General features: G+C 42.6%; 1 protein-coding gene across 4 annotated transcripts; it reads left to right on the top strand.

Moving 5' to 3' along the window:
- Positions 1-32,906: 32,906 nt before the first annotated feature.
- CCP1 (P-loop containing nucleoside triphosphate hydrolases superfamily protein) lies at positions 32,907-120,192 on the top strand. Of its 4 annotated transcripts, none has more exons than XM_087679470.1 (12): positions 32,908-33,317; positions 33,624-33,803; positions 33,930-33,985; positions 49,279-49,344; positions 49,431-49,538; positions 90,659-90,725; positions 108,939-109,023; positions 109,467-109,631; positions 117,830-117,990; positions 118,080-118,181; positions 119,248-119,464; positions 119,534-120,185. In XM_087679470.1, the coding sequence occupies exons 1-12, from the start codon at positions 33,258-33,260 to the stop codon at positions 119,665-119,667; spliced, it is 1,401 nt and encodes a 466-aa protein (XP_087535596.1). In that variant the 5' UTR covers positions 32,908-33,257; the 3' UTR covers positions 119,668-120,185. The 4 variants fall into 4 exon arrangements, with proteins under 4 accessions (XP_087535599.1, XP_087535596.1, XP_087535597.1 ...); XM_087679471.1 differs by having other exon boundaries at positions 33,682-33,803; positions 119,534-120,184; XM_087679472.1 differs by lacking the exon at positions 109,467-109,631 and having other exon boundaries at positions 32,910-33,317; positions 119,534-120,173.
- Positions 120,193-144,179: the final 23,987 nt, after the last annotated feature.

Raw genomic sequence — 144,179 nt, 5'->3', positions numbered from 1 at the left:
ATAAAGACTTTTCTTCAATTTGCACACTAGGTGCTGCCTACCAGGTTCTACAAAGCCCTTAGGCTGCTCCATATAAATCCCATCATGCAAGTCCCCATGTAAGAAAGCCGTCCTGACATCTATCTGGTATAAATCCAAGTCAAGCTGAGCAACCAAAGCCAAGACTAAGTGCAATGTGGTCATCTTAACCACAGGAGAAATGACCTCGTCAAAGTCCACACCATGCTTGTGCTTAAAACCCTTTGCTACCAATCGAGCCTTGTATACCGGCTTGGGGTGTCCAGGGGTACTTTTTAGCTTGTACACCCATTTGCATGGCAAAGCTTTCTTGCCCATAGGCAAGGAAACCAAATCCCAAGTGTCATTCTTATGCAGGGAGTCTATCTCAGACTGCATAGCCCTCTCCCAGGAGTGACTGTCACCCCTGCATATAGCCTCATCATAGGTGAAAGGCTCTCTTGCATCTGTAACCAAGACATAATGCATCAAGGGCTGAAATCTATCAGGTGGACGTCTGTCTCTAGTAGACCGTCTCACGGTAGGCTCTGCTACCTGCCCAACTGCCTGTCCAATACCCTAACCATGAGCATCTGCTGCAGCTGTAGGCTGTGCAACTGGCTATGCAGGAGCTCTATGATCCTCCTGAAATATGACCCTGCGGATCTCAACAACTCTCTCAGGCTGCTATGCATTTGTCTTCATGGAAGACTACATCATGACTGCGGATGACTTTCCGCGCTTGCGGATCCCAGAGACGATAACCCATCTCACCTGCATCCCCATAACCAAGGAAAATGCATTTGACACTCTTGGTTTACTTTTCTTGTCCCTGGGCACATGGCAAAATGCCTCACATCCAAAGACACGGAGATGCGCATAAGAGGAATGTTTTCCAATCCATACCTCCTCTACAACCTAGAAATCCAAACCACTAGAGGGTGATATGTTTATGACATGCACAGCTGTACTAACTGTCTCAGCCCAAAAGCTCTGTGGTAGGCCTGCATGGCTAAGCATACTGCGTACACCCTCCTGGATGGTTCTATTCATCCGCTCAGCCAAACCATTCTGGGGAGGGTGTAGGGGGCAGTCAACTGTTGCTTAATACCCCTCTCATCACATAACTGCTCAAAAGCACGTGAGACATTCTCACCCCCATTATCTGTCCTTAGGCATTTTAGCCTATACCCAGACTGGTTCTCAACCAATGCAAGCCATCTTTGAAACACATCCAAGACATCGAATTTCAGCTTAGTGGGATAAGCCCAAACTTTCCGTGAAAAATCATCTATGAATGTAACAAAATACTTTGCACCACCCATAGACTGACAAGGCATAGGCCCACAGACATCCGAATGTACCAATGCCAAGGGCTCACTCATGCGTGGCCTACCAGACTTCTTATGCATAGACCTAGTCTACCTACCATAAAGACAATGCTAAGATGAATCAAAACATGCATAATCAAGGGGCGGTAAGTATTGCAAACCAGAAAGCATTTTCATTCCCTTCAAAGATATATGGCCCAAATGGGCATGCCAAAGAGATACATGTGGGATAGAACCTGTTACCGTGTTCCCACAGCACAGAGGAGCAGAAAATGGAAAAAATGGAAATAGAAAAAAAGGTGCAGAATAAAAGCAGAAAAAGGCGCCTTGACCGAGAGCCAGTCCCTGAAAAATTCAAATGTTCGGGCACGACCCTTAGAAAGCTTCGGTGTCGGCCCAAGGCAACAAAAGAATTAAAATGCGGAAGTGCCCCCGAATCTTTGTAAAAGAGTGCCAGGCTCGCTCCTATGCAAAGTGTACACATTAGTTGGGAATAGGATAAATTAGAATAGTAGGAAATGGGAAAAAGGGCCTAGGCTACGGTCGGCCATGTAAAAGAGGGAAAAGGGAATGACCGCCCAAGAAGGATTTAGGGCTTTATATATAAAGTTGAAAAGTGAATGAGAAGCTCATTCTTTGGTGTGTGGCAAAAAGAGTCTTCTTCTTCCTCTCTTCTTCTCTCCTTCTTGCTTGTGTGTGCTCTTGAGAGAGGGAGTGTGAGAGTGTGAGGGAGTGAGTGTGCGTGAGAGTGAGGGATCAAGAGGGTGAAACTCTTCACCATCTCCTCTTCTCTTCTTCTATTCTCTTCTCTTCTCTTGCACGCACGGCTATGGAGGATGGAGCTTGGAAGTGGAGGAGGCTTGAGGATGCTTGAGCTAGCATCAAGAATCGTGGAGCTACCGGAGTGCAAGGGAGAGGAGGATACTCGATCAAGCATCAAGGTAAGCTCACTACACTCGTAGGATCGCGACAGCGCATCGGCTAGGTGAGAGATAGCCATTAGAGCTCGCTTGGAATGCTTGAAACAATAAGCGGTCCGTGGGTCTTGGCGGTTGAGTGAAAGCTCCCACATTTTGGTTCCGTTGCTGGGACCAACGGATTCAAGCTTGAGCACTTGCGTGCCTCATATCGAGCATCGAAGTAGGGTACTCATCCCCGAAACGGAGCTTGAGATAGGTAGAAAGTTAGGTGTTTTTAATCTTCAAAACAAGTAAGTATTTTGGGATATTTTGGTTGTTTGATGATTGGAAAGCATGGAGGATCTATTTCAGTTTTTTGACTTCAATCTTCGTTGCATTTAGCGTAGGTTAAAGTTAGGAAATCGAACCGAAAAATGGTAGGGTTTACTGTTTCAAAACAGAGAAAAAATCGTGCAAAATGCTCGTTAATGAGGCCTAAGATCGACAAGAGAGCGATTGGGGGCGTCAACACCGCATTTGGGAAGGCATATAAGAGCCAAGAGGCCAAAAGAACTCATTTGTGCCATTTTAGTGAGAGAGAGAGAGAGAGAGAGAGAGAGAGCTAGAGAGCCCTAGTCCGTGTGATTCGATTGCATCACCGACGCACTTACTGACCCGTTCAGGTATACAAACCTCTCCCTCTACTTCCCTAGATATGATCTGGAAGTGCATGACCATGGCACCAACCTACATTGGGTGAAACGATCGAATTCGCATTCGCGCAGGTTACGTGCGCCGCGTTCGGCTCATCCGAGTGGCCTCTCCTGGGCTGAGTCCTAGAATCGGCCTCGGTCCTTGTCACTCGACCCACGTGACCAAACCCTAGTTGGCCCTCGGACTGTCTGAGGCAACTGTCCGAGTCAACCCACTCGGCCGTCCAAGTCAAAGCTCTTTGCCATGTGGCACATCTGGCCCTCGGCCCGTCCGAGTCTCAAATTTGGCACTCGGCCACACCCGAAAATTCGGCCCTCGGCCAAGCGCGTTCGGCCCGTCCGAATAAAAATCGTTCGAGTCAAATCCGGAAATTCGGCCCTCGACCCATCCGAGTGACCCACTCGGACCCTGCAATTCGGACCAGTTGGTCCAAGTGCAACTTTTTGTCAAATCTGTTAGAAATTTGACCCGACTCAAAAAATACGCATTAGCGCAACTTGTCGAAACCCTTCGGGCGCTCAGAACTTGATTCTGACACACGTGATAAGAGAAATTGTAGTGCACAGCCGCTTAGTGGCTATCAGTAGACAATTGAGGGACCCAGGACCTGGACGCGAGCCGTTGAACCGTAAAACCTGAGCGACCGAAAGCGAACAAGGCAACATACAAGGAAACCCTAAACCCTGACTAAACGGCCAGAAAATGGACCTACAAGCCTATCAGGCCCAAAACGAGCGAGAGTGAGTAAGACGTCGGGGAATTGCTTGTGGCACTCACATTGAATTTCCGCACTTGAAGTACACTTAAGAAAGATGAAAGCCTGATTGGGCACAAGTGCACGAGAAACAACACACTTACCGAGTGACCATAAATTGAGGTTTGTATTTAATAATCAAAGGAACTCACTCAGATAAATCGCTTAAGTAACCCACTAGTAGGAGAAGACCCCAAGACTTAGACAGGTGCCTGAGTGCCCTACTAGTAGGACCTGGAGAAGACACAAAGACACGGGAAGCAACAAGATAGAGGATTGGACGCTGCCAGAGATGCTTGGATTTATTGACAACCTCGTGGAGATGGAAGCAGAAACAATGTCGGGATCAAGAGGCGAACGAGGAGAGGACCAATTAGACTTAGGAGAATTTCCAACCTCAATCTAGGAAGAACTGGTCCACAACTACGATCTACTCACTAGGACCGTGATCCAGGGCAGACCTGTAGAGGAAGTGGTAGCAAACCTGGAAGAAGAGAGAAGAGCAATCAAGAGAGTGCTAGAAGGCATAATTGCCTACAACCGTGAGCAAAGGGTTAGAAGGCTACAGCAAGACGTAGATATGTACGAGGCTAGACGAGTGCTAGACCTAGCTGGAGCGGCCAAATCTGGACCGAATGTAGAGAGGGAACGGGCAGCAGAGGCTGACATGACATTGAGCAAACTGGTAGCAAAGCGACTCTTGGACAACACGTCCGTTGAACAGAGCACTACTGCCCTAGCCACTGCGCTACTATTGGGATTGGGAGTCACGCAAGGGGCTAAAGGGCAGGCTAGAATCCCCATCGTAGCAAAACAACTAGCTAGATACAAACCTAGCAGTGACCCGTACAGCTTCATGGAGCAGTTCGAGCAAGTATGTGAGGCAAACGGTCTTACTGACCCTACGCAGCGAGCTCGAGCTTTCGACCTGTGCTTAGGCGATAAGGGGAGGACCTGGTATTCTAGTCTAGATAACGCAGAACGTACGAACTTTGTTCGCCTGAAGGGCCTCTTCATCGAGAGGCTTTCAGAGGCAGGGTATTCGGATAACCTCATCGTTAGGTTGATGAATATCAGTCAAAGGGAGAAGGAGGACGTTAGGGATTACGTCACTCAGGTGCGTAGCCTCTACAAGAGAATCCCTGCCAATGAGCGACCTACTGAGAGGGCAGTGTCTACAGTGTTCATGAACGGGATTCGGAGCGAGGAGCTCTACAAGGCTTTGGCCAGTAACTCCACCTTGCAACGAGACATGCTAGCTAGAGTTTTTGAGGAGGCAATACGCGTAGATGATCAACTCAGGGAACGCAACATGAGGACTACCAACTGAGAAAGTGCAAGCCAGAGGGACCCTGAGAGATCAACTACTTCAGGGGGAAAAGCAACTGCTAGTATGCAGGATAAGGAAAAGAGTGTAGACCACGACCAGGGGATGGTAGAGATGAGAATGGAGATTGCACGGTTGCAAGAGCTCGTGAGAAAGCCTGTGAGATCCCATGTACAATGTATATACTACAGTGGCAATCACCTCCCAGTTGAGTGCCAAGATCCTAGATCTCGGCCGTGCTCAAATTGCGGTAGATTCAGGCATGATGCAGTGCATTGCAAAATACCGAGGAGATTTCCATACGCGCAGCATTACAACCCTCCATACTTAGGTAATAGGCCACCTAATTTCTTTGGGAGGGGAGCCCAGTTAGCTCTTCCAGCACCGACTGACTCAAGACCTGTCGTGCCAGATGAACCCAACTGGTATACCCAGGCCACCAGGGCCTTTTGTAACCCACCCATCTAGCGATGCTCCTATTCACTTTGTGGAGGAGCCTAATGAGGAAGAAACATATGTCAACCCGTACATATCCTATGACGAGGAGGGCAACCCAGTCCTGATGGACTATCGGCCGGTGCCGGTGATGGCTTTAGGAAGAGGAAAAGGCAGAGGCTTTGGAGGGCCAAGCCAAGATCCAGTCACATGCTGGACTTGCGGCCACCTAGGCCACATTTCATCACACTGCCCAGAACAGGAACAAGCTAACAAGGACAAAGCGGATCTCCAATGCACAAAGTGTGGAATCACACATCTGTTTCCTGACTGTCCTAGGCAGAAACCATCAATCAGCTCTACCAACATGCCATCGGTGCCTTTGGGGCTTTTTGGAGTGGAAACCTTTGGTAGTGAGGATATGCCCATCCCATTAGATGCCATGACGTGAGCTCAAACAAAACATGCAGGCATCTCCTTGCCAGGGCCAAGTAACCTTGACGCAACCTCGATAGGAAAGAAAAGCCGGAGGAGACGGAAAAAGAGAACCGATGCAAAGATAACCCTTAAAATCGAGGAAGTGACTACGTTAGTAACGGGTAAGAAGGTCACAGACGCAGAATCGGAGACCTCAGCTCCTAAGACAGTCGAGCGAGGGAGTGCCAAGGTAGGAGAATATCCCCACCCCAAACGGCAGCTCGAGGCTATAGCCAAGGTTAAGGAGTGGGTCAAGGACGCCCAAAAGCACCTCAAGGATGCTGAACCCATATTAGAAGATCCTATTGATGATTTCTCCAACGTGAGCACACCAGTCTCACCTTCAAAACCAAAAGCTGCGAGCATACTTGCACCACTGGGAGTAACTCAGCAGCAAGGCCATGGGGAAACTTGCCAGGGCAGACAGAATGCATGGCCTAGAAATGCTAGCCTCAGGGGAAGACAAGAGCCCAGTAGCCTCCTCACAACCTTGTTGTCTACTCCAGTAACTCTAAGCTTGGAAGATCTGCTTAGGCAAAATCATTCCTTGTGGCAGGAGTTAAAAGACTTGATGGAGGGACACACAGGACTTGGAGGTGCTGATTCGCAAGATCATGATGTAGTTACACAGATCCCAAGTCTAACTCTACACTCAAATCCTAAGTCTTTTGCACATCAATGCTTTTTGGAAAGGCACTGAAATGCACGCAGTTTTGCCCGTCCTAGCCTTAGGAGATATGATGCGAAAAGGAATTGTAGACTCAGGCGCAAGTGTTAGCGTACTAAACCATGCAGTCTTAGAGGCACCCTCCTGTAGAGACTGCCAGGTTTAACGTCACGTTAGCAAATGGAATGAAGGTAAGACCATTCGGGGTCTTAAAGAATTGGCCAGTAAAGATTGCCGGTATGCAATTTTCGATAAACTTCATTGTCATGAAGGGAATGGATTACGACATACTATTAGACCGACCTTGGATGAGGAGGGCGCGTGTCATTGAGGACTGGGGCAATGGTTTGATTTTCCTAGGGAACAGAACTAGTGCAGTAAGGGTAGAGATGGACACTTGGAAGACGACCCCTGTTGACCTAGATGCCATCTCAGCTATGCTGAAAGGCGGTACTCAAACGACCAAACCCTATGGATCACTCACTAAATATATTCCTTGCCCTGAGGATGAGAGGGATTGGATGCACATTTTGGCAACCATTGACCTACCAATCTCGGATGAGGAAGAACTATATCGGCAGGCCGCTAAAGCCGCAACCATGCCAATTGAGGAGCCAATTGTGCCCCTCTGCATGATGGCAGGAAGCTCACTCAGCCCAAGCAAACCAACCTCGTTCCATATCCCCAACAACAAACTAGAGCTTCAGGAAATCGTAGAGTATCTGACCAATAAACTAGAAGGCAACTTGGCTGCTAACTTAAAACCTCTACGTGATCTATTAGCTAAGCCAGAATGGAAATGGACCAAGGTCCACGACCTGAATTTGTTATATAACTGGGCTTTAGTTACTGATGACACGGAGACTGGAGAGAAAAGCTTAGGTGATAATGAGCAGTCAGAAGGACACGACTCTGATGATGAGGAGTGTGAGGACTGTTGCTCTACGGGAGAGAAAAGTGAAGAAGAGATAGATACAATAGAGTACGACACAGAAGGAAAAGCGATAGAACAAATTAGGGCAGACTCAAGGCCTAGGAGAGGAAGAACCAGTCAGAACGAAAAAGGAGTCATGCGAATGGAGTGTGACAGATCCTGGCTAGAATGCATAGGAGTCGTGGATTATGAGCAAGCCAGAGTGGCACGACCATGGGTAATCCCAGTGCTCAAGACGGATGCACCTACTGAACTACGACCCCCTGGGGAAACACCTTCCTCAAGTGAGGGATGCGAGTTTAACTCAAAGTCGAAAGTCACCACTGAGAGTGATCCCAATATACCACAACCTTCTAAGGTCAAATGCACCAAGGGAGACTTGTGAGTCCACCTGAGGTGCAGGAGGCTAAAAGAGGAGGCCAGGAAGCAAGCAAGGGACTCGGAAGCAGAAAGGCAAAAGAAACCGCAGGATCTACCCAAACGGTTTACAAAATTTAAAAAGGGTGACAGAGTGGTGATTTTGCTAGGTGCGAAAAGACAAGGCCAAACTAGTGAACCAATCGAGGGACCCACCAAAGTCAAGGAAGTTAACTTGGCTGGGAAAGGTGAAAAGCCAAGACCTGTGTTCATTGCAAATGACTTGACGGAGGATGAGACCAAACTTATTGTACTCTTGCAAGAGTACATTGACGTATTTGCCTGGACATTGAACTTAAGGGAGTCGACCCTAGGGTTGTGACTCATAATATCCCAATGGTCCCTGATGTAGTGCCAACGAAACAACGACCTTACCCCATGAATCCCAAATACACCCATGCAGTAAAAGAGGAGATTGATAAACTCATGAGGGCAGGATTCATATATGAGATCGAGCACACGGACTGGGTATCACCTATCATGATTGTCATGAAGAAAAATGGAAAAATCCGAGTGTGCGTGAACTACAAGAAAGTGAATGCCGCTACGAAGAGGGATAACTATCCTTTACCTTACACTGAGCACATGCTTGAGAGGATAGCAGGTAAAGAAGCCTACAGTTTTCTGGATGGTTTCTCGGGCTATAATCAAGTGCAAGTGCACCCCGACGACAAGCACAAGACTGCCTTTGCCACGGAATGGGGTGTATTCACCTACATTGTCATGCCTTTTGGGCTAATGAACGCACCTGCAACTTTTCAACGCCTAATGTGCACTATCTTTAAGGACATGCTTAGGCGCGAACTGGAAGCGTTTGTAGACGACTTATGCTTACACTCTAGTTGGGCCGAACACTTACAGAAATTGAGAGCTGTCTTTGAAAGGTGTAGGTTGTACCACCTCTCGTTGAACCCCTTAAAGTGCCAGTTCTGGGTGAAACACGGATGCATCTTAGGGCATGTAGTGTCAAGGAACGGCATTGCCACTGACTTTTCTAAAGTCAGAGTCATTGTTGACTTACCGCCACCCGATAACTACAAGGGAGTTCACTGTTTCTTAGGACACACTGGATATTATCGACACTTTGTACTAAATTACGCACTAATTGCTAGACCATTGTACAAGCTGTTGATAGTGTTCGAGTGGACTGAGGGATACCAACGCGCATACGAGGAGTTGAAGAAGGCTCTTACAACTGCACCAATCTTACGAGCCCCAGACTGGAACATAACGTTTCATGTACACATAGACGCCTCTAAGTTCGCTATCGGAGCCATGCTATGCCAGCCTGGTGAACATGACTTAGATTACCTGGTCAGTTTTGCCAGCAGGCAGCTCACAGAGACCGAGATGAACTATTCCACGACAAAAAGGGAAGGGTTGGCCATGGTATTTACGGTAAAGAAATTTAGGCATTACCTGTTGGCCACTCCCTTTGTCTTCTTTGTTGACCATCAAACCTTGCTATATCTTGTGAACAAGCCTTGCGCTATAAGACGCATAGCTAGATGGTTACTCCTTCTACTAGAGTTTGACTTCTCTGTGGTTGTACGCAAAGGAAAGCAGCATTACATGGCTGACCACATGTCCCGCATACCCACAGGAGAAGCCGCTGGACAAGGCATACCTGACGATTTACCGGATGTTCATCTCTTTAACTTGTCTAGCGAGAGAGAATTGTTTAAAGCTGATCTGACATCGTATTGGGCCGATGACATAGTGCAAGTGCTGGAAAACGGACTACCTGAGCGACCCATTGAGAAGGCCAGGCTGAGACAAGGCATACCTGATGATTTACCGGATGCTCATCTCTTTAACCTATCTAGCAAGAGAGAATTGTTTAAAGCTGATCTGACGTCGTATTGGGTCGATGACATAGTACAAGTGCTGGAAAACGGACTACCTGAGCGACCCATTGAGAAGGCCAGACTGAGAAGACTTATCCTGAAAATTCAGCCATACCAACTTATAGCCGGCCAACTCTACAAGTTGGGACAAGATGGTTTATTGCGCAGATGCGTATATGAGTACGAGATGCACGATGCATTGAAAGAAGCACATGGTGGAATCGCTGGAGGGCACTTTAGCGGGGACACAACAGCCCGAAAGGTGCTACAATCCCAACTATGGTGGCCCACCCTTTTCCGCGATGCAGCTAAATTCGTAAAGCACTGCGATGAGTGCCAAAGGACCAAAGTGCCTGTGCGGAAAGACAAGATGGAGTTAACCCCTGTCATAGCCCGACAACCCTTTGAAAAATGGGGCATCGATTTTATTGGACCTATCAGTCCTGCGGCACAATATTCCCAAGCTCGCTACATCATAGCGGCGACCGATTATCTAACGAAGTGGGCAAAAGCACGAGCCACAAGGAAGAATGATGCTAGAACCACTGCAAAGTTCTTGTGGGAGCAGGTCATTTCACGGTTTGGCTGTCCAATAGAACTTGTAAGCAACCAAGGCACGCACTTCATTAATGAGGTGATTTCCCACTTGCTCTCTACCTTCCTAATAATTCATCGGAAGTCCTCTCCCTATTACCCTCAGGCTAATGGCCAAGCCGAATCCACGAATAAAATCTTAGTCAACGTGCTTACAAAGGTAGTGTCTACTTCAAGAAGTCACTGGGACAACAAGCTAATGGCAGCCTTGTGGGCCTATCGCATGGCTTATAAAACGGCTGTAGGACAGACGCCTTTTAGGCTGACGTACGGAACTGAAGCCATTTTACCCTTAGAATTCTTCATCCCTAGCTTAAGGATAGCAGTCTAGGAGCGTTGGGAGGAAAGAGAGGCTTGGACCAATCGCTTAGTGGAGCTAGAGCACCTAACGAAGACCCGACTCCTCGCCACTCACTCTCTGATTTGTGAGAAGGCTCGACGAAATATGTGGTTTGACAAGTATGTCAACCAGCGAGACTTTGAACAAGGGGACCTTGTTCTACTATACTCTGTAAAAGGACATAAACAGAAGATGAAGTTTCGGGGGCTAGGGCCTTTCAGAGTACGCATGATTGGTAGAACAGGGAATGTTGAGTTAGAGACACTTGAAGGCAAAGGAATAGTATTTTTTAATGGTAGCCGTATAAAGAAATACTATCATCCTTCCCATCCATTACATGAGCCACCCATGCTAGAACCCCCAATAAACGTCTGCATGGCTACCATAATCGACCTTACAGATCAGGACGAAGAAGCAGTGGCACCGGCGTATCTACGAATCACAGTCACAGCAAGAGCGACGTATTCTCTCGATGCCTTGATTGATGAAGGTGCCGACTACAACATCTTGACACATGACCATTGGACACGCATTGGTCAACCGAAACTACAGCCCACTAATGCCAAACTCTCCCCGTTTGGGGGTACTGCTTATTCACTCCAAGGGAAGTGCAAGGTAGTCATTTCTATCGAGTCTGAAAGTTTACCAGCTTTCTTCCATGTGTTGCCTGACACTAAAGGAGTCGGTAATGTGTCACTATTGGGTCGTACTTTCAAGAAGCAAACGAACTGTAATGTGGATTACAACATAAACCCCATTCATCTTGCTATAGGCAATGTGCGTATAGTGACGACTTTCAGCAAGGGCTATCCTGATTCCTCCACCATTACGAAGCCACCGGTAGAAACCCCTACGACCACGCTCTAGCCCAAGTCTAAACCGAAGAAAACTAAGGCCTCATGCCAGGCTCTCGACACTAGGCCCAAACCCACCAAGAATGCTCACAAGGCCAAGGAGTCTAAGCTTATATGGGTGCCAAAATGGCAAAGACCACATCCGGGTAGACCACCCAAACGTGATCCTAAACGCCAAAATAATCAGCCACATCACGGCCTAAGAGCCAGTCTAGACGCTATCGATGTAGACACACAACCACGCCGCGATGGATCCCCAAAGATCTCTTGCGAGCACAAGAATACTACGAGGGCAATCCCTGGATTTGGGTGCCTAAAAATGGCATCATGTACAAGCAATCTCACCCCAGTGAGGGAGGCTTGCACACGTGGTGCCCAGGGCATAGTCAGCAAACCATTGCCCGTTGTGGCTAGTAAGCCCCAGCTCATCTATCGACCAAAGAAAATGCCACAAGCCTTAAACTTACCTAATCCAGAGAGCTTAAAAACCCCCATGACTGCTCACTCAGAACCCAGCACAACTCCCATGCCCCCAGAGCTTCCTACAGCACCTCAAAGTGCTTCGGAGTGCAAAGCCCAACCTGTGACACCAAGGGTGGAGTCACCACTATCCAGTCTAGTTACACCATCCCCACCAACAGGTCTTAAATCTTCCTACGCAATACGACCTTTCCTCTCCTTGGCTAAAGACCTTGCCGCGACTTCTAGGGATGACTTAATAACCTACATCAAGATGTTGGACAAAACTTTCACTACATTCGCTAGAAGTTATGAGAGGCTAGACCTAGGTCTTCTTGACACAACACTTGCTTCGGATGTTCGTGCATTACCATGCACTTGGGAAGAATACGAACTTATGACCACTAAATTCCCCAAAATTGCTGCCAAATTGATAGCAAACGACGAAATCTCAAAGGAGCAAGCTGCCCTCAGAAGACTAATCACTTCATATCGTAAGCCTCCTCATTCTGTTCCTGAACACGAGTTGCAAGAGCTCACGCAGATGGCAAGCTTGCCTTCCACGTTCTTGCAGCAGTGGTTTGCTCTGAGAATCCAATGGGAGAAAAAAGGTTGCCGGATAATGACCAATGCTGAGCAATGCAGGGCAATTAAAACCATCGAATATGACCATACTTATGTGGCACCTATCTCGCTTAGGGTTTTGGCCATCACCCGCAACCAGCATTTAGACGACCATGTGCTCGCTCACCCCTACATTGACCAATTCCTCATAGAAGAGGAATTACATGTTGCCAACCGCCTTAATACTGGAGATCTCTTTCGCGATGTCTTGACCTACATCTCCCAAGTCTCCATCCAACCGTCTGCTCTTGATTGTCATGCTCAACTGGAATACAATCCAAGATTCTACACGTGGCTTCTTCACACGTAACTCCTACCCCAACAGGCCCAAAGCCCCTCACCTTTTAACCCCCAATCCTAGGAAGGATTCTTTTCTAAGCCGGAAGGGGAGGGGGTATGTGGGCATGTGGTGAAGGTGAAAGGAATCAGATAGGAAATGAATAAAAAGGGGATACAGTAAAGTAAAGGTAGTGAAAAGTATAAGCATATAGTATGAAAAAAGGGCTTCCTAAAAAATTCATTCAAGAGTTTTTATTCTCACATAAACAGCAAAGTGATATGTGGAAAAGGCTAACAAAAGTTACGAATTATGGCAGCAGCAGAAAATGTCGCAGCAAGACCGCGCCCATCGACTCCCGTTCACGGATGAGGAAAGGGAGCAGTATCGCATCCATCTAGAGAACCACGCCTTCGGCCAGCTCAAGTTCCGAACCATCCACAGCATCGAAGTCGTGGTGGCCAAGGAGGAAGCAGCCAGGAGGATAGTGGAACAATGCAACCTTACAAAGTATATTGAAAAATTCTCGCAGGAGTCGGATCACCTAAAATGAGTAGAATTCCTCAGAACATACAACCCGGACCAAGAAGGTGGCATTGTAACAGTGGGCTGAGGAGAGGGTGCAAAGCAAGTGCAAGTCCGGTGATCCAACCTTGGTGGAGAAGGCTTTGGGATTGGTACCAAGGACAGAAAGGAGACAAAAAAGGGATGTTTATGCCTTGCTGAAAATGAAGAAGGAAGAGGTGCTCACGAAGGACGGCATAAGCATCCGGGACATCCCTGATACAGAAGCCAGGTTGCAGGCCAAGTTGGTGCACGTGCTCTTCTCCAGCCAACGTTACAATTCCTTAATGCATCAAATTAGCGTGCCAGTGCTGGAGAACGTAGCCGCCCACACCCTAGACGAAGTAGATTGGAATGGTTATGTGCGGAAAACGATTGATCAAGCGGCCAAAGCGCTAGCCCTAGGAAGTGCACCAACAGGAGGAGAATCTCCGGCTTCTAAGGTTACGGAAAGGAAGAAAGCCTCCTCCAAGGCCTCCTTCATCGGGTACGGAGGAATCTTGACTGCACTCATCCAGGAGGCAGTAAAGGAAGCACAGGAGGCGGAGGAGGGAGAAGGAAAAACGCCGGAGAGGTCGCATCCTCGCCGGGACAAAGACAGGTCCACCGACAGAACGGAAACAGAAGAAGAAGGGGAGGGGCAGACTAGCAAAAAGACAATCAGGACAACGAAGAAGAAGGTGGCGCAGAGGAAGAAGAAGAATAACGAAGGCAGGAAGAAGGAAAGGGAGAGAGAGAGAACAAAGAGACAGGAGGAGGAGAGGGAAAAAGAGGAGTTACAGAAAGCAAAGGAGGCGTCAAAACAAGAAGGAGAAGAGGAGAAAAGAAGGGAAAAAGAACAGAAAGGAAAAAAAGAAGAAGGAGCAAAAAAAAAGGGAGGAGGAAAGGAAGAGAAAAGCGGATGAGGAGGAGGAGGAGCTACGAAGAAAGGAGGAAGAGGACCTGGCGGAGGCCACCCGCCGGTCCATTGAACAACAGTGCCGAGCAGATGAACTAAGGAACCTGAGCCCGCGCAGAGAAGAGGGGCCAAGGTCTAGCACACAGGTGCCAAAGTTTGTGCCACCTCCAGTCCCTGAAGGCAAGGGCAAGGCCCCGCTCCATCTGATCCCTACCCTCCTGGTGCCTTCTGCGGAACTCACCACCATCACCCCCAGCATCCCGACTAGCGCAGATGTGTCAAACTTCGTGGCGTGGATGCAGTATTTCATCAACAAGGAGATGGGCCAGGGGCAAAGCACGGAGACTACGGCCACAGGACAGAAGAGGCCAGCCACGGATGCGGAGTTGAGGCAAGAGTCCAAAAAGCAAAAAGTCGAAGCCTCAACCTCGCCCATTCACACAACGATGACGCCATCAGCTAATTACGATGAATACGTCGCCGAGCTGCTCTCCCAATTGGAGAAAGCAAAGGAGGAACGCAAGATAGCCGTGTGGCTGAGTTGGCACTGAGAAGGAAACAATGGCCGCCTTCCAGCTGGATAAGACAAGAATGATAGCCTTGCAGCAGCGGGAGATTACAGACCTGAGACAATAACTAAAGGCTAGGGATGAGAGGGAGGAACACTGGAGGCAGCTACTCAAAAACGAGACTCAAGAGTTAGTAAACATGCAAAGAGAGCACAAGCTTCTAATAGTGCAGTATCATGAGCTTGTTGCGCAATCTGCTCAGATTGATGCACTCGTGACGGAGCTGAATGCCAGGGACGAAGAAAGAAAACGAGGCATGGAGGAGTAGCAGGAGAAACTCAAGCGCATGACAGATCAGCTGACCTCTGAAAGAGGAGAACAAGAGAGGCTAGTTAGGGAACTAGAGGATTATGAGCAGAAAATCATGATGCTGACCTTAAGATAGGGAGAGGGCTTAGAAGTAATGAACAAAAGGGAAGAGGAGTGGGCTGCGCACAGCAAAAAGAGGGTGAAGACACTGGCGCGGCGCCTTGCTCTAACAGAAAATGAGAAAATCATCACGGAGAGCAAGGCGGAGGCAGCCCAAGTGGCCTTCAGCACTCAACATAAGGCCTTCCTCGACACATCCTACACGCCATGCACACAGCGCAAGGAGAGCCACTGGAGGTAATGCAAAGAAAGCTCGGCATGGCAAAAAGAGCCCTACACGCTGGATTGCAGATGCCACCATTACCTACGGAGGTTAGGCTGAGTTTAGATGAACAACGAAAATATCTAATGCTGGCGGGCCTAACCCCCCAGGAGATAGACGCCCTCGGATTCGAGGAAGAAGCAGCACATGCAGAACAACAGGGGAAAGAAGTAGAGATAGAAATCGATGTGAATCGATTCAAGGAAGACGTAGTCCCACAACCCCCCTCGCCGCAAGCCCAAGAGCCGCCATAAGGGGACCCAGCTCTGCAGAAAGAAAAGCCGTCTCTAAAGAAAGACACAAAAAACTGGTGGAGGAGGCCAGACAAAAACTGAGCCAAGCCAGTCGTGCTACCATCCGCACCTATCCCTCCATGCCCAGATGATCTTCGCGCAGGATTCCAGCAGAACTGATGGTGTGGGAGGTACAGGAACTAGGAAAGGATCCATTCCCCTTCAGTTTCCTCCTACCCAACAATCTGCAGAGGATCCTGCCGCTTAAAGTGATGGACGAGGTAATCGCGGTCGGTGGCCGGTTGGGGAAAAAATGGCTGGAAGAGCGAGAAAAGACCCCAACCTCTTGGGGCACAGAAGCGGCTGACTACTGGCAAGATAAGGTTTTTGAAATCCCCCACACTGTACAAAACTACAAGAGCCAACCCCTGTGGAGGAGGCAAGTATGCGACATAAGCATGCACGCCTGGATTGCATTTTGTAATACCCTGCCATTCGAGCGAAATGACCCTACCTACATGGCGTACCCTCGAAGGGTAGGGGTAGATTTTGATGCCACCCTCCATGGGCGGTATGACTTTCCCATTATTTATAACTCCACTGTAGTATCCTTTGAGCACGCTCTTCTTTTTACTGCAGAAAGCCTAGACGAGTCTATGATGCGCTTTCTTGCGGACTTCTCCTCATGTCCTGACCCTGCTTTTATAATCACTTGTAATTATCTTAGGTTACTTAGGCTACTTCTTAAGCAGGACCCGACTCCACAAGAGCGCGGCATGCCTCCCCTATTCTTTGACCCTAACACTATAGATAACTGTGCCATGGCTCGTCTCATGATAAGGGCTAGTCTCCTTCCCTCTTTTTGCCTAGCCCTCTTAGAAGACATGAATGACAGCCAATTCACTAGATGCAACCACCCCTTCCTCTCCACCTGTACGCATGAATCTGAAAGATTACATGCAAAGTTGCCAGTTTTTGAGCAAGTCTATCCAACCCCCGTCTCCTCCTCATTTTGATCAAGACAATTAAGCCTATGTATCATTTCAAAAAAAAAAAAAAAGGCACCGCAGTCACTGCACCTAGGGTTCTCCCTAGCCCCCTCCCCCACTTCATGCTTAGGGCACATCAAGGGCAGGACTTTCAGACCTATCACCCTAAGACTCGCACCGCACCTCCAACGAAGCACGAACTGGGTCTTCAAGTGTGGGATGTTACCAAGGGCTTACCCAAGGTTAGACCCATCTCCCAGTTCCACTGCCAAGAGCACCACCCACTACACGGCGAGCAGACACACCCCTTAGGGAGTGCACAACTTTTCTTGCAGGTTATGTTCACCTCTCGAGAAATGACTACCCGCAGAAGAAGATCACCCACGGCACCCTTTAATGACCCAAACTTCTTTTCATGTGGCGCCGGCATCCAGCCATCTGCCTGTTGATGGCCACCATGATTGAACCAAGTCAAGGTAGAACTGCCATTGGCATAGATCTTGGAACCTCATCGTCCGAAGATCCATGCCCAACGCCTCAAGATCCACAAATCGCTTATTGATTCCACAAGCCTGAAGACCTTCAACTCAAACTGAAGACTTTCAACTCAAAGATAAGGATCTTCAATCTGATGCCAGGAGGCATATTCCACGGTGGATTCCGTGAGGTTTTACGGTGGATTCCGTAAACTTACTTAGATGACCGGGGCTCATACGCAAAGAGGATTCTTTGTGCAAGAAGTTGATGGGGACGCCTGTCCTTTTCAGGCGTTTCATTAATTTAGTGTGTACATGGGTGATTCCATAGCAGGTGATTCCGCAAAAAACATATTAAATTAATAAACATTTATGAGTTTAAAGTGCGCACTCGTAATAAATTAAGGTTAGGATTTATTTCTAACCAGTTGATTTATTTATGTAGCTGAAGACTGCTAGGTATTCACTTTTGTCGGTTTAATTGTGTTATTTTACTAACGATTGTGAATGCTTCAGTTGATGTGTAGAGATAGCAGCAGTGGCGGAGGAAAGCATTGGAGTCTAGCGGGTTTTCGATCTTTGGACTATATTTTGATAGGCGCCACGCCTATATTTTGTTATGTCTATAGAGACATCGATTATTTATTATTATTTTGTATGCGCTTATGCGCCTGGATATATTATTTCTATTTGGATATTGAGATTGGGCGTGCCAGACTCTATGGGCACCGTCCATTAGCTTTATTTTCTTATTTTTGGTAGAAAGCAAACTCAAAAGCTAAAAGCTTGTCATATTTTTGTAATTGGGCTATTTTTGAGCATGAAGATTGGAAATATACATTAAATACATGCTTTGTGAAGCGCTCACACAAGGCATGGGGGAGATTGAACCCAATTTGTCTCTTGTCTCATGTCGTGCTTGCTTTTACATTGGTTTTTGTGCTAAAAAGTAGAGTACTTTGTTCTTGGGGACCTTTGGGAATTCACCACGTGAGCTATCTGCAACCGATCTGCGCACCACAATCAAAGCCACAGGTTTTCAAGACAAACAGCGTTCGGGGGGTTTCTCCAGAATAAACCCCTCCAATACCATCCTCCTAAGGGATTGCTTATTGCTTCAAGCGTTTCTTATACTCAAAAGACGACCGGCTACATAAGGCGCGCCACAACAGGGTGAAAGATGCCGAGTATCTTCATGGAGCCTAAAGCACACCGGAATCTTTCCTGGTTATCGTCCTCAACCTCCATCACCTATCATTCCCCCAACCACCCATCTTCATGTTCCGCCAAGTAGCCAACCTAACTAGCCACTACATCCCACCGCAGTGCCATGGGACTGGCACTTGGCTAGGAGGGGGGTAATGTTACCATGTTCCCACAGCATAGAGGAGCGAAAAATGGAAAAAATGGAAATAGCAAAAAAGGCGCAGGATAAAAGCAGAAAAAGGCACCTTGAATGGGAGCCAGTCCCTGAAAAATTCAAATGTTCGGGCACGACCCTCAGAAAGCTTCGGTGTCGGCCCGAGACAACAAAAGAATTAAAATGCAAAAGCACCCCCGAATCTTTGTAAAAGAGTGCCAGGCTCGCTCCTGTGCAAAGTGTACGCATTAGTTGGGAATAGGATAAATTAGAATAGTGGGAAATGGGAAAAAGGGCCTAGGCTACAGCCGACCATGTAAAAGAGGGAAAAGGGGATAACCGCCCAAGAAGGATTTAGGGCTTTGTATATAAAGTTGAAAAGTGAATGAAAAGCTCATTCTTTGGTGTGTGGCAAAAAGAGTCTTCTTCTTCTCTCCTTCTTGCTTGTGTGTGCTCTTGAGAGAGGGAGTGCGAGAGTGTGAGGGAGTGAGTGTGTGTGAGAGTGAGGGATCAAGAGGGTGAAGCTCTTCACCATCTCCTCTTCTCTTCTTCTCTCCTTCTCTTCTTCTCTTCTCTTGCACGCACGGCTATGGAGGATGGAGCTTGGAAGTGGAGGAGGCTTGAGGATGCTTGAGCTAGCATCAAGAATCGTGGAGCTACCGGATTGCAAGGGAGAGGAGGGTACTTGATCAAGCATCAAGGTAAGCTCACTACACTCGTAGGATCGAGGTGAGAGATAGCCATTAGAGCTTGCTTGGAACGCTTGATACAATAAGCGGTCCGTGGGTCTTGGCGATTGAGTGAAAGCTCCCACAGAACCCACAAACAAAACATGATCAAGGGAAGAAGCTGATACAATCAAGGGGTAGAGACTGCCAGCCTTGGCACCTCTCGCAATCACAAGTCTGCCACGAGTGATCTTCCATGCAGAGTCTCCAAAACATACATGATATCCTGCGTCATCAAGTTGTCCAGCTGACATGAGACTGCATGTCAAAGCAGGTACATGATGTACATCCTGTATAACAAAACTGCTGCTAGAAGGAAACTACAGCCTAACATCACCAATGCCCACAATATCAAGAGAGCTGTCATCACCCAAGCGCACAAAACCCAAAACAGTACGGTATGAATGAAACCACTCTCGGTAAGGTGTCACATGAAAGGACACGCATGAGTCCAAGAGCCAACACTGTGCATACATAGAGTGTATCTCTGTCATCTGCGAAGCACTAGAAGAAGCTGCTAGGATATAATCATTATCATCAACATTCTCAGGCTGCATAACATTGATCTCTTCAATTTTAACACTGGACTTTGCAGGTACTATGCTGCGATCAAAAGACTTATCCTGCACTTTGTCTTTCCCTTTATCTTTGCGCCTTTCATTGTGCAATTCATGGCATTGTGGCCTAATATGGCCCTTTTTCCCACAATGGTGACAAGCAACATCTGCATTCCTACCACAAGATTTGCTACGTGACTTCCCACGAGACTTGGATCGAGATTTCTGAGAATCCCATCCACGGCCACTACCACTGCCATGCTTTCCATATCCATCATTCTTGCCTCTAGCTGTCATAGCATGAGACACACGAGAGGCATCCAAATTCTTACGGTTAGCCTCTTCCTGCAGAAGAGCACTCTCAATATCAGATAATTTCAAGGTAGCATTAGAGGCACATAATGCAGTGCGGAATATATCCCATGACTCATTAAGAGTACCAAGCAAGAAATAGGAGTGACATCCCCTGCAAAAGTGATGTCGTGTGAAGTCAAGTTCTTGAGTATAGCATGGAACTGGCTCAAGTGAGCAGACATACTCACATTCTCCTTCATGCGCAAATCCCAACCTATATATCTGACTCGCTGGACTTTTCTTGTCATAGAGATTTTTTATCTTTTTTCACAACTGCCATGCACTCTATTCTTCCTCAAAGACATTATAGTGAACCTGTTCTGTGAGAGAGAATACAATAGTGGACTTGCATAACTCATAAAGCTCAAGCCATTCCTCATCTGGCATAGTTGCAGTCGGATGCCCACTTAACCTCAAAGGTTTGATCTGCGATTTCTGCACCAACACCTGCCAAATCTGGCTCTTCCAATAAGAGTAATTCGTACCATCAAGCTTAGTGATGTTGAAAATAGCATGATTAGACGAACTCGCCATAATGCAGGTTGGAAGACTGTAGACAGTTCAAAACTACTTGTTGTTTACTGCAGAAAATGACCAAAAAATCACCAAAATCAAGAAAAAATGGCGAAGAAAGTGGAACCAAAGCTGCTGCCCACCAAGTACTAGTGAAAGTACATTATTTCAGAGTGTTTCAACATGAAAAATCCATGTCAATCCATACATATATGCTTGTTGTAATAAATTTCAGATTTCAGTAAAAGAGAGCTAACAGTGCCAAAATCGGATCCTAAGGCAATCAGATACTACCAAGACCAAAGCCGGCATCATGCGGGCATAGTATAAGCATATGATGGTCGATAAGTATGAATCCAACACCCAAGTATGTCATACAAACATTTGCCAGTGAGTAGGCACACCCCCCAGGCAATGGGGCAAAGTGTTCCTACCACTACCAAAACTTGACACAAATAAGTGTCAGTTCACAAAGATACGGATCCAAAACTGAGACTTAGCTCATAAGCATACAGTAAACCAAGACATATGATGTATCATCCCAAAAGGTAAGAAGTCCTAAAGTCTCAAGTGTCTGTAGCTGCTCAATAGCATATAACAGTTCAATGCATAAAAGTACCACCTGCTCAATGTCTGATAAGCATTCAAGAATGCTCCCACTGGCACAAAAGCTGTATGTACAACCTCAAGAGCTCAAGCCAAGGTAAGACACAGTGCCAATGACATAAGTCCAAGACAATACACCAATAGTGCATCCCGAACATGTAGGCAGTAGAGCATCTGTATGTAGCATCCATAATCATGTAAGACATCAAGTACATCCCAAGATACAACTCTGGCAAGCCAATAAATAGCTCAAGTAAGCTCCAAGAATCCAAGGTCAAGCCAAGACCGAGCTCCAGTAGCAATAGGCTCCAAACAATGTAACTAGCATGTAGTAATGGCATAGGCTAAGCATGTCAAGATCGGTCAGACATAAGCAACATACCTGCCATAAGTACATCCAAGACGGAGCATCCAAATACTTTGCAGAGCGAGCTCAAGCTCAACCAACAATCCCGAATCAAAGCCTGAAAAGCATAGGCATAAGTATACATGAGTAAAATGACTTCAGCCCAATTGTGTACAGCAGTGATTTACTATTCAAAACTGAGAATTTCTGCACCAAAATCAGCTCCAAATGGTTTCCAAACAATAGGCATACATTCCCCTAACATCCAGACATCAAACGGGACCAACCGAGCATCAAATGACAATGCCAAACAAGCTGTAGCATCAAATGTTAGTGTAACATTGTCATAAACTGCCTGTGGACTATTATGGCAGTCCCAAAACAGTGTTAAATTAGTCCAAATGCTATGGCAACACATCAACCATCAAAACAAGTATCAAAGCATGTTCATATGCCCGAAATGAAGCCTTTCCAAGTGCCAATGGAGGGGGAGAGCTGTTGTTGTGACTGTCAATGCCGAAGACACATATGGGAGGGCTGCATGATTCCGCCAACTGTAAATGCTGGTCCTGGAGCTGCAAAAAATGGTGGCCAACAATGGGGAGTGACGAGAGCTTGAAGGAATCGGATATGGATGCCGGGAAGGAGACCCAATGCAAGTAGGGAGTCAATGGGATGCTGAGAATGCCACAAACCAAGCTCAAGAGTCGAAAAGCAAAGCTCTGATACCAATTGAAAGGGAGCAACGGATTGAAGGTTGGACTCGAGAGCTATGGCAGGAGAGCAAGAGTAAGAAAGGGAGAGACTAGAAATGGGAACTCCAACAGTCACAATGTGTGACTAGGCCTTCCTTTATTCAAACTGTCACTAAAAGAATAAAGAATAAAGTGACGGTGAGCCGGCCACCTGCAGTGTGCAGTGGCGGTGACTGTCAGTGTAGTAATACACGAGGGGCTAGGTAGAGACGCCTTTACCCCCAACATTTTAATACCCTAGCTTATGATACAACAATACCACACTCAATATTGAAAAACTAGAATTTAGTTCATATTTACTCGGGATATTAACATGATTGTACAGTCAATTGATGACATCATGTATCCACCAAGAGTGAAAGACAAAAAAATAGAGAGAAGGGGTGGGGTTCGTAAAAATCTACACATGTGCTTTTGGCTCCATCATATACACTCACCTTCATATTTGCTTTTGTGAGATGACTACAAACCCCCCCCCCCCCCCTCAAATTCACTATATATATATATATATATATATATATATATATATATATATATATATATATATATATATATATATATATATATATATATATATATATATATATAGCTTCCACCTTTTAAGGGGGGAGGAACCTTATATAGTAGTGTCGGGGGGTGGGGGGGCTATTAATTTTATTCATTATTATTACTTCAATACAACAATGATTCAATGGAAAATATAATGTATGTGGCATAGAGGAGGGGGCATGACTTAATATGGGTGTTGGGGGGAAGGGTTCGAGGTGGGCATCGTCTTATTGCATTATAACTACCATGATACATCCTCCTTAATCACATCCATAATTAGCCATATCTAGGCACTACCAAATAATAATCCACTTTAAACATACAGCTTTCAACCACAACATGATACCATTACATGATCTCTATCTTCAACAACATCACATTCATCGGATTGCAAGGTACATTTCTAGATAACATTACACCTTACAACCATCACGATATCATTACTATAACATGATCCCTATCTTTAGATGACAACATTAACATGCATGTTCAATAGAACATCACATCCATGCACACATGACATTGCATGATCCCTATCTTAAAATCAAACACTTTTTTGCAACCATAAGATACAATTCAAGACACGAAATATATTCATATCTTTTCTTGTCTCTACTAAGTCTTATTGCTACTATTTCATGATCCCTATGTAGGATAGAAATGTGCTTAAGAAAGCATAAGATACAATTCAAGTATCACATTTTTGTGTCATGAAATTTCCTTTGGCCATAATTTGGTAGTCTTCTTGGTAGTGCAACCTCCCTAGGCCTATAATCATGGTTAGCTAAGACAATTGGGCTTGGTTACGGGCATTTTGAGGTGTTATTCTAGCTTAGCATTTCTAGAGTGTTTGTTGGCATGCAAGTAATTCATGGTTCCTAGTCACCCCAAGAAGTCTGGATTTGAGTGTGGCTCTCCAACAAGTCATGAGGATGCCATTATTATATAATCCATATCTTAGACAACTCCTACACAAGCACTAGGTATACGATTCTTCACAAAACATAGCATGTTATTCTTGTTGGCACCATTGCATGATCCCTAACTTAGAACACATCACATTCGTGTGCTCACAATACATCATTTTATGGTCCTCATAACCTCTTACCCAAGTATTCATAGATTATCATTGTATGACCCCTCTCTTCAATAATATTACTTCCATTCAACTATTACATATGGTTAATGGATTCCACTTCATGTGTCACTTGTTCTATCTATTTCATTAACAACACTATTGTATGATTCCTAACTCTACTTTGTTAGGGTAAAGGCCAATGTGGCTGGCTACCCATGTTACTCACTAACCCTAACTATAAAGGTACACACTCATTCTTTATTCTTAGCATGATAAGAATACGGTGCTACTCATAAGACTCATAAGAGAGCTATTGGAGGCATCACAAGCATAGCATCTTCTCTCTCTCTCTCTCTCTCTCTCTCTCTCTCTCTCTCTCTCTCTCTCTCTCTCTCTCTCTCTCTCTCTCTCTCTCTCTCTCTCTCTCTCTCTCTCTCTCTCTCTGCAATCTTCTTTCTCCTTGTAGCTTCAACAACTAGTATTAGAGTAGTTGGGATTCTTTAGCCAACACAATCAACAAGGATCTTTGTGATCTCCATTTTGGATGAGTTTTGACGTATGTGAAGAGGTTAACAAATTCTTGGGCTAACCTCATGAGATCTTAGTTTAGTTCATTTTTTTACCTGAGGCTATTTTTGGCTGTGTTTTTTACACGTAAGTGCTGCACATGTTATTTCGTCCTTTTCTACAATTTTGTACAAGTTATTTAGAACCTACAAAATAAGTAAGAGTTATAGTGTCCTACAGAGATGCTATATATAGATTACCAAGCTTAGAAATAAGGAGTTTCAAGTTGCAAGTTGTTTGACACATTTTGTAGATTACAAATTTCATAGTTTTGGAGTTTACTATTGGCTACTTGTATACATCAAGTGTTATTGGAATAGAGACTTTGATGTTTATAGTAATTCTTGAGCTACATATATTTACATTCTTTCCATGCATATTTTCTCATGAATGAGTAAGAACACTCTTTTTTTATGTTTTGTAGTGGTTTTAGGGAGACTAGTCTTCTAATGTACTTTTGAAGTGTCAAATATTGTTATGTTGCCATATTTGTGAGGAAGCATTGACATAGTTATACGATGTTTTAACTATATACAATGATTTTCACAATGTTTGCATAGTAATATATGTATTATTATTGAGCAGTGGTTTATTTTGTATCTTCTTTCAATTATGGTTATATTGAGTAGGTGTTACAAAAATTCTATTAGTTTTTGTTAAATTTTTTGTTGCTGTCACTTGACAATTAATTGTTGTTTTGCACAAATGGCTTCATCAATTGTAATAGACACAGAATTCTGTAACATCATGAAGTTTGATGGTATTAACTTCAGTTTGTGGAAGGAGGAGATCCAAGATGTCTTTAATCAAAAGAAGTATTTGAGGCTCATAAGAGGCATACATGGAAAACTAGTAGAGATGTCTAAAGAGGATTGGTTAAAGCCTGATACGTTCATCAAATCCACTACTAGGTTGCACTTGGCAAAGTCTATGCATTTTACAATTGTGAATGAGACCAACTACACATGAGTTATGTAAGAAGCTATTTGTCACTTTAGAGAGAAAACTACCTCTCTTAAGGTATATCTCATGAAAAAGTTGTTTGAGTTACAGATGAAGGAGGGTTCTACTATTGCCTCCCGTCTTAATGAATTCCATATCTTATTCAGTTAGATGCAAGCTTAGAAGTAGAAGTTCAAAGATTAGGTTAAGGTAATCTTTTGATTGCATTTCTTGCCTCCCATATGGGATACCTTTAGAATAGCCATTAGCAATTCAACTCTCTAGATAATGAGTTGAAGTTTAATATGTTCTAGGTACTTTATTAGCTAAAGAGATACACAGAAAATCGATGGACCACCAACATAGAAATGGTTAGGCATTGATAACTCATGAAGAAAGATGCAAAAAAATTATAAAGGTAAGAACCATGACAATGGGTGGTAGATAGCAAATCCAAGTCCAAGAATGACATTGAATGCTTCCATTGTGGTAAAGCAAGTCATGTTGTAAAAAATGACTATTATAAATGGAAGTGAAAGTAAAAAGATACGAAGAAGAAGGATAAGAAAATTGATAAAAAAGAAGGTAAAGAAAAGGTAAAGATTGAATAAATAAATACAGTGACCGTACATAATGATGATGGTGAAGTGCTTTTTAATTCTATTATTCCTACACATATGCTAGTTGCAATAGATTGACAATTGTCTCAAGATTGGATCCTTGATTTAGATGTATCTTTTCATATGACTTTCTCATAAGGAGTGGTTCTATCCATATGAGAGCAACAAGCGTGGACCAATATGTCTTAACAATGGCCATGTATGTTGATGTAGGTGATATGCAATTTGCTTTTAAGAATGGATCTATATTTACACTTCAAAATGTATGCCATATGTCCAAGCTTACAAAGAGCTTGATATCTACTAGTTAGCTGGATGACTCTTAGGAGTTAATCATGAAATGTCCACAAGGGGATCATTTGTTGTTTCTAAAGCCAAATGTGGCACTTTGTATTCCCTTCATGTGTGTTCTATCAATAATCATGTAATTCCAGTAACCAAATAGCCAAATGTATTTTATGGCATTATTGGTTCAGATATATGTCTAGAAAAAGAATGAAAATGTTATCTCATTTGGGTTACTTACCTGCTTCTTTTTTTTTATCTTTTTGTTTTTGAGCATTATATATATGAAAAGATGCATGTTTAGCCTATAAGAAAATATCAAAGAAGAAAAGGAACGAGTCGCTTGACCTAGTGCACAACAATAAGCGGGCCTATGCTTGTAAATTCTGTAGGGGGCACATCCTATTTTATTACATTAGGAAAGTGTGGGCTTTCACTATGGGTAGGAAAGATAAGACATTGTCTTGTTTTTAGAAATTTCTAGCACTTGCAAAATGTTAGTTTGGCGAGAGACTTAAGAATCTCGAAATTGATAATAGTGGGAAATGTATCTCCCATGATTTTAAATTGTTTTGTGAATCATTTGATATAAAAAGGAAACTGAATACACCGAGTAATCTTGCCAAAAATAAATAGGACAATCAATGAGAGGATGTTGATTATGCTATCTAATCCTAGTCTCACTCAAGGATTTTGGGTTGAGGTTATGGTTATTATTGCACATTTGATAAAGAGATCACCTAATACTGCTTTAGATGGTGGCACTCCTTAAGAAGCATGAATGGACAAAAAAGCCTCTTATGATGAGTATTTGGCTATGAAGCTTATGTGCATGCACTAAAGGAAAAGTGTAGCAAGTTAGAGCCAAATTCCACTACATGTATCTTTTTATTCTATGAATAGAGGGGTGAGATGGGTTATCACCTTTGGAATCTAGAAAATAGAAATATTTTTTGTAGTGATTATGTGATATTCAATGAGAAGAAGGTGCATAAGCAACCTCTTAAGGACGTGGGAATAAGGAAGGTTACTTTCCAGGATGAAGAACCACATATCATTTTGCTTCAGTAGTGTGTCGGAAGTAAGGAGATTTATTGAGTGGCAAGTTGAGAGCTTTATGATACCTTAGGAAGAAAGAGTGGAGGTTGAAATTCCCACTCCAAGTCAACCCATTGTGCTATGTAGTTCTAGTTGTATCTCTCATCCCTGTGAGAGATTTTAGCTTGGAGTTGACTTGACAAATTGTGGGGAGCCATCTTTTTATAAAGAGGCCATGACTTGTGATAGTAAACTTAACTAAGAGTTCACCATGTACTTTAAAATGGATTCCATTATCAAGAATCAAAATTGGGAGTTGGTTCCATTGCCAAACAGTAAAAATGCTTTGCCATCCAAGTGGATCTATAAGTTAAAGGTTGCAAGTGATGCTAGCAAATGTACAAGGCAACGTTAGTAACTAAAAGATTTAAGCAAGAAAAAGGTGTGGAATTTGATAAGATCTATGCAGCTATTATGAATTTGACTACTCTTTGCACTATGCTTGCCTTGGTGGCTAAGGATGATATGAACCTTGTACAATTGGACATCAAGACAACATTTTTGCATGGTGATCATGATGACAAGATCACCTTGCCGCAACAAGAGGCTTTTGTGGAATACAACACTACAAACTAATTTATAGTCTTTATGGCATAAAGTAGCCCTACTGGAGTGGTACAATAAGTCGAATGCTTTTATGCAGTCTCATTGCTTGTACACTAGAATGGCTTAAAATGGCAAATTAATATTGTTGATCCTCTATGTGGATGATATGTTGATAGCTAGGAAAAACAAGTATGAGATCAATACCCTAAAGAAAATATTAGAAAAACCCTTTGAAATGAAACATTTGGGACATGCAAACTACATTCTTGGCATGTAGATATTTAGGGATAAAACAAAGAGATTGCTCGATCTATCCCTGGAAGGATTATGTACACAAAGTGTTATAGCATTTCAATATGGAGAGGGGAGGGCAACTAGTACTCCATTGTCTCCATATTTGAAACTCAATGTTAATGATTATCTTGAATCTGATGAGGAGAGAGTTGAAATGGCTAAGATTCCATATCCATCATGTGTGAGTAGTCTCATGTATGCTATGATTATCACTTGCTTGGACATTGCTTTTGTAGTGGGAGTATTGAGCAAGTACACGTCAAATCTGGGCAAGAAACATTGGAAAGAAGTGAAATGCATCTTGAGGTAATTGAGTGGTACAAGAGATTTTTTTGTATGCTTTGGGAGGAGTTGTAGTGGTGTACTTGGGTACATAGTTGTAGACTATATAGTGAATGTTGACAATAGAAAGTCAATCATAATATATGTTTTTACCTTGTATGGTGGTGCAATCTCATGGATATCTCATTTACAAAAATGTGTGCTATTATCTACTACTAAAGTTGAGTATGTTGCAGCCACAAAGATATGTAAAGAAGCCATATGACTTACTCATCTAGTGGGAGACTTGGGCCTTAGTGAAGACATGGCATTGTTACACAATGATAGTTAGAGTGCCCTCGTGTTGGCAAATCATCCTACGTTTCATGCAAAAACCAAGCATATAGAAGTGAGGTATCACTTCATTCGTTAAGTGCTTAAGGACAAGTAGGTTGGTCTTATCAAAGTTCATATCACTAATAACCTTGTAGACTTTCACCACAAGCACTCCAAAAAATTTGCATTGTGTAGGGAGTTGATGGGCATTGGGTAAGGACAACTCACATGTATTCACCTCATACATTCTCTTACTTTTTTGTCTCCCTTAAAGACACATTGGCCTTTAAGTGGGAGGTTGCTAGGGTATAAGAGAGCTATTGGAGACATGACAAACATACACACACACACACACACGCACTCTCTCTCTCTCTCTCTCTCAGAAGCATAAGGCTTGCTTACAAAAAGAAGCTAGGGGATAATCTATACATGGACATAGAGAGAAGAGCTTACTTTGAAGGTTTTGTTGCTCCAAAAGGATGTTGTGGATGAGTATATGACATGGGGCAAATTTGACAAATTGGCGATAGATAATTTGATCATAATTTATTTTTTTCAAAGAGGTTTGCTTAAGCCTTGCCAAGGCTTAAAACATTAACGTAAAATAGTAGGGCTTAAACTAGATTGTCTTCAAACTGGCTTTTGGTGCACTATTCACACTAGGAGTGGTGGATGTAGTTATTTTTTAGGCTCTATTCATACTCGGATGCATTGAACCAATTACAATCAAGCTCCATTCATACGATAGTGGGAGAAATCGGCTATTCGAGGCAAAAAAGGGTTGTTTACATGCCATTTTCAAGTGTTGTTTTGAAGGATAAGAATTTGCATAATTTTTTAATTAAAAAAAAACCCCCATGCATTGAGCTTTGCTTGGGATTCATTTTAACTACAAAAATTTTAGAAATATGACTAGGGAAATGATGTATTTTGACTCGTAAATTGAAGTTGTTTGGGTGATATTGGTATCGTTGAGCTTGATGTACATGGTTTTTGGTAGACAAATGATGCATATGATGTTGACATGATTTTGGGATGTATTTGGAAGCTTTTCTGCTGTTGATGTTAAACATGCAAAACTTAGGACTTCATTTTCTATATTTGCAATGGCTATGCTAATCTCTTTGAGTTCTCGTAATTGAGCAGTTGACATACACCTACCTTGATAGTTGATAAGAAGTGCCAGTTCCTCTGATGAAACTAGGAGGCGAGTAATTCTAGGTGGCACTAGGACCAACACCACTTTCCCATTGAAGGGACCATTGGATGGTGGAACTTGACATCCCATTTGGTTCCTATCCAGTTTTGTTTAGTTTCGTTCCACACACTTCTCATTCTAAGAGGATTGGATTTTTGTGAAACGTATTAATTGGGGTAATGTTCCAAATTGACCCCACATCAAACAAGTGGCGTGATAGATTAGATCAAAGAGATGAAAACTCATGTTGAAGGGAGAAAAGTTCAAGTTTGATATAGGAACCGATTAGGTGGACCCACATTGCATTGACTTTGCATAGTGAGATGGAGTGCCCTCTTTTTCGAGGGTTCTTTGTGAACCACCTGTAGCCGTCTATCGACTGTCCAGGCACGTTGTTAGTAGTCCATCGAGAGAAGAATCTAAGTGATGCTGCCTGTCACTCCCATGGAATGTTACGAGGTTTGTCGCCTAGGGTTTCTCGAGTTCACATCGCAACGGAATGTTCATGGCGAACCCATTGGGATCGACCTGAAATTTGGGTTCCTAGTGGTCAAGGTCTCATGACAACATTCTAGCATCGGGTCATGGATATCTTACTTTACGCAGAGATATCCAATCCGAAGTAGATCCATGCCGCACTTGGTTCAAAGAGAATGGGAAATGAGAGGGATGCTCCGCTCAACCTCTCTACCCGTAGGGCATAGTCCCATTCCGATCTCCTAAAATTGCATGAGTCGGGGTTCTAACTTGACAATTTTTAAGGGTCGAATGTTGGTAAAACCTTGTGAGAAGCCTCCTAGCTCTCTGGAACCACCCTGCCGTATGACAGACCCGTCGGGGATTCTTTAGTTATTTAATTAGGTCCTATCACATTTATGTGTGACATTTAAAGTCAGCTTCCTTAATTAAGCCTTTTAGGGAATAGGGTTCGTTTGCGTAATACATAGCATAGATACGAAACAGAGCAAACAGTCCTTTTTACAGACAAGTTCCTTAACTTATCTTCAAGTTAATCTTTGTCTCCTACCCATACAGGAGAAATTATATATCCCTTCTACCTTGTAGAAGTAACTGGTCCAAATCACATGGCACCACAATTTCCATCCTTTATCTAGAATAGGATCTTCTAACGCCATAGACGTTGGGGCCACGGTAGTCTTCAACTTCATTTCAGACTTGACAGGGGGTGTTCAGAGCTCCACCTAACCCACAAGCTGCCTAGGAGTGAAATATCATTCCCGTGGTTAGCCTTTTCACCACTCAACCTTCAGCCCATGAATCGAGTAGTACCCTATTTGGATTTATCCTTGGTGCGATCATGGAGGTGATCCACCTGTGCAATGAGCACTTCCTTAATTAATTCATTTAAGAATTAAGCACAGTCAAGGCAGTCAACCCTAATATCATGTTCTAAGAAAACATTCCTTTAACCTCATGGCAATTTGTCATCACAGACCCTCGCCATGAATTTATTATCAATCACAAGTATTTGGAATAATCATCCAAACGACAATCTAATAATCAAATGAATGTAAAAGCATTTAGGATATTGTTAGATCAACCAACAAAACCAATTGCATTTTTCCAAACAATGCAAGAATAGACACGATAACATTTTCATCTGCCACTTAGGTGTAAATGCATTTATCATACATAGACGAGTGTAATTTTATTTTTCATAGTTTTAACTCTTATACTTGAATATGCATCCTACAATTATAAAGATAGAATTTATCCCTTTCAAACAATGACCTATTCTCATGCGGCATAGTACGGGACCTAATGTATCTCATGCGGGAATCAAAGCAAGCATCTAACAATTTGGAAATGTATTACTTATATCCGATATCGTAGTTGTATTGACAATGATACCCTTACTCGAAGCTTCGTTGCTGGTTGTGGGATTGCCATCCACACGCGACATTCTTCGCTTGGGGGCCATTGTCCGCAAGTAGATTCGAGAGATAAAGACGGAGAAATGAAATTGAGGTAGGAGAGTGTAAGAGAAGATGGCTTAGTCGAAGATCGAGATGGGGGGAATGGAGCTAACTTTCTCCCTCGCAGCCTCTCGGGGTAACTCCTCTCTATTTCTCTCTCAAACTCCTTCTCACAATCTCTTGGAGGGATATCCTTCTACCTCCCTCTCTCTACCTCTCTCTCACAGCCTCTCGAGGTTTCTTTATGCTTCCCTAATTGCTCCCCATGCCTCATATTTATAGCTAAACAAGAGAAAAAAGGTTGTGGCTGAGAAGAAGAGCTCTTTGTGAAGGGGATTTTGAAAAAATCAGTGATATGATGCTCAAATCATAAATCCAATGGTTCCATTGGCAAGTTGCATTGGTCATAGTGATGCAACCTTGCACGTGTCCTTACTCTTACAAATGTGGTGCTTGACTCAAGTGGCAATCCAGCCCATGCGTGAACTTCACATGCTGTTGGAAAGGCATGAAATTTGGAAAGGTTCGGAATCCAGTTCCTACTAAGAAGAGCTGGCAAAAGTCTTCCTATGTGGCAGTATCGCAGCCGCATTCGGATTTCAGACGCGGCAAGATCGAGGCCATTGAAATGCTCGACTATAAGATCCACAGAAATTTCGGCGAGCTTTTTTTGTCTGAACCACCTCTGTCTCTCTCTCTCCTCCTTTCTCCCCGTGTGTGTGTCTGTCTGTGTGTGTGTCCGTCTGTCGGTGTCTGTTGATCCTCATCCTGAAGTTACTCTTTCCGGACGTTAGGTCATATTGCATTCGATCCAATCCTTCGATCGATTTCCTTGTCTGATCACCTGCTCGTCACTGCTCGTCAGCCGCATCCTTCCCTCGAGAGCGAGGATTTTTCTCCCTTCTCGTTCTCTATCTGTTTCGGCAGAAACATCCGTTCGCCTTCTACACTCGCCAGTAGTACCGGTGGCAGCCTGCGGAAGAGAGAGCCGAGGCCCTCTCTTTCACTGGTCTTGCCAGAATGCAACACCAAGAGCAGTTCGCAGAAGCGTTTCCCTCGCTAACGCGATGGACATTTGAGGTGCGCTCCTTATGCAGCAGTTTTTCGATTGTCCTACATCAACCAGTCTTCTTGCTTTTTGGACTCATTCTTATTCGTTAAATGAGCCTGCATTCGCTAGATCTGCCGATATCGATAGGATATGTGTATAGATTGAGACTTTGTGTGCACTGTGCAATGTACTTGCCTTGTCCTCAGTGGAATCTTGGGGTCATGGCATGATTGTATAGGATTATTGCTATGTATTTATATAGAAAACTTTGAAGTGCATCTTAGTAGAGCCAGCGATTTGAAAGGGGTGTTGCAACCATATCCTACTTTGCACAGGATTTCGAGTCGATTTATGATACAAAATTTGGACGAAAAGTAAAAAATGGGTATACAGGCACTCCTAATGGCCTCGACATGAGTTCGGATGGTCTTACAAGTGCTGGGAAGACAGAAAGCAGGAACGGTGCGACAACCAGAAAAGCAGAGATGGCAGTATATGAGCGATACATGACACAGGTTAGGCTGGGTTTGTTTTTTTTGCTCGCTTGTTTTCAGTATAAAGGCTACGAGCTCTCAATGAAAAAGAGAAGATATGTTTGCGATGTAGCTGTCAACAATGGATTGATTGTTTTTGATCTTCAGGCAAATGGAGGTGTGGCTGATGTCTCCAAAGCGGTAAATGGCACGGGTGACAAAATGTGGGTTAATCTACAACTTTTAACTGGTTGTCATAGATATTAGGTTTACTTTTACTCAATCAGCATTCGGTAGATAACTAGGGCATCCTAACATTTTACGTTTTGTATACGTTTCTCCTGGTTCTTGAAGAAGTGGATTTTGAGAAACTATTGTAACCATTTTTAGAAATGGATTCTCTTTTTTCATGACCATTGTTATATGTCAGTGCTTGCCACCTTTTTCTGTATGCTGTTTTGAGATATGGACATTCCGTGAGGAACTGCTAAAGATAGTTTTGCTGTGCTCACTGCTTTCAAGTAGTAATGATTCCAATTTGTCAGCTTGAGTATGTGACTGAGGCTCTATAGAAAAACAAGTAAAATGCTTGAAGGTTTCCAATCAGGTTGCTGTTACCATTAGCATCGCAACATATTTGCCCAAAACGGCATTTCAGCAGCCGAAATGTAAATGTGAAAGCTGAAGCACATTCTAGGCAGGCCAAACTGGAATGGGGAGAAAATCCCTAGAACTGTAACATCTTTGTTTCTGTTCCAGATCTCCACTTTTGTGGCTTTGAAGCCCTTTTTTGTTTCCCTGTTTCCAAATCTCTTGATAACTATGTACAAAGACCAGATGGCTTGCACTACTTGAAGGGAACACCTGATGCTAGGCAAAAAAATCTCTTGATAACTATGTACAAAGACCAGATGGCTTGCACTACTTGAAGGGAACACCTGATGCTAGGCAAAAAATCTCCATATTGGCAACAAGGGTCTAAAGTTAGCTGTCATCCCAATCGAGATAAATAGCCTGACTTTACTTGTTGAATGAATTCTTGCTAACTCCTAACCATAGTCATGGGTGGCTGATAGGTTCAGACGGCCATAGCTGCATACAGCAAAAGTTGAGGCAAAAACAATGAAATGAACCAATGCAGAGTTAGATGCTATGGGGCTACTTCCTTATGGACTTTTTGAAGAAGACCTTGTCTGTAGTACTATGTTGTATGTCTTCAAGGTTCTCATAGGTGACTAGTATCTTGATAGAGAAGAGGGAGAAGCAAGCTTTTGTTGTGCTATAAGGTAATCATGATTAAAGTACCATATACAGTCTAATAGCAATAAAGCACTTGCTTGGTGATCCCTAGTTGTAGGGTTGTGGTGATGGAAGTTTCCATGAAGGTATTTTAGGGGCAACATTCCACTGTTTACTTACAACTGGAAGGTGTGGGTGTTCAATTTGGGAGTTTTGAGAAGTCCCTCCTTTGGAATGAGCTGCAGTAGACTTTGTGGTTGATTGGCAATACTCATAATTCTCCTTACATAGAAGATAAACATAGAGAAGAGGTGAGGACTAACAAAGCTGGGTAGAGGTTTGGTTTGAAAGAGAGGATTTAGTTGTGAAGAGAAATTCTAGACGTTTGGTTTACAAGAAGGATTGGCTTGCTCTATACAAAAAAAGCTATATGCTTTCTTAGGGTTTCAATGTCTTGAAATGTTGCTAGGAAGCCAAGGGCTTAAATCTAATTATGACACATAATTAGTAGTGTCTAAGAATGTCTCATATCAATATGTGTACATAAATGCACAAATAGGTTGAGGATTCTTCTTTGGAATGTCATAATAGTGTGAGAATGCGCATGAATGGAAGCAAAATCAACAAGTATGGGAGACAAGATTACAAAGAACACATGAACCAAGAGCAGTGACAATGAACATGGGACCTCAATAATGGCAATAGAATCCGTATCATAAATCAAAGATTCAAAGCATTCTAGCAATGGAAGCACACAGCTCTTGGGTTGACCCTCCTCTAGCTCACACCTCTCTCTCTCTCTCTCTCTCTCTCTCGCGTGTGTGTGCGATCTCAAAGCACAATGACGTGTTGGATTTAGGAGGGGCTTCTCTTCATAGTTTCATATCCTTATGCTCCAAGCTATTATTGAGGATACAACTCGAGAGGGTGATTGGCATAGTATAGACGTTTGAGTGTCTATCAACACCTGTTCATTCCACCATAGGGGTGAAACGGGGACGTCTTCTTTCTCCAACACTTATTGGACTATACGTTGGTTAGATATTTGACTAGATCTCTTGGGGAGCGGATAGAGGAGCTTAGCTAGCAAGTACTTGTTACCCCCTCATGTTGTATAGACATTGTGTTGAATGATAGTTGACCCTCCATAGGGGCTAGAAAGACATTTGGATGCACTACATTGATACTTGCAAAATTGCTGGCTTTTAGTGAACCTTGGTAAAATTAAGACTATGGTGTGCAATAATACATCACAGTGGATCAAGAGATCAGCCCTTGTGTTTACTTATGGGGAAGAGGAGATAGAGCATGTGAGTCCTTATGCATATCTAGGAGTCTTAATTCATAAGGCTTTCTTTCTTAGATTAGATTGACATGAGCTACACAACATTGGACGGTGTGGAGAGGATGCACTTATAGGTGTAGTTCTAGGAGCTCCAGACTAGGAGCTCCACACTAAGTTGTGGCTATTTGATACAGTGCTCACATTCACATTATTATATGGAATACATGCATGGGGATCTAGTGCTGATGATCATAGGCAACTGGGTTGCATGTATGATGGATGGAGATTGATGGAGAGGCCCCTTTTAGGTGTAAGGCTTTGGTACTATAGGAGCTCATTAGAGCTAAAGCTAGGGCTACAATGAGAGTGGTAGATGTTCTTGACCAAGGTACATAGCTTGTGGGAGTTACCCAAACACAAATATGCATAACAGTCTTGTGAGTCCTCATGATAGCTTGCTAGTGAGGGGGACACTTCGTTCTAGTAATGCTTATATGTTATCTTGGTTTGAGTTACATGGCTTTAGCATGGAGATACTTACCACCTTTTAGCATTCCCTTTGATGCATTTGTGAGAGAAATTCAATGGAATTGATGGAACAAAATTGACTGAAACTGAAGGTATAAGGCTGCAATTTGTCAGTGCTTGCATGCAGCATGAGCGTAAATGAGGGCACTGAAGAGAGGCATGGAAGATGATGACAAAATGATGAGGCTGCAATTTGTCAGTGCTTGCATGCAGCATGAGCGTCAATGAGGGCACTGAAGAGAGGCATGGAAGATGATGACAAAATGATGAGGCTGCAATTTGTCAGTGCTTGCATGCAGCATGAGCGTCAATGAGGGCACTGAAGAGAGGCATGGAAGATGATGACAAAATGATGAGGGCTGGCTGAATGATAACTGAAAGAGAATGGAGTGGGGTAGCCATGAGTAGGAGGCAGTTGGAAATCTGGCCGACCAGCAAATTGACTGACTTGCATTTAATGCAGGTCGGATTGACAAAATCATTTGTGGCCAAAATAGGGCCACCTAGTAATGTCCACTCATAAGGAACTTGTGTGCCTTGCCATGTGGCACGAATGCTTGCTTGGATGTTGTTGTAATAGGTTGCCTCACCAGTTGCAAGAAGGATCTCCATCTAAAATGCCTGTGAGAGATTAAATTAATGGACAAAAACGTGTTCAAGCTCCAAATGTCCTTGTTTGGCTCAACCTAAGGCTCAAAGACAAGAGATGCCCATACAAGACACACGTTAGGATATCTTAAAGCCAATGTCCTCGAGGAGTCATATGACTCAAAGCACCATTAGTGATGAGCTAGGGCTTCTTTGATGACGAGATAGGTGAAGGAGAGGCAATGCTTTTTTGATGATGATGAGATTGGTGAAGGAGACTCTTCAATTAATGACTGTGAAGAAAGGTAGACTTTATGGTATTTGTGGGTGTAAAGGTTTCTAGACTTTCGTGGACTTTCATTGCTCCTTGATGAAGTGGGGGTATCTCTTTCAACAGTTCTCCCAAGGATGTGAAGGTTGTTACCAAGGATGTGACTTCTATGTTCATCTCTTGCTTGCGAGCCTTAGTTTCTATCAGATGAGGACATTAGGAGCCTTGACACAATTTTATCCATGAGTTTCTCTATTTGAGACACTTTAGGTGGAGATTCTTCCTGTGTATATCATTGGGCAACCTGATTTCCCTTGTTCAGAGCAGAGACATGGCTGGGCGGACATATATGTTTAGGCAGGTGGCTTTATCTCTAGCGTTTATGGCAAGGTGGTTGGTTTGACTAGTCCGACTTGCATCTAATGTAGGTCAGCCAGTTTTTTGGTCGGCCATTTCTGTTGGCTCAGCCTATTAACAGCAAGAAACACAGGCAAGAGATGAGCTTCTTCTTCTCCTTCTACTGCAATACCATACGCAGCAGGTGGCCAGGACTGATTGGTGGTGCAACAGGTCAGCATTTTCTCCTACTCCTTTTGGCATAGGTAGTGAAAAGCACAGAAGGAAGTGAGTAGAATAGAGGAGCTGAGATAGAAGGCTATAGTCAATTTCGCTTTGTTACTGCTGTTGGGTATGGAGCTTAAGAGAAGACCAGCAAGATATGGTGGCAGAACTCCATTGGAGAGAGAGAGAGAGAGAGAGAGAGAGAGAGAGAGAGAGAGAGAGAGAGAGAGCGCTCTTACAAGTACACAAACTGAATAGATAGATTGATAAGTGAGATGAAAGTATAAGAACTAGGGCCTCATTATATAGACCTAGGGTTTCCCCCAAACTTCTTACCCTTATTTAATGCGAGGTGGTGTAAAAGGTGTTTATACATTTAACACACATGCTCATGTACCTAAGGTGGGTAATGTGTCACACATAGGGATGAGTAACTAACAAGGAGACCGTAAAAATGGCATTTTGTACGTGATATGGACACTATCATATTTTGGTCTTGCCTTTTGAGTTAACAAATACTCTTGTGACTTTCCAATAGACGATGATGTATTGATTGCACTATTGTGTAAGATACATTTCACATTAGCCTTTGTTCTGACCGGTGGTTATTGCACTCGGGATTTGTCTTCGATGGACAACACATCAACACCTCTCTCAGCCTACTCCCATGAGATTCACTGGCTGTTGGACAACTCTACCCTTGGGCATTTTGTACATTCTCTCATTCATTTACAACATTGATTCATTCACTTTAGAGCTCTCTTTCTTCTTCGTTTGCGTTTGCGTTTTGCGTTTAGGGTTTGCGTTTATTGTGTTACTATTCAAGTTATTGGGTTTTAGTCGTGTTTGTACATTCTATGTTTTCTCTATGCAAATTGTAGCATATCTTGACATGGTGTCAGAGCCGGTGCTCTTTTCAAGAGTATCCTATAGTTGTCATGGAGATCTTGGTTTTGTGTGAGATACATGAATGACATATAATTGATTCACGATGGCTCAAATGACTCCATCTTCGGACCCTTTGATACTTTCTCCAGCTAGTCCTTCAATGGAGGCCCCAAGGAGGCATTATTCTCTTGATCTGTAGGATAATACCCCGCCTACTAACTTTTCTTTTAGGGATCATTCACAATGGCACAACTCTTCTTATTCTCATACTATTTCACAAGGGCATCTCAGTTGGAGCACTTTGCTAACGAGACTAATCATCTTTCAATTGAGGAAAGACTATCCACTTGGGACATAGTTGAATCAACCTCTTCACAATTAAAGCCCAGTGGTGGCAGGTTTGTGTAATCCATTTTTGTGAGAGTTTGATTTTGTCTATATTGCTCCTTCTATTATATAGGAACCAACTATAAGTCACCATGGAGACCCAAATTGGTATTGGTATGGTTTAGAAGAAAACTCTATGTCTAGAGATGTTCCACAAGGTAACCCTTCATCCTCTGTTTCATTTGAGTATGAGTTTGGTGCTTTCCTTTCACCTTCATGTTTCTTGCCCTTCCCTTCCACCTTTACTTCGCATTTAGATTTCTTTTTTTTTCAATCTAGATCCTTACTTTAGACCTACAGTAGGTTATCCAATCTTAGCGCACATTGTCTTTGATGCACATCAAGGTTTTAGGCCATCACTAGATACTCAAGAGATATACCACTTTGTACCTTGGTACATTGTTAGTGGGAATACCGCCCTTTAACATTGTGCCTTATACCCACCCACAAGTGCATTACTCTTTGTCTAGTCTTGTTGTGTGTAGAATCCCCTCCTGCACAATGCATCGGTTGCTTGAACGCATGAATCCCAACCTTGTGTTGATGAGTTGTCTCCTTCTTTGAAAGAAACAAGGAGTGGAAAGGAATCACCTCCACATTTAGACACCATTTTGTCTCCACAATCTTAGAGCTTTGCCCTAACCAATTTACCTTCAATTCACTGTCAAATTAAAGTAATTTAGACCTATAAACCTGCTATCCACCATAAACCTGTCAAAAGATGACATACCAGTGAGACAATAGGGTTTGTGAGGAGGAACACGGAGTGAACTCGGCAAACATGGAGAAGAGAGAAGAAACTCTGATGAATGGAATGATGAAGTTCTGAATCATGGAGTGAATGTGATACAAGGGAACAAGGGTGCCGTAGCACAAGGAAGATGATGAAGACAACCATGAACCACGAACCACGAACCACAATGTCCTCTTGAAGGGGTGTGAGGGCAGTGGAGAGGCTGGAGAGAAGAGGTGACGGACTGAATGAATCAACCGTAAAGAATGAGTGAGAGAGTGGTCTACAAATAGGCATATGCAGTCTAGGGTGGTGCCTCTTTTTGGGGTTGCAAACCCTAAATGCAAAATGTAGAAATGCAAAAAAACACAAACTGCGGATGAAGGGTTTCTCAACACCCCCTCTTAGGCCCAAAAAGGGGAAGAAAAAGAGTGAGGTGGAGATGCAATACTATATGTTGAAAAATGCTCATGCAGCAGGTGTTGAGAAACCCTTCACCCGTAGTTTGCGTTTTTGCGTTTTGCGTTTTGCGTTTAGGGTTTGCAGCCCCAAAAAGGGGCGCTATCCTAGATTGACTATGCCTATTTATAGGCCACTCTCTCATTCATTCCTCACGGCTGATTCATTCAATTTGTAACCTCTTCCCTCTAGCCTCTCCAATACCCTCACACCCCTTCAAGAGGACATTGCAGTTCGTGGTTCGTGGCTGTCTTCATCATCTTACTTGTGCTACGACACCCTTGTTTCCTTGTATCACATTCACTCAATGATTCAGAACTTCATTATTCCATTCATCAGAGTTCCTTCTCTCTTCTCTTCTCTTCTGCATGTTTGCCGAGTTCACTCCGTGTTCCTCCCCGCAAACCCTACTGTCTCGCTGGTACGTTATCTTTTGACATGGTATCATAGCTGGATCTGCTCAAATGACGGCAATGATCCTCCACTCCACTGAAGGCAAAGATCGGTGGCGTGTTCGACATCCACTTCTCTTCTTCTTCCACTGCATCAAAATCTCGTTTTTGCAGATTTTAGGTGTTTCAGCTTGTTGCCCACACCCCGTTCGTGGAGGACATCTCAACCGAAGCTGTCCATTGCTATCACCATCAGTTGGTGCTTAATTTCCAGTCCTCTTTATGCAGTTTGGAGTTGATTCCAGTCATGCGACTGCTGTTCTTGTGTAGACTTGCTGCCGTACAGTCTACCACGTTATCACAATCCTGCTGCCTACGTTTTTAGTCTTTCTCTCTCTTGCAGGTTGTCTTGCCTGCGTTTTTAGTTTCTCTCTCCGGTTGCCTGCATTTTGTCTCTCTCTCTCCTAGAGGCTGTCCTGCCTGCGTTTTTAGTCTTTCTCTCTCCTCACCTGTGTTTTTCTACTGTTTGCAACCTCTTATTGCTGGTCGCATCCTCCTACTGGTAGCTCACTTCCAGCCCTTCCAATGCCCTTCCACCCCTTGCGGCGGACATTGTGGTTCGTGCTTTACATTGCCCTCACACCTCTTGAGGCGGATATTGTGATTCATGGTTCGTGGCTGACCTCTTCCACCTCTTCTTTCTTTAGCAAGGCACACTGATACCCATGGCTTCTTTACCACCAACAGATGACCAGACTATGGGTACTTCTACTGTGGCATCACTAGACACACCACCGAAGATTGCGGACTTCAATCTTTGCTCCCTACCCTCCGGAGTATATGTGTCTTCCACCAGATACTCCTTGTGCTATCTCTCCTTTCTGGGCCATAGAGATTGTTTTGTATCGGCTATCAAAGTACTATTCTCAAGGCAATAAGACGCATCCGATACCCATAAGTCCTTTCGAGCACATGGAGGATCGATTGGTGCTACGACCTCTTGGAGATCGTCGCAATGCCAGTGGGAATCTTCTCCCACTGATTTTCAGGTACAGTGGCTTCCACGACCTACGGATCTACAATCTGCCCCATCGAGAGACAGTGATTGTTTAATACTGTCTCCTTGTCAGTCTGCTCCTTCGAGAGACAGTGGCTGCTCGACTCCTTCCTCTTCTTCGGCTACCCAGTCTGCTCCACTGAGAGATAGCGACTGTTGCCCACCTCTTGCTCATTCTGAGCCCCATTGCCTACCTTGTCCATGATGCACAGAGGCTTGAGTTTGCTTCCTACTCTCTCTCTCTCCCCCTGAGAGTATGGTTATGCTGCAGAATCAAGGACCTTTCTTCTGATTCAGGTACAGCTGTGTGGAATATGCTGTTTTTGCACGAGGCAAGAACCTCCTTTCTTCAGGAACAGGAGCAGTTGTTTGCTGTTCCCAAGCAGGAATAGGCGAGGGTGGTAATCTCACCAAGCAGGTGTCTGAAACAGCACTAAATCAGTACAGATTCTGGACTGTTCAGAGGGTATTTCAAAGCCCAATTGATGTCAGAATCAAGGGGCACTTGGCACAGATGATGCAGAAGAGTGCAGGGAGCAATATGAGCTGAAAACAGGTTTCAGAACAGGTCTGAACCAGTAATTACAGTGGGCTGAACAGTACAGGGAACAGTATGAGCTGAAAATAGGTTTCAGAACAGGTCTAAACCAGTAATAACAGCAGGCTGGAATGGTCAATTCTGCACTCCAACCAGAAGTTTCAGACTTGGGCAGAGTTTCCCCTCTTGGTCAACTTGTTTTGGGTCAGTAAATGTATTGTTATGCTACCAAATTTCACCCAGAATAGGTGAAAGACAGCCCATTGTACTTTCTCTCTTTAAAAATAAAGAAATACCGCAAGGGGCATCTGACTTAGGGGCCAACAGGGTGTCAGTGTGGCAACAGGAGCATTCTAGCTGCCTGTATTTTCTTTTTGATTTTGTCTTTAAGTTCAGGTAAAGTGGGCGATTGTTAATTGGGTGAAAGCATTTATGTATTTTGGTTGTACACTACCGCCCTTTCCAGTGAACAGGCCGGTTACACCCCACCCTTTCCCACCCTCGACCACTCAGGTTCGAGAGGCTACCTCTAGGAGCTCTTCGGCACCCCAGATACCTTCTTCAGCACGATTGGCAGCACTTCCTTCGTCATCAGACATTTCGGAGTCCGTGATCCATGAGTTTTTGGATTCCCTATCTACTTCAGAGGGGGATGTTATTTCTTTGCCCTCAGTGGGGGCATCTACTTTTTCTTCGACTTCAGCGGGGGCCCCTCCACCTCCCACCTCAGAGGGGCAACCTACTCCACATGAAGTTCTTCACCCATCCTCTACTTTCTTGGGGTGGCTGTCTTCGACCAGTCACCTCTTCTATTGATACTTAGGATCTTCAGGTACCACCTAGATCGGGACCTCCGAGATTCAGCGGCGACTTGGTGACGAGGCCTTCGTATTTCTTCCAGCATGGATGCACGAAGCTAGTAGCTTCTCTTCCGAGGTTGTGTTTCGGGTTCTCCTTTTCTATTGGTCTTTATTGCAGGTTCCCTTTCGAGTGGAAATCTTGGATCTTAGGGATCCTCTACATCTTCTTCCTCCTCTTCTCTTATTGCCTTGGTCACTTGGTTAGCATGGAGCCACCTCTCGAGATTGAGTACGGGCATATCCTTATGGTTCTCGGCACCACACAAAGTCCGACATTCCTCTTACGCATTGCATGTTTTCATCATCTTTGTACTAGGGCGCTTGGGCAACGTGAACAATTTTCCCACGAGGGACACTGTCCAAGTGGCACTTGCTGCATGAGCATTCTTCAGCATGTAGCATTGCATCTCCACCTCACTTCTCTTGTTTCCCTTTTTGGGCCTGAGAGGGGGTATTGAGAAATCCTTCACTCGCAGTTTGTGTTTTTGCGTTTCTGCGTTTTGCGTTTAGGGTTTGTAGCCCCAAAAAGGGGCACCATCCTAGACTGACTATGCCTATTTATAGGCCACTCTCTCATTCATTCCTCACGGCTGATTCATTTAGTCTGTCACCTCTTCTCTCCAGCCTTTCCACTACCCTCACACCCCTTCATTGTGGTTCACTTGCCTAAGCGCCCTAGTATAAAGATGATGAAAACATGCAATGCATAGGAGGAATGTCAGACTTTGTGTGGTGCCGAGAATCATAAGGATATGCTCGTACTCAATCTTGGGAGTTGGCTCCATGCTAACCAAGTGACCAAGGCAAGAAGAAGAGGAGGAAGAAGATGTAGAGGATCCCTAAGATCTAAGATTTCCATTTGAAAGGTAACCTGCAGGAAAGAACAATAGATAGAGTGAACTGGAGAACCTGAAACTCAACCTCGGGAGAGAAGCCACTAGCTCCGTGCACCCATGTAAGAAGGAATACGAAGGCCTTGTCACCAAGTCGTGGCTGAACCTCCAAGACCCTGATCTAGGTAGATCCTTGAGATCCTGGGTATCAATAGTTGAGATGACCACTAGAAGAAAGCCACCATATCCAAGGGTAGAAGAAGAAGGTAAAAGGCCTCCTCCAGGGTGTGCGAAGGATGGAGTGGTGGGTGGGGATCCCCTTTGAAACTGGAGGAATAGGAGCCCCCTTTGAAGTCGTAGTAGACGTAGATGCCCCCTCAGAGGGCAAAGAAAGATCATCCCCCTCTGAGGTAGATAGGGAATCCAAAAACTCATGGATCATAGACTTTGAAATGTCTGAGGATGAAGGAAGTGCCGCCGGTCATGCCGAAGAAGGTATCTGGGGTGGTGAAGAACTCCCAGAGGTGGCCTCTCGAACTTGAGTAGGTGAGGGTGAAGGGTGAGGCTCAAATTGAGCAATGAGTGGGTAACAGTCGCTGCTTCTCAATGGAGTGGACCGGGAAGCTAAAGAAGAGGAAGGAGTTGAGCAGCCACTGTCTCTCGAAGGAGTGGACTGACAAGGAGATGGTATCAAACAATCACTGTCTCTCGATGGAGCGGATTGCAGAATTGCAGGCGGTGGTAGCCACTATACTTGAAAATAGGTGGGAGAAGATTGCCGCTGGCATTGCAACAATCTCCTGGAGGTCGTAGTCTCAATCAATCCTTCATGTGCTCGAAAAGACTTAGTGTGCATCGGATGCGTCTTATTGCCTTGAGCATAGTACTTTGATAGTCTATGCAGAATGATCTCTGTGGCCTAGAAAGGAGAGGTGGCAAAGTGCCAGGTGGGAGATGTATATACTCTTGGGGGGGGGGGAGGGGAGCAAAGGTCAAAGTTGGCAAGCATTGGTGGTGTGTCCGGTGATGCCATAGTAGAAGCACCCAATAGTCTGGTCATCTGTTGATAAAGAAGCTATGGGTACTAATGTGCCTTGTTGAAGAAGAAAGAGGTCAGCCACGAACCATGAACCGCAATGTCCGCCTCAAGAGGTGCGAGGGCAGTGTGAAGTACGAATTGCAATGTTTGCCTTAAGGGGTGGGAGGATAGTGGAAGGGCTGGAAGTGAGCTGTCAATGGGAGGAGGATGCTGCTAGCAGTAAGAGGTTGCAACTAGTAGAAAAATGTAGGTGAGGAGAGAGAAAGACTAATAACGCAGGAAAAAACCAGCAGTAGTAGTTAGCATGCTAAAATCAGCTCCGAACAGCGTGTGATAGGCTAGAAATAGTGTAGACTGTTGTAGACAGCAATGGCCAGCTTGGACCGCGATGTCCTCTGTGTTTGGGGTGTGGGCAGCAAGCTGAAATACCTGAAAACTGCAAAAACGAGATTTTTTTTGAATGGAGAGTGATCAGCAACAGTCACTCTGTTGTAAAGAGCTGCAAATTGCAGGTGGAAGGCTGGAAACAGGTGCTAGACTGTAGATGACAGCAAGGGACAGCTGAGACTGCGATGTTCTCCGCGAAAGGGGTGTGGGCAGCAAGCTGAAAACACCTGAAACTTGCAAAAACGAGATTTTAATGCAGCGGAAGAAGAAGAGAAGTGGATGTCGAACCCACCACCGGTCTTTGCCGTCACTGGAGTGGAGGATCTTTGCTGCTGTTTAAGGAGATCCAGCTTTGATACCATGTCAAAAGACGACGTACCAATGAGACAGTAGGGTTTGCAGGGAGGAACATGGAGTGAACTTGGGAAACATGGAGAAGAGGAGAAGAGAGAAGAAACTCTGATGAATGGAATGATGAAGTTTTGAATCATGGAGTGAATGTGATACAAGGGAACAAGGCTGCCGTAGCATAAGGAAGATGATGAAGACAGCCACGAACCACGAACCACAAACCACAATGTCCTCCTGAAGGGGTGTGAGGGCAGTGGAGAGGCTAGAGAGAAGAGGTGACATACTGAATGAATAAGCCGTAAAGAATGGGTGAGAGAGTGGCCTATGAATAGGCATAGTCAGTCTAGGGTGGCGCCCATTTTTGGGGCTGCAAACCCTAAACACAAAATGTAGGAACGCAAAAAAACACAAACTGTGGGTGAAGGGTTTCTCAACAAAAGCTTGATCTTTGGCATGCAATTTCAATGGCTAGAAAATCAGACCTACATGTTCGAATACATTTTCCTTGATGTCTGCCCTGAATTTTCAATGATTTGGCAATCCAAAACAAGGGGGAAATTGGGGGTTTTGGTTGGAATGTCTTTAGCAAGCAATTCCATACCCAAAAATGATTGATTTTTGCAAACCCTAGGCCCACTAATTTGCTTTAGTAGCAAACCCTTATTTTGATTTGCTGTAAAATTGAGCTTGCACAACCCAAAAGAAAAAAAAGAGAAAAAAAAGATTGATTCCTAGCTGTCTAGCACCTCGGAATGGCTGCAAAACACTTTTCTCTTGTCGTTCATCGCAAAAAATTAGCAAGCATGCATTTCCTTTTATTGCTATAGCTCTCCAAACTTGGGCTGCTCCAAAAATGAGAGGGAGAGCCATAAATAGAAGTTAAAGTTTCCAAGTAAATAACCAGCTACTTCTTAGTTGAATCATGTTTTTGATTAAGAAATTAATGACTTGATCATTAATCATAAGAGAGTTGCTCATTGGGCTTGCTTGATAACTTAAGTGCCCTAAGTGAGCTGCTTATTGGGTAAAACTTTCAATGTAACTCAATTCTGAGGTGCAAACTTTCAATTTAATGGAAGTTTAATGTTGCACCTTGTTCCTTTTGTCTTGTCCTTGTACCACATAGCTTGTGCACTTGTCCACCGTATGGTCAATATCAAATCCTTCATTGTTGGTGCAATGGTCATTGTGCCAAGAACTAGGGATACTAGAATTAGAGTTCCTTCTACTCAAATTAATAATTCCATTTCTCATTCAGGTGACAGGTTGAAACAATAGTACACATTCTTCTCCTGATTGATGTTGATGTCCTCCAACAAAGCGGCAACAAAAGATGGCGGCAACAAATTTGGATGGGGTATGGGTAGGCTGTAGTAGTGGAGAAGAGAGGTGGCTGATAGCTAAAGGTTGCAATGATGAATGATGAAGAGGGATGAAGGGATGCTCACAATTGACTCTATTTGTAGAGGGTTTTGGTGCATTTGTCCTATTGTTAAAAATAAAGTCTTCTTTTGTTAATCATCATTAATTTTTTTGGGGGATGTTTTAAGGAGTACAAAATATGGATTAATGCATTGTAATTTGAGATTAGCAATAACCTTGATTTTCATGGCTCAACATTAGCATGCCCTCTGTCCATGCCACAGTTTCCCCTCTTTTGCTAGGATTATGTGAGCTTGTATCAGATCACTAGAATACCTATGATTACCCAGGAACGACCCTTGGCAAATGATGGTTGGAGCTAGAATATGATTGGTCCTCCTACTTGCCCTTTTCTTTGGATTGATAGCCTTCTTTCGGCACTCAATGGAGAGATGGTGTCTCTTTCCACACGAGTAGCTACAAATACGATTCTTCTTCTTCTTGGAAGGCACCATTGCTATCTGTTGGAATCTTCCCTTGATCACCTTATGTCTAGATCTTCCCTTGGCCCTTTAGCAAACACTCTTTGTCAAGTAAAAGAGAGATTAGGTCATCAAAACTCAAGATCAATTAGAAACCTCAATGCTCATGGCTTTGGCAGCTGTCCACCATCTCATACTTTGAAGGAAGGTTTGGTAAGGTCTAAGTCAATGATTGGGGGTGAGAGCTGTCTCCAATGTGATGTTTGAATGACTTAAGTAATCATAAAGAAGTATGGCAAGGGGCACCAAGCTTCAGAGCCAAACCATTTGGTCTTATTGCTGATTTTGTGGTTAATATAAGTGCTTTACACTTTCAGTTAATTACCGCCCTTTGCAAGTGTGAAGGCCAATTTCCAAGGGAGTGGGAATGCTTGCAAAAATCTTGAATGCAGAAAGCAAACAAATGCAAAAAACCAATTGCTGGAACCACCTGTGAATTGACTCTGCATAAGGCATAAAGGAAATAAAAATGCACATGAAGGTTTTAGCATTTCAGCAGGTGATGCACAGCCAGGTGACTAATCCAATGTTAGTAATTAAACAAGTACACATGGTAGCCGCATGCAGGGGCAACAAACAAAGTCACCAACTGATCTGGTATTGACAATGCAAAGCACAAGCAATGTAGCATTGTGATGCAATATGCGATACTCCAAGGTTAATGTTGTTGGTGGCAGGCAAACACGCTTGTGTTACAAGGGTGCCTTGATGTACAAAAATTTTGACCAGAAGATGCGAGGTGCAGCAATTTGGTGGGTCCCATTCCAAACAAAATTCTACAACACTTTGAAGTCTGCCGATAGTCTAGTTTGGAGCAGCAATATGGTGGTCCCCATACCAAACAAAATTCTACAGCACTCTGAAGTCTCCCGATAGTCTGGGTTTGGATCAGATTGGACAGATGATTCTTTTTTATAGGGTCGTGAGTTTGCTTATGGTGATGTGTGAAATATACAGTATATCTCCACCGTGAACCTTAACATCAAAAGTCAGTTCATTCAGTTAATGTTCTGTTCATGTGTTATAATATAATGAAATTTGGGCTTCCGATTGATTTGTGTCTATATGATGATTTGCTTTTGGATGTCTATGGATGCACAGTGAGAATAGAAAGAATTAAGTAATTTTAGATTCTTGTTTACCAATTTCTACGTAGAAGGGAGCTTTGGTTTCTTTTCGTAAGATGCATGACTACTGCTTCCAATCGTATTGTTCAGGTTAAAAAGCTTACTTCCGCCTTTTGAATCAGCAGAGATGCGGGCTCTGGCAGAAAGTATTAGCCGGTATGTTATTATGTTAGTGTTATTGACCTGCTCAAATTGTTTTCTTTGTGGAGTTCTATCAAGCAAAGCATGCTTGATTTTTCCAGAGATATTCTTGAGGGAAGTCCCAATATACGATGGGATGCGATCAAGGGTTTAGAACATGCAAAGCGACTGTTGAAAGAGGCTGTGGTGATGCCTATTAAATATCCTCAGTAAGTTTGTCAATGCATTGCAACCTTATTGATCTCATTAAGCATTGTCTCAAAGCTGAGTGAAGGTAACATTGTGAATGGCCAAAATGATGGTGTTGTTTGCTTATTGCTATATCGAATTGGTTCATTGTTTGCTGGTGCATGCAGCTCTTTTTTATATCATAAAACCAGAGGCTTGCTATTCAGCTTAAGAGAATCAACTCTTGAATTCCTCTGTAGGAAAAGAAAACACACGAGTTCAACATGCAACAGAGTGTCCTGGCCAACCTACTAATTTCACCCTTCACATTGTTATCTGATATATCCCCTGAAAATGGTGTACAATCTGCTTTGCATTCTGACCATTATCATCATTAAATTGGGAACCAAAATCCTCCAACTGTAGAAGAGACAAAGGCACGGAAGGAATGGAATGCAAAAGACAAAAAGGTTATGTATTGGCTGTCTGCAGTAATTAATAATAATATACTGGGACATATTAGAAATATAGAGAATTCATATGCAGCTTGGAGCATACTTGAAAGTATGTTTTTGGTAAATACAAAGGCACGAAAGATTTAACTCAAGCAAGAGTTGAATACATTGAAGAAAGGGAAGATGTCTATCAATGAGTATGCACTGAAGGTAAGGAGCATTGTAGATGCCTTGGCAGCGATTGATGCAATGTCCGATGATGATGATTTGGTGTCGTCTACCTTGGGTGGACTTAACAATGAAAAGGCTTGGAAGTCTTTTGTAACTCCGTATATGTCAGAAAGCCATTTTCAGATTTCAATGAGTTGGTCTCTCTTATGATCACTGAAGAGATCAACATGCAGAGTGAGACATCTGAAAAAAGTAGTGAACAGGTCCAAGCTTTCTACTTCAATTCAAGAAGGAAACGTGGCAGGGTCTCTTCAAGAGGCCGTGGTACAGGACGTGGTAGGGACAACCAGCAAAACAGATTGAATCAGCAATTTGGCGATAGGTAGGTTTCAGGAGGTCGTGGTAACTTTAGAGGCAGGAGGAGCTTTAGAGGAAGAGGTGGATGACAGAACAGAGGTTTTAACAACTCGGGTATTGTGTGTCACTATTGTGAAAAAACAGGTCATATTGTAGCTCAATGTTATGCTAAGAAAGATGATATTCGCAGTGGTAAGTTGCAGCAAGGAAACTATGTATCGTCTTCACTACAGAATGAAGACAAAAATGAACGTCTGTTTGTTATGCAGCATATGCTGAATGCTGTTACAGGAAAGGGAACACATGATGATGTTTGGTATGTTCATTCAGGTGCATCCAATCATATGACCAGCCATACATAATGGTTTGGAGAGATGCAGGATTTGTAAAATACAGGTTATGTGCAGACGAGTGATGATTAATGTCACCAAATTTCACACATTGGAAAAGTTCCCTTGTCCTTGCATGATGGTAAGATAAAGAGTCTTTCAGATGTATTACATGTGTCATCTATTACAAAGAACTTGGTGTCAGTCGGTCAGATGGTAGAGCAAGGGCTGCAAGTCAGATTTAATGCAAAGGGTTGCTTTGTAGAAGACTTCAATAACAAGTGTAGGTTGGTTGCAAAGAGAAGTAGAGTTGGACGTATGCTTACTGTGGATGCTGGAATTCTTACTATGAATGTTGCTATATATGCTAAAGGAAAAGGTGGTGTTGCAGATATTGAAATTTGGCACAAACGCATTGGACATGTAAATGTACAAAGGTTGAAATTAATGTAGTCCAAAGGGTTGGTTACAGGTTTGCCTATATTTAGAATTGCAGAATTTCATAAGGTATGCGAAGCATGTCAGCTTGGTAAGCAGGCAAGACAACCCTTTCACATGACAGAGATGTAAGCAGAAATATCCTCGATGTTGTGCATACAGATATTTGGGAGCCTACACAAAATGTATCTCTTGGAGGCAGTTCATACTTTGTCACATTCATTAATGATTGTTTTAGAAAGCTGTGGGTATATTTTATGAAGGAAAAGAGTGAAGCGTTTGAGTACTTTAGAACTTTCAAGGCTGCAGTTGAAAGAGAAACAGGCTTGAAAGTAAAGTGCTTGAGGTCAAATGGAGGGGAAGAGTACCTCTCGAATGAGTTCAGTGATTTTTTGAGGTCTCATGGGATAAAGAGACAGTTCACATGCAGGTATACTCCACAACAAAATGCGGTAGCAGAAAGAAAAAACAGGCATATTGCAGAAGTTGCACGCGCCTTGATGGCTGAAAAGAATATGCCTAAGCATTTTTGGTCTGAGGCTGTTCATACTGCTGTTTATATTATGAACATAACTCCCACAGCTGCAATTTATGGTATGATCCCCGAAGAATGTTTTACAGGTAAGAAGCTTGATGTCTCACACTTGAAAGTGTTTGGCTGTATTGCATATGTTCATGTGCCAGATGAGTTGCGGAAGAAACTGGATCCAAAGGCTGAAAAGTGTGTCTTTCTTGGATATTCTTTAGAGCAAAAAGGGTATTGTTGTTATAACCTTGTTACATGTAAGTTCAGAGTGAGCAGGGATGTCATCTTTGATGAAATGAGCAGTTGGTATGCATCTAGTGGTGATGCATTGGATGATGATGATGATCATGACACTCATGTGCAGGTTAAAAAGCAAGAATCACGGACTCTTAGTGGACCAGAGACATCATCTGGCAGTCTTTGGTCTGGGAGACTAAGGAGTATCTCTACATCTTCAGGTGCATCTAGTAGCACTACAGGTAAAGACAAAGGAAAGAATAAAGTGTCAGATGACATTGATGTAGTTCTTGATGGAGACTCTAGTGGCTCAGAGAGCTTGGATGATGAGCTTGGCATTCCTTCAGTGAGGACTCCAGGTGTGCAGAGAGCACGCGTCAATGCAAAGACTCCATTGAGTGATCCAGTGGTACGCAGGTCTAGCAGGGTGAGATATCCTGTTAACAGATTTGGTTTTGAAGGTTATGTAACTCACCATTATGCTTATATGGTGAAAGTGATTGAGGATGTTGAGCCCACATGTTTTGAGGAGGCTGTTGGTCATGCTCATTGGGATGCAGCAATGGATAAGAAGATGGCTGCATTAGAGGTCAATAAGACTTGGGATCTAGTATCATTGCCGAAGGGCAAGAAAGCTATTGGATGTAAGTGGGTTTATAAGATTAAGCACAATGCAGATGGTTCTATTAGTAGGTACAAAGCTAGGATGGTTGCAAAAGGCTATGCCCAGGCATATGACATAGATTATGAAGAAACCTTCAATCCAGTTGCTAGGATGACAACTGTCAGATGTGTGATTGCTTTGGCAGCAGCCAAAGGTTGGAGGTTGCAGCAAATGGATGTGAAGAATGCCTTCTTGCATGGTGATTTTGCAGGAAGAAGTGTATATGGATCAGCCAGCAGGTTATGAAGATTTAGAGCATCCCACGTATGTGTGCAGGTTGAAGAAGACGCTCTATGGGCTCAAGTAAGCGCCTAGAGCATGGTCTGACAAGATCAAAGAGTATCTTGTCAATATTGGTTTTTATGTTTCTGATGCAATCACTCACTTTATGTGAGAAAGGGAGATGCAGGTTTGGTCATCATAGTCATCTATGTGGATGACTTGATTATTACAGGTGATAGTGATAGTGGGATTGTTGAACTCAAGGACTTTTTGAAAAAGAAGTTTGAGATGAAGGATTTAGGTGACACATAGTAGAGATAGTAGATACATTGTCAGTCCACATTCTAGAGAGCGTGGCCACCAAATTGTTGTCTTTTCTAGCCATATAAGATACTTGCTTGGCATTGAGGTGATCAGATATGATGATGATATATGGCTGTCCCAAAGACAGTATGGCTTGGATATGTTGTCCAAGTATGGTATGATAGCATGCAAACCACTTTCAGTCCCGTTGGAGCAGAATGTAAAGTTGAGTGTTGATGTTGGGGATGAGATAGAAGACCTTACTATGTTCAGGAGGATAGTGGGGAGTTTGATCTACATGACCATTACAAGGCCAGACTTGAGCTACGCTGTTGGTCTTGTGAGTCAGTTTATGCAAGTACCTAGAAAGCCACATTTGGATGTAGTCAGACGCATATTGAGATATGTGAAGTTTACATTACGTTATGGACTTTTCTATGAGGCAGGTACAAATGTACAAGTGTTTGGATACACAGATGCAGATTGGACTGGTAGTATGTCTGATAGAAGATCTACCAGCGGAGACATGTTTTCTCTTGTTGGTGCAGCAGTTACTTGGAGCAGAAAAAAGCAATGTACAGTTGCTTTGTCGAGTATAGAGGCTGAGTATAGAGGTGTTGCTGTTGTAGCATGTGAGGTAGTATGGCTGCAAAAGTTATTGGCTGATTTAGATGTGCAGGTGGAAGGTCCAGTTGTTATTTATTGTGACAACATGAGCAGTATACAGTTGGCTAGGAACCCTGTGATCCATGCCAGGACAAAACATATTGAGGTACACTATCACTTTGTGAGAGAGAAGGTACTAGCAGGTGAGATTGACTTGGTGTATGTCAGCACACAGGATCATATAGCTGACATATTCACGAAGGCATTGGGTACAGAGAAGCTTCAAAAGTTTCGAAGCTTACTTGGAGTTGCAGAGATACAGTTGAGCTTGAGGGGGAGTGTTGAGATGATAAGCTCAACACATGCGGACATTAATGATGGACTGCCTGGTTAGATAGGTCCACACGTCTACACTTAGCACGTCGGTGGTCATTATGACTCTCACATGGCCACTGGCTCATTACTTATTATATTCAGGTTGTTACACCTATTTACAATTGGCATAGTTATATCGCCAGTCGACTAGTGTAGTGGGTTATGCATTGTTTGACTTAGTAGGCCACTTTTCTTTATGTTGTATCTTATCTATACTTTGTGTATATTGTAAAGTGTGCGAAAGAAGAAGAAGAAACCAGCAAGAAAACGTTTTGGCCTCCATCTCTCTTCTTGTCTCTTGAGTGAGCTTCTCCTTGTGCATTCTATGTGTATTCGGCGCAACATCTTGAGCAAGTCCCCCCACCACGCGATTCTTGATATATGGGCTATAGGTGACCTTAAGATTTGCACATGATCTCAGCTATGATGCGGTCCCTAGCTGCTTCACTGATATGCTTGGTGGTGAGTCTACGGTGTCTCGTGATAATGGCTCTAATCCGACTATGGTGTGGCCTCCTCGGACGTGGTCTTGGTAAACAGGGTCGTTGTGCTCGACGAAGGGAGGTGGCTCTATCCAATGTGACACCACGGTGTGGCCTGTAAGGTGTCTGGCGGGGTGGCTCTGTCTCTACTAGGTTGGTAGTGTCAGTAGGGTCGACTTTGTAGAAGAAGTCTGTTAGTGCTCTCTGTGTGTTTCTCTAGGTGAGCTGGCCTCCTGTCTCGTAGTAGTGCAATTCGGCGCCTCTTGAGCTCCAGGAGGAAAAGACCTAGGCATCTTTGGTCCTCATACTCCATGACGTGACGAAGGGGTCCAAATCTATCATGGAAGAGGCAGTGGTACCGTCCTCGTATGTCATAGTATACTATGCATTTGCATATGTAGTGCTCCTCCGTCTCAGGCTCTCGACCACAGAGCTGGCAAGTCCTATCCTCTGCTAGGGTATTTGTCCATCTGCCTGTCTCCATCTGAAGTCTATGTGAGGAGGTGTGAATCTGTCCGATAGCAACCCGTACGCTATGGGAGAGATGAGTGTCCATATATACTGACCGAATAGTGAAACCATCATCAGAGAGAGACAATAAATGACTCCTGTAGAACTCCATCCTTGATCCTAGAGGAAGTGGTGGATGGATCCATGTCCTTGCTGTCTCAATCCTCAAGATATCAGCTCTGATCACCTGATTCAACTCTGATCGGCTGAGAGAAGGAGTAGGGCAGTCAAGGCTATAATCCAAAGGTGGAAGACAGTCAATATCCAAACCATGTAGGCTCATCCAAATAGTCATTTGTGAAAACCAACAGTTCTTCTCGCCTCCAGCTGCTAGTTGTCTAGATGAGGTTAGTGCCAATCTAGAGTATCTATGTCGTAGAAGTTTCCATAGTTTGTGCCAAAAGGTCACTGCTCTGAAGAGTGCCTCCGTAACTATAGGTGTTGCCCCTAGCGAGGGCTTACTCCTAATCATGCGTGCTATCATCATGATCAATGGCCTTTCCACACTATCCCAACCATCATAATAATCCCTCTCTATTCCAATTTGATCAGTGAGTGGGCTAAGACGCTTGTGGTACAAGTTGCAACCCCATACCTCTGCTCCATATAGTAATGTAGGTGTGACTAGGGTGTCGAACAACCAGAGTTTGGTGCGGGGCTCTTGGAATTGTATGTGAGCACATTGATTGTCGACTGCCCCTAGTGCTGCATATCCACGTGCCAGACGTGCCTTTGATGCCCCTCTCAACGAAAAACGTGGGCCAACGAAGGTGACTCCCAAATACTAAATAGACATATTCCCTCACATGCTCTAGTATGTCTCCCGCAAATGTGAATTGGTACATAGATCTAGGGTAGGCTGAAGTATCCAAGGCTTCCCACCCCCCTAAAGTTGCCATGCAGGACGACATGGACCCAAAATAGCACAGGCGAGAATGCGCAGGAACACGCTGAAAAGTGCCAAATGCAACGGCTACTTTGACTATATGAAATTGTACGGGTACGTACCGTATTATACTGTACGATCAGTACTGTATGATGTACAGGGGCAAGTATGGATATTACTAGCCTTGGTCCATGTACGGGACTTCATCACTTATGATTGTATCAATTAGGACTTTCTTTTAGCTTTTAGCTCTACAGCTCTTAGCTTTCATTGTTTTTTCAGGCAATTGTATCGCTACACAAATGTTAATAAATCATTCCATTTCATTTCATTTTCTCTTTGTGCACATGCTCATGTTTTGGGAAGACTAGAGTACATGTTAGCTTGTAGCTTTTGATAGGCCATTTCAAATTGTATACAACTCTCTCTCTCTCTCTCTCCATGTATCATGATACCTGTGGTGACCTGTGATGTGATGCAGTGACTTTGTGACGTGATGCTATAGGTCATGATGCTACAGTGACCTGTGACATGATGCAGTGGCAATCTGTTCTGTTGGACGTGACCCATCAGCAAGAATCGTGACCTATTTTTTACTAGTCCTCTCTCTCTGCAGTGATGTGATGGAGTGGCGACTTGTTCTGTTGCAGACATGACCCATCAGCAACAGTCGTGACCTACTGTCGAGTCTGATTGTAGTGTTTTTTCCCTTGATGACGTGGGACATGCAAGCTTTCCTTGCTTTGATTTGGCTTGTAAGCAATTTTTGCATCCAGTCCTCAGAAAGGAAAGAATTACTCTGCTCATAAGCATTTTACTTATGTAATTGACTTTTAGTTCAGATGCCATCTAGCACCAGTGTGATGCAGCAGGTCGTATGAGACTGTGGTCGTGAGGCAGATTGAACTGTGGTTGTGATACAGGCTGTATAGTGGTCTGATGCAACAAACTTAGACTGCATTTTACTGCAACTTGGACAGTAGTTTGTACTTCACTTGGACAGTGGTCTGATGCAAGTTGTGTGAGACTGTCATGATGCACGTTGGACTGTGGTGATGCAGACAGCACTGTAACAGTGATGCAGACTTGGCAGTGATCTTAAAGTTGGTGAGGCTGGACAGTTATTACAGGGCAGTCTCTCTGTGATGTGATGCTGGCACTGGAACAGAGATCCTCTCTTTTGAAAGTGACGGTTTATTGTGGCAGTGACAGCAACTGCCGAGTGTCTTTAGGGCCGTGGTGACCTGCTGGTCTGATGCAATAGTGGAAATCACATGCTGTGTAATACTCTGCAATAGTGCAACAATTACTGCAGTGTGTGAATACAATTAATTATGGGGATGGATGATGCAGACAAGTGTAAACATCAAACCATGGAAAATGAATTTTTGGGAGACGAATCTGATCAAGAACTAACGCAACCAGCCATGGGAGCAATGCTCCACACCCCTTCTAAGAACACTCGGTACAAGACATATGGCCGTAGGGTCCTGATTGGACCATCTTCCCAAGATCTGACATGCATGGAAAGACCTCACACACCATGAACGAAAGGAAATTCGAAGAAATTCATCTCATGATTCACTCTGAACTACGAATTATGAGACAGGAGTTGGAAAAAGAAATATGAGAGCGGGTCAAAGACCAAACTAATAGTGGTCCAGAAGGCAAAAATGTAAGATATAGAAATAAAGATTAAGAATGAATTGAAGGCATAAATGTTGTTTGAAATGCACACACTAAAAACTGAAATGTAGAAAGTGGTAGATGCTTGCAAATCTGAAATCTTGAAATTGAGGGAAGAATTAAACACATGTAAGAAAAAGAAATAAATGTGCAAGAAATACAAAAAGAGATAGAGGCTTTAAAGGCATGCCAAAGGGAGGTTTAGTCATGGACAGAAGTGGCAAAGACAACACAAAAATAGATAGAAGAGACCAGCCTATGGATTGAGGTAGTAAAAAAGAATAAAGGAACATCAGTGAACAAGACTGAGGTAATGATTGCTACTTTGGAAGAAGAGGCTAGGAGACAAGCTAGGTAGGGTACTAGATGTATGGGTAGTAGGATAGGAGGAGGAGAGTAGCCCATGGGAAGATGCTAACACACTTGCTGAAAAAATTGGATCTTCAGATGTACCTATAGTTAGTGCTTGGAGAGTGGGGAAAGAGGACTAAGAGAAGCGCCCTCAAAGGTGAGAAGATTTATTTGGATGAGGATCTTACCCTAGCACAAATAGCACATCACAAAGAACACATGCCTAAAGTATGGAAGTTCGGAAAGAGGGAAAATAAGCTGTTTATAGGGATGGACGGGTCATCATCACTAGCAACAATATTGCATGATGGTACGAGATCTATGAGGCACTTAGGATGTTATTATGGAATTGTAATGGAGTCCTATGCTTGGTTGCTGGTTACTTTGAAGATAGCTTCCGAAAGATAGACATAGCCATGTACGCAAAAACACACCGATGTAAAGGTAACTGATTGCCAGAAGTGCAAGGATACATGTGGGAAAGTGCATTTCGTCCAATAGTTAGAGAACTAGAAGCACTAGGGGTTCTAGAAGTATAGCCATACTAAATCGGGAATACCTCAAAGGGATGGTACAAACAATGAAGAGAGATGATGATGCATGATACTTATGGATTAGGATACATGCAGGAAGACCATGTGATATATTCATTTCAATATGCTACTTTCCTTTTGCAAACTCAACCTATTCTACACAAGATGGATCTCTCTTTGATGGATATTATGAGATATACTAGCATTGGGGACATCATATTAGTGGGAGATTTCAATGCACACACTGGAGATAGATATAGTGACTTTTATATGCATGATTGTGCTATTTTCAAAGAGACACAGATGAAATAGGCCTATGCAGGAGAGCCTAGGATAAAGAAGTATCTATGACACATATTTTGAAGAAGACTGTCGAGGCACCGCTAGGGTTTGGATTGAAGGAAACACAGAGTGTATAACGACGACAGAAGCATAACAAGACGAACACAGACACAAAAAGCAAAACTCAAAACTCTATAGAAACTCAAACACAAGCAGAAATAGGGATAGAAAGAACACAACTCTGAAGTGAATGAATGCTGTAAATGAATGTAAGAGTATACAGTATGTCCAAGGGCAGAGTAGAGTGTTGGAGAGTGACGTCCATTGGAGACGGATCCCAAGTTTGTGACTACTAGTCGGAGTGTGGGAGTAAGGATACAACAAACACAAGTGTCAAGAGGGCTTGGAGCACCAAATGCAAGTAGGAGGAGTGATGTTGCCAGGTGATGAAGAGGTTCAAACACAGTAGTAGAAGGTTCCCTGATGAGGGAGATGGGTTACCAATTGTCACCTACTCAATGGAGGTGCAAACGCAAAAGACAAATGATGGTGGAGATGTTGGTGATGAAGAGGAGGGTCAAATGCAAGAGAGGGAAGGGTGCTAGACAGTGGGCGATAGCCAAGAGGAAGGTGCCAGGGCATTGCAAGGGTTGATGGAGAGAGAGTGGTTGTAGTTGCGAAGGTTGGACAGCCACGTAGTAGAAGACTGATGGTTGAAAGCTCCATTGAAGAGTGAGAACCTGCACAGAAGAGATTGAGACTGAATGGGGGGTTGATGGAGAGCGAGTGGTAGTAGTTGCGAAGGTTGGACAGCCATGTGGTAGAAGACTGATGGTTGAAAGCTCCACTGAAGAGTGAGAACCTGCACAGAAGAGATTGAGACTGAATGGGGATAGCCTGTCTATTTATAGATAAGAGTGGATCCTCCCAAATTAGGGTTCCACCGAACTCTCTTGAACTGCTTCTCATTTTAGGGTTTTCATTAAATTAAGCTTGTTTTGGGGTTGTTTAAGTGGTTGATCAGCATAGAATGCATTTCTTAGCTCAACACACATTTATTGGCTTTGGAAAGTATACATTAGCTATCTTTAATAGTCTACCACAATGGCTAGGATTTGACACTTTTACATGTTGGAATCACAAAGGAGGGGCAAGTAGTGTGGATTACTTGATAGACTCACCAACATTGATATTAGATACCCACAACTTTAAGGTATCTAAGAGACCAATTGACATAGTAGTAGATCATGCTATTTTGACATTTGTGCTTTCTTGTTGACATGTGAAACATGGAATACCACATTCTATGAACATTCCAAATACCACTTTGTGGAAGACACCTCACACATCTATAGTGGCTCTTTGCAGAAGAGTTTACATACATTGGACTTGAGGAGATCGTTGGAGGAATGTATAAGGCACTTAGCAGAAGCCATACATAGATCAACTATGTGTGCATTTCCAACCCTTGTTACAAGCGGGATACACACTGACTAGGGTTTAGACACCCGGTCACATTGACCGGGATATATAAGGTGTAAGAGCCCCAGATTAGGGCAAGGAGTTATTATCAAGTTCATACTCTTCACCTTCATCTCTAGTTTCTATGTCTTCCTCCTCCCTTCTCTCCTCTTTTCTCTCTTTCTCTCCTCTTCTAGCCTTCTTCCTTCTTCTTCTTGCTCTCTTTCTCTCTCTTCAGCTCTTCTTCTCTCTCCTCTTAGCTTTTTTCATTCCAAGTGGTATCAGAGCTTTAGTCTTTAGTCCTTTTCTCCTTTTCCCTTTCTTCCTTTTCGAATCCCAAAAACCCTAGTTACTCAGCTTGCAGGTACAGGTACAGCAAGAAGGACTGTAGTTAACTTCAGCTTTTTGGAGCAAGCAGGAGCTATGGCTGGAGACTCAGACATATCTGGAGGTAAAATGGTTAAAATAGCAGGTCGTCACTTCTTTTCATGCAAATTTTAAGGGTTCCAGACCAAGTTTGGAGTTTCAGGAGTTGGAAGAGGGCTAAAATCCTAGCTACTTTTTGCCTTACCTCCCCTTGTCTCTCCTTCTTGCAAGCTGCCATGGCTGCCAACCAACACAAACCTTCCCAACTTGCTCCAGCCATCTCCAAACCATCAGCCAACCTTAGAATCTGATCCCCACCATCTCCAGCTTTAGTTTGAACCCTTGGGTGGCTAGGGAATCCCTGCCAAAGGCAGTAGGCAGCAGCCCGCAATTTGCGGCGCAAATTGCGCTGCTGCCCCTGGCTTCCTCTTGCCTCCTGTTCTTGCTCCTGGCCTTCCCCTTGGCACTCTTGGCCTCCTGGGGTAAGGGCTGAACTCCCTTAGCAAGATTTGACCTCTCCCCTTCCTCCGACATTGATACTTTGCTTGAACCTCCTGCTGAACACCCTGTGGGCAGCCATTACTGATCAGTCCAAGCTCTTGATCCAGCCCATAACCCTGGAGCTCAGCCATCAAGAGATATCTCAACCTCTCTTGACCTCTCCTACTTCGAATGAAGACATGAAGTTCAGCATACATGGGAGCTTTGTGGGCAGCCATGAAAGCTTCACTTGAAGCTTCCCATCTTAGAAGCTCAAGCTCGGGGACAAGGACGGGAGCCTTCTTTATTAGTAGGAGCATTCGAATGCTAAATTATTCTTCCATGGATGCCCCAACCAACCGGACTTGATCGATGGAGCACTCGAGTATCATGATGATTTATGCTTCAACGGTCTTCCCAAGCATTAAAGAGGTATGCCAATCCGATCTTAATCTCTCAATTTAGCCACTTGCCGAGCTTAATCCTTGTTGGAGAGATTCAAGATTGCATAGGTTTAATAGCTCAATCCTCTTCGTGTGCATGCATCATACATCTTCCTGAAATTTATTGTAATGGCTAACATTAAACCCCATTTGGTCTTGTGATCTTGGATGAGCCCAAAATGAATAATAGCCATTGTAAATTGGATAAGTAGCAGCCAATGAGTCACTGGATTGTAACCCTACCCTCAATCTTTGTCATTTCTTGCATCTCATGAAAATGCCAAATGTCTCCTTTTCAATGCATCTCATGGTGATTGATTAATGAAAATGTTTGCCATGTATACTCCGGCTGAGGAAAAAGGCCGATGCCAGGCAAGGTGGTAAGACAAAAGAGAGGCGACTCTTCCTCACCACTTAAGACCCTGAAGGGGTGCACAACCCGGCCCGGGGGGAACTTTGCCCACCTCCCGGTGATCTGGAGTCCGATACTTGTATGCAGGTGCAGGTACTTCCATGAGCTCCACTCCCCTTGACCCAATGATCCCTCTTGGATACCCCACAATGCTAATGGCACCCATGTATGACACTTGAAGTGCATGCAGTCAAAAGAGATGTATGGTAGCGACTGTACTTATGCATTAATGGTAGAGCCGATGGGTATGCAATGATGCTTGGGATCATGCTCAGTATGCTCAGTATGCTATTGATGTTGTTGATCAGGCCCCTTGAACTATGCTCTATCCATGTAAGACCTTGGCAATAAGGGATAGACAGTGCTTTTGGTCATAGTCTTGCAGGACAGTCAAGGAGATCCTATTGCAGAAATTTTTGTTTTGAATCTGGGAGTGAACCCTATAGCTTACCTCGAAGAGGGCTTCGTCCCCTCTGGTTTGAATCAAAAACCTTTCCAATCAGAGCTACGGTTTGAAAGGTATGCCCATTTTTGTGCACTAGGGTCATTGTGGACAGGGTGCAGACCGTTGCAGGACAGACACAGTAAATCCATTACAAAAAATTCTGATCATTTTCTGTCACAAAGGTTAATAGCTCATCTCGAAGAGGACTTTGTCTTCTCCGACTTGAGCCAAAAACCTCATCAATCGGAGTTTCTTACAAAGAGTTACGCTCCTTTTACTGATAGCAGGTCTGGTGGACTGCATCCAGATGGCTAGCCAGAAAGGCAAAAGCAAGGCCCAAGAGGAACTATAGAGGGAGATTAGAGACTCCTGGACCTCCATGAATGAGGAACCAAGCTCGGCACAAGATTACCATGGTGACATATTGGAGGAAATGCTTGAAACGGACCCCTTCACCCTTCTCAATCACACCCTCTGTTAGCATGAGCTTTGTCATATGGAACGACATAATGATATGGTCACCAACCACTGCCAAATGATGTCCAAGTTTGATGAAACAATCAAGCACATGGCTCTCTTAAACTCGAAGACTCAACAGACCTTGGAGCAGCTCACTACTCTTGTTGCTCAATTAGCGACCGCTTCATCCCAAGAGAAGATCAATGACTCTAGGCATTAGTCTAGACGTCCTCCACATCAGGAACTGTTGCATGGTCCACATGGTATACTTGGTGCTAAGGGAATTTTCCCTTCTACCTACGATATCAGTGAACCCTCTCATGCACATGATGAGTCCCTATTGAATTCCCCCATCCACCATGTAGCCAACGTCCATTTGAGGCCTTCTCCCACTCTTGGTCAGATTTCCCCCGCTCTTCCTAGGAGTCCCCATGTACCCCATAGGAATTAGCCCCATCAAGGACAATATGGTACAAATGGCCAGCCTGGCAATTATGGACAGCATGGTTATAATGGACAACATGGGCTTAATTCACCACATGGGATGCATGGACAGCAAGGCATGTATGGCCACCACGGGATGTATGGACAGCAAGGATTTCATGGGCAGCATGGCCCCAATGATTTGCGTGACAAGGTCATCCTAACAAAGTACAATGGGCAATCCCCTTCACCATTTGACTTGGAGGAATGGACGTCCAAGTTGGAGTCCTACTTCAATCTCTACCCTCGCACTGATGATCAAAAAATACTTTCTGCTTCTCTCCACTTGAAAGAATTTGCCCACACATGGTGGTGTTGTATCAATCGAGAGAATCAGTAGTTCATTGATCGGGAAGATTTTAAAATGCACATGGTCCAAGTTTTTGTGTCCCCTGTGGAAAAAGAGCGGTTGGCAAGACGATGGTACACTATTGACCAACGTAACCTCACTATACGTGAATATACAAATCAATTCATGAACTTGATCATGTATGTGGAGAGCATTAGTGATGATGCTAAATTGCACAAGTATATCTATAGGTTGGAACCGAGCCTATCAGCAGATGTCATGGCCCAAAAACCTACCACACTGTTTGATGCAATTGAACTAGCTGAGAGATATGCAAGAAAGTACCGTAAGAATGAACATTTTCAGCAAGGTGTTGGACAGCCCTGCACTCCTTCACGATCAGCCCCATACGGAGGTGGTTTTCGAGGCACGCCTATGCCCAATAACAACCCCAAGATACCCACTTATCCCGCCTTCCGTGTTGAAATAAAAATGGGCACTTTTGGGACAGCATTGGGCTCTAATACTAAGAATAAATATGCTGAAAATAAACAGTCCACTGCATCACCTTCCCATGGATCCAATAGCCAACGGTTCATCTCTCCAGATGTTGTGAAGGAACGAAAAAAAAAGGGCCTATGCTTTAAGTGTGGAGATAAGTACACTGCTGATCATGCCTCCAAATGCCCATACAAGACAGCTAAGGTCAAAGCTCATAGTATATATGTCATGGAAGATTGGCACATTGAGAAAGATGACCTGTCCATTGACCAGGCTGAGCCTATGGAGGATGTTGATTACGAGCAATTCTATGACCCTGAGGATGGGTTTCCCTTTGACCCGGGCGGAGCTCCATCATAGATACTTGATTTAACATGCCACCCACCTTCCACTTTCCTTTGCTCGATCTCCTTGGACGCTTGGACGGGTTCCCGTAGCCCCAGCACCCTTCTCATTCAAGGAAGTATCAATGGAAATCATGTTTTTATCCTTGTGGATAGTGGAAGCATTCACAGTTTTGTCAATAAATCAGCCATTGATCGGTTGAAATGCACCCCTATGGCATTACACCACCCCTTGAAGGTCCAAGTAGCAAATGGAGAAGAAAAAATTAGCACACATGTATGTCCTGTAGTTCCCTTATGCTTGGCTGAAAATTATGTGGCATTGGCTGATCTGATTGCCCTAGATATGGGCCCCATTGATGTTGTCATGGGTTGCGATTGATTGAAACAATTGGGGAAGATTGCTATGGACTTCTCTCAGCTTTACATGGAGTTTATGATGCATGGACAGCCTATCCACCTAGAGGGAGTTCAAGATCATGCTGATTTTCAGCTCATTACAGCAAAGCAACTCAAACGGGAGTTTAAGAAATGCTCATAAATCTTTGTTTTGCAATTAAGGACAATTTTGATCAGCCCTTTGCAGTATCTAATGATTCAGTCTTGCAAACCTTACTTGAGAAATACAATGACCTATTTCAGATGCCTACATCCCTTCCCCCCAAGAGACAAGTGGACCACCTACTTGACCTAGAGCCCCATTCCAAGCCAGTGAATAAACCCCCTTATAGACTCTCCAAATGTGAGCATGAAGAGGTTGCAAAGCAAATCAATGAGTTGTTAGAGATAGGTTTCATAGAACGGAGTTTTTTTCCCTATGCATCCCTTGTTCTCTTAGTCAAAAAGAAAGATGGCTCCTTTCGCATGTGCATTGACTACAGAGACTTGAACAAAATTACGGTGAAGAACCGCTACCCCATCCCACGGATTAATGATTTGCTGGATGAGTTGAAAGGGGCATGCTTTTTCACTAAGATTGACTTGCACTCTGGCTACCATTAGATTCGTATGTGGGTAGGAGATGAGGTTAAAACGGCCTTTAGGATTGATCGTGGACTTTATCATTTTCTAGTGATGTCTTTTGGGTTGACTAACGCCCCCACCACCTTTCAAAGCCTCATGAACAAAATCCTACAGTCCTTTCTGTTCAAGTTTGTGCTTGTTTTCTTTGATGACATCCTCATTTACAGCAAGTCATCTACAGAGCACTTGACACACGTTCGGAGGGTGTTTGACATATTGAGAGAGCATCGACTCTTTACTAAGGAGAGCAAAGGCATCTTCATTGCAGACATCTGTGGAGTACTTGGGACACATTGTGAGCAAAAATGGTATACAGGTTGACCCGAAGAAGGTGCAATGTGTTAGAGACTGGTCCATTCCTTTCACCACCACTTCTTTGCGTGGCTTCCTTGATCTCTCTTCATTCTACAGACGTCTCATTAAGCACTATGCCACCATTGCAGCACCTTTGACTGATCGCTTGAAAAAGAAGTCATTCTTTTGGGATGCCACTGCGGATCATAGCTTCAAACTGTTAGCAGTCATGTTTGCCATGCCTTGTCATCTCCTGCTTGTGAGCCTCAGTATGAGTTAGACGAAGACTTTAGGAGCTCTGACTTGTCTATCACTTGTTTCGGCGGAGGAGGTAGCTCATTCTAGAGCACTCAGTTTATTGCATTTCAGTGCATTTTCTCCTCCAGTCGGGATTTTATGTGCATTTCCCGGGGCAGTTTCTGCATTCTTCAGCCTTCCTCACTTGCCGGACATTGTCCACCCTTTCCGGGATTTTTTTGAGCATTCTTGGCATTTTTACCAGCATTAAATGCTGGTCGGACATATTTATGGCCTCAAATTTCAGGTCGGCCGGTTTTTGGGTTTTTTGGCTATTTATAGCCATTTCCCACTTGGCAGTCAGTTGTATTATTATCTTCGTTCCTTCTTTGGCAGGTGCACACTCCGACTCCATCATCTTCCTCCGTATTCGGTGCTGCCGTCATCATCAGCCTGATTTGGTGCCCTCACTGACGCTTAGGGCTGCGTGCAGGGACTGATCAGTCCACAGTTTTGTATTGCATTCATTACAGTCAGTACAGATTTTCTTCCTTCATTTTCTGCTTTCTCTCTCTCTCTCCCTCTGTGTTCATGTTTCTTCTTCCGTTGCGCACTCTCACATGGTATCATCGCCTAACTGAGAGCACGGAGGAGAGCTTCCATTGCAGAGGAAGGACACCATCAAGTGCAGCCTTTCTTCCCTCCTTTCCAGCCCTTGGCGGTGCTGTCCAGGCTGAAATGCAGCCTTCCATACCCGTGTTTTGTTGTTTTGCAGCATCAGGAGGAGTAGGCGACAGTTTTTTAGGCGTTTGCAGCCTGCGTTTGCATCAAACGCAGCCAACAGGAGGTGGTCAATATCAGCAGAGAAGGTGTCATCATCTGGAGGATAGGCGACAGTTTTTTCTCTCCAGGCGGCAGCATTTTCTCTCTCCTCTTGCACAGCATCTTCTGGGTTTTTTCTGACATAGGCGGCTCCATCTTGACTGCCTGTTGGTTGCAGATTGTTTGGTGATTGCAGATATATACGAAGATGTCTTATCACCAGTTCTTTGCTAATTCAGAGGATGAGGTCTCTATTCCTTCCTCTGAGAGACGGAGAGACTTTCGTGCTAGTTCACGCGACGATCGGAGGTCACCTAGCCCATTTGACCGAGATCCCTCTATTCCCTGTTCTCTCCATGTTTCACAAAAGCCTCGTTCTGTTGGCCTTCATATGCCATCCATGGCACCCTCTATACAGGTGCCCGTACTTCTTTCTTTGCCCAAAGAAGACCAGCTTGATGGTTCCAACTACTCGCTTTGGTCGTGTAAGGTGGAGTGTATCCTTGATACCTTCGATCTTTGGGAGTTTGTTACCCACCCTATTTCCCGTCCAGTGGAGGATCCCACTGTTGGATCATCGATGGATCATGCGGCTTTATGGGATCGGCTCAACTCACGAGCTCGATCTTTCCTCTTTATGAGCTTACAGGATTCTGTCCTAGTGCATGTGTGCAGGTTGCGGAAAGCAGCGGAAGTGTGGACAAAGCTTGCTTCTTTGTACCATCAGAAGACTTTTTCCCATCGGATTACTCTTGAAAAGAAATTATAGATGCTCGTTGTTGATGATTCTTCTTTCATGAAGGATCATATCAACAGGTTGGAGGACATGAGGGATGAGCTTGCGTCCCTTGACAGGATGATCTCTTCCGAGGATATGGCCATGATTCTTTTGACTCAACTGCCATCTCCCCGTTTTGATGTCTTTTACACCAGCCTTCTTACATCGAGGACCCGTGAGAAGCTTCTATGGGAGGAGCTTGCCCCGCTTGTTTTGGAGCATGACGAGCGCGCCAAAGAGGTAGCCAGTGGATCCACCTCCATCAAAGCTTTTGTTGCAGGGTCGAGAGGGGGGACACAAAAGAAAGGAAAGTCACTGGCTAAAAGACAGGAGAGTTCTTTAGGTTCTGACTCCGACTCGGAGAAGCCTAAATGTCCATATTGTGGGAAGGGGACACATCCAGAGGAGAAATGTTGGAAGAAGTACCCTCACCTTTGTCCAAGAGTGAAGGATGGAGCTAAAACATATGAGCCTTCTACCTCTACTCCAGCGGTTACCCATGAGTCAGTGTTCGGGCTGCGTGCAGGGACTGATTAGTCCACAGTTTTGTATTGCATTCATTACAGTCAGTGCAGATTTTTTCCTTCATTTTTTACTCTCTCTCTCTCTCTCCCTCTGTGTTCATGTTTCTTCTTCCGTTGCGTACTCTCACATAAACAGTTAAAGGATGCGCTTACTTCAGCCCCCATCCTTGTTTGTCTTGACTTCTCTAAGTTGTTTACCATTCATTGTGATGCTAGTGGCCGGGGTATTGGTGCAGTATTGTTGCAAGAGCATGGTGTGATTGCATTTGAGAGCCGCAAGCTTGATGAGAAGGAGATGCAAATGAATGTATATGACCAGGTGTTGGCATCCTCTATGCCATCAAGAAATGACACCACTATTTGTATGGTAGCCGTTTCCAAGTAAAAAGTGATCATCGAGTCCTCTAGTACTTCTTGACTCAGTCTACTTTGACTCCTAAGCAAAGGCGATAGGTGGCAACCTTACAAAACTATGACTGTGATATTTCACACACTCGGGGCAAGGATAATATTGTGGCTGATTCACTCTCTCGAATGTGGGCATGTAGAGTGTCCTCTATCTCAGAATTGCACAGTGATTGGGTTGAAGAGCTTCAAGAGGCTTACTTGTTAGATGATCACTTCAGCCACACATTTCAGAAATTACAGCATGGGGTCATGACTGAAAACTCCCAATATCAGCTCAAGCATGGCTTTATTTGGTCTCATGGCAAGATTGTCATCCCTCACACTTCCCCCTTCATGCAGAAGATCATGGAAGAGATGCATTCTTGTCCCATTGCTGGTCACTTGGGTGTTCTCAAAACATATAACATGATTGCCAAGAGCTTTCATTGGAAAGGCTTATGGAGGGATGTTAAGGACTTTGTGATCAAATGTGTTCCATGCCAACAGAACAAAGATAGTACACTTAGGCCCGGTAGCCTCTTGCATTCTCTCCCCATCCTTGAAGGAAAATGGATCCACATCACAATGGACTTTATCGCTGGCCTTTCTGCGACTAAGAAAGGGTGGGATAGTGTCTATGTGGTCGTTGATTGCTTCACCAAAGCTCTCCACTTTATCCGCACTAAGATCCAATACATTACCTCTCAGGTGGCCACTCAGTTTATGGAAAATGTCTTCAAGTTGCATGGCTTGCCACAGGTCATAGTACATGATTGGGATGCAAAGTTTATGAGTAACTTTTGGCAGACAGTTTTTACCTCCATGGGGACCAAGCTTGCTCTGTCCACTGCATACCACCCTTAGAATGATGGCCAGATTGAAAGAGTGAACAAATGGCTTGAGACATATTTAAAGTACTTTTGCCATGATGTACAACACAGTTGGGATACATGGCTTCACTTGGTTGAGTTTGCATATAATAACTCCATGCACTCTAGCATTGGAGTTTCCCCTTTTGAGACCTTATATGGGTATAAGGTTCCCCTCCCCACAGTCTTATTTAATGATAAGAACTTGTTTTTGAGGGCAAAAACCTTTAGAGTGGGGATGGATTGTAACAAGCGGGATACACACCGAGTAGGGTTTAGACACCCAGTCACACTGACTGGGGTATATAAAGTGTAAGAGCCCCGGATTAGGGCAACCAGTTATTATCAAGATCATACTCTTCACCTTCATCTCTTATTTCCATGGCTTCCTCCTCTCTTTTCTCCTCTTTTCTCTCTTTCTCTCTCCTCTTCTAGCCTTCTCCCTTCTTGCTCTCTTTCTCTCTCTTCAGCTCTTTTCTCTCCTCTCAGCTTCTTTCATTACAACCCTGCCCCCATGTAAACCCACACACTTTATTGCTCTCCAAAATAACTGGTATGATGATGAGTGTAGAGTTTATTGGGCTAGCTTACGGAGAGTAGAGCTAGGCACTTGGGCACATCATCAAGCAAGGACATTCTTCAAATGCCTTGTGTGGAAGAAGAAGAGAGACTACTTGGTGAAAGTAGAATCAAAGATATATTAGTTATTTTTGGGATGGGATAGCAAGAGTGTATGGAAGATGTTTCATGAAAGACAATGCCCCATACAAACTAGATCACCGGATGCTTGACTCGACTTAGGAAGATAGTTGTATGATCTGCCATGATAGTCATCTATGCAGCCCCCATAGGCTTGTAGGCCAACACAATGGTCTTTCTTCACTTGAAAAATGGTTAGGGATGCAATTTATAGATAATAAAATGGGAGGGCATAGGATAAGGATGGTCTAGTTGCAAAACATTTCTCACATGCTTGCGACATACTAGCACCCATATTGGCATATATGTTCAATAGAGCCGCATATGAGGACTTTCCTACGAGTTGGTCAAATAATATTATGATTTGACTCTTTAAGAGTAGTGATCCTTTGATCCCTTGCAACTATAGGACTATCAAGATCAGCCATACTTTGGCCAAGATATATAGATCTATACTGGAACATGAACTCAGTGAGTGGGCTCAGATGCAACACAAGAGAGCACAAGGACAAGCAGGTTTCAAATGCGGATATACCACACTGGACCATATCCTCACAATTAGAGCCATTATCTAGGAGGGTCGAGCTCGAGACAAGAGGATCTATTGTTGCTTTGTTGATTTTCACAGAGCTTTTGATATAGGGTCTTGCATATGCATTACGTAGAGATTGCAGGATATTAGAGTACCAGAAGGTATACGATGGGGTATGTATACATTATATGAGACAGTGACAGGTCATGTATGGGCACCAAGGGGGCTATTAGAGAGGATTGACAATACCATAGGAGTGAAAGAAGGATGCCTGCTTTCATCCACATTGTTTGGTTTATATATAAATGAAGTGTTTGATTACATTTACTGAGGAGGAGGAAAAGGCCAGTCTTGTAGGGGTGTTGATACCGATATTATTGTGTGCAGATGAAATTTTTCTTATTTTGGATTCACTAGAGGGATTGCGACACCACCTAGATGCTTTGCACATCTTTTGTAGAGACAATATCTCATAGTAAACCTTGGGAAGACTAAATCCATGGTCTTTAATACTTTAGGAGCATGGGTGACTAGATCTATTGCACCAATTTATATTTGGAGGAGACATAGTGGAGCATATGAGGGAACATGTTAATTTGGGAATCACCTTCTTTGGTCCAAGATTTATGCCGAGAGGGGCATCAAAGGCACATTTGGCATGAGGCTATGTAGCATTAGGGGCACTCTTGAGTCAATGTGCTCACATATAGTTCCAAGATCCTCGCACCAAACTATGGATATTTGATACCCTAGTCACACTTAACACTACTATATGGAGTAGAGGTATGATTTTGTAGCTTGTACCATAGGCCTCTCAGTCTACTCACTGATCAGATGTAACAGATGGATTATTATGATGGTTGGGATAGCATGGAAAGGCTAGTGATCATGATTAGGAATAACCCTTCTACCCCACATCCCATTGTTAGAGCAGAGCTAGGGACAACACCTATAGTCATGGAGGCACTCTTTTAGATCATAGATACTCCATATTGGCACTAACTTTATCTAGACAATTAGTAGCAAAGGGCAAGAAGAATTATTGGCTTTCAAAGATGACTATTTGGATGAGCCTACATGTTTGGCCTTCCGCAAAGGGCAAGAAGAATTATTGGTTTTCATAGATGACTATTTGGATGAGCCTACATGTTTGGGGATTGATCACCTTCCACCTTTTGACTATAACCTTGACTGCCCTATACTCTCTCTCAGCAGATTAGAGCTGACCACCTTCCACTTTTTGATTACAGTCTTGACTCCCCCATACTTTCTCTCAGTCGATCAAAGCTAAACTAGGTGATTAGAGCTGATATCTTGAGGATTGAGACAACAAGGACATGTATCCAAATTTCACCCACCACTCCTTTTAGGATTGAGGAAGCAGTTCTACGTGAGTCACTTCTTGTCTCTCTTTGATGATGGATTTTGGCCAGCATACGTGGATGCCCATCTCTCCCACAACATACGGGCTACTATCTGAAAGATTTGTACCTCCTCTCATAGGCTATAGATGGAGGCAGGTAGATGGACAGATACTCTAGGAGAGGATAGGACTCGCTAGCTTTGTGGCCAAGAGCCTAAGACAAAGGAGCATTACATATGTAGATGTACAATATACTATTACATGCAAGGACGGTACCACTAGCTCTTTTGTGATGGTTTTGGGCCTCTTCGTGGTGTCTCGGAGTACGAGGACTAGAGATGCCTAGTTCTTTTTCACTTGGAGCTTCAAAGTCCTTGCGTAGCACTATTGTTAGATAGGAGGCCGACTCACCTGGAGGGATCCACACAGAGTAGTGGTGTGGTAGACTTTTTTCACAGATATGCTGACCCTATTGACACTACTAGCCTTGCAGAGACAATGCCACCCCGCCGGACACCTCTCATCCCACTCCGTGGAGTCACTCTGGATAGAGCCATTTCACTTCCTCGAGCACGACGACCCTGTCTACTGGGAGTTTGGGACCATGTTTAGGGAGGCTGCACCACAGTCGGATTAGAGACATCATCACAAGACACCAAAGACCCAACACTAGGCATATCAGTGGAGTAGCTAGGGACTGCATCATAGCTAAGATCACATGCAAACCTTAAGATCAACTATAACCTATAGTCTCCACCACATTTTTTTGTACACAGTTGTGCCAGATTTGGGTTTCCTTTTCTTTCTACAGATGGGACAATGCTAGACATGGTTCTACTCTAGCATAATCCCATTGTAAAGTTATTCTTAGCATTGTTTCATAGGTCACTCAATTATTTTAATGTTATCTTCACCTCACTGATGAGATGATATTAGACATGGATGTACTTCAGATTTTGTCTTCTAGGCCACATTGGCCTTGTATAGATGTTAATCTCTCTCTCTCTCTCTCTCTCTCTTTGTGGTCAAGATGGGGGGAACCATTTAGACACATTGGGCAGCGCTCTCACTGACTTATTTAGAGCAGTGTAGTTTTGACATTGCTGATCATGGCACGTTTGAACCCCCTTAGCTGCCTCAAGGGGTCATCATAGGCAAAGTAGGAGAGCTGTATAGAGCACGATGTCCATGACCGCTGGCTGGATCGAGTCCTTGTTTGAGTGAGAGATTATCAAATGATCTAGGCGGTTTTGGTGCGGCACTGTCCAATGCTCCTCCGACACTTCAGTCCATCAATGTGAGATTGACCCATGTGAGACATCATGGGATAGGCTTGGAGGCTTCCTTCATCACGATGCTCTAATTGTGTGCTTGCATCATTTTTACCGTAGTAACAAGAAGTAACAAGTAGAAAAGGGCTTTGGGACACAGAAATTCTGTCCCATAACTAAAGCGGAGGGATGTACCCAAAAAAATTAGGGCATCCCGATTTAGTTCCTCATAGTTGTTCCCTTTTGTACACATATCACACAAACTCAATCTGAAAATTTTATTTCAAACAATCCACATCACACCCATACACGCACTTACACACATTTGCACACGTCCATGCGTGCACACATGCATGCACGAGTATGAAGAATGGTGTGTCACACACACGTCTTTGATGATATAATAATTCACGTTCTCAGTTTTTTTTGTTTCATAAATTTTTTACTTTTTACGTACAAATATTTTTAAAAAATGTTGTTTGCACCCCCCATTTCCATCCCTTGATTCTTGCCATCACATCCTCGTCCCCAATGTTGATCTACGAATTCATCCCTTATTGATCAGCTATTTAAAACAGCTCAAAAACATGTAAATTACAGAAAGTTTCATTAAACAAAGAGTAGTTCTAGAGAGTGTATGTGTCCCACATGCAAAGTCCTAATTTAGGAGGATCCTTTTACATCTATAAATAGAGCAACTACCCATGATTCAGCCCAATACTTGTCTTGTAGCTTTCAGCCACCATCAGCCCTCTTCCACTAGCTGTCCAGCCTCGAGGTCGCCCAGCCTCTCATTACTGTTATCGCCTGCCATCATCTTTAGGCAGTTAGCATGCTGTGTTTACTAGCTAAATAGAGCAACTGCCCATGATTCAGCCCAATACTTGTCTTGCAGCTTTCAGCCACCATCAGCCCTCTTCCACTAGTTGTCCAGCCTCGAGGTCGCCCAGCCTCTTATTACTGTTATCAGCTGCCATCATCTTTAGGCAGTTACATTGCTGTGTTTACTAGTTCCAGCCCTAGAGATTGTTGCATTTTGGTTTGTGGCCTGTTGTCCTTCCATTTCTAGTATTGGCTCGATTTGCATTTGCATCTACAACAGGTCGTTTTTGTGTTTTTAGCACTTTCTTCATCATCCTTTGCTTTGACAAGTGATTACTGTACCTCGGATCCATCTTTGATGGATAACGCACATCAACACCTCCCTTAGCCCTCTCCCACGAGAGCCACCGGCTGTTGGACAACTTTGCCCTTGAGCATCTTGTACATTCTTTTCTTCATTTATAACATTTATTCATTCACTTTAGAGTTCTCTCTCTTCCTTGTTTATATTTTGTGATTTGCATTTTGCGTTTAGAGTTTGCATTTATTGCATTACCGTTTGAGTTATTGTGTCTTAGTCGTGTTTGTACATTCTGTGTTTTCTCAATGCAAAACCTAGCATATCTTCACATGGTATCAAAGCTGGTGCTCTTTTAAAGTGTATCCTGTGGTATTGTGGAGGCTTGATTTTGGGTGAGATATACGGACGAGACACAACCATTTCACAATGTGTTTGAACTTTGACTTCTTCTTGGGATCCTACTATGCCTTGTCAAGCTTCTTCATCATTGGAGGTCCTGAGGAAACATTATGGACTCGATGAGAACGATAACTCTTCACCTTCACCTTTATTTTCTTCTTTTTTCCTTGACAAATGAGGAGTTGTAAGAATTCATGTAGAAGAAGTATGGTCCAATTTACATCTCTCCTACTAGCTTTTCTACCACATCCGGACCTGTTAGTGAGGTAGATCACCTCTCATCAAGGAGGATATACAGCATTTGGGACACTAGCGAACCATCTTCTTCATCTTAGTTAGGCCTAGTGTCAGGTTCGTATAACCCGTTTGAGTCATTTGAAGTAAAACCCTCAAACATACATCTACAAATATACCAGGAATTGTATCTTATGTTTCTTTTGAGCATGAGTTGACACTTCTCTTTCACACTTCCCTCTTGTTTCACCCACATCTCCACAATCTCGTTCTTTTGCATTCAATACTTTAGGATTGTTCTCCACTTCTCCATCCAATAGATTGGGAGTTATGTTTTCTGTCTCTGCTCCTAGTTTCTTCTTTTCCTCTACACCCCATGTCACCTATCCTCAGTTGAATGCCACTTTGCACCCTTGTACATTGTTAGGGGGAATGCCACCCTTTAATACTATATATTCCCCACAACCGCAAGCAAGCATATCTATTTACCTTGGGACGGCGGTGATGGGTATTTTTCTCATTTTCCTTAAACACTCAACTTCTCATCTATTGGCCTCTTAGATGCAAGGAATTTCATCCTTTGCTTATGGTGCACTGTCACACACTCCATGGTTCACTCCTACACATGGATTTTCATCCTTTGTTCAATGTGTCCCTATTCCTTCTCCATGGGCTACTTATGCGGTCACCATGACTATATCTAGTCATTCTATTTCCACTTTTGGATCCATTGTGTACACTTCATGTATGCATAGTGGTCACTTTAGGATTTATTCCCAAGTGTACTCCACTCCCCCATCCTACTCACTTTACCCACCTTTTCCATTCTACAGCACTAGCACTGCTATTGCTACAACCTAGAATGCCTTTGCAGATAAGGCTTACTTTAACGGGCGAATCTCACCACTTGGTCAAACTTTGTGCAACAAGTGCTTGAATCGTAGGGTCTTCGGGACCTACTTGTTGGTGTTGACACTATATAAAATCATTGAGTGACTCACCCTGATCGCATTCGTCAATGGAGAGTCCACAATGCTATAGCCAATGTTGAGTTAATGTAAGGGTTGCTTCTTGATTCCACTCTTAGTTACAACCTTTTTCCCTTGCATGTGAGCATTGGAGCCATCTCATTGACTACTATGCGGGGCAAGATTACACTTGACGTATTGATCTCAATATTGAGCTTCATGAGTTTTCCATTAAGCAAGGGGATGATTTGAAAGTCAAGTTGGCCGAATATTGGCGGTTACTTGTTGAGTTTGCCACTATTGGCTCACTGAAGTCAAATGACAATCAAGTTACAGAGTTTGAATGTCAGTTCTTGCGTTACGCAAGGTTGCATGATCAAGTCTACAAGAAGTTCTCGCGCATTCTTATTCAAAGAGGGGTCTGGTTGTCTCTTCTTCTCAAGGGAAAACCGAAGGTAGTAAGAACTCACAAGATGCAAAGGCAACTCAAAACAAGACACTCCTTCTTGAGACGGAAAAAAAAAATTAAACCCATTTCGTAATACGTTCCTAAAAAGAATAGGTTTTGCACATTGCTAGAGCTTAGGCTATGTGGACGATGAGTGTGGGTAACTGCAACAGTGTAGCACTAATAGAAGGCTGAAAATTGATCACTCGAGGCAAATAATTGCTAGGCGACAATAGGAGAGGTATTTACTGATGTAGACTGCTTGATGGAGAGCAAAAATGCAGGTTCTACAGCAATTACCTGGTGGGGGAGATGGCAGTAGTTTGTCGCTGGCACTAGATTCTGAAAACGCATGCTTATTAGGTGCTATGATGATGCAACAAATGGAGACCTCCAAATAGCAGGGCAATGGTTGAAAACAGACCGCCTATGGCTGGATAGTGATGGGTTGTAGTTGGTGATGGTTGGACAGCAAATGGTAGGTGGCTGATGGTTGAAATCTTCAGGGTGGAGTGAGAAACTTGCACTAAAGGATGAGGTTAAATGATGGGCAACCATCTATTTATAGATGTTGAAGGTGTCCCAAAAAAAAGGGTTTTGGGCGACCATTGAAACTCTCTCGACCTGCATACCAAATTTGTGTTTTTCATTTATTAAGCGTGTTTTGGGGCTGTTAGAAAATGCTAATCAATATAAAGTTTTAGCTCAACAATGGAGGCTTCCTCTTCCCAGACAGATCGTGCGATATCTCTCTTGATGCTATCATGGCAGTGACTTCTACCTTGTTCTTTCAATTGTGGTGCTTTGTCCTCATCTTTATCTATCATCATGGTTCTTGGCACCACACAATGACCGACATTAGGCTTCTCTTTCTACTTCAGCCTTGATGTCCAAGGTTGAGAGGGAATTTCTATCCTTTTTTCATATTTTATAGGATTTGATACTTGTTTTTGAAATCAGCCTCCCTTCCTTGTTGTACCTATTGAGAAACCCTTCACCCTTCATCCGCAGTTTGCATTTTTGCGTTTTGCGTTTAGGGTTTGCAGCCCCAAAAAGGGGCGCCACCCTAGACTAGCTGTGCCTATTTATAGGTCACTCTCTCACTCATTCTTCACGGCTGATTCATTTAGTCCATCACCTCTTCTCTCTAGCCTCTCCACTGCCCTCACACCTCTTCAGGAGGACATTGTGGTTCGTGGTTCGTGGTTGTCTTCATCATCTTCCTTGTGCTACGGCACCCTTGTTCTCTTGTATCACATTCACTCCATGATTCAGAATTTCATCATTTCATTCATCAGAGTTTCTTCTCTCTTCTCTTCTCTTCTCCATGTTTGCCAAGTTCACTCCATGTTCCTCTCCGCAAACCCTACTGTCTCATTGGTATGTCGTCTTTTGACATGGTATCAAAGCTGGATCTCCTTAAACAGTGGCAAAGATCCTCCACTCTAGTGATGGCAAATACCGGTGGTGGGTTCGGCATCCACTACTCTTCTTCTTCCGCTGCATCAAAATCTCGTTTTTGCAGGTTTCAGGTGTTTTCAGCTTGCTGCCCACACCCCTTTCGCGGAGGACATTGCAGTCTCAGCTATCCCTTGCTGTCATCTACAATCTGGCTCCTGTTTCCAGCCTTTCACCCGCAGTTTGCAGCTGTTTACAATAGAGTGACTATTGCTGATCACTCTCCATTCAGAAAACAATCTCGATTTTACAGATTTCAGGTATTTCAGCTTGCTGCCCACACCCCGAACACAAAGGACATCGCGGTCCAAGCTGGCCATTGCTGTCTATAACAGTTTGGCTCTTGTTTCCAGCCTACCACGCACTGTTCGGAGCTGATTTCATCATACTGATTGTTGTTGCTGGTTTTTCCTACGTTTTTAGTCTTTCTCTCTCCTGCAGACTGCGTTTGCTGTTTTCTCTATTGCAGCTTGCGTTTTTTGTCTCTCTCTTCTCACTTGCGTTTTTCAATTGGTTGCAATCTCTTAGTGCTGGTAGCATCCTCCTATTGGTAGCTCACTTCTAGCCCTTCCATTGCCCTCTCACCCCTTGCGGCGGACATTGTGGTTTGTGCTTCACATTGCTCTCACACCCCTTGAGACGGACATAGCGGTTTGTGGTTCATGATTGACCTCTTCCACCTCTTCCTTCTTCAGCAAGCAACACTGCTGGGTACTCTTGCTGTTGCAGGAACGGTCAATCCCACTGAAGATTTTCGACTTCGATCTTTGCTCCCCATTTCCCCAGAGTATATGCGTCTTCCACCGGGCATTCCTTATGCCACCTCTCTTTTTTGGGCTACAGAGATCGTTTTGCATTGGCTATCAGAGTACTATGCTTAAGGCAATAAGATGCATCCGATGCGCACTAAGTCCTTTCGAGCACATGAAGGATCGATTGGAGCTACGACCTCTTGGAGCTCGTTGCTATGCCAGCGGTAGTCTTCTCCCACCTATTTTTGGGTATTGTGGCTATCTCAGCCCGTGGTTTTGGAGTCCGCTCCATCGAGAGATAGTGATTGTTGGATACCATCTCCTCGTCAGTCCGCTCCTTCAAGAGAGAGTGGCTGCTCGACTCCTTTCTCTTCTTCAGTTTCTTGGTGTACTCCATTGAGAAGAAGCGATTGTTTCCCACTCATTGCTCAGTCTGAGCCCTATCATTGACCCTCGTCTAGTTAGGTTCGAGAGGCCACCTCTGGGAGTTTTTCACCACCCGAGATACCTTCTTCGGTACGCACACGGCACTTCCTTCATCCTCAAACATTTCGGAGTCCATGATCCATGAGTTTTTGGATTTCCTATCTACCTTAGAGGGGATTCAAAGGGGGATGATCTTTCTTTGCCTCCGAGGAGGCATCTACATCTACTGCGACTTCAGAGGAGACTCCTATTCCTCCAATTTCAAAGGGGACCCGCCGCTCAATCATTCGTATACCTTGGTAGAGGCCTTTTATCTTCTTCTTCTACCCTTGGATAGGGTGGCTTCCTTTCAGCAGTCATCTCACATATTGATACCCAGGATCTTGGGGATCTACCTAGATTGGGGCTTTGGAGGTTCATTGGTGACGAGGCCTTCATATTCCTTTTTGCATGGATGCACGAAACTAGTAGCTTCTCTCTTGAGGTTGAGTTTTGGGTTCTCTAGTTCACTCTACTGTTCTTTACTGCAGGTTATCTTTCAGGTGGAAATCTTGGATCTTAGGGATGCTCTACATATTCTTCCTCCTCTTCTTCTTGCCTTGGTCACTTGGTCAGTATGGAGCCAACTCCTGAGATCGAGTATGGGCATATCCTGGGAAAATTGTTCACTTGGACAGGGTCATCTTTTGACAGTATCTCTACTTGGCATTGTACGATCATCATCATCATTGTACTAGGACACTTGTGTTGTAAGTGAACAATTTTCACAGGGGATACTGTTCAAGTGGCACTTGCTGCATGCACATTCTCATCGTGTAGCTTTACTCTATACTTCTTATATGTAGAGCTCCTTTAAGCTGAACTTGAGCTGTCTACACAAGCGGTTCTTCCTATCATACCACCATCCTTTTTCACCACATTACTACTTTATTACCCTTTCCGTCGTTATTGACACCCATGAGTGGTTGGGATAGCTTGTTTGTTTTGTGATGTGTTGGATTTGATCATCCCTTTTCATTCTTTCCATGGGGCATAATTACTTGAAAGGTCACAAATCATCTCTATTTTCCCACAAGACAAAATAAAAAAAGATTCAGTGTTATTCCAACCGCATTTGCAGGTGTTGCTAGGCGATTGGGCAACCGACGAGCACTGAAACCAGCCTTCCTTCTTGGATAGGGTGGTAAATAACCTGATCAAGCACTATTTACAGCAATTAACAATTTCACAAAACTGAAATGCACACTTTACCATATAATCTTGGACATTGGACACTTTGTTGGCCCCAAGACTGGTGCTCCTTTCAGTTTTTATTTAACTTAATTGAAGAAGAAGTTGATGTACAATGGGTTTCTCTCGATTCCTTTCGATATTCCAACTTTCCTGTTGTCCAAAATGACCAGCAAGTCTTCAATTTGATTTGCCCCTTGATTCGGTTGGCCTTCACCCGCTTTGATGGAGATGGAAAATGCCCCAAATTCGTTGATTTGCCAGTCCCTCTACTTGAATTTGACTAAAAACAGGTTCAGTCCTATTAAATCCAAGTCTTGGAGCTTCCAATTTTTGGCATGCTTGTTGAGGCTGTTGCTAAACCCTAATTTCTACTGCAGATTAGGGTTTATAGTAGAGAAATCTGAAATTTCGGCTCCTGTGGTGATCTCAATGTTGTAATCTTTTGGGCAAGGCTGTAGAAAGGTTGGGAGATGAGAGAGAATGATGAGGAGCATTTATTGCTATTGCCTTGTCTCAACAACATGTAGATGCTGTCACATTTTGTTGATTGGTCTTCTCGTGCTCCTGGCTGTCTTTGAAGGTCCTCCAATGGCTGCAAATCAGACTAGTTGCATCTCCTCTCTCTCTCTCTTGTAGGTTGAATCCACTCAAATGCCTCTGTCTAGTCTCTAAAGACGTTTTTTAGTCTTATATGGGCATTTTTGACAAGTGGCAGTCTTGTCAAATGGTTTTTTCAGCATTATTCATAATTAAATATTAATTTGTAATCTAATAATTATTTTGATGCCCAAAAAAATAATCAGATTGGCCAATAATTAAATTGGCTAGGCAACTTCCATTCGCGAGTGTCTCTGCGTTGTCTTTGATGATCAAATTGGCGTTAGATACCATTAAGCGCCACTTCTCTAGTGTCACCAACTAACACTTATAGCCAAATGAATGACCTAGGCCAACAACTAGCACCAGATACCACCAAGCACGTGTGCGGTATAACTTACAATAACTTTTATCTTCGACATCTCGTGATTTCATCGGGTCCCAGGCTTGTAAATTTACTCTAATTCCAGTTACACCTCACATGTGCAACATTAAATTTATCCACATATTAAGTGAGGTTTCAAAAATACATGATCTCATGATAAGCACCCTTAGTCCAATGCCTTGGCCTCTTTGGGGTGTTCACTTGGGCTCCCTTGGTAAGATAATCATAGTCTTTGTAGTCTTTATAGGCCATTGGGCAGCCACCGTGTACCCTTTGTATGATGCCCAGGCTGCTTTGGGGTGGGATGCCTTGGGGTAAAAATGGACTTGAGCTTTTCTTTCAATCCCTTTTTGATTCGAGTTTTGGGCCTAGAGAGTTTCTTTGTCCCACATGCAAATTGTCAAAATTTTCATAAAACAGGGAGCGGTTTTAGAGAGCTTTTGTCCCACATGCAAAACCTTAATTTGGGAGAATCCTTCTGTATTCATAAATAGACAAGTTGCCCACGATTCGGCCCAATCCTTGTCTTGCAGGTTTCAATCGCCATCAGTCCTCTTCAACTAGCTAGCCCCAAGTGATTGCTGCTAGGTGGTTTAGAATTGTCGCGCTCCCATTGCTGTCAGTGATCAACTGCTATAATCTTCAGGAAGTCATATTGCTGCATTTACGAGTAATAGCCCTAGAGACTGCTGCATTTTGGTTTTCAGCCTGCTGTCCTTCCATTTTGAGCATTGGCTTGATTTGCATTTGCATTTGCATCAAAGAATGTTGTTTTTGTGTTTTCAACAATTTTCTTCTTCATCCTTTGCTCTGTCTGGTGGTTAACACCTCCCTTAGTCCAATTCCATGAGAGTCACTAGTTGTTAGACAGCTTTGCCCTTAAGCATTTGTACATTCTTTCCTTCATTTACAGTATTCATTCATTCACTTTAGAGTTCTCCCTCTTCTGCGTTTGTGTTTTGCGTTTAGGGTTTGTGTTTATTATGTTACTGTTTGAGTTACTATGTTTTAGTTGTGTTTGTACATTTCGTGTTTTCTCAGTGCAAACCCTAGTATATCTTCACATCCATCACTATCCCTGTCCGTTAGTTTTCAATTCATATTTTGCATTTTTTACTCTAGGTATTTACTATTTTCTGAGTTTTGGATATATCGACACTTTTGTCTCATAGGCTATTTTGGCCTCTAGTAGATGTTAATACATCTTTATTTCTCTCTTTTGTCTCATAATACATTCTTAATATTGACACTTTTGTCTCATAGACATTGTAGAATCACCACCAGGCGTATTAGTGGAGCAATTAGGAACCGCATCATAGGTGAGATCTTGTGCAGATCTTGAGATTAGCTATAGCCTATAGTCTTCACCATATTTTTTGTACATGGTTTTATTAGATTTGATTTTTTTTTTCTTTCTATCGATGGAATATCCTAGCATAGTCTCATTGTATAGTTATTTTTAGCATTGTTTCATAGGTCACTTATTTTAATGTTATCTTCACCTTACTGGTGAGATGATATTAGACATGGATGTAATCCAGATTTTGTTTCATAGGCCACATTGGCCTTATGTAGACGTTAATATTGTTAGAAGAGCAAAACACACATCGGAATAATGAAAGACACAAGATTGATGAAAGAGACAATGCACAAGATGTTACTGTTGAGATATCGAGCTCCACTCGTGATATGCCAGGGTGACTGTTGTGCATTTATGTCACCGACTTGTTAGTTGCAGATGCGGTTGGTACACCGCCCATGAATAATAGCTAGATGACAGCTATCCTTATCTACTCTAGTTCGTGGTTCAGTTAGTATGTCACCTTAGTTAGTTGAGTTTGGTTTGAGATCCATATATAGGGTTTTTCTATTTCTTTGTATGAGAGTTCTTTTGGCTTACACAACTAAGAAGAGGAAAACTGTTTTCAGCCTCCACCTTTGTGTGTATTCTCCCATTGTGTAAGTGAAAAAGTTACAAGTGAGACTCCTTCCTTCTCTCCCACAATCTTGATATGGTATCAGAGCCTTGTTCATGGTAAGGAGCTCAAGAAAGCAAACCAAGTTCGCGGTGTTCTGGTAAGAGGACCAGTATTGCTTTCATTTTTCTGTTTTGGAAGCAAGTCTCTGTAGGTAGTATAGTCGGAAAGTACAAGAGTGCATTGTCTCAGATTGAGACGCCCTTCGCGTTGTAGCAAGAGGGCAGTATATGCTGCGGGCGAGGGCTTTAGCCCTCGGTTGCTCTGTTTTTTTGATTTGAGATCATTTTAGGGCTTGTTTTGAAGGCGGAAGTTTTCTGCACGCACTCAGGAAAAGGCCCTGTTTTATGCTGTGCGACCACCGGTCGGTGAAAAGTTACCGTAGAAATTGTATCGTATGCCTGTGCGCAGAGACATTGGGAGTTACAGAATCATCCTTGTTGCCTGTTGATGCAAAATCGTCACTAGGAAGTGACTGTGTGGTCAAATACCACTTTCGTCAGTTTTGCAGATTTGCCATTGTGAGGCTGAAGCTGTGTTTTTTACAGTGACAGAATTTTTTTGCAGTGTTCTGTAATGGCGTCTGATTCTCTTTCACAGATTGTCATTGAAAAACTTGACAAGAACAACTTTCAAGCATGAAAGTTTAGAATGACGAATTTCCTTATGGGAAAATAATATTGGGAATTTATTGCAGGAAATGAAGAAGAACCAGTTTTTCTTGATGTTTCCAATCAACAACAAATGCAGGCATTTAAAGGATGACATGAGAGAGCCAGAAAAGTTATGTACTGGCTGTCTATCAGTATTTCAGACTCTATGATTGCGTATATTCAGGATGCAAGTACGCCAAAGGAGATATGGGATACTTTGTAAAAAATGTATAGCACAAATACGCAAGCCAGGAAAATGGAGCTCAAGCAAGAGTTGCACAATGTGCAAAGAGAAAGTATGAGCATCAATGACTACCACGTGAAGGTGAAGAAGATTGCAGATGCACTTGCTTCCATTGGGTCGTCAGTGGAAGATGATTTAGTTTCCGTGAACTTGCATGGTCTAGGAAAGGATTATGCACAGTTCCGAACATCCATTTCCGTCCGTGAAAGATTTCCTGATTTTGAAGAGTTGATTGCTTTTCTAAGTTCTGAGGAGCAGAGAAATAGTTGTGCATCTTTTTCTGGAGAAACTTCAAAAGAAACCGTTTTTTACTCAAATGCTGGAAGAGGTAGAGGCAGAGGTAGAGGAAGTCGATCTGGAGGCCGTGGTAGAAATCATAATATGCAGCAAACTCAAGAAAACCAGTCCTATGGAGGAGGACGTGGTAACTCTAGAGGCAGGGGGAGCCAAAGAGGTCGTGGTGGATGGCAAAGAGGCCAAAATGCAAAGATCAATGTTGAATGCTACTACTGTGGTAAAATGGATCATATGGCTAAAGACTGCTATAAAAAGCAGAATGACATCATGAATGGAAAATTGCAACAAGGGAATTATGCATCTTCTAGTAGATAGGGTGATGACAGAAATGAGCATTTGTTTATGGTGCAACACATGAACAATTCTGTGACAAGTGGAGAAGAAAGCAACGAAGTGTGATATGTTGACCCAGGTGCGTCAAACCACATGACAGGTTATGCAGAATTGATGCAGGATGCAAGGAAAATGAAAAAACTAGGATTTGTGGAGACTGGTGATGATACTGCACATTCTATTGTGCAGATTGGAAAAATTCATTTGTCTATGCAAGATGGGAAAAAGAAATACCTGTCCGATGTATTTCATGTCCCGAATATCACTATGAATCTGGTTTCTGTTGGTCAAATGGTTGAGCAGGGCTTGCAGGTCAGATTTAATCCTCATGGATGCTTTGTTGAGGATATGAAAAATAAAGATCACTTAATAGCAAAAGGAAATAAGAAGGGCAAAATATTTAAGTTAGATGCAGACATGCTTGAATTGAGTGCAGCAATGTTTGCACATGGGATCGGTGTAGTTGCAGATATTGATATCTGGCATAAATGCATTGGTCATGTTAATGTATAGCGACTTAAATCAATGCAAGCCCAAAATATTGTTGCAGGATTGTCTAAATTCAAGGTTGCAGAAATGCATAAGGTATGTGAAGCTTGTCAATTTGGAAAACAGGCAAGGAAACCATTTCCTAGACATGTTCAAGAGAGTAAGAAGCCATTCGAATTAATCCACTCTGATGTGTGGACTACTAAAGCTGCATCTATTGGAGGCTGTCATTATTTTATCATTTTTATTGATGACTATAGCAGAAAAGTTTGGATATATTTTATGAAAAAGAAAAGTGAAGTCTTTGGGCATTTCAAAACTATTAAAGCTATGGTTGAAAAAAAAAAGACCTGCAAATAAAATGCCTAAGGTTAGATGGAGGGGGAGAGTACCTCTCAAATAAGTTTGCAAGGTTCTTGCAGGAGCATGGCATAAAGCAGCAATATTCATGTAGTCATACTCCACAGCAAAATGAAATTGCAGAAAGAAAAAAGAGGCATATTGGAGAGGTATCTCGTGCTATGCTCAATGAAAAAGACCTGCCGGATTTTTATTGGGCTGAGGCAGTTGCTACAGCAGTCTATATAATAAACAAGACTCCCATTGCAGCAATACATGGCATGACTTCAGAAAAGAGGTATCTGGTAGGAAACCAGATATTTCTCATTTGGAAATTTTTGGTTGCATTGCCTATATTCATGTGCCAGATGAGTTGAGATCCAAGTTGGATCCAAAAGCTGAGAACTGCATCTTTATTGGTTACTCTCTGCCCCAGCAGAATGGTTATAGATACTATAACCCTTCTACTCGTAAGTTTACAGTGAGTAGAGATGTTGTTTTTGATGAGATGAGTAGCTAGTATAAACCAGTAAATGTGATTGATAATGTAGATGCACAAAATGGTAATGCTGCACAGAATTCACAGCAGCAGTCACAAGATATTAGTGGACCTGGAGCGTCCTCTAGCAGTGGTTCACATTCTTCGCCATGGACAGGGAGATTGAGATCATGAGAATCTTCTCAAAGCAATGCAGATAGTGGTATGCAGGTATTACGAAAAGGAAAAGAGAAGGTAGATCAGTCCATGTTTGATGTGAATGCAGGTCACTCTTATGTGGATGATGAATCTAGTGGCTCAGAACAGCGCATTGATGATGAGTTGGGTATTCCTTCTATTGTTACACCTGGAGTAAGGAAGACCAGGGATGTTTTGAGAGCACTTGGAAGTGAGTCTACTTTGCGTAGGTCTACCAGAGCTAGGTATCCTGTGGATAGGCTGAAATATGATGGATTTACAGCCATTCACTATGCCTATATAGTCAAAGTGATACAGGAACCAGAACCCACTTCTTTTGAGCAAGCCATGGGAAAAGAAAAATGCGAGAAAGCCATGGATGAAGAAATGGATACTTTGGAAGCAAATGCTACATGGGAATTGGTACCTTTGTCTAAAGATAAGAATGCAATTAGTTGTAAGTGGGTTTATAAGGTGAAGCACAATGCAGATGGTTCTGTGAAGAGATACAAGGCAAGATTAGTAGTCAAGGTATGCACAAACATATGGCATTGATTATGAAGAAACATTCAGTCCGGTCGTAAGGATGGCAACTGTAAGAGCAGTCATTGCTATGGCTGCATCAAAGGGATGGTCTTTACATCAGATGGATGTAAATAATGCCTTCTTGCATGGTGATTTGCAAGAAGAGGTCTATATGGAGCAGCCACCAGGTTATGTGCATACTGTTCATCCTGAGTTTGTTTGCAGGTTGAAGAAAGCCTTGTATGGCTTGAAACAAACACCTAGAGCATGGTCTGACAAGATAGGACAGTATCTTGTCACTATTGGCTTTCAGATTTCCAAGGCAGATTTCTCACCTTATGTGAGAAAAACAGAGAAATGTATTATGCTGCTTGTCATTTATATTGATGATTTGATTATCACAGGTGATAGTGATGAAGATATCCTTCATGTGAAAATGCTATTGAAGCAGAAGTTTGAGATGAAGGATTTGGGAGAGTTGCGTTATTTCTTGGGCATTGTGATGATAAGATCACCAAGTGGGATATGGCTCTTGCAGAGGCAGTATGGATTGGACATGCTGTCCAAATATGGGATGACAAGCTGTAAGCCTATTTCAGTTCCTTTGTAGCAAAATGTGAAGCTGAGCGCAGATGCAGGTGAGCTTCTGGAAGACCCTACTATGTACAGGCGCATAGTAGGAAGTTTGATTTATATGACTATTACCAGGCCAGATTCGAGCTATGTTGTTGGATTGGTAAGTCAGTTTATGCAGGCTCCAAGGAAACCGCATTTGGATGTGGCTAGACGCATACTCAGGTATGTGAAGTCCACATTGCAGTATGGACTATTTTATGAGACTGGGATTCAGATACAGTTGCGTGGATACACTGATGCTGATTGGGCTGGTAGTATTTCTGATAGACGATCTACCAGTGGATATGTATTTTCTTTTGGAAGTGCTGCAGTCACTTGGAGTAGCAAGAAATAGCCTACAGTTGCCTTGTCGAGCACAGAGGCCGAGTACAGGGTTGCAGCAATGGCTGCATGTGAGGTAGCTTGGTTGCATAAGCTACTTTATGATATGCATTAGTCTACAGATGGGCCAGTTGTCATTTATTGTGACAACATGAGTAGTATACACTTGGCAAATAACCCAATATATCATGCTAGAACAAAGCACATTGAGGTGCATTATCACTATGTGTGGGAGAGGGTTTTACTAGGTCTTATTGATCTAGTTTATGTCAGCATAGAGGATGAGGTAGCTGACATATTTACGAAGGCATTGGGGGCAGAGAAGCTGCGCAAGTTCAGAGATCTGCTTGGTATGCAGGAATTGGGATTGAGCTTGAGGGGGAGTGTTGAGATATCGAGCTCCACTCGTGATATACCAGGGTGACCGTTGTGCATTTATGTCACTGACTTGTTAGTTGCAGATGCGGTTGGTACACCGCCCATGAATAATAGCTAGATGACAGCTATCCTTATCTACTCTAGTTCGTGGTTCAATTAGTATGCCACCTTAGTTAGTTGAGTTTGGTTTGAGATCCATATATAGGGTTCTTCTATTTCTTTGTATGATAGTTATTTTGGCTTACACAACTAAGAAGAGGAAAACTGTTTTCAGCCTCCACCTTTGTGTGTATTCTCCCATTGTGTAAGTGAGAAAGCTACAAGTGATACTCCTTCCTTCTCTCCCACAATCTTGACAGTAACCAGGAATAGGAATCCACTACGACAAGAGTACAATGTTGAGAGCCAGCTCACACTCTCCACAAGCTCCCTCTCTCCACACTAAGAACGTCCAAGTACATGAATGATGGATAATGGATTGTGGCCACACTCTCTCCTTTTATATACAAAAATAAAGGAGTTGTCCCACCACAAAATAGGTTAAAGAAATAGAGTGCGCATAATTAGGTGGTGGCTGTAAAGAAATACCCTAACACAGAAACATAAACAGAAACCATACGACAAATCACAGACTGATAAAAGGACATAGTTAGGGTTAGGGTAACTCAGAGACAATGAACACAGTGAATGAATGAAGTGATATGCCTATTGGATATACGATGCTCATGCAGCAAACACACTATGCAGTGAATGAATATTGTATCTCGAACTCCTGTATCTCAAGGATTAGGGCAGGGGTAATGAGCTGGAGAGTGTGTCATACTTTGAACGGATCCTGAATCGCAGCAAGGCAGCCTCCGGATGTCAAATACCAGCAAACGCAGCAGTGAAAAGTTGGATCTAATGCAGACAGCAGTGAGGAGAGAGAAAAACTAAAAACACAGGCTGGACAGCCTGCAGGAGAGAGAAAGACTAAAAACGCACGCAGCAGGAGAGAGAGAGAGACTAAAAACATAGGCAGGACAGCCTGCAAGAGAGAGAAAACTGCCAAACGCAGGCAGAACAGCCTGGCGACAGCCTGTAGCAGTTGGCTCAGGGCTGTGATGATGTGGCAGGCTGTACGGCAGCAGGTCTATGCAGGAATAGCAGTTGCTTGGCTGGAATTAGCTCCAAACTGCGTGAAGAGGGCTGGAAATCAGGCGCCAACTGATGTAAACAGCAATGGACAGCTTCAGCTGAGATGTCCTCTGTGAACGGGGTGTGGGCAGTAAGCTGAAACACCTGAAATCTGCAAAAACGAGATTCTAGGCTGAATGGAGGGTAGCATATGTATTTATAGAAAGTTTGGGCCCTCCCAAGTGGGTTTGTGCTTATGGAACACAGAAACTCTCTAGGATCGCGTTTTTTTTAAATAAACAAGGTTTCTTCATTAATTAAGCATGTTTTGGGGCTGTTTAATTAAAGCTAATACATTTTTAGCTCAATAGTGGGCACTCGTGAACTTGTGATATGGCCACTTCTAACACCCTCTCTTAGAGGACAAGTGAACAAGCAATGAACAAAAATACCAAAGATGCACCATGGATACTCTAGTAGGGTGCACTCCACTAGATGCACCTTGGTAACAAAGCACCCTGAAGAAGAAGTCCAAATGCCATAAGCTCTCTTTGAAAGCAAAGTAGTCGAGCTAGCCACCTACACCTCTTGTAGTCACACAAGCACCACATGGATAGCTCGCCGTGACACCAAGATTCCTCCACTAGACATAGCAGCAATGCCACCCTATGATATATATACTCTATACCAAGAGGGTGGCTTGACACTAGATATGACAGATGGATGCTCATGGATAACAGGCCCATAGTTACTTTCTCCAATTAGCTTCAGATCTAGATTTCTCAATTAGACTGTGATGGATTTACTTTACTTAGTTTTCTGGCTAGACTAGATAGTTTATTTTGTTCAACTCTGTTTTACACTTGGTACTTTTCATTCTCTATGTGTCTCATCTGTTAAGAATATCATGATGAGATGTCACTTGTAACTGTATAACACACTCAGGTCTCCTAGGTCTTTACAGCCTTTTGCAGATGTTAATATGCCTTTCTTTCTTTTGTTCTTTCTCTTTGCATCCATGGTCATTCTTAGAGTACACCCTAGTTTGTAGCTTCTTACGGCTATGTCTAAAAATTGTATATACTTAAAAAAAAATCCTCTCTCTCTCACTGTCTCTCTGTTTTGTTTGTTTATTCATGAACATGACTTTCTTTGATTTTGTCAATTGCTGCCTTGATTCCCAATGGTTGTATCATCACATTATACTTATGTAGTATACCACATTCATTAAAGTGTACTAAGTCATTAACACTTGTCCAGGTATTTCACGGGTTTGTTATCCCCTTGGAAGGGTATTTTGCTGTTTGGACCTCCTGGAACAGGCAAGGTGAGTTGCTTTCTGCTTCGTTCACACAATGCTGGTGACGTTACTGTTGGTTTTTGATACAGGTTTTAACCTGTTGTTAGGCAGTTCTTGCAACTAGTTTAGTTATTATTTCCAGTTTCTTAATGCAAAAATGAAGCAAAGTAAGATATGGAATGGTCATTTTGATAAATCTTTGGATACTTCAAAGTATGACCGATTGGGAAATATGTTTAAAGGAAGTCTTAGGTACTAGTGGCAAGGTGCTGCCACACTCCAAATTCATGTATCATGGGTGGACAAAGAGTGCTTGTCAGAGGAGAAAATGGTTGAATATGTTATTTATTGAAACTCAGTCCAAGATTTGGAGACACCCCATAATAATCCTGAGGTCAAGATATACAGAATAAAACATGAATTTGCATGGTAATATTGAATGAGTATAGTAACCTTGGAAAACCCAACAGACTGGTCCCATAAATAGCAAACAGTAACCTTCTTCAGTAAGTTACTGATCTGTATGGGAGCATAGAAGGCTGTACATTACAAAATTTACTACCAGAGGGCCTCCCTCTCTTTCTTTTTGTATGTCAGAGCATTTTTCTTGTAGAATTTGAACTTCATTCAGTTGTTTGTGCAAAAGTTCCAAGTAGGGGCTCTGCATTCTTAGTATCTAACATCCCCAAAGTGTTGCTTTTCCCAGATTACGTGCATCTTTTTTTAACCCTTTTATTCAAGTTGCACCTATCAAAGTGCTTAGTGTTTACCAGCAAATGCTTTTAAATGTTCTAATGTTTTGGAAGAGCTCGGATCTGTTTGGGCTCAGCTGTTTTGACTAGAATCTCAATATGCATGAAATTGATATCAACTTGGGGTTTTGGGGTAAACTTTCGAATGCCCCTTGTCTAACTTTGATAAGTAATTCATGGTAGGATTACTCAGAAATTTAGTCCTGGTTATTAGTGTAAGTGCACACACGATTGAACATGGTCGGCTTATGGAGAAGATACAAAGGCCTTCTCTAATTAGGCCTTCTATAAACCAATGTGACATATTAATGTGTCAAATCATTATCTTCTTTATTAAGGTGCTAAATAAATGTGACATATTAAGAACCCTCCTAGGTTGGGTTACAAACAAAGAGTTGTGCCTCATTGTAAGAAGAAAAAGAGTTGCACATTTTTTAATAACTTTGATCCGCTGTTACTGCCTTGTTGTCCAAATCGTCCCGAGCATCATAGAACTTGCATTTTATTATAGTGTAGGCTTAGTTTGCATGAGATTTCCTCTTATAGCTGTCACCCAGCCTCCCATTGTTGCTGATGATGAGCTGCCATCATCTTCAGGCGGTTACATTGCTGTGTTCACCAGTTCCAGCCCCAACGACTCGTGCATTTTGGTTTCCAGCTTGTTGCCTTGCCTTTTTACTTTCTGCATCATCTCAATTTTGACTAGTGGTTACAATACTTGGGATCCATCACCAGTGGATGTCATACTTTGATTACTCCCTCAACCCACTCCCATAAGAGCCGTCGGCTATTGGACAGGTCATAGCTTTGCCCTTGAGCATCTTGTACACTCTTTCTTTCATTTACAACATTTCTTCATTCACTTCAGAGTTACCTTTCTTTTGTGTTTATGTTTTGATTTTTGCGTTTTGCATTTTATGTTTTTGTGTTTTTGCATTTGCATTTGAGTTCGGTGTGTTTTAGTTGTGGTTGGATTGCAAACCCTAGAATATCTCCAAAGGATGAGACTCGAGGTGATGATTATTATACCAAGGGAGTCTAGGGCATCGGATAAAGGGTGCTTGTTGGCTACCCAATAGCCTACCAGGACCCACAAAGGCAATGGGATCACTTTGAACTTTTTTTGTGTGTTTTTTAATAGTTTTGTTTTTTTAAACAAGATTGTTTTGGTCCTTTTGATTATTTGTGCCCTTACGGAAAATGAAAGGGATGGTTAGATCCAACACACCACAAAACAAACAAGCTATAACGACTACTTGTGGGTGTTGATGAAGAAGATAAGTATGGGAAATATGTGAGGAATGCTGCCATAGAGACTGCCCAATGAGTTTGCCATCTGAGCTATTGCGAATATGGGCGTATTTAGAGCTGACCACTCTCTGATTGAGAAGGGATAAATATGCATAGATGCATGTTTACAAGAATAGAATGCTAATGCATGGTGTAATGCAAGGGGCAATGTAGATGTCATGCTTAAGCAAAATGCTAATCATCTTGATGACATACATAATGCTACAAAGTACAATAATAATGTCATTGAAGTAACCAAAACCTTGTAAACATCAAGAGAAGAAGATTGCCCACTCTCACCATAGGATGGTGGAAGGAGAAGTAAGTACTTCTTCTCTTTTCGAGTTGTTGATGCCAATGGAAGAAAGGAGAAACATCCAAAGAAGAAGAGTGAGGTGTATGTCCAACTGAAAACTTGTGAAATGAATGGTCTCCAAGGTTGCCTTCAAGAAGGCAAGAACTTGGCATACCTTGACTTTAATGAAAACATATGTGTGAGTGCATTGTGTTGGGTTTTGAGATAGTCTTACTACCAGAAGGTAGACACACTAAAGATGGATTAAAGTAAGAGAAGGAAGGTGAAGTGGAAGAGAGAACCTAGGCTAGAGCGTGCCTTGCAAGAATTAGTAGGTATACAAGTGAGATGTGTGGGAGGTTTGTGGTTAGTATCATTGGCATCTGAACTAGAGGAGGGCTCCACGATCCGTGGGATTGGAGGATCTCTATAGAAATTGGGCATCAATTTATTCTGACTGTGCTCTTGATGTAGAGGGAAACTTAGAAAAAGAAGGGGCTCATCATGTCTATCCTCAAGGAAGACAAGGAGTGCATGAGGTAGTCTAAAATAGTGGTATTGGTGGACCAATTAGATAACCCCTTGGTGTAGCAAGGGTGGATGGTCCTATTGCCATGTGACCAGTGGGTCTATCCCAGGGTTGCATTTCATGTGCGAACAACAGATTTTGTACAGTCGTATCGTTTAGGTTGTGTGTGCTTAGACAATACAGTTAGAAAAAGTGATAGTTTTGCAGATTTCGATTGTTGTAAAATCCATAGCAAGAAAGAAACATGTTTCTTTGAGTTCGAAACTTACGAGACGTTTCTTGAAGTAAGAAATGTTTCTAATAGTAAAAAATGTGAGTTTTTGTTTTTTTTTTGTTTTTTTTTTGGAGGGGATCTAAAAACATGTTTTTTTGACAAAAACTGTTGGGCAATGTTAAACATGATAATGATGATGATGATGATGATGATGAGTAATGACTCTTGGGGACTCAAGATTTTGGATGAGAGACTTACTTTTTTGGGATTTTGTTTAGTTATTAGACTGTGTCAATCTAGTATCTATTCTTGTCTTGAGAGTTGATTATTATACAACTTTAGTCTCTTATTAATGGATTTTGGTATTTTTTCAATTTGTTTTGGAATGAGAATCATGATGTTGCAACTTGACTTACTCCATATTGTACATGGGCTATTTACATGTTTATTTCAATTTTCTTTGTGTGATATGTATAAATCATAATGCTTGAGGTCTGCAACATAGTATAGCTTATAACTTTGATGTACATATTTCAATTTCTTTTGGCTGTGCACTTGAGGTCTGGCTTTCATACATGCACATATCCAACAAGCTATTATTGAGGTAATCTTAGAAATTAAAATTTAAATCTTAGTTTGTAGTTCATTATTCATTCAACCTATATTTTTTCGAATCTTTTAATCTAGATTACTTGAGTTGTAACTTGTCATGACTCATGACTCTTGAGTCATTCTTCTACCTCCCCTAAATCTAATTTCCATCTCTTATCTCATCATTCATGATTTATCTATCCCAATACCTCTTTCACTTCATCTATATTCTTAATCTCGATTCTGACATACCTTCTCTTTCTCTTGTACCGTGTTGGTTGATATAGTCAACATGATACAAGTAGTCATCGAGAATGCCTCCAATTGTTAGAGGATGGGACGCTTGCTTGAAGCAAAGTTTCTATCCATTGTTTGGACCCCGTGTGTCACCCACTACATTGACCTCTTGATAGAAGACATTGGGTCACTTTTGTTGCAGATGCGTGCCACATTGTAGGTTTCATCATAAAGAAGGTAAAAGTCTTGGCTATGTTTTGTGTCTACAGTGATGTGGATCTAAAGAAGCCCTCCAAGTCTTGTTTTGCCACCATGTGGTTGCTTTTAGAGCGACTATATGATGTGCAAAATAAAATTCAGCAAGCCATGGTTTGGGAGGAGCTCAAGGCATGGCTATAAGAGGAGTCGCTATTAAGTGTAGAAGAGAGAAAAGCTGTTTAAAGACGTTCGTTGAGAGAGGCATTTTGGCATGATCTAAGTGTATGGGCCATAGATCGTCCCCTTGTATAGGGTGTTACTCATGATTGACATGGAGGGTGTTACCTAGGGACTTATCGCACACTTTATAAGAGAGGCCATTGAGGAGATCAACACATGTAGAGCACTTGATGTTGAGGACCCGAGGTAATTGCTTTAAGTTTTATACAAGTTGATCAACTGCTTTAAGTTTTAAATTCGAAAGGCTAAATTTAAGGTTTTCTTTTAGATGTAGTGTTGATATATTGGATGCTACACTAAGGCATGATGACATCCTTTACTTTGTCTAGAAAAGATGGAAGTCGATGAGATGATCCATCCATGGTTTTGTTGCCCTGTTGCATCCTACCTATAAATCTCTATATCTTTTTATGGATCAAGAGTTGGTAGCCAATAGAGATGCCTACCTTTTGAAGGCATTGGATGAGGACTAACATGTAACATTTCCACAAGAAATCATCAATTATAGTGACCAAAGAGCAACTACTTTTGCTAGCGCTCTTTGTTGAAAGAGGGTCTCTTTAGTCAAGCCTCTATTTTGGTGGGAATCTTTTGGATATCAAGTATCCAATGTTCAAAAAATTGCCCTTAGATCGCTTGGATATGTGACTTGAACTTTTGAAGTTTGAAGTTTGCAATTTAAACTTTTAAGTTTTCATCTAGAGGCTAGAACCTTAAGAGTTTATAATGTTTGATTGCTATGTGAAGTTTGAACATTGAAGATCATTTTACTTTTTTGCCCGATGTAGAATTACTCGATTAATGCGTGTGAGAGAAATTGGTCAGCATACTCTCTTACACGCACTAAGATCCAAAATAAGTTGGACACCATAGGTAGAGTGACTAATTTATTTTTGCTTTAACTTACGTATGCTATGGACTATGCATGAGATGCTTATGGCCAAATAGGTTAACCCTAAGTTAAAAATTTAATTGTCGAATGTCTTTCACAATTAATTTTAAATCTTCATATGCAAGTTGAAATAGTTAACTTATCATTTTGCTCCTATTAGGTGAATGTTGATGAGTTAAAGTTGAGCGAGGCCACGTTTGAAGAGCATCAACAAAGAGCGAAATGAGGAGCAAGAAGCCATCTTTAGGGATCTCTACATGCAGCTTGAGAAAATTGAATGTTGAGTCTCACACACTTGTTGAGAGCATCGAGTTGTTACTCGAATTGTGAGTACTAAGACTACGGCTGCATTAACTACCATCAGGACCTATGTTAGGTGAGACTCGGGGAGCTCCCTATTGCACATGTTGTTGCAGAGGATGCTTCATCTAGAGAGCCTAAGTATGATGATGATGGGGATGTCATCAATGATGGGGATTTTGATGAGCCGTCCGAGGCCTCTTTTAGTGAGGGCGGCTCTCCACCTTACAATATATTTGGGCTTGATGACAAGTCCTCAGGAGTGATGAGCCATTTTGTATTTTATCATTTAGAGTCTTTTTATGAGCATTAAGTGATAGACAATAGCATGTGCCATGGTAAATGCCATTTTGTATCTTTTTCTCTCACTCAATAAAAAATGTTACGGTTTACTTGACTCTAGTTTCAAGTCTTATATGGCCTTGCAATTGTTGTCTAAACTCAAATTCATGGAAACTTTGTGCTTTCCATGATCTATCTTTAAGTTGCACAGTTTATATGTGTGTAGGCTGATTTTATATATAATTTTATATGTATTTTTAAAATGAATGTATGAACAATGCATCTTATTATTAAAGTTTTTGTGGACGTACTATACTACACATATTTTTGTATTGAACGTATTGTACTAAATGTATGAAACCAACATGGTGTACCCTACAACGGTGGAGAATGACTCTCTCTTGGTTGTGGAGGTCTGGCTGAAGTGCCCTCGCTTGTTGTGCTCAAGTTCCTATGTGGGGAAGAGGGTCTCGAACTGCCCTTGGCCTTTGAGTGACACTCGTCGTCAAAGTGACCAGTCTTTTTGCAATGTTGATAGTACCTATTCTTTTTGGAAACGTTTTGCCAAATTGATTTCAATCTTGGAGGGGAGTTGCTTTGCTTCTCGCTACCCGATTGAGTCTTAGTGTTGTTCTTTCTATCACCTTGCTTCACCTTTTGGGAAGTCAAGGCCTCCTCTGAATATTGGGGTTTCTAATGAGATTGATCGAACAATTGAGCATAATGCAGTAGTTGATACTCGAACTCGTTGAAGGTGGATAACTAGGGCTTTGAGATGAGTTGTTGGATAAAATTGAAATATCTTTGTGGTAATTTATTCATGAACAATGTGACTTGATCGTTAGCTAACTTGGGTAAGCCATGGTGGTGAATTTAGCGAGCACTGGTGGTGAATTTAGCGAGCAATTGCTGATACTTAGCCAACTTGACAATCAAGTCATCCCTCTTAGTGATTTTGAACCCTTGGTGCTCATGGTCAAGGTTGATTTGTCGGGTATAATTGCAAGCTGTGTAGTAGTTAACTAGATGTGCCCAATGCTCAAATGCAAGGTGAAAGTGTTGGAGTTGAGAGTGAAATTCATGTATAAGACTTTGCATCAACTCGACTTTGGCTATGTCATTTCTATTCTTCCAAGAGCAAACTACCTCATATGAGTAGCAGGGATTAAGCTGGGGTCTTACCCTTGAATAAATTCCCACAAGCCTTGGGAATCCAAGATATGCCACATGAAATTAAACCAAGTGATAGAGTTAGACTCCTTAAATTGAATCTTATTCGTAAACACACGCTTGACTGATGCAAATGGATGGATGGCTTGATGAGGAGGATTGATGGGTGGCATAGGATAGAAAGGGGGTTAACTAGGTTCAACATGAGGCATTGATGTGCTTGGCATGGTTACAAAGGTGTGCCCTAAAGGTGGCGAGTGACTTGTTGATGGTCCACATGTTAAAAAGGTGTAGGATGGCCCACTAGGTATTTTCATGTTGGCAAATTGTGTGGTTGCTTGGGAGATGGGAAAATAGGCTGGGGCTTGAGATGTGGGGGTGGGATTACCATGCATATAGGTCCCCATGTGTTGAGAAACAACTTCTTCAATTTACACACTTCATTTAGGGTTTTACATTGACAGTCCCAAAAAGGGCTGGTGTGCACATTTTGGCCACTTTTTCAGTGGGTGCCCACATAGTGTGTGCCACCCTAGACAACTTATGCCTATAAATATACAGTCACTTCATTCATCCTTTACTTCTAGCATTCTCACGACTCTTCAATCATTCTTCACCCCTCTTCCTTCGTCATCAGACACCCTTCTCTCACCAGCCCTTTCCACTGCCTTCACACCCCTTCAAGAGAATATTGCATTTCATGGCTCGTGGCTGTCTTCACTCTTCCTCTTCTGCTTCAGGCGTTCTGTTCCAGCATTAGGTCTTGCGTTTGGAGGATCTTCCACTTGGCATCACCATCATTTGCTTGGCATCAACACCCTTTTCCATCAAGCTACACCTTCACTTGCGTTTTTCAGTGTGGAGATATTTTCCTTGCTTAACGTCACCATCTCCAGCTTGGCATCAGCATCCTAGTCTCAAGTGAGATTCTACATCACTGGAGCGTCAATGGTTTCATCATTCGTTTATCACAGGGGATACTGGGACTTGCGTTTTTGCAGCTTGGCTTCTCCTCCATCACCTAGCGTCACTAGTCTGTCACAAAGGCTACCGAGACTTGCGTTTTTGCAGCGCGACTCATCTTGCATCATCTGGGGTCATCATTATCCACATGGCGTCAGCATTTGGGTTGCTCTCCTTGCGTTTGCTTGCTCTGACACTGTGAGATTTGTGTTTTGCTACCCAGGTCACTCCTCAGCATTAGAGGATTGCGGTTCGCTCCCTCGACAACTAGTGATCATCTTCCACACCTCCGACAACATCCAAGGATTGCGGTCCGCTCCCTCGACAACTGTCTTTCACCTTCTAGTGATTACTTTGGTAGCCTGCTGCCTGGAGGACAACATTTTGCTCCCTTCATTGTGGATATTCCCATAGGTGCCGTTGCGTGATTCAGACAAGATAGTACAATTATCTTTTGACCTTTGGCTCCACTGTATCAGCTTTTCTTCTCATAGCTTGATTCAATGCATCATCACCATGTTTTTCTTGTGTTTATGAGTTTCTCTCTTGTCTTAGTGTTTGCCGTACACTCTCTGTGTTACTCTCCGCAATCCCTATTCTCTCTTTTCATTGTTGCTTATTTTGACGACATGGTATCAGAGCATACTTGTTATTTTTGACACATGAATGGATGGGTTGGGGGATAAACCCCCACCATTGGTGCACCTTCTCCTCTTGGTTGTGCAAAAGCAAAGGACCAAAAGTAATAGGATGTGCTTATGTTTGAAGATTCCCATGATGTGGTGTGGGGTTGGACAGATGGAATGGTGAATTGTGATGTGGAAATTGGTGTGTGGGAAGGTGTTAAGGGAGATGTGGGTGTAGTAGAAGAAAATAGTGGAATGGGTGGGATTTGAAATTGTGGTGAAGGTGTAGAGTATTCATTGAATTGATTTTGGGAATTTAATGGCGAAAATTGACATGTAGATAATTACGGAAATGAAGATGAGACATTAGACTGACTATATGAGAAGTAGAACTCAAAGAAGGAAATTTGGAAGAAGAGGTATGTGATATTTTCTTATATCTATCTCTATATGTCAACATACAAAAATCAGTTCTCTTCATGACTTATTCCATAGCCAATAGATTGGAATCTATCTTCCTTGCAACTTGTTCTAGAATCTTGCATAGATGTAGAAACAAAAGAAGGGTCACTTGTGTACCTTGCATTGGAGTGGATGTATTAGGTTTGGATCTCTTTCTCTAAGGGGAGGGGGGTGTCAGAGTGCAGCGATGCGGAAGCGTGGGACCAAGACTGAGAGAGAGTGAACACAAAGAGGAGAGAGAAAGAGACAAGTGTTAATACAATTACCTTTTACGAAAAAGAAAGAGACAAGTGAAACACAGAAAATCTGCAATGTAGAATGCTGTATAGGAATGCAGAAATATACACAGGTGCAGAGAGAATATCTGCGTAAGTCTCCGCCTTGAGGACCTCGATCTCCGTCAGCCCGCATGCTGTCTGTCACCAGCAGGCTGTCTCTGTTAGATGCAAGTGATTAGAATGTGTTGGAGGACTGCCATAAATAGCAAAAAAGAAAAGGCAAAAAATGACAAGGTCAGATGCATTAAGTTCAGCTGATTGACAGAAAATCTATCTGACTGCACAGCTTGGTCAACTGCAGGCTGCCATGTGGCACCTGCATAGATTGCTGACGTGGCGATGATGTGGCTATTGACGTGGCTTGCCTGCTGCACTCTCTAGGGAATGACATCTCTAACACCCCCTCTCAGAGCTTGGATAGGTCAAAAGACTGAGGGATTTGGCATGTCTTCCAAGAAGAGCTTGGGGAAGCGCCTTCTTGAATAAATCTGCAAGATTATCCTTCGTCTTGTAGTACTCCACATCAATGGTCCCATCTAGAAGCTTCTCCCGAATGAAGTGATACTGGATCTGAATGTGCTTATCCCGGGCATGGAATATAGGATTCCGTACCAAGGCAATGCAACTCTCATTGTCGCATTGCAGAAGAGTAGGACGAGTTTGGGGGAAGCCAAGCTCCTTCAACAATCTTTGAAGCCATACAACTTCACATGTGGTGGAAGACGCGGCCCGATACTCCGCCTCAATAGAAGAAAGGGCTACCGTGGGTTGTTTCTTGCTACTTCATGAGATAACACCTGAATCCAAGGTAAAACAATAGCGTGTAGTAGACCGTTGGTGGTCCACATCGCTAGTCCAATCTGAGTCGCTCCAACCTATAAGAAAAAGAACTGAAGCATCTGTACCTACTGGATAAGAAATCCCTAAGTCAGAGGTCCCCCTCAAATACCAAAGAATCCTCAGGGCAGCTTGCCAATGCACCTATTTGGGTTCACTCATGAACCTAGCGAAAAGACCTATAACAAAATAGTGATTAACACGAGTGGCCTTCCGGTTTGAATCCATAGGAGTAGAAATGGTCCGACAAGTCTCCATCTCAAAAGTCACCAAGAGCTCTTGAATGTATCTCTATTGAGAGATGAAAATCCCCCTCTGAGAGTGATAAATCTTGTGATGGAAGAAGAAATGAAGAAGCCCCAAGTCCATCATCTTGAATGTTTGATGTAAAGATGTCTTTGTCTCTTGGACCTTCTGTGCACAGTCATCTATAAGAATCAAATCATCAACATACAACACAAGCAACACACGACCAACCTCGGAAGTGTGCACATAAAGCTGCAGATCGGCCTTGGAGCATCGATATCCCAACTTTGACTCAAGGAACGAGTTAATCTTGTCTTTCCATGCATGCGGAGCTTGCTTTAGGCCGTACAAGGCCTTCTTCAACTTGTATACTTTCCCACCCGAGGATCCAAAGCTAGGAGGTTGCTCTATATAGATCTCCTCCTTCAAATCGCCATTGAGAAAGATCGACTTCACATCCAACTGATAGACATGCCATTTCCTATGGCCAACCAAGGCAAGAATAGCTCGAATAGTTGCCATACGAGCAATGGGGGCAAAAGTATCATGTAAGTCAATGCTTGGGCGCTGAGCAAAACCTTTAGCAACAAGGCGAGCCTTGTGCTTGTCCAAAGAACTATCGCTAAGGTACTTGGTCTTGAAGACCCACTTGACGCCAATCACCTTCTTGTGAGAGGGACGAGGCTCAAGGTACCAAGTGCCATTCCTCTCAATAGCCTCCAACTCGGCTTCCATAGCTTTCCACCAATGGTTAGACTACAAAGCCTCCTTCACGGAAGTGGGCTCTCTATCCTGCATAACACGGGTCATCAAACAATAGTTAGAAAAAACAAGCACCGTAGAATGTGCTTGGTTCCTCCGTGACCTCCGCGGTCCATCCTATGGTTCCAACTCCTTAGGGATCTCCTCGATCCTTGAATCTCGGAGTGTGTCACGGGCCCAACAAGGAGGTGGCCGGACCTCTCCTCGTTGATCTTCATGTGTAGAAGACTCGGGTACATCCACTGGCGGAAGCTTCACTGGGATGACCAGTGGAAGAGAAGACTTTAAATCAGAAGAAGAATCTTCATCAAGAGGCTCTGGCTCCAAAGGAACTGTCTCGGGAGCCCAACTATCCCTTGGATCTCCAAGGATGGGGTGCTCCCCCCCCCCCCCCCTCTCCTTGCCGGTCGGAACTTCTACGAACCGCACATCGCGACTCGTGTAGACATCTTGCTTGACGGGATGAAACAACCGATAGCCTTGGGACTGGAAGTTGTAGCCAACAAAAACTTGTTGTCGGGAAGCTGCCTCAAACATATCACGTTGCATCTTCAGGATGTGCATATAGGTGTCACACTCAAAGATGCTGAAATAAGAGACATCAGGCTAAGTCCCAAAGTAAGCCTCAAAAGGTGTCATCCTGTCAACAGTCGAAGTGGGAGATCGATTGAGGATATGAACTGCTGTAGCCATTGCCTTGGTCCACAGAAACTGAAGCTATGAGCAATTCTAATGTAATCCTTTTGTATGCTGATGTAGAGAGTGCTCTACTTATGGAAGAGATGAATTGGCAAAACAATGCATCTAGTAAGTCTTCCAGTGCTTTGCATACTAGGGACAGATCACAGCAAAAGAGCAAATATGATGGCAAGGGACGCAGTAAATCATGCGTCAAAGATGTTGAATGCCATCATTGTGGCAAGAAGGGTCACTTTAAACGTGACTGCTACAAATGGAAGAAAGAGAAAGGAAAAGGCAAGAAGACAAATGATAACAAGGAAGAGAAGAAGGACAGCAAGCCTAAGAAGAGCAGTGTAAAAATTGAAGAGGTGAATGTAGTCACTCATGACAGTGACAGTGGGAGTGATGTACTCTTTGTCTCTTCACACTTTGGTGCACATACTTTACTTGCAGATACAGATGATGACATGCATACCTGGATTTTTGATTCAAGTGTTTCCTTTCATGTCACCCCTCATTGTGAGTGGTTTTCTGTCTATACAAGGGGTTGGCATGGTGTTGTCCATCTTGGGGACAACTATGCATGTGAGATTGCAGGTATTGGCAGTGTGCAGTTACAGTTTTAGCATGGCTCTGTCTTTACACTTCAGCATGTACGGCATGTACCTCAGCTCAAGAAGAGCTTGATTAGCATAGGGCAGCTAGATGATGATGGTTTTCATACCACCTTTGGTGATGGAAAATGGAAGATCTGTAAGGGATCTAGGGTTATTGCCAGAGGTTGCAAGAGTGATACTTTGTATCCACTTCATGTATCTAGTGTGCGTAACCATGTTGTTGCTGTGACTGAGCAACCAAGCGTTTCTTTGTGGCATGGCCGGTTGGGACAGATGAGTCAAATAGGAATGAAAGTGCTTTCTCGTTTGGGTTACTTGCCTTGTCTTCGTTATGCTGATTTTGAGCATTGTGATCATTGCATTTATGGCAAACATGCATAGACGTCACATAAAAAGTCGCTTTCTTTGAAATCTTCTCCTCTAGAGTTAGTACATTCGGATGTATTTCAAATGCCAGGATTATCTTTAGGGGGAAAGAAATATTTTGTCACCTTTGTCGATGATGCTATACGGAAAGTATGGGTTTACCCTATTTGTAGCAAGGATGAAGTGCTTGACAAGTTTAAAAAATTCTTGGCATTGGCTAAATATTAGAGAGATAAGACACTTAAGTGTCTTCGCTTTGAGAATGGTGGGGAATATGTGTCCAAGGCCTTTCAGGCATTTTGTGACAGCAAAGGGATAAAGAGGGAGCTCATTGCCCCTCAAAATCCGCCCCAAAATGGAGTCGCAGAGCGTATGAATCGGACTATACAAGAGAAGGTCCGTACGATGCTGTCTAATGCTACATTACCCCATGGTTTTTGGGTAGAGGTTGTTATGACAACCGTTTACTTAATTAATCGATCACTAAACAGGTCTTTTTTGGGGGGGGGGGGGGGGGGCGGGGGGGAGCTTCCCAAGAAGCATGGTCAGGCAAGCCACCTTCATATGCTCATCTGAAAGTGTTTGGCTGTGAGGCTTTTGTGCACATTGGTAAAGAAATACGCAACAAACTTGAGCCAAAGTCTTGTAAATGCATTTTCCTAGGATATGGTGACGAGGGTGAAATGGGGTATAGATTGTGGGATCCCAAGAAAAGGAAAGTAGTACGCAACAATGATGTTATCTTCTGGGAAGATCGCATGCACAAACAAATACGAAAAGACGTAGGAGGTCCGTAGGGTTGTATTCCGGGAAGAAATACCTTTTGGATAGCAAAATGTGCCTGCTGTACAGCAGTAAACACCTGCTGTAAATGAACCTGTAAATGCAGGAAATGATGCTGGAAATGATTAGTTAGCTATTGCCCATGAAAATGAGCCATTATATATGCAGGAACAGCCAGGACAACAAGCTGTTAATGTTGATTTGCAGGCTGAAATGCCAGAACAACATGCTGAAAATGGAAATTTGTGGGAACAGCCAGCAAACAATGACCATTGGGTTAGGAGATCGTCTAGGGCTACTAGACAACCTGACAGGTTTGTTCCTGGTGCAATTAATGTGGCTGATTATGTCATGTTGACAGACTGTGGTGAACCGTCTTGCTTCAAGGAATCAATGGATAGACAGGACATCAAGAAATGGTATAAAGCCATGCTGTCAGAGATGGAATCTCTTGAAAAAAATGGTACTTGGGACTTGGTGCGGTTGCCTAAAGGGCAGAAAACCTTTCCATGCGAATGGGTTTACAAGATGAAGGTCACTTCTGGTTCCTTACCAAAGTACAAAGCAAGATTGGTTGCAAAGGGATACAAGCAGGAGCATGGAATTGACTTTGATGAGATTTTCTCTCCTGTAGTCAAAATGACTACATTGAGAACTATTTTGGGCTTGGTTGCAGTTGAGGATATGGAGCTCATATAGATGGATGTAAAGACTGCGTTTTTACATGGTGATCTGCATGAAGACATATATATACAACAGCCTGAAGGGTTTGTTGAACAAGGGGAGGAAAAAATGATTTTTAAACTCAAAAGGAGATTGTGTGGGCTGAAACAAGCACCAAGAGAATGGTATCATAAGTTTGATACATTCATGCAGTCCTAAGGCTTTCATAGAAGTCAAGTGGATCACTGCTTGTACACCAAGAAGGTAGTAGATAGCAGCTTGATTATCTTGGTTTTGTATGTTGATGACATGCTGATTGCTGGCAGGGATACTCATGCCTTGGATTCATTGAAGCAAAGTCTTTATGGCAGCTTTGACATGAAGGATCTTGGTGATGCAAATCACATTCTTGGCATGCGAATACTCAGAGATAGATCGAAAGGCTTACTCGATCTATCTAAGCAGGAGTGTGACTTTAAAGTGATATTTAATGTGACATTAAGGTCACAAACATTGAATGTGACATTAAAGTGACATTTAATGTGACATTAAGGTAAATCAAGGGGAACACGCACGAGGATGACCGTCCGGGCTCTTGGGCGTCCGAACGGGGTTAAAGGGAGCCTGGAACTAAAGAGAGTCCAAGAATAGTAGGACTCACCAAGGTTTGACGGCTGGCAATCGAATCACGATGGTCTGGTCAGCAATATACTAGACAAGGCTGGGAGGTGAAAGGAATCACTCGTGCTCATTCATCCGGACTGCTTCCTCTGGCTTCAATGGTCTTCTTCAGAGTCATCTGTCATTGGTATCAGAGCCGACGGGTCTAGTCGTATGGATCTGTGAAGTTCTTCAACGAAAAGATAAAGTCGACGGGTCTCGCTATTCGTTTCAGTCGACGGGTCCCACTATTCGTTTCAGTTGACGGGTTTCAATCGACGGGTCCCGCTATTCGTTTCAGTCGACGGGTCTTACCTCGTCGACCCGTGAAGCCGTTGGTCTAAAGTGCCTGGTGACACGTCACATAAAATTTGACGTGACGATTACCTACGTCACGTATTTTATGGCGGGGAAGCTATCTTTTACATCAAATGCTGTATGCTGGATCGCGTGACGAATTTTGGCTGGAGCCCGTCTGTAAACACATCAACGTACCTGACGTCTTGTTCACCTTTCCGCAGGCTGGTCCTTTAGTTTCGTGAAACTGAAGCTATTTTTTGGTTCATGAGTGATCAGTCGACTGCACGCTCCGGAATTTTTCTCACCAGCCCCGACTGCACTTGCATCACAAGTACAAGCTCAGCAGAGAACAAGTTCAGGAAAGGTGCATTGATGGCCTGCGTGATTATTAAGAAGGGGGCTGAATACTAGTCGTTTCTGCAAAGAAGCTCCATTTCCTGCGTGACCGACTTTGTTCGGATGATAAAATTTGTTCCTTACTCTTTGGGTTTATTTACAAACCAGCAAACAGCTGCCTGCTATTAAAATCAGGGAAGTACTTTACTTTGTATGCAAATTTCTTATCTTTGCTTTTCAATTCCAGTGTATTAATGGCAGAAAAAGGGAAAGAGAGAGTAATGGGAGGTTCTAGTTCTGGGGACCACCCTATGGTAGATCCCCATGAACCAGAGATGCAAGAAGAACAGTGGGAAGAATTTTTTGCTACACGAGAACAATTTGATGATCTTACTGCTTGTGTACAAGCTCAGGGGGTTCAAATGGAATTTTTAACCCAAACACTCACTGAAATAAAATCTCAATTAACTTTATTGTTAGAAAGAGATAAAAATAAGATAGAAACCTTGGATGTCCCATCTTCATCGAAAGATTTAGATGTGATTATGCGAGATCCTAAGGAACCCCACCATAAATTGAGGGATAATTCAGTTTTAAAGGATATGAAACCCCCTCAGTTTCACGGGGAGGAAAAAGATAGAAATAAAGATACAATCTTTAATTTCCTCCAAAAATGGGAAGATTTACATAAACTTAAAAATACCCCACCACATCTCCAAGCACTGAAGGCTAGTTTAACTTTGGGGCCCAAAGCATATAAGTGGTGGCGAACTTTAAAGGAGGCAAATAAAATACTTGAAACTGGGGCTCAATTTGAATCCGTCTTTTTGAAAGAATTCCTTGCTGAAAATGAAATGGAAAGAAATTGGGAAGATTGGGATTATGTCAGACAAAAGGGAAGACCCCTGCTGTTACATCTGGAGGAATATCGTGAAATAATCCTCAAATTGGAAGGAATAGATGAATTTCAAAAAACAAGAGGATTCATTAGGGGACTAGACAAAGCCTGTATAAAGGAAGTAAAAAGGAGTTCACCTAAGACGCTGGAAGAGGCAATTAAATTTGCATTAATTAATGAAGATAGTATGCGTTTAGGTACACTCACTAGTCTCACTGATATGGAGCCCAAGTCTAAGGAATTGGAAACCTCAAAATTTGTGGGCAAATTTAAAAGGAAAATGCCATTTTTTAAGGGTAAAAAACCTTTTGAAAAGAAACCATATGTGAGACCAAAGTTAAGTTCCGATGACTTTGATAAGGCCAAAAAAGAAAAGTTGTGTTTCAATTGCCTATCCCCTAACCATGCTGCTTGGAATTGCCCTCAAAAGAAAAAGGGGGAAGACAAAGGAAAGGATAAGGACAAGGGCAAGGGAAAAGAAAAACAAATCCATGTAGTGCAGACCTTAGAATTAAAGGGTTATGAAAAGTACAAATCTTTAGAGGTCTTGCACATGGATGTCCAACACAAGTGTTGTATGTCAACTTCTATGTGGCAGCCTACTTTTGGGCCACATGATTTACTTAGAGTATATGGATTGATAGCTGGAAAGAGAGTTAGAGTCATGGGAAAGCAGAAGGCATCTGTTGTTGGCTTTACGGATGTAGACTATGCTGGCCATGCGGACTGCAGGAAGTCCACTTTTGGATATGTGTTTACTTTCACAAGAGGAGCAGTCTCTTGGATCTCCAGGCTACAAAAGTGTGTTGCATTGTCTACTACAGAGGCAGAGTATGTGGCTGCCATTGTGCAAGGAGGCTTTATGGCTTTCACCTCTGGTGGGAGAGCTTGGCATCTCAGAGTTACCTGTTTTCCGTTGTGATAGTCAGAGTGCTATCATGCTAGCACGGAATCTTGTCTTTCATGCAAAGACAAAGCACATACAGGTGAAGTACCACTTCATTAGAGATGTACTTGACAGTAAGAGCATTGAGCTTGTCAAAGTGCATACAGATGATAACCCTACAGACCTTCTTACGAAGGGTCTTTCAGTAGAACGGTTTGCTCATTGCCGACAAATGATGGGAGTTGGATAGATATATGTATTTCAGCTTTGTACATACCTAGACTTAGCTGATTCTTTTCTCCTCTTAAGGCACATTGCCTTTAAGCGGGAGGTTGTTGGGAATAAAGGCCTTGTGCCTTTTAAATGTGCTCGGGTGTGAATACACCCTTAGCACTTGTACTTACACATATATATCTATCTAAAAACCTAAAGGTACTCTCTCGTTATTGTACCTAAAAACGTGCTCACTCTCTACTTTGCTCTCTCTGACTGCGCATAACGACAGTCTGTCTCGATCTCCGTGCCTAACCGGTCCCTACAGGTACAACTTGATAATTACTACCTGTTGTACATGGTTCTGTCCTATAGGCTGTTTTCAGCCTTAGTAGATGTTAATATAACAACCCCAACACACACACACACACACGCACACACACACTCACACACACAACCCCCACACATCAGCACATACACCACCCCCACCCTACCATACACACCGCCCCGTCCCCCTAATGATTTAATGGCATAGACATTGTTTTTCTTATGGACTTGTTCAGTTCTAGCATTAATTCAAGTTTAGCCTTGATAAGTCCATTAACACTTTTCTTTCTCATTTTCTTTTCACTTCTCTCCCTTTTCTTTGTTTGGGGTTGGTGGTGGTCTGCAGACAATGCTAGCCAAGGCGGTTGCAACTGAGTGCAAAACTACATTCTTCAACATATCAGCATCATCGATTGTCAGCAAATGGCGGGGTAAATGTCTTAACTTCAGGACACTGTTGCATGAGCATCTGAATTTTCAAATTGGTCAGCATCTTAAAGTGTAATGCTTATGACAGCCTTTGGACGGCGGACATATTTACAGTACCTTAAATAGTAGTATCTTTGCGCCTAAGCAGATAGTGCAACCTATATCAGGAAAGAGACTGCAGTGCTTAGCATGATTATCTACTATCTGGTTAGGTTGATCTACTAGGTGTGGCTAGAAGTTGAGCAGAGTGGGGGAATAGGGGTGGGGTATTTTGGCATTTCCTGTAAACCTGCATGCAAATAACATAAAAAGTATTACAGAAAGAGTGTCTATCATTTTTTCGAGAAAAGGAGGAAGGGGAAGGTTCTGTCCTGGCATCTCAGCTTGTGAATATGTTTTGTACCTTACAACCGGTTATCTCAGCCTGTTTTACGGTTTCTGTCAGCTTTAAGTGGCAGGTGGGAGCTTATATGTAGCATCAATACTTGGTACATCTGGGAGGAAGATGTAGTAAAGCTATTGAGTAGCAGCATATCTCTGCTTTGGAGACTCTCACTTGTATATGCATGGTGGTCATCAACTCTCTCTGGCAGATGGGAGAGACTGCAAGGTGACTTAAATCCTATGAGCAGTCATGAGGCCTTCTTACACACTTGGGAGTCTTGCACCTTCTTTTATATAGGAATAAAGAACATGATATTACTGCTGTCACTGCTGCTATGTGCATGTTGCAAAGGAAACATGCATGAACAAAGGATAAAGGCAACTCTAAAACCTTAAAATTTGGGTGAAGACCACTAGCTGTGCCAGTTTTGCACAGGCTGGTAGAGGATTTCATTCCTGTCTAGAATATTTTTTAAACAGCCTGTTTCTGTTTTTCTGTTGTTCCTGCTTGAGTTTCTTGACATACCTAATCAATGTAAAGTAATTCTGGGGCTTTTGAATTTTTGCACTTTATGCATTTTTCTTTTGGGTATTACTGAAGCATGCGGTGTATGCGTAGACCTGATTAAGGGTTGCTGCATCCACTCTATCAATTCCAACAAATTTTATTTCATTGCATTATGTTTTCTAAGTCGTTTAATCCTTAGATCGACTACTGTAAGTCTAATTAGAAGCACACCAATATGTGATAGCATGACTGGTGGCCCCTATGAGCATCACAGTTTGGGAAAGGAGAGATTTTCCTCATGGTGTATACAGATCCAACCGAGCTATTCATCCCGTGTGTGGAGATTATTCCTCCTACTATGTTGTGGAGATTTGAAGGGGGTACCAGATATAGGTGTCTGTCTTAGTGATTTGCTTTGAGAACTATTTTCCAGAGTTTTTTTCATACCAACGAACTTTTAGAGATTGATTGTATACGATCATGTCTTCTCAGGCACCACTTCCCTATTTCTGTATTCATGTGTGTTTACCAGGATTTTTGTATGATGACAACTTGGATCAGAGATGTTTCTTGGAACCATAGAGGCATCCTACTATACTACTTCATGAGAGGGGTTGTCACCTTTGGTGGAATTGTTTATAGATGGTGTCTGCAGCTTCTCCTATAGATTTAGTGTGTTCAATGTCCCATATAAGATTTGAGAGGGAGTGTTAACACTCTATGGTTGGGATCCATATAATTGAGTCAGTGGGGGACGCTAGGGAGCTTTGACACTTTTATTGTTTGTGGTGGGATTGGTTGTTTTGGTCCATTGTGGCCAAATTTTGTTGGGGCTTGACACTCTTTATTTCACCCCGACATTTTAGTCCGCATTTTGGATTTTCAACATGTAGACTGTAATGCTTCTCTGTTTCTTGCCTTTTGGCCCAGGCACCACCTGCTGGGTCTATTCTCCCAGCATAGCTCATACAGCTATTCACTATAGCACATGCAAGGGCTTTCCTTGTATCAGCCATGTTCATCATCAATTGTATTCTCCACGTGAGTGCACAGACACAAAAGCAATAGTGCACTCAGATAGATAGAGAAAACACAGATAACGGAACAAATTAAATGTAAAACATGAATAATGAAGGAGAAATCAAGACTGCATACAATGCTGAAGACAGTCTGGGACTCTACATGAATGCCAACAGAGGTCACGATGAGTGAGAGTGCAGAATGGATGGATAGAGAGAGAGAGAGAGAGAGAGAGAGAGAGAGAGAGAGAGAGAGAGGTCTTTCTTTGGAGGGTGATGATTGGTGGTCTTCCGCTTGCTTCAGCTCTTTCCAAGCGACGAATCTCCAACGGCAACTGTTTCTTTTGCACCACCAGTGTGGAATCCGCCCGTCACCGATTTATTTCTTGCCCCATCGCTAAGAAAATCTGGTCATTCTTGTCAGCCGTTTGGCGAGCGGTGGTTGGCTTCTCGCTACGCCCCTTTGATTGGGTTTTTGTGCAGCCCAAATACCCCACACCGACACAGCCACATATGAAGATCGTGTTTCATTTTCTTCGATATTGGGGCTGTTGGCATAACTGGACCATTCGGATTGCTTTTCTTTTTGATTCCGCCTATAATGTTCAGTGGCATATTGCTCGGCTTAAGGGACTCTTGTATTGGCAGCTAGATCTTCTCCAGCATTCTGACATGCTCTCTCGGGAGGACTTACGTCCCTGGCATATGGCAATTTCCTCTGCGTCTTTGCTATGACTTTGTAACAAGAGACAGTGTGTGCTTTACGCATGATGGGGTAGAGCCATCGTATATCGTGTAATCATGTAAACTTGTACCCTTTTTCGTAATTAATACAATTACCTTTTATGAAAAGAGAGAGAGAGAGAGAGAGAGAGAGAGAGAGAGAGAGAGAGAGAGAGAGAGAGAGAGAGAGAGAGAGGTTTGTGTCTCCAAAAAACCCAGAGTGGCATATGAAATGACTACATTTGACCATGTCCTCTTCACTCTTGGTCAAGATCCAATGTCTAGGTCACATCAAGTTTGATACTGACATTGGCCCTGATCTTTCTGTGTTTTGCCAATTGGGGTGAGCAGCCTTTGTAATTGTGACCAAAATTGAGGTACTTGATGCCTAGACTGGTTTAATGATTGCTCGCAGCAAGGTATAGGCTAGTGGCCTTTGTACGTTGACTTATTTCCTCTCCCAGCTGACCATCAATGGCTTTGAGTTCCATGGTGGCTTCATACTCTAGCTTAAGCTCGGGAACTGGCAAATGAAAAGCATCTCTTAACATTTTTTCTTAGGAGACCTCATGTATGATTCTATTTATGAGTTGTCACACCGTCAAATGGTGGATGGCCTTCCTCACCTAAAACTGTCCAAGGATGTCTATAAAGCTTGTCAGCTTGGAAAATAGCATAACATTTCAGTTCCTGAATAGATTGGTTACTCATAGAGTTGAGGTGCCTCTTAGATTGATTCACGTTGACTTGTGTGGGCTAGGATTCACTATTGCCATTCATGGCACATTGCACTTTTTTAAAATCTTTGATGATTTTTTGAGATATATATAGGCATACTCCTTAAAGCATAAATTTAGCATGTTCACATATTTCTCTTTTTGAGCTGGGTGCCTAATCAGGCTCAAAGACTGAACCCTATGCCACTAGCTTATATGCGATGTCCTTTCAGTCACTCATCTTGCTTTCGCTACTTCCTTTTGGAACTTATTCCTTGGAAGGCTCCGCTAACCAACCAAATGATGAGCGTGGGTTGGCACCTAGCACCTCGGTGTAGGGGTCCATGTAGTGTTGGACTCTCACCAGCTAAAACCATCAATCCCGGGCATTCCCTTAGAGAGATGCTAGACCCCAAGGTTGGGTGTCGGCTCAAAAGATATATGTAGGTGTACTCCTTAAAGCATAAATTTGGCACCTTCACATATTTCTCCACATGTATGCATTTAATGTAAAATTAGAGGGGTGTCCTATCTGTGTAGGTACTATGAGGAATGACAATGGTGTTGAGTTCATCTCCCACGATTTCTCAGAGTTTTTACATGAGCATGGCACTTTTCGCCATCTCACCCCTACCAACTCACCTTAGAATGGAGCTATAGTGTAGGAAGCAAACAAGTATGAACATGGCATGCTTCATATTGGAATGGAGTGGTAGAGCATAGGAACCACACACTGATGAACATGGCATGCTCCATGTTTGCAACAGAGTCCCTTGAGTACCTATGGATTGAGGTTGTTAATATTTTAGTATACATCCTCAATCGGGGCTCGACTCTAGTGGTTCCTCACTATGTGGCTAAATGATACTCGTATATCTAGTTCCATCCAGTCAGGATCGGTGGGTAGAGTATGTTATACGTTTGGGATGAAATAGTATGAGGGTAGCATCTAGGTTGGGTCCTCACCTCCGTCAGTTGTTGCTACTCATGTTGTTGTGGATCTCCCTCATGGCGCCCTGATGTAGTATGGTGTTTGGTACCCTTGTATCCGTGGGCAGTGTGCTGCTTTGATCTCCTCAACTCTCTGAATTGTAGAGAGAGAGAGAGAGAGAGAGAGAGAGAGAGAGAGAGGAGGAAGGGAGGGAGATGCAAATGGATAGAAAACTTGAATAATGAAGGAGAATTGGGACTACATGTGATGTTGAAGATGGATTGGGCCCTACACAAGTGGAGGGTAGGATGAGCGAGGATGTCAGATGGAGAAGAGGGAGGAGAGCATAGGAACTAAAAAACACGTTTTGCCTTGATAGAATGTAAAATCTTGAAGCAAATTTGGTTTCGTTTTGTGAAATTAGGTTTGGAAATGAATTTCTTTTTTCATGAAGTAAGGATTTTTTAACAAGGGTAAATAAGAGAACATGTGGGGTGGTTTTATTTTTCAACTTGTGTTTCCCTTTCTCTTCCTTGTGCATCTCCTTCTCCTCCTCCTTTTGCTTGTCCATCTCTTTCAAGTTTCTACTCCATCTCTTTCTTCTCCACGTCCAACTCATCTCTGCTTCTTCCTTCTCTTTCACATTCTCCTCATTGTTGTCCTCCTCTTCCACACACTTCTTCTTCACCTCCTCCTCCTTTGCCTTGAGCCTCCACCTCCTGGAGTGATAAACAACTCCCCACAAGGATTCCACTCGTGAACACCAATTTTCACTTTTACTTTGTATTAGATATTATAGATAAGTTGTAGCCTATACATTGTAATTTGTGAATCATGGATGCTAATTTTTAAACAAGTAGTTGAAATGGATGTTTTTGTTTTAGGCTTTAAACATCTGACTATAGGATCTAGGTGGAAGGAAAAGTTTTATTTTATGGATCTATTTTTTCCTCGAATATAATTAATCTATAGTAATTTTAATTATAATAAATCACGTTTTTTTGTAATCTCAAAACTTGGAGGTAGCCAATGAAATGAAAAGTGAAACAAAATTTGGAAACCTTGAAACATGAAATAGAGCAAAACATTTCTAGTGACAATGGCTCAAGAGAGAGATCTTAACAATGAGGAAGAGGAGAGAGAAATGGGTTCTGATTGTTTTATGTTGGGGTTGTTGCAACACATTAGTGTGGCGTCTTCATGGTTGTTCATGAGAGATATCAACTTATGCTTATAAAAAATGATACGTTCGGCTATTTTTTACCAATTGAAATTATGTTTGAAGGCAAGGTTTTATGGCTGGTTGGGGTCTATGCATTGAACGATATCCTACATCGACGTGACTTATGGGGTCGTTTGAAAGCAAGCTTGTCCCTTGGTAGACCGGGGCTTACTGATGGGTGACTTTGATATGTGTATTGACCCTTCACAATCTACCTCTGAGCACTTAGTGATGGATGTACCAAAGGACCATGCTTGGGATGATTTTTCTTTGCCTATTCTCAAACAAGATCTTTGGTCTTGACTTTGCCCATCAGCTTTTGAATTTACCTTTCATTTACTGTAGCATAGGGCGATATGGTCTCACTTGGATCATATGTATGTTATGCAGGATGATGCTTTCTTGCTAGAGATTCCATAGATGAAGGTATTACAGCAATATCTAATCACTTTCCTATGTAGTTTGACATGCTTAGACAGCCCATTACCTCCTTTGCATGGTTTTTGGGTAAGTTTCCTTTGTACTTCAATTCCTCCTATTTGAGCCATGCAATATTCAAGCGTTACATGGGAAAACTACTTGACAAGCTTTTGATTAGCTTTCCATGTGTGGGCAAGGCCTCCTTTGAACAGTTGATTTGAAATGTGTAGTGGGTTGCCAGGTAATATGGAATTCACCATGCTTCACTTTGCAAGCAATGTTTGCATGCTGCTTAGGAATTGCTAGCATTGGTTCGTTGCTTGTTGCTCGAGTCTCTGGACGACTTTCTTGGCCATATTGTTTGTGATGTTGGTTGATCTTGTTAAGAACTTTCATAAATTCTTTTGTGATTTGCATGCATCCTTTGGCCGGGAAAACATGGTGAGATTGTAGAATATAGATCGTTAGTTGGTTACTGATCCCCAGTCCATTGTTCAAATGTGTAGATGTCATATCCTAGATCTGGTTGGCTTGAGACAGGTATCTTTTGATTGGATTACCTATGCTTGTTTAGTCTTTTATGCCTTGATCAGGGATCATGTTTCTCTTGGCATCGGTGTTGCTTTGGAAGCTGATATTTGTGAGAAGGGTGAGGTTATGGATGTTTTATTGCACTTGCCCAAGGATAAAAGCCCCGGTTGAGATGGTCTCATGAATGGATTTTCCCAAACTTTACTTGTTTGGCCAAACCCATGACAGCCATGTGTTAGGAGGTTTGGGATATTGAAATCATGCCTGAATCATGGAAAGAAGGGTTATCAAGGTGATCCCCTAAGTGCCTTTTGCTTTGATGCTCGGATATTGGGACTGATTTCATTGATGGCTACCATATACAATATATTCTCCAAGGTGTTGGCTAATCGTTTCCATAAGCACCTCCTTGGCATTGTGTATCCTTGTTAGTATGGGTTCATCAAAGGCAGGAATATCATGCATATTATCCTGAATGTATAGATGGGCATAGATTATGTGCAATAGGAGGTTGTTATGACCCAGTTGGGTTTGGAGAAGGGGCTTTTCTTGCTTAGAATGGTCTTTTCTTGTGGAGCTCATGTAGAAAATGGTTTTTGGGCCACGCATGTCCTAGTTGATATGGATTATTCGTGGTGATGTTTCTTTGTATGTGTTGAATGGTGGGTTTATCAAGCCATTTACTCTTTCAAGGTTGTTCAGATAGGGCCGCCCTTTGAGCCTTGTTTTGCTCCTTTGCTACCCATTCTGTTCTCACCATGTTGTCGCATCTCGTGGAGAGGATAATGTCTGCAAGGCATTGGATGTTTGGGATTTGTCTTCGGCCCTCCATATTAATGCTACTAGATCATCACTCATCAGTTGCATTGAATCCGATTTAGAGGTTTCGGGGTGTCAGGGTAATGTGGTTCCACGTGGCCATATTGCATGGCATCTAGGTTATCCTTGGGGTGTTCATGTTCAGCATAAACAATTTCTGCAATAGGTCTCTCAAAAGCTTGAAGCTGAGTTTCTTTATTGGAAATCTTAGGCTTGGCCATTTCATGTGCTCCCCAAAGTGGCATAATCTATTATGCTGCCCATGCTTGCCTTGGGCAGGAGTAGTTTGAATGACCTTACTAGGCATATCTGTTTCATACTACAGAAAAAGGATTCTGTGCATGCTGGCATTGCTTGGATTTCTTGGAGCCATGTCTATAATTCCCAAAAGCATGGATGGACTGTGGTGGGGCTGTTTTGGATGTTGAGACTTGTATGGTTGCTTTCTGCTAGACTTGTGCATGGCAATACTACAATTCAGGGCTCATGGTGGCATATACTCAGTACTGATTCCCAGCTTTTGATTCCTTCTGTTCTAGTGACCCACTTGATGTGCTCATATAAGGTTTTCCTTCAAAAGATGAATTGGCATCTAGTGGAGGATAATGTCTTGGTTGGTCAAGGTCGGACAAGAGGATGGATTTGTGGCATCCAGGTGGTCTCGTCTGTCTCTTGGTGCTGAAGTACTTGTAAGTTACTATTGCAAGGCCATGATTTGAGCAGTTTGTTTTGTCATTTGGACTGTGATAGTAGCAGTCTGTGCCCCTCAAGACCATCATCCTCATCATATCCTCTTATGGATGAAGTTAAAATCCTGGGGTTCTGGTTCAATGACATGTATAACTGTTGGACAATCTTTAGAACTCAGTTAATAGCTGCTATAATCAGCTAATCTAGATTGTAAGAGGCAGTACAATCCATTGAGAAAGGAGAGTACAAGAGCCTTGGAGTGCAGCAGATTGAGCAAGAGAAGAATGCACATTTATAGTTCGCTGCGGGCCAATGGTCGACCCTCCTGCCACCTCCAGCGATGTTTCCTGCCATGTCATTGTGGGCATGTGGACTGGTTTCTTTTGGTGTCTGTCGGCGGGATACTGGTCAGAACTAGCTACCACCCAAATTGCCTTGTATGACTTTAGATTGTACATTGTTAAGTGCAAGGCTTTTCCCCCCATGTCATTGTGGTCATGTGGACTGGTTTCTTTTGGTGTCTGTCAGCAGGATACTGGTCAGAACTAGCTACCACCCAAATTGCCTTGTATGACTTTAGATTGTACATTGTTAAGTGCAAGGCTTTTCCCCCCAAAAACAAAATTGTTTGTTTTGTGAAGGGAAATATTTGGTTTTTTACTTGAGAGACGAGTTTTTCCCCCCTTTGTTGTTTGGATGGATTTGTGGGTTTTTTTTTGTTGGGGGAAGGGGGGGGGGGGGAGTTTCTAGGGGAAAATATTGGATTTTGATTTGTTAAATTCTGCTAATAGAATCTTTGCTATAATGTAATGTTTTTGTCGGTTTTTCAATTCATGTCCATGCAGGTGACTCTGAAAAGCTTGTGAGGGTCTTGTTTGAGATGGCCAGACATCATGCCCCATCCACAATTTTCTTGGATGAGATTGATGCTATAATTAGTCAACGTGGAGAAGCTAGAAGTGAGCATGAAGCCAGTCGTCGTCTCAAAACAGAGCTTCTTATTCAGGTGTGTGGACAAAGAATTCCCAAGAGGAAAGTGCAGGAATGTTTTATTCTTGTTGGTTTTACAACTAATTGTGTTCTACTGCAAGGCAGATGGATGGATTAACACAGACAAATGACCTTGTCTTTGTACTAGCTGCTACCAATTTGCCATGGGAACTTGATGGAGCTATGCTTCGACGACTTGAAAAACGTGTATCCTTTGTGACTCAGAGCTATTATCTGTACTTACAATAAATTCTCTGCTTAAAACTCACTTGCATGCACAAATTATTTTCTGTAGTCGGAAAGTTGCATATAACAGGGCAACATCTATTGTTGTTAAGTGTCTCCTGCTCACCCATCCTTGTGCCTGTGAATGCACTATTACTCTATTCTCTTTATTTGTTTCAGTGGATGTACACTAAATAAATAATGACGCTATATACTCGGACTGTGTGCATCCAAATTATGGTAGCGGAAGCAGCAAAGTCTTCTTGGATCCTCACACCCATTTACGCCTATGTGAAGTGGGTGTGTTCATATCACACAAAAGACAACAATTTTTGGTGATGCTGCTGGCGTAGTTGAATGTCTGCACATACAGGCTGGAGATTGGTGGACTACTACAGTGTTGAGTGGGACACCACTGCATGAACAAAGATCCTATAGATTTTCTCCAGAGACACCTGCTGTGTGGTCCTAATGTTGATCCTCCTCTTGTCAGTTTTGCCCACTACTTCCATGATTGAAACTGAAGCTGTACAATGACCTGTATGCACGTTCTCATAGCAGAGCAGAAATGCAAAGAGCAAGGGACTGCATGCTATCAAATGCCATGAGAGACTGCTGCAAGCAAGAAATGAAAGCAGCAGGATTAGCATGCAGAAGCAGGTCATTCTCTCTCAATTGTCTCAAATTGTGCACACAGTTCTTTAATGTAATTACGTCTGTTCAGGAATTCTTCCAGATTCACCAATATCAGAAATGGTGAAAAATACTTCCAGGTTTGTCAATATCAGAAATATTGAAGAACAAAATTGCTGATGATATGGACCTTCAGTTTATAAGGACGATGCGGTTGGCAGAAGTAATAATAGCTTTCCTCATTTAGTCTAAAGCTAGATTCTACAAGCATATGAACTGCTGGATGGGTAGTAGATTCAGTGGAAGTTCTAATATATTCTATAGCTTATTCTTGGACTATCTGTTTGAAAAGTTCTCTGATCATAATCCAAAGGTCTGTGATCTGCATAGTGTATGCCTTAATAAAGCTGGATAGATTCTCGTACCTCTTCCAGAGAAAGAAGCACGACGGGCCATGTTTGAGGACTTGCTGATACCCCAAAAAGGTGTTCTACTGCCATATGATTCCATGGTAGAAGCAACAGAAGGGTATTCAGGTTCGGACATCCGCATTGTGTGCAAAGAAGCAGCTATGAGACCTCTACGCAGACTTATGGCTGTGCTGGAACAGAATGGACACACACCAGATCAAGGTTTGTGATTGCATCTTTGTTGCTGTTTACAGTACCGAGATCTTTGTTCTAACATATTTATGTTCACAGATCTGCCTGAAATGGGTCCAGTCACTGAGGAAGATGTTGAAATAGCTCTAAAGACAACAAGGCCCTCGGCTCACCTTTTAGCAGAACGATATAAGAAATTCCATGATGAGTATGGCAGTCAAGCTCTCTCTTAAGCGAAGCAATGTTACTGGCTGGTGGTGATATGTTGTCTTCAAGATTATTGGAAGCAGCAACTTGTAGAATAAGGCCCAATTTATACAAAAAAGTAGTTGTCAGCATTCTGTCTAGGTGATTTTTTTTGTAAAATTAGTTGCCAACTTGTTTAGGAATGGGGTTGCGAATACATGACCATGGAAGGTGTCATTGTGGTAAACACCACCCTGAGAGCGTCTTTCTTTCATCTAGAGCAGCACTAAATGAAACATGCATTTCCAATTTTGGAGCTGTATTATAAAATATTTGTGGACTATGCCAACAAGTGCTTACATGATTCATTGCACTATTTCAGTAGACTGGTTAGCTTAGATTAAAATTGGATAAAAGATGGCTATGGTTACAAAGGTGCTAGAATTTCTACCTAGTGAAGGAATGATAAACCAATTGGTTTTGGAATTCGAAGGCTAAGTATTGATGCCAGTTACAAACGAAATAATGCATATGGCAAATTTACATTCATTAAAGTTTAGTTGATGAGCTGAAATGTTGCGGCTTCAACGTTCCTCTTGAACTTTCAATATCATGTAGCCTCTCTCCCGTTGTAACTCGTATTGATAATTGTGTTGTCAAAAATTCAACGTCTTGTAGGATTCATTAGTATGATTTGTAACCATAGTATAGCAAGAGACGTAGGATCTCTACAAAGCTATGTTTGCTTGCAATGTACATGAAGGATATATGGCTCTGTTCTGTCGAGTGGATTCAGAGAGATTAAAAACCTATGGGATCAAGTCTCAGTCTCGTATTTATAACTTTGTATTCAATGCGGAATCAAACTACTCATAGAGACAACCTACCACAAACCATGATGTTTCGAAGATAGAAAATTCTATGTAAACAAATACTTTAAAAATACGACACTGTGATATAATTCTCGGTATTTGTCTCATGACTTGATAGTTAAGCTCTTAAATTGCAACTACATGGCCAACATAGCTAAGCTAGGCGTTATCAATGAGATAATAATGTTTTTTTCTTGCACAAATAATTGTTGGAAAGATGCATCAATGGAGCAACCTTGTGTGAGGCTCAAGATGGTCTATCTTATGTATGTGCAAATGTTCTCCATATGCATACACTATCAAGAGCATAGACTTATGTGCATTTCAAACACAGATGCAAAGAAAGATTTTACATACGTATTAATTATAGCACGATGAAACAATGAATTACCTCCCAATCATGCTTAAAACTGAACTTAAGTTGCTTTCTATTCACATCAATATTTTATTTGCATGATCTTCTAATTTGAGTGCTCATCCAAGAAGCGATAGATGGAGGTGGCTCTAGTATTCTAGCTTTTATCCCTCCTCTTCCAATGCTTGTTCATTCCTCTTCAAACCGTTTCACGAAGCTTTCCATAAACTTGGAGTTATAGATCACGAAGATAATAAGATTTTTTCAGTTTTCTACCTCTAGAAGCATTGGAGCTTTCTTTCCATGCATGAGGTTTTGGAAATACTCTTTTAAGATGCTACATGTACTCTTTGTGCAGCCATCCTTAGGGCATTGAACCCTTGGCTTTGCTTTGTCACACATGGCTCTTCAATACTCCCATGAATCTCTCAATTTAAAACATCCATCAAGTGTTGAACTCTTAAGCACAAATGCCTCCTTTGGACAGAGAGTAATGTGTGATTGAATATCCAAAATTTGATGAGTAAATCTCTTTGCATCACATAAACAAGCAATTAAGCTTATTTTTTTGAATGAGCCACGTATTTATTTCTTTTACATGTAGTCTATTTGTCCAAAACCAAAAAATAGTATATTATTCATACACCTCAGAGAATTAGAGTTTCAAATGGTTGGAGAGATTGAATTATACATATTTTGCTTTCTTAAGTAATAAATAATATGGTGTATGTTTTTGTTGGGCAATCTTTGAGGACAAGAGGCAAAACATATTGTACTAATTAAATTTGTGAACTTGGACTTGCCTAAATGATCAAGAACAATATATGAGACAATGGAAAAAGAAAATTTATCCAAGGATGCTATACTAATCATGGGTCTTAAGACAAGGTGTCATCATTTGTAGTATACGAGTTTTGTAATGATCCTCCATATCTTATAAGCATGCGAGTGGATGGTATTTGCTTGTTTATCTTCAAGATCTCTTGTTGTGTTAGAACCCATGGAGTTGGACTATCAGGGCCTAAAATGGGCCTCGACAATGGTTCTCACACCCACGGCCCTACGGCCATGAGCAACTAGCAATACTAGGAGCTCTCTCTAAACCTAGATATATTGTGTGTTGTAATCCAATCTCGAAATTGCTTGTCTCAAACTCCAAATAGGGGTGCCCAAATTGAAGGTATTTGGTACACTACATAAATGTCACAAATGCTTCTCGACATATTGCCATGACCTCTAGATACAAGGGATCTACCCGGTTAGGGATTTGGCTTGTTGGTTCTCATCTTTTAGCACAAATGTACTACTTACTCTCCACTCATTCTTACTAGAAATCCCTTTGAGCCCTTGATATTAATAAGCTTGGATCTTCTCAAATACTTGGTGAATATAGGAACAATTGCTATGCAACGGTATATGTGTAAAAAATGCTTCAATGCATAGTGTTCATGAGAGTGTACAAGCATTTTTAATATGAAAAAAATAATAAGTGGGTGCAAAAAATAAGCCTTTATATCATTTTATGACTTTCAACTACATATTGCATCAATGTTGTACATATCTCAAAAGTATGGAGTATTTTTCACTTGTGCTACTTTTGGATACATATTTCACATATAATTACTCTATATATAATATGCAAATAAAAAAATAACATTCTCAACATTCTTTATCAAAATTTAACATGTTTTTTTGTTTAGATTACCACGCATGGCATTAGAGCCAACAACTACATGCTACTAATAAACATGTTTTGCGCTTAAAAATCTAATTGTTTTAAAATTTAAAAAAGCTATGATTATTTTTATTTTTAAGTTTTTTGGACCATCTTAGTGTTTTCGTATTTATTGTTATCATTATCTTATTTTTTCTTAATTTCTAAACATTTTATTCATAAAAAAGTAAAAAAACCTCACAATAGCTAATGTTGAGTATTGATAATTATCTTCATACCTTTCTTTATATGTTTCTAAAATGTTTTTTCAATTGGATTTTATTTGCTGTAAAAACTAGGCCACTTACCTTGTTGATTGCCTACACGCTATAACATGAACGGGACGTCGAGTGCTTTCTAAGGCCACTAACGCTTACAATAGCCACACTGATGCACTTGAGGAGCCCTCCACAAAGACCAGCAATATGCCAAGAACCATTTCTTTCACATAACTCTCACCTCTTCCTCTCTTTCACCCATCCCCCTTCTCTTATCATAATAGCCATTATGGAAGAGGAAGGGAGAGAGAGAGAGGTTATTTTGAGGAAGGGGAGAGTGGAGCCCCAAGAGGATTACCAAGAAAAGAGGGAATCTATTGCAAGAAAATCTATGTTGTATCATCAATAAGCATGTTCTTCATATTTTATGTGATCACAACAAGGAAAAGAACACCAGACAGCAGGAATAAGAAATCTCCACGTAGCTTCATAGAAACAATTCTCCCACGACTTTAACTTGAACAAAATCAATTACATTCTTTATATTCTTCATAGAATTTATCAAGAAACCACAAACATACAAGAGAATACACCACTTTGAATGAAAACCATCACATAGTATTCTTCTTCAAAAGTTCCATAGCTTTCTCTCATAATCTCTCACTCATAGATACATTATTTTGCATAAATTTGGCTATCACTCACTCACGCACTCTCTCATACATGCTCTCTCTCAAATGTACAATGAGACAATAAAAAATAATCATTCATAACCCCTCTTTGGTTGTGGATACCCCTTCTAAGAGGTATGTCTATTATGAAAGGTCACCGGGACCACTACAATGTCCCTTGAGAGCTCACTACTATCACTGTCACTTCAGTCTTTACTTCAAGTCTTCAGCATCATCTACTTCTTCAAGCTAATTTTAACTTATATTCATCTCTTCCCAAGATTGGAAAACTTCCCCAACCTACACATTCATCCCATATCACTCTCACAAAGACATATAGAATAGAATAGAATAGAATAGAGACAGAGGCTCTACATAGGGCTAAGAGAAGGCATCAAAAAGTCCTTAGCTCAACTTAAATAACTCAAAACCATAAAAAATCAATCAATAAGATTCTAAACACTCTCAAACCCCATCAATCATTATTCTAACCCCTCATATAGAAGGAGAACCGAGCAAAATAGAAGCTCAACAGACCCAAATAGAACCAATCAGACACTATCAGGATATCAATAGAACACGTCAGAACATCATATCTCATATATAAACTATCATGAGCTTCCAAAACCTAATAGACCTCATCCAAAACACTCCCAAACACTTCCAAAACAACTAATCATCATTCAAAATCCATAAAAAACCAACCATTCAGTCCATAAAAACAATTAAAAATCAGCAAAAAACCAAGTCATCTCAACCCTCAACATATCCCCATACCTAATTAGGGAGCATCCTTGCGGCCTAAGAAAAAGAGAATATAAGTTCAAAATATAGCTCATCTTGATCTTTTTCAATATTTTTTAGGAACACCATTCAAACACGATCCCATCTTATAACTTGTATCTAATAAAGAATTGCAACGAAAGGAAAACACCTTTATCCATTATCACAGCTTAGAAAGGTAAAAACATGACAAAGTTTTAAAGGATATAAGAGGTTTTTTTTCGGTCGCTATAAGCATCCATCCAGTAAATACAATTTCAAACCACTATTAGTCATCTTCTCAATCAGCTTTATCTTCATCTTCAACTCTATGCAAGAGGAATAAAATACCACATATACACGATAAAACATATATACAACTTACATGGACACAAAACAATGTAGTCTAAATGGCACATGCTCCCAAAAACTGAAGTGCAAGGAGAAAGATTTTCATTAAAAAGGATCGATACATCCAAGAGAGTGTCAACAAGCTATGTAGGATGAATATATTTTTTCTTGAACTTCATACTCAGCTTGAGATGTTCCAAAATCTTGTTCTCATCCATAAAATGTAGAGGCACATTTTGAAGAAATTGTAAGCAACACCTCATTTCCACAACAGGATAAGAAACCTAGTAGGAAAAGCTTGTGCAAAATAATATAGAACATCCATTTGAGCAACAATCACATCCTCATTTGGATTAATCATCAAGTTCGGAGGAATACTCTTCCTAGTATTCAGGTGAGACTGTTGATGCATAAAAGAAAGATACCAGCAAAAATGAGACACCGAGCGTACCGAAGTATTCTCAAAAGAAGCATGTGCTCTAGCAAGTTGCAGATAAGAAGTGGAACATTGCACCAAAGTGTCCCATCAGAAACCAGGAATAATAGGCCAATTAAACACTGGTCCTGTTAAAGAATCATGTAATGTCCATTGCTGCTGATGGATGATATCATTGTTATACCTAGGAGTATCCATAAAACTGATTAGGGAGGAAGATTAATAATGGAGATGGTAAAGGGATAATAGGAGAATAATGAAAAGGGGGGTAAGATAAATCATAGAACAAAGATACTTGAAGGGATAATGAAGGGTGGTAAAGAAGAGAAAGAAAGTAGGAATTTCTAAAGGGATTCTGTTGGAAAAATAAAAGGAATAGGTTTAACAACAGAAGTAGGTTCAATAGGAGTAGGTGAGGATATATGATCGACAATAAAGGGGTATGTAGTAAAAATTGGAATGTTAGGGGAAATAACAAGGGTAAAAGTTAAATGTGGGATACTATTTGGATTAGATTGGAGGACGGCAATATACAATGGTAATCAATAAGAGATTAAGGAATACAATAATATATCATAAGAATCATAAGGATAGATAGAACATCGAAAATCAGAAACACCAAAGAAATCTTTAGTGAATAAATGATTATTAGCAATATGGTTTAACAGTTGGGATCTCAATGGTTCTATACCTGACTTATGAAATACACTCCGTCAACGACGAGGCTCCAGAACATCATCCTCCAAAGGAGGATGCGAAGAATAGCCTTTACACCACAATGTTTGCTGATGATAAGTCTTCCGACCATCAACCACATTTATTTTAGTTGAATGGACATATATAATTGCCTGCAAAATCACATCTCCTACATAAAGGTTCGTATTCTCCTCATCAAGGATGTGCAGATCGCCTCGAAGATATATAAAAGATAAGAGTTGAGCTTCATGAGAGATCAAGTCATCAACAAATTTGTTAAATACTGCTTTGAGTAAATTTACTGACCAGACATTCTACCACCCATCCTTTGGAGGTTCTAAATCCACATTACTCGAGGAGATGTACAACACAAAGCATTGGTGTTGATACTGAATCCAAAAGGATGATGGAGGTGACATAAATTCAACATAGTGGATGGACACAATTCATTGGCTACTGAAGAGGCACCCTACCTTTGTAGAAAATCCATAACATAGTTTAGCATTTTGTTGCAAATGGTCTAGGTCTTCCTTAGACAACAAAGAAGACATCATGGGGGCTGGAAGAGGAACAGAAAGAGTGGCAACTTTCTGATTAAGTTCATCAATAAACTTCTTTTGCGACTCGATAGTCTCTTGAGAATGCTATAGTTGGCCTTCACAAATATCAAGCTTGTAAGCTCATTCAATCATTTTCTCAAGGGGCAGCATTCTTCTCTTTGTTATGGACACATTTGCTTCCTCTAAAGTGGGAACCTTAGATCTTGTTAGAGAAATTTGCGACAAGCATAGTCTTGATAGTTTTAGATGGACAAGGACAGCTCTCAATTGCATCTAGATTTTTTGATTGAGTTTTTTCAAGATTCCTATATTTATGCTACTCATGCACATTATACTTATGGACAAAGACATGATAATTCTTAGGAGGTTGAGATATAGATTTTCAAAGGTTATTGAGCTAGTCCCCCTTACTAATGAGAATACTTTCAATATTTTAAATGTGCCTCCATATAGGAAAAAAAAAGGTGATCCATGTCCTAAGGTTGAAGATGTCACCCACAAAAAAGATATAAGACAACATGAGAAAGAGGAAAAGGCCACAGAAGAGCAGGCATATAAATGGAGGGAGTATAGAAGGAATAATGTAGAAGAAAAGGAAGTAGAGTAGCTACCATCTTTTGCAAAAGAGCTATCTATTCGTCTCGAAAGGGCTAATCCCGAGGGCTTTAATGTATGTTGCTTTTTACTTAGTGACATTAATATAAGATCTGATATGATATTTTTTGACTCTGACTATATTCAAATCCTTCAGAATAAAATGAGAGAAGTAAATGACTCTATTGTTCTTGCTGGGATGAGGTATAATATAGCCTTTTTTTAACTTATTATATTTTTATGGCAATAAGTTTTTCATGTTTATGCTCACTACCTCCATTCCTTTGCTAGGTGTGTAATGCATGAGCTCCCCTTTGATATACAATAAAAAATTGAGGTTCTTGATCTATCTATCTCATACTATATGAGGAGTGAGCTTGATGCAAGTGTGTTTGATCATTGGTTCAATCCAATTGATTTTGACACTTTGGAGCTCCTTCTAATTCCATACAATAAAAAGTAAGTAATCTAATATTCTGTTAGATTTTATGAGATATTATTTTGCTAAATTATTGAAGTATGATTGTTTTTAGTTCTCATTGGAGCCTAATTGGAATAGATTGTGTGGATAAGCAATGTTTCCTCATCAATTTTATGAAAGGAAGCCATGAAAATGCTAAGTTATAAGTTATATAATCCAAGGTATTCTTGATATTTTGATCTTTTTTTTACAAGTACTCTAAATTTTATTATCTATTTGGTAAATAGCTATAAAAAGATTGATTGAAGTGCTAGAGAAAAAGCCTCCTATGCCTTCTGATTTACTTGCAACAATGCAATATAGACAAGTTGTGGTAAGGTCTTGATTAATATAGTGGGAGCATAATAAGAAAATTTATTCTATAAACTACTATAAATAAGTTTTATAGTTTTACTTTATATTGTTGGTTGTAGCGTCCTCATCAGGATGATAGTCACTCTTATGGTGGATGGAGAGTAATTGCAAATGTAGAAGATTGGTTAAGTTTATTTATCTCAATGATGATAAACTTGTAAAGGTAATGTAAAAGATACTAAACTTTAAGATAGAGGTTCATTGCAAAATAGTCCATGATGATAATAATATAGTCCATTGTAAAAAGTAACAATGAACTAAAAATCTTTTCTTAGAAATGTATGATAGTTTTCAAGGGATTGCTATACAAGTGAGCATGTTTGGTATATAAGAGAAAAGGTCATGAAGTACATAATGATCAATCGTATGAAATAAAAAACAGACAGTAGTGGGAGACTTGGATAATGAAGGAGAGGAGGTGCATGTAACTGCAATAGGTGAAGCTATGCCTTTAACACCTAAGGTAACCAAAGCATTAAAGAAAGGCAAAAGGACTCCTAGAGAGGATAAACCTTCTCCTAAGGAAAGTCCTCCAAAAAAGAAGTGGATTTTTCTTTACTGGTAAGCTCTTATGTGTATAAGTCATAGAGATGGCTTACAAAAATTTACCACAAAATTCGTACATGTATTTTATATTGATAGTAAATATATATTTTCTTCAATATCTTTGCATTGTATATTATTTTCTCTCCTCATTGATATCTAAAAAAAATATGTTACAAATGTTTGCTAATCAAGAAGAAGTAGAATCAAATATACACATAAGTGGATACGATATGATATAAAAACTTACTTGTTCATTATTAAGTTGAAACACAAATGAGCATGGTAGTTCAATATCTTCATTATGTAAATCCATCATCACTTGATGTGGTGTACATGATGGTCTAACATTTAGGATTGCAATAATATCCTCTTTGAACCAAACATCAAGATCCACTATAGGATCTTTGCTAAAACTATATATATTTTGGTCTGTGAAGCAACCAAACTACCACCAACATAATGCCATCTACTATAATAAAAGATAAGAATTAAATTTTGAATGGAAACCATATATTGACAAGCTATAGAGTCTTGCTTTATCTTACATATAATTTTTCCTTTTGTGTCCTAGTGTTCCATCATCAACAAATTGTATGACATGATCATATGTTAATCTCTTCACTAAAAGCATAGCCTTTGAACTTCTTATCTTAGTATTAGAAAAGAAATCAACAAATATATTAATAGGCATAAACAAAGTAACTTTGCTTAGCTTACTTGAGATATTAGGTTTTAATACTATCTATATCTCAAAAAATATTTTACATCAATAACCCTCACTTGTAGTTGGACTTGGCAAAGGCCACTCAAAGCTTAAAAAATCTAGCAAAGGAAGGGGGGATATTGATTCCCATTGGCTGCGTTACATGGGGACAATATAAGAATGGTCATAAAAGAATATTCCATTCTCCACAAGCTTTGTCTTCTTTCTACCTTTGTACATTTCTTCTCCAATCAAACTATCCATAACATTAATAACATCAACAATAGACTCGACCAGTGTCATTCCTCAAGATTAGAGGGGTAGATATTTACAAGATTAACAAATATTATAATGGAAAACCTTAAACCAGGTTCAAGAAAAGAAAGATTGTAAGAATCAAATTCTTACAATTTAGTCTATGTATTGGAAGATTTGAAGTTCCAAGTTTCAAATATAGCTCTCTATGCATAAACACATGTTATACTAGTACCTTTTTAATGCTATTCTTATTTACTCCAAACTTGCAATCTTGGATTCTATACAAGGTGCTTTGATATCTTTGTCTTTTCCCACATTTTACCTGCTACATGGTGATCCAACTGCCTTTGCTAATGATAATAGAAATCCATCTTCCATCTATTTGGAATGAGTTAAACACTGATATGGATATGATTTGGGAGCCTAGACACCTTGTTGAAGGTCAAATTTCTGTATCCATGGCAGAGAGAGAGAGAGAGAGAGAGAGAGAGAGAGAGAGAGAGAGAGAGAGAGAGAGAGAGAGAGAGAGAGAGAGAGAGAGAGAGAGAACTTGTTGAAAACAAGTCTATTGAGATTGTCAAGATCTCAACTGGCCAAAATCCTCCATATATGCTCAGTAAAAGTTTCGCAGTGGAGCATTTTTCCTTATTTAGGAGGCTGATGGATGTTGGATGTGATGCCATCATTCCTCATCCTATTATGCTTTATGTATAGTTTTCCTTTGTTATTCTTTTTCTTATTTTCTCTCCTCGCTAGTGGCACATTCATATTTAAGTGGGAGGTCATTGGGGGTAAAGTTGCATGTACCTAACCGCCCATGTATTCATATTATACTGATAGTACCTGCACACTTGTACACTGCAGAGGTGGTGGGTGTCCATCAATTTCACTTCATTCTTTATTTTTTCAATGATATTTTAATAAGGGAATATTGGTCACACATTGTGATTGTTGAGTTCCTACGTACGATGTGTCTCTCTCTTGCTCTCTTCCTCCATTCTCGATAGCTCTTGCTTCCACTCGGAATCTATCTTTCATCTTTTGCTCTCTTACTCCATTTGCCATAGCTTTTGCTTCCACTTATGTGTTTCAACTTGAGCCTGTACCTTTCAGATTATAGCCCACAAAATAATCCATATGAAAGAATACATCCCTTTCCTTGCTAACTGATAAAGGGCAAAGGGTAGTAATCCTTCACAATCTACTTGTTCAACTCCTTGAAATTCACACACAAGCATATTTAATTATTTTTCTTTTTCCTTATCATGACTAACAAGCACCATTCAGTGTGTTCAATAGAGAAAATTGGACTTGCCTTCCTTACGTGCATCAATTTCTCAAAAAGAGACTCCCTCAACTCAAGAAGCATTTGTCTAACCTTTTGTCTTACTAGCTTACTTCCTTTGTTCAATCGGATCGTATGTATGGCAATAGTAGGGGAAACCCCCTTCAATTCATCGTAGCTCCATGCAAATACATCCATGAACTCTTGTATAAGTGACACATAGTCTGCATGCTCATCATTAGATAATATAGTGCCGAGTTTGTCGAGTTTGATTGAGTCCCAAGTTCTAACTCTACTACATCGGCATCACGTATCCAATCTTTTGGCACTACCTGCTCATTCAAATACACTTGATAGGCCTCCTCTATTGTGGAACCCTCCTCAAAATCATTAGATCTTGATGTTTCCATAACTGAGATGCCCTCAAGTGCCTCCCATTCTGTAGTGGAAGGTAAAGCCCTTTCATTCAATGGGCACTCAGGGTAAGCATCCAAAATTGTTCTCTTAAACCCATACCCAAAGGTAAACCGACTAGCTAGGATATTCACCAAGCAATCAAAGTATAAGATCCATGGCCATCCAAAGCAACAACAAATAGCTTGGTCTCCTAGAAAATGAGATAACACGGCTCAAACACATCACAACCAAGCTTAAAATAAAACTTTACAACCAAGGTAAACCGACTAGCTAGGATATTCACCAAGCAATCAAAGTATAAGATCCATGGCCATCCAAAGCAACAACAAATAGCTTGGTCTCCTAGAAAATCAGATAACACGGCTCAAACACATCACAACCAAGCTTAAAATAAAACTTCGTCACATATGAACAAGATTTGCACTATGAAATATAAAAAGAATCCAAATTTCTATTAAAAAATAGGCTTACCACCATTTTTTGGGTTTCAGGTCTCAAGAATTGATTTTATGGATAGCAAATCGAGGCTGCCATTGGTTTGCAAACAAGGTTGGTCATTACTTCTCAGCATTGGCATAATTCCACATTAATCCATGACAACCAGTCTCCATCCCAATCTTCTCTAAATAAATTCTACATGAATTGCCCATTGGAGGAGAAAAAGGGAGAATAGAGAAATATTGATTTTCCATCTCCTTGATTAGACCACCATTTCCAGAGGTGAGATTGGCGATACAAAGTGAAAAATTTGAGAATTAGCCTAGTGAGATCAAATTATAGGCTTGTTTTTTGCCTCTCTAGTCCCCCCTCTCCATCATTCATGTCTTCGTGTGTAGGAGTGTCAATTTTTTTTTCCACGAAAACAAACCCCCCACCCCCCGAGTTAGTTTTTTGGGGTTGGGGGAGGCCTCTAAGGTCACACCCCCCATAAAGTATTTTCATGATCCTCTTTAGTCTTTTTGACCCACTTTTGCTCAGATAGAGCTCTCTCATGTGTCCGAAAATTTTTGCCTAATTGTCTCGGAGTCTTGCACTGCTCGGGGCTTGTTCCACTTCTTTTCGACATCTAGAAACATTATGAAAAATCTACGACTGCTGTGAGGTTCCTCTTTCGAAGCCCTTTTGAATCCCACCTTTCATGGCTACTTAAAATCATCACATCCGCATCCATTACTTCTAACAAGCTTTGATTTTTACCTCAAACTAACAAAATTAGGTACATTTTTTGCTCTTTTGTGGTTGTAAAATCTCACTCTCATTGGCCACAGGATAGGGCAACTTAGTCCATTGAATCCACAAACTAATCTGCACAAATAAACCATAATGAGTATCAAGCTGCTATAAAGAAAATACATAACAAAATACACACACATCTCTTACCCTACCCCCTGACAAAATCAAGACATCAAGATCCACAAGAGATAGGCCAAGTATAGCGTGACAAAGATCTAGAGCTAGTCGCTAACCAACTGCTCCAATTTAGACCAACTAAAAAAAATTATCAAAGGAGTCTTCCTAAGTGGTGGTTTGACCTGCCAACCGGACCTAGGGCAATTAGACATAGAATTTGATACTCGAGCATGTGAAAAGAAGGGAGTTGAGCATATTATGACTCAAGGAGAATAGGGTATCAGACTCAATTCATGTCTCGGTACCCAAGAGCTTACTAAGCTCTTGCAAGGTGGCACTGAATCCTTTTCTTCTTCTGATCACTTTTATTTTGGCTTCCTTATTTATTTATTTGGATAAATGTCACCCTTAGGAAGACAAGGCATTGTGAAATGTCCCCAGGAACCTACTAGGCCTTCGCAAGGAAACGATCATCTACTCTTGGAATTTTTCTTTCCTGATTTTCTTATTTTAGGGGATTAAGATTCCTTTTTACACACCTCTACATTTTATATAGGGATTTATATATATATATATATTCATTGCTTCTTCTATTTCTTTTATTTGGAAAGCTTCTCTATGTGCCTTACAACTAATAGAAGCTCTTAGAAACATCTGCCTAGTATGCGAGCAAGACATGGTCACTAGGACTACTCTCAAAACAGATCTTTAAATACCTGACAATGCCTTTATAGGAGATGGCAGACAACTACTTAGACCTCCTCCAACTATATTGAACCAAACCTTGGGACTTCATGCCTTGACTTGTTGGTCCCCAAAAGAAGAAAATTTTCCACAAACACATATACATTCAGATTAAGGGTAAAAAAGATCGAAAAGGAAGAATAACACTTGGACTTGGCTACAAGATGCTTCTGTGCAACTTACAATTAAGCGACACCTTATTGTTTTCCCTAGCATCATGTCTTTAACAAATGTCACAACACTTAACAAATGCAAAATCATATTAGAAAACCATTGGCCACTAATAGCTAGTACGTAAAGCTTTCTAGGCAGTGAACCGTCCAACAAAATGGCCTCTACATGCTGAAACATGACATTCCTCTAGCATAAAGGGACACCTCATCAGGCACCATACAACAATCATAATCTCATCCACACCATTCCTATAGAAGATACCACTATTATTGAAAAGTGAAGTGCTTGTTGCTTAATCTTCCTCTTCTCAAATTTAGAAAGAGTTTTTGTTGGGTTGGCTATTGATAGATAATGCTTAATAGATGCATACCATGATGGAATAGAGGTTACATCAATTTGACACAAATCCTCGCAGTCACTAATATCAGCCCACTCTTCCTTAGACTCACCAAAATCTACTAGATACTCTAGATACCCTACAACTTTGGTGGCTTGCTTCTAGTCTCATAGTCAAACTCTTGCAGAGAGATCAACCATTTGGCTAGGCGATCAAGGGGTTGAAGCTTGGTCACTAAAATAAGCGCAATCCCTCTCCCTTGGTGAAGAATACCACCTTCTCATAAATAATACAATATTTGAACTTCTTGGTGGCGAACACCATAGCCAAGCAAACCTTCTCTAAATAGCTATAACGAAGCTCTAAAATTTTCAACTTTTGGCTTGTGAATGAAATATGACGATAAAAATATGCCTCCCAAATTTGGGATAGGAAACAACTAATACTATGCCTTGTTGTAGCTGTGAATATATAGAAAAATTCACCCCTTTTTGGAGATTTTAAAATCGACGCTTTAGATAATTCCATTTTAGCATCTTCAAATGCCACTTTGCATGCTTCTGTCCATTCAAAAATATGACTGTGAGATAAAAGATTCATCAAGGGTAATGAGCTTTCAGCCAGTGCATTAATGAATTGATGATAGTATCCCATGGAGATGAAACAGAACTGTGAAATTCCCTAGGGAAAGTGGGTGGGCTTAGGGCCACAATAACAATCACCTTTTTAGGGCCAATGGTGGCAATGCTAGCTGCACTCACAACATGACCCAATAGCAAACCATAAGGCATCCTGAATACACACTTTTGAGGATTCAATGCTATGTAATACTCACGACATCGCTCAAAGCATGTGTGTAGAATAATCAACTGTCTATAACAGATTATGATAGCTACCCCCAAATCACCTATGAAAACCTTCAGCTCTTCAAGAGATATATCAGTAAATGTCTTGTTAGCCATTCTTTGCTAAGACCCAAGAGCATTATATAGACCAAAAGCCATCATATGGTACACATAAGTACCAAAAATTGTAATGAACATTGCCTTTAACTTATCCTCTTTAGCCATCAACATCTGATTATAACCCACGAAATAGTCCATGAAAGAGTATATCTCTCACCTTGCCAACTGATCTAAAATTTGATCGATAAAGGGCATATGATAATAGTTCTTCACCATTTGCTTGTTCAATTCCTTTAAATCGACACACATGAGGATTTGATTTTTTTTCTTCCTTATTACTACCAGTGAGCACATCTCGTATGTTTAATGAGAAAGATCAGACTAGCCTTCCTTAAACACATCAATTCCTCAGAAAGAGGTTCTCTTAGCTTAAAAGGCATGGGTCTAACCTTGTGTCTTACTGGCTTGCTACCTTCCTTCAATGAGATCATATGCATGGAAACAAAGGGGGGAATTCCCTTCAATTTGTCATAACTCCATGCAAATATCTTCCAAAACTCCTATAGGAGTATCACATATCCACATGCTCATCAACATATAATATAGTACTAGGTTTAATGGGGTGGGGCTCATTGGGAGTCCTGAGATCCAACTCTATCACATCAATGTCATGAATCCTGTTCTTTGCCTCTATTGGTTTGTTTAAACACACTTGATAAACCTCATCATAGTAGAACCCTCTTCAGAGTCATTGGAACTTGAGGTTCCAACAATGGAGGTTCCGTCAAGTGCCTTCCATTTTTTAGTGGGAGGTAATGCCCTTTCGTCCAATGGGCACTCATAGTATGCATCCAAAATTATTCTCTTTAACCCACACCCAAATATCTATCAACCAGCTGCTGGGATATCCACCAAACAATCGGAATGTAATATCCATGGACATCTAAGAAACAACTAATAGGCTTCCTAGCAAATTGGATAACATAAAAGTCAAGAACACACTTAATATGAGCAACTATCACATGTACTTGCACTACATTCCTTCCAGTTTCCCAAGGGTGTATGCATATGTCGATGGAATCTTGCCTACACCCTAGGGTAGTGCTTGTCTACATGATCCCACCATTCACTACCCACTTGATGGACATCAAAAGGTTCTACGATACAACCCGATCGTAGGATTTTCTTGAACACCTTATGAACATTCAGTGATGACACTTGGATTACTTGTAGTAGATTCACATCCGATTTGACTTCATATAGTATGTTTGCTAGGTCAAACTCACGAAAGTTTGCCACTACTCTCTTCTTTGTCCACACTAGCCGCTCTTTTGGCTTCTTAATAATCTTACTACCCTACTTTTCTTTTAATTTTGGTTTTATTTTGACCACAAGCTCCTTTAAAACACCATCATTTTTAAGGGGAGCCACTTGGGCATCCAACACCATCTTATAATACCTACTAGGTTTAGGATTAACTTTGCTTGTATTAGGGTCATCCTTTTGAGCATCTTTTAGTTTTTGGCTCCTAGTTACTACCCTAACATTGTTAGGAGATAAACTCTTATTGATTGGCAAAGTTTCAACTATACTTATGTGGGAGCTTTCACTCAACCGCCAAGACCCATGGACCGCTTATTGTTTCAAGCATTCCAAGCGAGCTTTAATGGCTATCTCTCACCTAGCCGACGCGCCGTCAATCCTACAAATCCAGTGAGCTTACCTTGATGCTCGATCGAGTACCCTCCTCTCTCTTGCACTCCGATAGCTCCACGATCCTAGATGCTAGCTCAAGCATCCTCAAGCCTCCTCCATCTCCAAGCTCCATCCTCCATAGCCGCGCACGCAAGAGAAGAGAAGAGAAGAGAAGAGAAGAGAAGTAGAGGAGAGGAGATGGTGAAGAGCTTCACCCTCTTGATCCCTCACTCTCACACACACTCACTCCCTCACACTCTCACACTCCCTCTCTCAAGAGCACACACAAGCAAGAAGGGGAGAAGAAGAGAGGAAAAAGAAGACTAGTTTTGCCACACACCAAAGAATGAGCTCCTCATTCACTTTTTAACTTTATATACAAAACCCTACTTCCCTTTTGGGCGGTCATCCCCTTTTCCCCTTTTTACATGGCAGGCCCTGTTTTCCATTGTCCTTTTATCTTCCTAGCTTCCTTTTCACTGCCCTTCTACATTTACAAATTGCACGGGTTAGAGCCTGGCGCTCTTTTACAAGATTTTAGGGTGTGCCTTTTTATTCAAAAATGTGCCTTTCCCTTTTTGTGTTTGCCTTGGACTTTTAAGATTGTCCTTGCGCTTTTGGCCTTTTCTCCTTTTCTTTCTTCAGTCGCGGGCTACATTTTTTCTGCCTTTGCCCTACGTCTTTTTCACTTTCTTTTGCGTCTTTTCCACTTTCTTGGGGCAGTAAACGGAGTTAAAACTAAAAAGTAAACCAAGTATGAAAAGGCTCAAAATTGAAATGCCATATAAAAAGGGGTGATAGAAGTTTGAAAGGAAACGTTAGGGCTATGAACGATAAAATCTGCTATGTTTGTGGTCGTCCAACAAATTGGTTGCCAAAAAATACTAAAAAGTTAATTAGCTAAATGTGCAGGTGGCGACCATGGCAAGTCAAGACAAAGCTGGCAAGCTCCCCTTCTCGGAGGAAGAACAAGTGAGGTATGGCCTCACGGTGGAAACAAGAGCGTTTAACCAGCTGAAGTTCCACCACATATTCAACCTGGAAGACGTGGTCATTGAGGAACCAGCGGTACGACGAATTATAGAGCAATGCCACTTACAAAGGTACCTGGACGCAGTGGGCCAGAGGATAAACTACACCCTGTGCGTCGAGTTCTTGCGCACCTTCAACAGAAATAGAGGCACCGTCACGGTGCGGGACAGGGAAGCCACCAGACAAGTGCAGGTCAAATTGACCCCCGAACTAATAGAAAGGGCACTAGGGCTTCCAAACAAGGTGGAGAAGAAACCAAAAAGAGATGTCTATGCCATGTTGGGGATGGACAAAGTGAAGGTCCACACCAACGACGGAATCAGCCTGGCAGACATCCCCAATCAAGAGATTCAGCTGCAGGCGAGGATGATGCATACCCTGTTCTCGAGTCAGCGGTACAACAACATCATGTCAAGAATCAATGTACCTCTACTCGAAAGCATCGCTGCTCAATCGTTGGACGAGGTGAACCTCAATGGGTTCGTAAGAAAGACAATTGAGGCTTCGGCAAAGGCCCTGGCAAAACATGAGGAAGGGCCGTAGCAGGAGAATCCCCTTCACCCCGATCAACCCGCAAAGCCTCATCCTCCAAGGCCTCCACCATAGGTTTTGGAGGTGCCCTCACTGCGATCATCCACGAAGCGATAGGGCAGGGACGAGCGGGAGAAGAAAAACAGGGAAATGATGAGAAAAGTGGCGAATCACCGTCGCAGTCCCAGCCTCATGCGGAAGAGTAGTCTGATGAAACGGAAACGGACACCGACGAGGAGGGAGAACCCCAAGCTACACCAAAAAGAAAGGCGGAGCAACGACTAAAGCCCTACACGGAAAAAGAGAGGAGGATACTCGATCGAGCGTCAAGGTAAGCTCAGTACACTCGTAGGATTGACGACGCGTCGGCTAGGTGAGAGATAGCCATTAGTGCTTGGCTTGGAACGCTTGAAACAATAAGCGGTCCGTGGGTCTTGGCGGTTGAGCGAAAGCTCCCACATTTTGGTTCTGTTGCCGGGACCAACGGATTCAAGCTTGAGCACTTGCGTGCCTCATATCGAGCATCGAAGTAGGGTATTCATCCCCGAAACGGAGCTTGAGATAGGTAGGAAGTTGGGTGTTTTCGATCTTTAGAACAGGTAAGTATTTTGGAATATTCTGGTTATTGATGATTGGAAAACATGGAGAAACTAGTTCAGTGTTTTGCTTTCGATTTATGTTGTGTTTAGGATAGATTAACAATAGGAAATCACACACGAAGAGGCAAAGGGCTGCTGCTGTGAAACAAGGGGGAAAATCATAGGAAACAAAAGGGAAAATGGAGTAAATGCAAAGGTAACTGCGTAGGAAACGCCAGGAAAGGAATCTGTAGTGTTCAGGGAAGAACCAGCAGGATATAAACTCTGGGAGGGCAAGAGAACCCCCATTTCCAACCAACGGAGAGTGAGAGAGATAGAGAGTGAGAGAGAGAGCGAGCCTGGCAACCGTCCCCGATTGACCAGGGCACGGAGGACATCGCGTTCGGCGACTCCCAGGTAACCGATCTCCTCCTCACCACTTCAACTCCATCGCTGGTTAATCGCGTGGTCAATAGGAATAAACATCTGGAGAAAGTCGAGCAAATCCGTGTGCACAAGCTCATCGAACAGGCGGACTCGGACGTTGGACCCAGTGTCCGATTCCCAGAATCGGACACTCGGACAACCGTCCGATTGGAACAACCTGTCCGACTACTAGGATCGGACCAACCCGTCCGATTCTGAGAATCGGATGCTTGGACCACTCGGACACTCGGACTCGGAACAACCCGTCTGACTTGGACGCTTTGACTTGGACCCACCCTGTCCAATCGGACGAATTAATACACGTCATCAATCGGACCACGTGCCCGGTCCGATTCCCAAAATTGGACCACTGGTAAATCGGACCACTGGTAAATCGGATGTCCAATTCCCACAGTCAAACCAAAATAAAACCTGACCTATCCAGGGACACACTGGGGCACTCCCCCAGCGACCCATCCCTGTGTGAACAATAGGAAGCAGCACAGGACCCTAGAACTCGTAGAACGGCCAGAACTAGAGTAGCAAAGCCTATCAGGCCCGAAACGAGCGAGAGTGAGTGAGACGCCAGGGAATTGCTCACAGCACTTAGGTTGAAATTCCGCACTTGAAGTACACTTAGGAAAGCTGAAAGCCTGATTGAGCACAAGTGCACGAGGAACAACACACTCACGAGTGACCATAAGTTGAGCACTGCATTCAAAAATTAAAGGAACCCACTTAGATAAATCGCCCAAAAAACCCACCAATAGGAGAAGACCCAAGGTAAAGGCAAACGCGCGGAGCGCGGGGTAGGATCAAGCAAGGAGCGTCAACGACTCATGACCAGGTGCAAGAATTCAACCATGACGGAGGGAGGCTCAGACCATCGGTTTACAGGGGAGCTCGATGTTAGCGCATTCCCAGACGCCATACAACAGATGGTGAGCAGTTACGATGCGCATGCTCGGTACGAGCACCGTGGCAGGACGGCAGATGCAATCATTGCGGACCTAGAGGAGGAGAGAAGGCTAGCTCGCAAGGCATTGCAGGGCATAGGCGAGTATAATAGGGACCAACAAGCTAGGAGCCTAAGGCAAAGCATAGAGTTGCATGAGGTGCAGCGAGTGCTGAACTTGGCTAGCCGGAACCGGACAGACCAAGAAAGAGCACTAGACGAAGACCTGACGCTGGGCGAGCTCCTCATGAAACGGCTACTCGATAACACCGCGGTAGAACAGAATGCCATTGCGCTAGCAACCTCGCTAGTTGCAGGGCTCGGGGAAAACCAGGGCTCAAAGAGCCAAGCCAAAATACCTGTTGTCACCAAGTAACTCGACAAGTATCAACCACCGGACGACCCATACAGCTTTGTCGAGTAGTTTGAGCAAGTCTACGAAGCCAATGGCCTCAACAACTTGGCTCAACGTTCGCAAGCATTCGGACTTTTCTTAAGCTATAAGGGTAGGACGTGGTATACAAGCCTAGACGCCATAGAACGAGCCAACTTCAATAACCTCAAGGACCTTTTTGTCAAGAGGTTTGCCGAACCCGGATACTCTGACAACCTGCTAGTACGCATGATGAACGTCAAGAAGAAGGAGAAGGAGGGCATCCGCGACTATGTGACCCACGTGAGAAGCCTCCTTAAAAGAATCCCCTTAGGCGAGAGACCAACTGACAAGGCAGTGTCGATCGTATTCATCAGCGGGATTCGAGATGAGGAATTGTACAAGGCACTGGCAGGCAACTCAAGCTTGCAACGAGACGTGGTGGCTAGGGCTTTTGAGGAAGCCATTAGGGTCGATGACCAGCTGAAAGAGCGGAGCTCCAGGAGCTCAAACCTAGAAGAAACCAACCCACGGAGTTTAGAGCGAACGTCAACCTCTAGCGAGCGATCAAACCCATTATCCCAAGATAAGGGAAAGGCCACCAAGATGGCCGAGGTCAAGACGGAATTGGCCAAAATACAAGACATGTTGAGGCGACCGATATGTCCGCACGTCCAGTGTGTGTACTGTGGAGGAAACCACATGCCAGCAGAGTGTCAGGACCCTAGGTCAAGACCCTGCGCTAACTACGGTAGGTTCGGCCACGATGCGGCACACTGTAGACTACCACGAAGACTACCATACGCGCAACCCTACGGCCAGCTTTATCCGGCTAACAGGCCACAGTCATTCTTCGAAAGGGGAGCCCCACTAGCCCTACCGACGCCTAACGATATGAAACCAGCGGTCCCTAGGCTGGACATAAATCCTACCGGCATTCCTAGACCGCCTGGTCCCTATGTGACCCACCCACCGAGCGATGCTCCCGTACACTGCGTAGAGGAGCCCAGTGATAAAGAGACCTACATATACCCTTAGGTCCTCATGGATTACTGAACCGTGCCGGTGATGGCATTGGGACAAGGACGGGGTAGAGGCCTAGGAGGGCAGCCACAGGATCCTGTTGGACTTGTGGACATCCCGGTCACATCTCATCGCGCTGCCCCAAAAGAGAGCAGCAAAACAGGGACAAAGCTGACCAAAGGTGCGCAAAATGCGGAATCACCCATCTTTTCATAGACTGCCCAAAATGGAAGTCGCCTTTCGGTTCAGCTAATTTTCCGTCCGTCTCGCTGGGACTGTTTGGTGTTGAAAACCCGGATGGGGAGGCCACACCTATTCCCTTGCGAGTGATGACCCGAGCACAAACGAAGCAGGCCGGTATCTCTTTGCCAGGACCTAGCAATCTTGACGTGACCTTAGTAGGAAAGAAGAGCCGTAGGCGGAAAAAGAAGAGATCAGAGGCTAAGGTCGCACTAAAAACCGACAGTGTTATGACCTTACCCCAAGGGAAGAAAGTCTCAGATGCGTAGGCAGAGACTTCAGCCCCTAAAACAGCCCAAAAGGGAAGCGCTAAGGTAGGGAAATACCCACACCCCAAGCGGCAATTGGAAGCCATAGAAAAGATGAAATTATGGGTGAGGGAGGCTCAACAACACCTCAAGGATGTTGAACCCATCACGGAGGACGAGATTGATGATCTCTCCTGCATGAGCATGCCACTATCACCACCCCAACCTAAGTTTGCCGAGGCTGCTATGCCACAAGCAGTGCCATCGAGGCCAAGCCTAGACGCAACAGACCCGCAGATTAGCCGCGGCCATTGGCCCGGACAGTCTGGGCTAAGGGAAGGACGAGTGTTTAGCAATCTCCTGGCCACACTATTGACCACCCCTGTAACGTTTGACCTGGGAGATCTGCTTAGGCAGCACTCTGCCCTATGGCAGGACCTCAAGCATTGGGTCGAGAGACCGCAAGAGCAAGCCCCGGCAGATCCTCAAGACCAGGATGCGGAAACGCACTTGCCGAGTTTGACGCTACACTCCGGGCCTAAATCCTTGCATGTCAACGCCTTCTGGGAGGGCTCGGAGATGCACGCAGTCCTGTCGGTCCTAGCCCTGGGAGACGCAACGAGGAAGGGGATTGTAGTCACAGGAGCTAGGGTTAGTGTGCTTAGCCACGCAGTGTTACAGAAGTGGGGAAACCTGCTTGTCGAAGCTGCTCGGTTTAACGTCACACTAGTAAACGGTATGCGAGTGAAGCCATTCGGGGTCTTGAAGAATTGGCCAGTGAAGATTGCAGGAGTCCAGTTCTTTGTCCACTTTATCGTCATGAAGGGAGTGGACTATGATATCTTATTGGGTGGACCCTGGATGCACAATGATAGAGTTATCGAAGACTGGGGTAATAGCCTGATCTTCCTGGGCAACCGAACTAACGCTGTGAGAATAGAAATGGACACTTGGAAGACCTCGCCAGTCGACCTAGACGCCATCTCTACTATGCTCAAGGGAAACACCCAGGACAAGGAACCCTATGGGTCCTTAACTAAGTATGTCCCATGCCCAGAGGACGAGTGGGATTGGATGCACGTTCTCGCCACACTCAACCTGCCGTTCTCAAACCATGAGGCGTACGAGCAGGCTGTCAAAACAATTGGCAAGCCAAAAGAAACACTCCCTACACCTGTCTGCATGATGGCAGCAAGCCTCCATGAAGGGCCTAAACCTGTCACCTTCCAAGTGCCTATCAACAAGAGGGAACTCCAGGGAATACTGGGGCACTTAACGGACCGACTGGCACGCAACGTAGCCGCCAATCTCAAGCCTCTCCAGGACCTCTTGGAAGAATTCGAGTGGAAGTGGACCAGGGTACCTGAACTAAACCTCAGGTATAATTGGGCTTTGGTTCCTGACCAACAAGATGAGGCAGAGCAGGCCTTAGGGGACGATGAGCAGTCTAGCAATAAAGATTCTTGTGACAAATACGAAGATTGCCAATCCTTCGATGGAGGAAGTGAGGGTGAGGTGGATACCATAGAATACGACCCCGAAGGGCGAGAAATTGAGCAAATCCGGGCAGATGCTAAGCCTCAGACGAGACCGGCCCTTAGAGTGGACCAAGGAGTCATGTGTACGAAATGTGATCGTGCTTGGTTGGAACGGATGGGAGCAGTGGATTTTGAGCAAGCCGGCCTAGCCCAACCAGGAATGGCAACACTGCTTAGAACCGAATCGCCATTTGAACTGCGGCCGCCAGGGGAGACCACCTCCTCTAGTGAAAATGGGGAATTTAACTCTGAGTCTGAAGTTACTTCAGATGGTGACCCAGAAATCCCTAGGCCACCCATGACCAGACGCACCAAGGGGGACTTACCTATCCACCTGAGACATAGACGGTTACGGCAGAATGAGGCTAAGCGTCCCAATGATGCGCGATCAGAGGAACAAAGGAAGCCGCAAGACCTCCCTAAACGCTTTTCTAAATTCAAAAGAGGGGACAGGATAGTGGTTTTGCTAAGTGCCAAGCGCCAAGGGCAAACCCGCGAACCAATCGAAGGGCCAGCCAAGGTCAAGGAGGTAAACCTAGCCCTAGAAGGGGAAGTACCCCGACCAGTGTTCATTGCCGAGGACTTGACCATGGAAGAAGAGTCCAGTCTTGTCACTCTTTTGCGGGAGTACTGGGACGTATTTGCTTGGTCTTTAGATGAGCTACGAGGGGTAGATCCGAGTGTTGTGACTCACAACATACCCATGACAACGGATGCAACGCCGGTCAAGCAGCGACCATATCACATGAATCCAAAGCACGCTCATGCTGTCAAGGAGGAAATCGACAAGCTGATGAGAGCCGGATTCATTTACGAAATTGAGTACACAGACTGGGTGTCACCCATAGTCATTGTGATGAAGAAAAACGGCAAGATTCGAGTGTGCGTCAATTACAAGAAAGTAAATGCCGCTACAAAGAGAGACAACTACCCCTTACCGTACACTGAGCACATGCTTGAGAGAGTGGCAGGTAAGGAAGCCTATAGTTTCTTGGATGGCTTCTTGGGGTACAATTAGGTGCAAGTGCATCCTGCAGACAGGCACAAGACCGCCTTCGCCAACTGAGTGGGGTGTCTTTGCGTACGTAGTCATGCCCTTCGGGCTAACCAATGCCCCCGCCACCTTTCAACGCCTCA

Source organism: Lygodium microphyllum, chromosome 6 (assembly GCF_053477565.2).
Source record: "Lygodium microphyllum isolate KBCC chromosome 6, Lygodium_microphyllum_v1.1.10, whole genome shotgun sequence".
In the NCBI taxonomy this organism is placed as follows: domain Eukaryota; kingdom Viridiplantae; phylum Streptophyta; class Polypodiopsida; order Schizaeales; family Lygodiaceae; genus Lygodium; species Lygodium microphyllum.
The sequence above is the reverse complement of the archived record's forward strand: the minus strand, read 5'-3'. Positions and strand labels throughout refer to the sequence as shown.

Bases quoted from the DNA above. Each gene is read 5' to 3' on its own strand.
- CCP1 (XM_087679470.1), top strand. From the start codon at position 33,258: ATGCAACACCAAGAGCAGTTCGCAGAAGCGTTTCCCTCGCTAACGCGA. The intron at 49,345-49,430 runs GTATGTTATTAT...TGATTTTTCCAG, and splicing joins CTGGCAGAAAGTATTAGCCG to AGATATTCTTGAGGGAAGTC. The intron at 117,991-118,079 runs GTGTGTGGACAA...ACTGCAAGGCAG, and splicing joins AAACAGAGCTTCTTATTCAG to ATGGATGGATTAACACAGAC.